Source organism: Nelumbo lutea, chromosome 1 (genome assembly GCF_056320005.1).
Source record: "Nelumbo lutea isolate HS-2025 chromosome 1, American lotus-T2T, whole genome shotgun sequence".
NCBI classification, from domain to species: domain Eukaryota; kingdom Viridiplantae; phylum Streptophyta; class Magnoliopsida; order Proteales; family Nelumbonaceae; genus Nelumbo; species Nelumbo lutea.
Genome location: NC_142684.1, coordinates 38,633,561 through 38,777,739, shown reverse-complemented (window position 1 = coordinate 38,777,739; position 144,179 = coordinate 38,633,561). Strand labels below are relative to the sequence as shown.

General features: G+C 39.8%; 1 protein-coding gene across 1 annotated transcript; it reads left to right on the top strand.

Moving 5' to 3' along the window:
* Positions 1–41,060: 41,060 nt before the first annotated feature.
* Positions 41,061–111,423, top strand: PDIL5-2 (PDI-like 5-2). Its single transcript, XM_088965592.1, has 5 exons — positions 41,061–41,361; positions 44,057–44,160; positions 44,442–44,812; positions 74,448–74,755; positions 110,758–111,423. The coding sequence occupies exons 1-5, from the start codon at positions 41,149–41,151 to the stop codon at positions 111,076–111,078; spliced, it is 1,317 nt and encodes a 438-aa protein (XP_088821718.1). The 5' UTR covers positions 41,061–41,148; the 3' UTR covers positions 111,079–111,423.
* Positions 111,424–144,179: the final 32,756 nt, after the last annotated feature.

Genomic DNA, 144,179 nt, shown 5'->3' with positions numbered 1-144,179 from the left:
ACCATGGGTTGATGAGGTATGCTTGAGTGCTCCTGACAATGTTCACACGTCTTCACCAACTGTGTTGTATTGTGCTTCAGGGTCAGCTAGAAATACCCTTGCCAGATATCTTTGCAACCTTGTGTTTGGCCTCTAAGTTGATCATCACAGATTCTTTCATGGACCTGACAAACTACATAGTCTGCTTCATTGAGATCGAGGCATCTCAAATCACGTAACGTATGTAGTCTATTGACTCTTGTACAAATCTTCTCAAATGATGCAATGATATGTAATCTTCATGGCTTATGTTTGGTCCTTTTGGGACTATGCCATCTTGTAGATAGTTGAAGTTGGGATCTTTCTAGGTTGAGTAAAAGTCAACAAGCATGGTGTGCTGAGGTACCTCGATGATGCTAGGCTAGGGGAGAGTATCAATACAAACCATGCTTTCGAGGTCATAGTTGATCAAGTAGGCTTGTTGAGATCTTGGTTTAAAGTGTCCCTAATTTACCTAATATCTCCATGACATAATTCCATTCCATGGGTAGTGACACAAAATTTTACAGGGATTGACATTTCCCCAATGAACACTACCAACACTATGTAGAGTACAAGAGATGGTTTCCAAGACATGTTTCAATTTCCATTTCCATGGGTAGCAACATGAAACTTTAGTAGAATTGGCATATTCCCCAGTGAACACTACCATTATTATGTGTAGTCCAAGCGATAATATTATGACATAAGTTGGTGACAATATTGTATATATGTTAAGTAACAATGCTATTGTTTGCCTAACTTACATGATTACCACTTGGAGCTAGCTCAGTATTCATTTCAAACATGAAGAAAAATATTAGTTTTTTGTTTGAGTAGTATATTATTAAGTTGATCTATTACAACCACTTACATTTTCTATGAGTTAAAATTCAGATTTAACTCATTCTATCATGCAGCTTTGAATCTTAAGGTTTACAAGGCCACTTCAAAACATATTCTTATGTCTACAACCTTATTTTCTTAGCTTTGTTTAATGATTTGGAACAAGATAATAATTTAAAAAAGGTGTGACTATACTTCTTTTATCATTTCATAAAATATCATTCTATATTTTGCATATTGCACAATGTTTCCACCATGTCTATAATTTTTACAATATTTCCATGTGATATTTCTGACCTTTCTGATATGTTTCTTATATTTAGATGACCGACATTTCCACCAACATTGACATTTTAAACCTTGGTTGAGATAAGGCTTCAGCTTAAACATTCTTTGACCAGGGAATCTATTGAATGATGAATTGCTTTAGTCTAGAAATGATTTGGTTGTCTCCCAAGCTTCGAAGTTGTAGTTGTCATTGATTTGGTTCACAACAAGTTGAGAATCACTAAAAGCTTTCATGTGCTCTATAGTGAATTCCTATGTTATCCAGATATTTAGGACAAGGGCTTTAGACTTCACCTCATTGCTGGAAGCCTAGAAAGCAAGCTTGAGCGTGTATTCTAGGGTAGTGTTGTTCAACCCAACAAGGAGTAGATAAGCACCGCTCCCTTACTAGTTTGACGAAACATCCACATGGAGTGTCTAGGTCAATGAAGGTTCTTTGATACACTCTGAGGTAAAGATGCACTCTGCATCGAAGTTGACCAATGCTTGAGCTTTGATGGTGGGTTGAAGTTTCTACTCAATGTTGAACTCACAAGGGCTAGAACTACATTTCTATGTTCAAGTATCTAGTCGCAATGTCTTGTATCACCTTACAAGTGTAGTAGATGGGCTTTTGCATGTTGTCTTGTTTTTTGAAAAGGGTCGAGCTAACCACCTTATCTTTAGCTAAGAGATATAGGAGCAACTTGTTGCAAGTGCTCATTTTGGTCAACAAGGTGGTGTGCATAGATATTGCATCAACTGTTGGAATGCCTATTCAAACTCTTCCAATCCATAAAAAAACCCTTGCCTTCTAGAGAGCTTAGAAGAAAGTCAAGCATTAGTCTATAGACTTTGACATGAATTTGTTGAGTCTAGCTTTGCGACTTGTAACATGGTATACATCCATGATGGTCTAAAAATATGGCATGCCCAAGATGGCTAAGATTTTTTTTTTTGAGTTAGCTACAATCCCACATTGAGTCACCATAAATTTGAGGAATTTACCCATGTTCACCTCAAAGGCACATTTGGTTGGTTTTAACTTCATATGGTAGCAATTGGAGGATGTCAAAGACTTCTTCTAGGTCAGCTAGGTGTTGGTTAGCTTAGGCTTTTTACTAGCATGTTGTCTACATGGGCTTTGGCATTCCTGCCAATCCAATCCTTGAACATGCAATTGGTAATAGGTCATGTTGGCTCGTTTAGACCGAATGACATCACTTCGTACCAGTAGAGCTCTCACTTGGTCATGAAGGCAATCTTCTCTTGGTTTGATAGGTGCATTCAAATTTTGATGAGTTGATCTATCCTTGATATGGGGAAGCTATTTTTTGGGTAGGCCTTGTTGAGATTGGTAAAATCAATGCAAATTCTCTACTTTCCTTTGGCCTTCTTCTCTATCACGACCTTCTTTAACCAATTTAGTACTCTAAATCAATCCCTTGACAAGCTTGCTATACTATGTTTGGAGCTCATCCAAAATCTATAGGTTGTCAATAATAATGTCTTTTCAGGAGGTCATTTTCCCCTTCAAATTGAAACATAGCATTGTTGATTAGTGTGTTAGTGTCCTTGGACACTTTTTGTGTCGTGCTTGATTAGGAAATCCAATGCAAGGTGATATGTAGACATTGATGCCTTTAACACATTCAATGTTAGGTGACCGAGGATAACATTGTATGGTGATGGTACCACACAAAGGAAGTCCTTAAGTAGCATGGTCTTTTGATTGTCTTCCCCTATTGTGAGTAATAGGGTGATCTTTCCCTCCAACCTCTTGGTGTCACTAGAGAAGCTGACCAAAGGGGTATTGGTGTTGGAAGGGTTACAATCCATCTTGTGGATGGCCAAACCATGCTAGATGGATGGGCAAAATTTCAAAAATTTTCTAACCCTTTTGGGAACCGATTTTCCAGTGTTTTCAAAAGCTGCATTTTTTTTAATCGATCTTGCACTGAACTGGACCAGATTTGAAACCAAACCAAAAGGGGAAATTATACCTGATATGGATACCACAAGCATAGATCCCAAGGTGGAAATCCATGCCCAAATCAGTCCTAAAACAAATCTCCATTGAAGATGGTGCAGTGTATAGGTGAAGCTGGTTCAGCAACACTATTTTCTCCAAAACTACTATCCAACTTGCTTGGATCAAATGGGGTGCGTGAGCTTGATCTCCCATAATGTTTTTTCTTGGAAGACAAGAGAGAAGAAGAGAGATCAAGAGTGTGAAGTGTCCTAGCATAGTTCGCCCTCTTCTCTTTTATCTTCTTATGGAGCATTCTCCTAATCTCATTAGGAGATTATCTAAATATGATTTAGATATGAACTCTATTAAGAGATAAGCCTTATCCTCTTAAGAGGATAAGTTCTCCATACCCAATACCAAACCCAAATTCGACCCAAAGCACATGAAAACTTAAGTTTGTCATGTGACAACTTAATTAATCTTATTAATTTTTGGCCTTAGGCCCATTTACTTTAAAAGCTCATGACCCAAGGTGTTGCATGATCACTTTAGGCATGAGACCCCACAATGATATCTCAAGTCCATCAGGGTCTGCCCCCACCTCTATAAGAGGCTAGGCTGAATTCACTGTTCATAGTAGTGAACCCTTGAGCCAATCAGCATGGACTTAGTTTGGACCTAACATTTACACTTAAATAATCCTTGGATTCAGCCACCCTATGAAGACCCAAGGATAATATGCTTAAGTGGGATAAATCCCATCAGGTAATCATCCTTATAATGGTCTCTTACACTTAACCTCAAAGTCCATAATGATCAAAACATTTCCCGACAGGAAAGGACCTATCCCCTGGCAACAAGGTGTAAACCAACACTCTCTGCTCGGATGGATCCTAGGATTAAAACCTTTTGAGAACCTTTTTCACAAAATTATAGTATATAACTTATAAATACATTTTGCAAAGTAAGATTTCAAAAACATATGAAATCCACTACCGGTAGTTTAGGTTTCCATTAGAGAGAGTGTAAACTCTAATATTCACTTTGTCCAACAAAGGGGTAGACCCTATCACTATGATCACCCACTCAGATGAACTCTTAGATTGCCCCAGCATACCCAAGTATTTGGCCCTTAATGGATCTTACTGGTTGGCATATGAAAGACAACCCAACCTAACACCTAGTGCAGTACCATAATCAAGTCTATGGTTATGTGTAACTTTCCTATTTTTTCCATCTATCTCCAAGATCTAGAGCATACCTAGATATTGGTTTGGGTTCAATGCATCTAATAAACACCCACTAGCTATGTCAGGATAAACTACTCCAACTCTAACTCCTTGGTAGCACACTAGTGTCAGCCTTGTCAGGATAAACTCCCCAAGTCTATCCAATGGCTGAGAATATTCTAAACTAATGCGAGTCTTTTAAGTGTCTATTTTAAGGGAAAACATACAGAAACCTACCAATATTAACATTAAACAACAATGTACTTTATTCATTTACAAATAAATGCTTATGTACATCAATCTGATTGGAGCTAAGGGCATACACTATGTAACAATTGGAAGATTACAGACGCTCTCGTCCAATCTTCATTCTCTAAAGGCCTTTTTCAACATGATATTAGTCGAACTGCCCATGTTAATGGGTACATAACACACTTTAAAGTGAGTGATGTTAATTAAGATTACAAGCATGTTGTCATGGGGTGTTCGGATTCCTTTTTGGTCATCATCAATGTACATGATGGGGGAGTCCACCTTGGACTTGTCTAAGTTTGGACTTTAACCTTGTTCAGCATAGCATAGGCCTTTCAAGCCGAGGATCTCTCCCCAGTTGTTGTCCATTTGGAGATGGCAATGATAACCCTAGTAGGGGGTCTCATTCATTAGGTACATTAGTTTGGCTTGGGTTATTCCTACAACGATCATGACGATCGATGATGTGCCTACTAACATCTTCTAATGAGATCTTTAATGTGGATTTAGAGGCCCTTGTAAGCCTTCATGTCAGGGTCATGGTCATTATGAAACTCATAGTACTTATCCCGGTGCTTTTTATTTCACTAAGGCTTCATAGTAGTGCAACTTTTCTGGGTTAGGTTTGGGATTTTTTCCCAACCTGAAGATCAACCTCAAAATAATGTAAGCTATTAGGTTAGGCCAACTGACTTGCACCCTTAGGGATTCATCTTCTTAAGGCATTTGATGGTAAAGATGAACGCTTTTCACATCAATGCATTTGATGCCTAATATTAGAGCAAGGTTTCTTTGAACTCCTCCAGATGATCCACTGGGTCACTAGTACCATCATACTTTTCAAAGTGTGGCAGCTTGAGTCTAGTCAAGGGAGCTTGTCCATAATGTCCTAAGTGAAGGTCATCTCTTTATTAATTCAGGTTCCTTTAGTCTATGTGAAACTATCTATCGTATGTATTTATGTACATACATACATACATACATACATACATACATGTGTGTGTTAGACAATGTATGCCCTTAGCTCCAATCAGATTGATGTACATTATGACATTTATTGTAAATGAATAAAATACATATTTGATTCATGTTATAGTGGTGTGTTTCAGTGTAATACCCTTAAATTGGACACTTATGAGACTCGTGTTAGTTTAAAATGTTCACAGTCGTTAGATAAGTCAGAGGGGATTTATCCTACTAAGGATGACACTAATGTGCCGCCAAGTGTTGGGGTGGCTTGTCTCAGTAGCCAGGGTGAGACCCAAGGTACATGTAGTGTAGGTTTACTTGAAACCTTGAACCGGACCAGATTTTCAGTATTACCCTAGACCTTAGTGATTAGTGGGCTGAACTAAAAAGTTACACTTGACCCCTAGACTCGATTATGATACTGCACTAGGTGTCGGATTGGGCTGTCTATGATATGCCAATCAGTGAGATCCTTAGCGGGGGTCAAAACCTAGGTATGTTGGGATAGTCCAAGAATTCATCTGAGTGGGTAATCATAGTGATAGGATCAGCCCCTTTGTCGGACAAAGGTAATGATCGGGGATGCACTCTCACTGATGGAAACCAAGACTGCTAGCAACCGATTTCAATCATTGAAATTTGTTTTACAAAATATATTTATATACGGATATACACATATATATATATATATATATTATGGTTTCAAAATGTTTGCAAATGGTTTTAATTCCTAGGATCCATGTGAGTAGAGAGTGCAACACTATTCCTTGCAACCGAGGGAGAGGTTCTCTCTTGTCAGACAGTGTTTGATCATTATGGGCTGAGATGTTAAGTGTAAGATCATTGAGGGTAATACCTAATGGGATAATCTTGCATCTCCCCACAGTCTCGGGGTTTTTATAAGGTGGCTTGGCCCAAGGACCACTTAGTGTAAGTGTTGAGCCCATTAGGAGCCCATGTGATGGACTTCAGGGGGTTCACTATCTTTTCAGTGAATACGGCCAGGCCTTGTAACAGAGGGTAGGGTGAACCCATGTGGTTGATGTGTAGATCAATGTTTGGGTCCCACGCCATACAAAGAAGCCCAACTAGGCAACAACTTGGAAGGTTAATGAGCACTTAGACTTATTGGGCCCGAAGCCCATTTCAAACTGGTTTAGTTGGACTAATTAAAAGTGGGGCAGATCTGGGATTGGATCAGTAGATAGGATAGGGTCTTACCTATCTGCTCAGAGAGTCCAGATCTGAATTTGGATCTAGAAACCTCCTAATGATATTAGGAGAGAGTTGATCTAATCTGCAGATAAGATAAGGACTTACCCTTATCTCTTAAAGAGGACTCTTTATCCAAATAAGATTTGGATTAGGAAACTCCTAATGAGATTAGGAGCTCTCTTTAAGCCTATAAAAGGAGGGGGGTGAACCATTCAGCCCATCCCAAAAATCTTAGAGATCAGATCTCAGAGCACCTAGAGAGAAGACAGCAACTGTGTGACTATGCCATTTTCTCCTTGCGTTTTCCTCCAGTTGCTGCCATAGCTAGTTCGATCTCCATTGTTGTAGGAGCCATCAAGAAGCGCTCTTGATATCAGTTTTGGAGTAAAACTGATTGGGAGTCATGCTCACCTACCCTCCAGCGAATTCTTGGTGAAGGATTTCATTATTTGGAAGAACACTGTTGATTCTGCTCCATCCTGCACTGTGTCATCTTCAATGAGAGCAGTCTTTGGATCCTTCCTTGGGCGTGAGCACCTCCATTGGAAGATATTATTTCTTCATATCAGGTATATCTCTCTCCTACTACTTTGGTTCAGATCTGGTTTGGTTCTTGGTTCAAGATTGATCATTGAAAAATGCAGTTTTTCTAAATACTGGGAATGTGATTCCCACATGGGAGAAAGAAATTTTTGAAATTTCACCCTACCTTATCCTGCAAGGTTCAGCCATCCATATGATGGATCTCTCATCCCTCCAGTGTGTGTGTATACTACCCATTCTTACTATAAAGAAAAAGGTATGAACTACAATCAAGTTATTACACCACCCATTCTAAAAATGGTAAAAACCAATACACAAACACCAACATACTTTCTTACAAAATCTTCAAGGATATGGTTAGAAAATAGAGAAATACAGTTTTAAACTAAGGAAGGGAGCAAGAGAGAGAGAGAGAGAGAAAGAGAGAGTGAAGCATGCAAGACGAGTGAGATAGAGGGAGAGAGGTAGAAAGGGAGATAGGGAGGAAGAGAAAGGTGAGATGCTCTTGGGCATGAGGTAGAAGACAATTGGATGGGCGAGCTTAAGAGTAGGTAGACGTTGCAACTAGTTGCTCGATTAAAACCTTTAGGTGGGGTTGGTGAGAAACCCCACTACAACTTAGAATGGGTGGTAAAAGGTGTAAGTATGGAAAATAGTCAAGGAACCTTCTTGGCATTTTTAGGTACAATGGTAATTTTAGAGAAAAGTGATAAATATTATCGCTAGTAACCTACAATGTACTATGAAGTGATTTTATAGAAAGATTTACTTAAAATGCAAATCTCTTTACCTCTATGGGTGCATCTTAAGTAATCAAGGTAAGGGGTTCGGTAAATGCAATTATCCAAACTCAAAAACTGTTGATTAATGAGAGAAGGTGCCTTTGACACACCAAGAAATAGTGGAAAAGTTCCATTAAGTGTTGGGGGTAGATCGAGGGATGGAAAGTTAAATGCTCTAATAAATTTTTTTTGACCCAACATTGAAAAACCTTGAAGGCGGGTTAATCGCTAGGGAGGTGTGGTACCAAGAAAGGGAAAATATGATTACTCTTCTAGATAAGGTGAAAAAAGAGGTAGTAAAGGAAAAAGGAGGAAATAATTTATTGGGTTATGAGTATGGGAAGTGACTAAAAGAAAAGGAGTGGGAGATATACTAGTGAGACCAAAAGGGAAATAGCAGGTTGAAGAGTGAGAAAAAAGTTGAAGCTTAGCAGGTAGACCAATATAGATGAGCCAATTGGGTTGATGGATCTGGTTTGTGTTCAAAATACACCAGTCGAACTACAAGAGGTATGTTTTAACTCTAATGGGAATCAAAAGGAAAAAAGAGTGGCAGACACAACATATCAGGATGGAAGAATGGATATGGCAACCCAAGAGTGTGAACCTTCCAACAGATGCTATATCCAATGGATATTGATGTTGGTTGTTGAGAAGGTCAACAAATTTTCAGTAAGGAGGACATTGATTTGAGCATTACAAAGGTAAGCAAGGTTCCAATTGTTTTACATTTTCGTATATGTAGTTGCAATGATCTCTTATGTTATTGCTCTTCTAAATCTATCAATTGTGATTCAAATTGCAGTGTAGAAAATACCTTAAAAAAGGAAAAGATGAAAGAGGTTTTAAAGAACAATTATGGTGGGACAAAAAGAACACAAAATTATTTAAAAAAACAAGAATAAAGAACTATTTTTTGGATTAGGAAAAGGAAAGAAGTGTCTGGTCCTAAAAGAAGTTAGAAGCAAATCAAGAAACATGAAAAGAAAAGATGGCATAAAAGTTACAAAAAATGAAAAATTTTCTATATACTGGATCAGAGAGGACTATTATGGTAAATTTATTAATTCAAGACCCTGCATGGCTGTTAGAATTTTATATGATTGTGATATGTTAAAATGGATGTTGGCCCAAAATCAGCCCCCACAGTACCAAAAATTATCTTCATTTTTTGGAATTGTCAAAGGTTAGGCTCTCCCTTGATAGTTTGAGCTTTAAAAATAGCCATCAAAGTCAAAGATCTAAAGCTTGAAATCATATTTTTTATTGAAAAAAAATGCTCCATGCTGGTCTGTAAACAGAAGCTTAAGTGCTTGAGGAGGTGGGACAGTTGGAGTGAAGATTCTGTTGGGTTATTTGGAGGTCTAGTTGTTTTTTGGTTGCCTGAAACAAAGTTAAGAATCACGCCAATAAATGAGAGAGTGATGAGACTTAGAAGAACCTTATTTTGTCCTCTTAATTTTATCATTTTACACTACTTTAGCACTTAAATGCACTCATTACTCTTGTATTTCGATTCAGGGCAATAAAGAAGGCAATTGGAAGGAAACAGGCCAATTCGGGTGATTTTGCACAATTTCGGCGACAGTCAGTGATCTGGGCCTAACTCACAATTCCAGACTCTGAATTGGGCAATTCAAAAAGCATTAGAAAGAAAAAAGAAAGGCTCACAACTTTTTTATTTTGGGTTTTGACTGATTCGGTCTGCATCGAGTATGAAACTGGGGCCAAAGTCGGAGTAAGTTCACAGCCAGGCCCATTTAACAGCTGAAGCCCAACTCGTAGAAGAACCTGAAAGCAACCCAAGTAGCAGAGAAGCCCAACTCGGATGCAAGAGTTTAGAGTCCTAATTCGAATGTAATCTCCCAAGAGGGAGAGAGTCTTATTAGATCTAAACTTTGAACGTAATCCTATAAGGATAAGAAGGTTGGGGATTAGATAAGAGATAGGATAGGATTAGTTCAAAGAAGATCAAGACTCCCTAAAGATAAGATGATCTCCTAGAAGGAGTTGAAAAACAGCCCTCTCTTTTGGCTATATAAAGAGGGGGGCAAACCAGCTCTAGCATCACTCACTCCAAGATCCAAGAGAACATCAAAAGACCAAGAAGTTCAAGAAAGCAGTTCAGCCATGGAGAAGCAAAGCATGGAGATTGCGCAGATCATGAGCAGCTAAGCTTCTTTTTCTGGTTCAAGCGGGAAAGTTTTATTGTGTCATTGTGAGGTTCTGTAGTTAATATTTCTTGTTTTTTAATTCAAATATTCATTGGTTCTTATGCACATTTTTATTGGATGTTAATGTTAATTAGTCTGACAAACTGAATTAATGTTGATTTTCCTATTGCTATCCATGATTTTGGTGATCCGTAATTGTCACGTATAATGGTACAAGTAGCAATTAGGTTGATATCTTTTGGGGTCAATTGTTCGTGATAGCCTTTGACAATGTTTTAACATGGTTCAACATAAAAGAATCGATGGAACAAGATTCAGTAATTGTAGCTATCTCAATTATTGTTATTTTGGTTTAATTGTTTTCACAAATCTTAATGCTATCACTATTTAACATGGAAACTCTATCGTACTCAGTTGAGTGGTGATAAGTGTTGATCGAATGATGGGTTTGGTCAATTGAATTAGGAAAACACAAGGTTTATCATGGTTATCCTAATAAATCTAAGGTTAAATGCTTGAATGGCAAGAATGCTGAAATTTACTTAGGATCAATGGCCAATCGATTCAACCCGAACCCTTGAACCAAAATTTGGTAAGATTGATTTTCTGTTGTATAGTTTGATATTGCTTTCTTATTCTTTTAATTTTATTTATTAAATTTTTCCCACTCAAGTACTTTATCCATTCGGCTAAGAGATTACTGAATTGCTCCCTATGGGATTTGACCTAGTGCCACTTTTACTGTAAACATCTTTTTGTGGGACTAGTACTAATTTTGAGGGTTTCGACTAACCCATCAAAATTTTGGTGTCGTTGCCAGGGAGCAACGTTAATTTCATAGCTATTACCTTCTTTTGCTAACCTTCTTGTTTATGACTCATGCTTCTCAACGAGGTGAACTTCAGTACAACCCCAAAATTGAGAGGACCACCCGTCGTTTAAGGAAGGAGGCAAAGCAAAAGAAGGATCATTCACCAGAAAGGGTGAACTCAGATTGTGAATTGCCCACTTGTGATTTTCCCATCTTCGAAGAAGGAGAAAAAATGGCTGACAAAGAGAGGACATTGAGGGAGTTGGTTGCTTCGATTATGAACCAACAGCCCTGATGCATCATGTACCCCACTCTTGAGGTAGCCTTTGAACTCAAATCTAGTTTGATTCAATTATTGCCTCTATTTCATGGTTTCCTAAGTGAGGACCCTCACAAACATCTAAAGGAATTTCATGACGTTTGTTCAAGCATGAAACCCTACGGTATGACCGAGGACCAGGTAAAACTCATAGCCATTCCATTTACTTTAAGAGATAAAGAAAAGGATTGGTCGTATATTCTCCCTCCCGGTTCAGTACGCACATGGGATGAAATGAATAGGATATTTTTAGATAAATATTTTCCTGCGTCCCAGGCTGCAAATATAAGAAAAGAAATATGTAGAGTTCGGCAGTTTGGTGGTGAGACATTATATGAATATTGGGAAAGGTTTAAGCAACATGTTGCTAGTTGTCCCCACCACCAAATTCCTGAACAAATGTTAATCCAATACTTCTATGAAGAGCTTCAGCCCATGGATGGAAGTATGGTCGATGTAGCTAGTGGAGGAGCTCTAGTGAATAAGACACCGGAAGCGTCCAGGGAATTAATCTCTAATATGGCGAAAATTTCTCAGCAATTCGGTGCAAGGACAGAAGGTACCATTAGAAGGGTTAACGAGGTAAGCCATGCAAATTTAGAAAATTGGAAAGTTATACCCGACACCGAGACTCGATTATGATACTGCACTAGGGGTCGGATTGGGCTATCTTAGATGTACCAATTAGTGAGATCCTTAGCGGGAGTCAAAACTTGGGTATGTTGGGACAGTCTGAGAATTCATCTGATTGGGTGATCATAGTGACAGGATCAGCCCCTTTGTCGGACAAAGGTAATGATCGGGGATGCACTCTCACTGATGGAAACCAAGACTGTCAGCAGCCAATTTCAATCATTGATATTTGTTTTTGCAAAATATATTTTATATGAGATATAAAAGTATATATATTATGGTTTCGAAATGATTTCAAAAGGTTTTAATTCCCGGGATCCATATAAGCAGAGAGTGCAACACTGTTCCTTGCAGCCGAGGGAGAGGTCCTCTCTTGTCGAGCAGTGTATGATCATTATGGGCTGAGAGGTTAAGTGTAAGACCATTGAGGATAATACCTGATGGGCTAATCTTGCATCTGCCCACAGTCCCTAGGTGTTACAATGTGACTTTGCCCAGGGACCACTTAGGGTAAGTGTAGGGCCCATAGAGCCCATCTGATGGGTTTCAAGGGGTGCACTGTCCATAACAGTGTATTCGCCCAAGTCTTATAACAAAGGCTGGGTTGAACCCATGTGGCTGATGTGTAGATCAATGTTTGGGTCCCACGCCATACAAGGAAGCCCAACTAGGCAGTAGTTTGGAAGGCTAAATGAATACATAACCTTAAATGGGCCTTAAGCCCATTTCGAACTAGGCTAATTTGATTAGTCACTTAAGGATTGGGCCCAGACCCTATCCACTTAGAAAGTCCAAGATCTAAATGAGATTTAGATCTGGAAACCTCCTAATTAGATTAGGAGATGGCTGATCTAATCTACAGATAAGATACGGGTTATCCCTTATGACTCAAAGGGACTTCTTATCCAAATATGATTTGGGTTAGCAACTCCTAATGGGATTAGGAGCTGATCCCTTTAAGTGTATAAAAGGAAGAGGGGCAGCAGCCATTAGACATGCAATGCAATCCAGAGATCCTTGTCTTCAGAGCTGAGATTACTAGAAAAGAGAATTCTACACCCTACAAATACTCTCTTGCCCCCTCCTTCCTGCAGTCACCGCCTCCAACAGTTTGATCTCCAGTTCTTGGCAGAAATCAATATTTGATCTTGATACCAATCTTTTGGAGAAAAGATTGGTGGGAGTTGCATTCACAAGCCGTCCAGTTGATTCTTGCGAAGGGTCAAGTTCTTTTGGAAGAACACTGTTGATTCTGCTCCACCCTGCACTACGTCATCTTCAGTGGGAGCAGATTTTGGATCCTTCCTTGGGCGTGAACACCTCCATTGGGAGATACTAATTCTCTGTATCAGGTATTATCCCTCCCTACTCCTTTTGGTTCAGATCTAGTTCAGTTTATGGTTCAAGAAAGATCCTTGAAAATATGATTTTCTAAATGGGGAATCCGATTCCCAATTGAAGGGAAAGAAAAATTTTTGAAATTCGCTCCCTTATTCCACAATCTTTGGGCGTCCATGTGATGGATTTTCTATCCCTTCAGTGGTATCAGAGCTAGGGATCAAATCTTGAACCATTTTGTTTCAGATTTGAACCTGTGCAAATAGGGAGAAGGCGTTGTACCCAATTTGTGCAGATATGGGTTTTGGGAAATTTGTTCCCAAAATTGATGGGCAAATAATCTGAAATTAATTTTATATAAATCTGATTATTGTTTAGAATAGTTCTTTATGATTTTCTTGATTTATGGATTGTTTGTACAAGAGGAGATCAAATTCTTGGTTTGCGCAGGGAGAACTACAAGATTTGCAGTTTCTTAATTTATTTATTACATTTGGTCTGTAAATAATTTTTTTTTATTTTTAAACTCAATGTATAAGCACTCGATCTGATGTAATTATTAATAGAAATAGGATTCCTATTAAATTTTATTTTGGATCGAAAATGGCGGCGCATAAAGGGAGATTTCGTAGAGAAGGAGATTTCGTAGATGGGACATTCGCTATCTATGATTTGCAGTTTGTGAAACTGCAATCTGTGATCTAACCTCTATTTTGCAGGATGGAGTGTGCGAACAGCCCTGTTTAACTGATTCTTGATTTTCTTTTATCAGTTATTTAATTTCAGATTATTTTCTTGAATTAAAGATTTAATTAAACATCAAAACCCTAGACCCATTCGAACCAAGATTGGTTCAAACTGTTTGGACCAAATCTAGGGTTTAATCAAGGCTGAAAGTCAGCCCTAATTTTCCCACTAATGGGCCTGAAGATTGATATTTAATTAAATGGTTAATCCGGCCCAACCTGTAAAGGCCCAGTTTTAAATAGTTAAAACTGCTAAAAGCCCACTTCAAAGGATAAAGCTGTATGGGCCGAACTGGGTAACCCTAATTCAGCCCATATACCTAGATAATATTAATGGTTAATATTATGGATTTTTAACGGGCTTCCAATGGGCCTTACAGATAATTAATTGATTGGATCAATTTATTCCTGCATGAGATGTTTGGATGTGTGATGTGCTGCGTGCATGGACCATAAGTGCTTGGCCCATGCTCATTCGGCAGTGGCTTTTGTGCACTCCATGGCTGAATGCACATCATTGCCATGATGTCCCTTTTGGTCATTGGATGACCTCCCTCAGTGGTGGGCCCCACACCTCATCAAAAGGTTACGTGCGGAACCCTAGCCATTTTAAGGCCCACCGAAATCTAACTTTATGAAAGTCAGTGGGAGCCACTTTGGTTTGACCTAAATCAAACTAGGGCATAATTAACTGTTCCCTCCAGCTAATATGAGTGCACGTGATAGGGAGATTCATATGATGAACTCTCTAAAGGCCTTCCATCATTAGCATGAGGATGGGTCATTCAGTAATGAGGAAATGCACCAGAAAATTGGCTATCCATTTGCTGTGGGCTTGTCTAAGTGTTTCATAAGATGATAGGGGCATCATAGGCCGATGTGGGAGGGGCTTCACCAGAAAATGGGAACTCTCTCACAGTACCTTGGCGTTCACGAACATGATGGGTGAGCACTCACTGGACAAAAAGGTTTACCTGAAAATGGCTCTGAACCTTGTCTGACAGAGGCCAAAGGGAAAACTCATATGATGAGTGGATATGATCATTCACAAAAAGGTGGTGGGGTTATGCAGCTGAAACAGTTGGCTCCATGCACCCTATGCGATTTCCCACATTTCCAGAGACAACCCGTAGTCTCCGTCACTGAGAAAAGAGGGAAATCTCAGAGATGACTAAATGGAAATGGATCATAGATTAAAATCCATATCTATGAAATGAACATGATCAAATAGGTTGTGGACTGACGTTTGCTCTTTTATCAGAAAATGGAAAACGAATCATTTGCAAAGCTTCTTGACGACAACAAGCTTAAGGGCCCAAACTATGCTGACTGGTATAGGAACCTTATGCTAGTCCTAGCTTCTGAAAAGCTGGACAAAGTGGCAAAAAATCCTGCCCCGGAGCGTCTGGGTGACATGGCTTCTGAGGCCCGAAGGAGAGACTATTAAGAATGAGAGAAGAAAAACTCCCTTGCCCGGTGTTACATCATTGCCTCCTTGGACAACCAAATACAGAGGCAGTTCAATCAGATCGAACTTGCCAAGGACATATTAGATAGTCTCAAGATGATGTATGAAGAACAGAATCATTCTACTCGACAAAAGGTCTTGAAACAATTCATGACCGCACAAATGTCCGAGGGCCGACAAGTTCATGACCATTGTCTTCGGATAATGGGATACATCAACGAACTGGAGGCTCTTGGATCCGGGCTGGACCTTGCGACCCAGATAGATGCTATCCTTAATTCTTTGCCTCATTCCTTTAATCCGTTCATCATGAACTATAACATGAACAAGTTGAATGTCAGCTTGCAAGAGCTCAACAATATGTTGCAAAGAACCGAAGAACTGATTATAAAGGATGAGCCTGTAGCTATGCTTGTTCAAGCTAGCAAGACGGTCAAGAGAAAAAGGAAGGCAAAGAAGCCTCAGAAGAAAGCCACTAATGGTAAGAAGCAGAAGAAAGACAAAGCATTGGTTGCCTATCACTTCTGCAAGAAGACCAGCCATAGGAAAAGGAACTGTCCTGCCTACCTGGAATCCAAGAAAGGTAATTTCGAATCCAAGAAAGGTGATTTGTGATCATTGTTAGACGAGAAGAAAGGGCGAAAGAGATGAAAGAGGGAAGGTTACCAAGTCTGAACTAAGGCATGAAGTGAACCAGGCCTCGTGTAGAGAAAAAGAAAGATTGAAAATCAATAGTTAGTTACTTTTGTGTTACTTGAGTTTTTTGCCTTGCCCGAGGATGGGGAAAGTTTAGGTGTGGGGGGATTTGATGAGACTTAGAAGAACCTTATTTTGTCCCCTTAATTTCATCCTTTTACACTACTTTAACACTTAAATGCACTCATCACTCTTGTATTTCGATTCAGGGCAATAAAAAAGGCAATTGGAAGGAAACAAGCCAATTCGGGTGATTTTGGACAGTTTTGGCGATAGTCAGTGATCTGGGCCTAACTCACTATTTTGGACTCTGAATTGGGCAATTCAAGAAGCATTAGAAAGAAAAAAGAAAGGCCCACAACTTTCTTATTTTGGGTTTTGACTGATTCAGTTTGAATCGAGTATGAAACCGGGCCCAAAGTGGGAGCAAGTTCGTAGCCAGGCCCATTTAATAGCTGAAGCCCAACTCGTAGAAGAACCCGGAAGCAGCCCAAGTAGCAGAGAAGCCCAACTCGGATGCAAGAGTTTAGAGTCCTAATTCGAATGTAATCTCCCAAGAGGGAGAGAGTCTTATTAGATCTAAACTTTGAACGTAATCCTATAAGGATAAGAAGGTTGGGGATTAGATAAGAGATAGGATAGGATTAGTTCAAAGAAGATCAAGACTCCCTAAAGATAAGATGATCTCCTAGAAGGAGTTGAAAAACATCCCTCTCTTTTGGCTATATAAAGAGGGGGGCAAACCAGCTCTAGCATCACTCACTCCAAGATCCAAGAGAACATCAAAAGACCAAGAAGTTCAAGAAAGCAGTTCGGCCATGGAGAAGCAAAGCATGGAGATTGCGCAGATCATGAGCAGCTAAGCTTCTTTTTCTGGTTCAATGGGTGAAGTTCGATTATGTCATTGTGAGGTTTTGTAGTTAATTTATTTTCTTACTTTTTAATTCAAGTATTCATTGGGTCTTGTGCACATTTTTATTGGATGTTGATGTTAATTAGTCTGACAAACTGAATTAATGTTGATTTTCCTACTGATATCCATGATTTTGGTGATCCGTAATTGTCACGAATAATGGTACAAGTAGCAGTTAGGTTGATATCTTTTTGGGTCAATTGTTCATGACAGCCTTTGAACAATGTTTTAACATGGTTCAACATAAAAGAATCGATGGAACAAGATTCAGTAATTGTAGCTATCTCAATTATTGTTATTTTGGTATAACTGTTTTCACAAATCTTAATGCTATCACTGTTTAACATGGAACGCTATTGTACCCAGTTGAGTGGTGATAAGTGTTGATCGAATGCTGGGTTTGGTCAACTGAATGGCAAGAATGGCAAGAATGCTGAAATTTACTTAGGATCGATGGCCAATCGATTCAACCTGAACCCTTGAACCAGAATTTGGTAAGACTGATTTTCTCTGGTTTAGTTTGTTATTGCTTTCTTATTCTTTTAATTTTAGTTATTAAATTTTTCCCACTCAAGTACTTGGTCCCTGTGGGATTCGACCTAGTACCGCTTGGTAAGACTGATTTTCTCTTGTTTAGTTTGTTATTGCTTTCTTATTCTTTTAGTTTTAGTTATTAAATTTCTCCCACTCAAGTACTTGGTCCTTGTGGGATTCAACCTAGTACCACTTTTACTGCAAAAATCTTTTTGGGGGACAAGTACTAATTTTGATGGCTTCGACAAACTTGTCAGAGAGTAATCCAAACAGTTATATCGAAGGAAGAAAAAGATCCTTAGGTGTGTTCTTCTATGTATGGGAAACACAATAAGAAAAAAGTGATAATTTTTTGGAAAAATGGCAAAGCTGGGCTAGCAGTATTCATGACCTGTGAGTCTACATTGGAGATTTAATTAAACAAGGTGATTTGAAGGAAGATAAGTGTGGAGATAAAACCTGTCCAAGTTTGAGGATTACAAAAAATAAGAATTTTTTGCTCAAGGTTGGTTTAGAGGAAGTGGAAAGCTATGTCAAAAACATGCCAAAAACAAACTCAACAAGGGCTTAAGATCGAATTAAGGGATCCTCAAGCTTTCAATAAAGCCTTGCTAGCTTAAATATTTTGTATGAATAAAAGTTGCTTGTGGACTCAAATATTTAAAGGATAATACTTGTTAAAGAAAAACTTATGGTCTTTGGGTGTTCCCAAGTGGTGCTCATGGGGTTTTAAAAGCCTTTTAGCTAGTAGGGATGTGCTAAGGGAGGGAGCTTGTTGGGAAATTGCAAACTGTGAGAACATTAGCATATGGATGGCTTGTAGCTAATAGGAATTCTAAATTGCAAGCCTTTTAGTCCTTGTTGTTGGTTAGGTTGGAGATCAAATTTAACATGGATGAACCAGATCTAGTGGCTAGCCAAATTATAAAAAATTTATAACCCAACTCGAGAAACAATTTCCTAGTAATTTGAAAATTTGTACAAAGTCTACAAAAGAAGCTCTTAGAGCAATAGTTCACACCCAACATTAGACCTAGATCAGCCTCCTGCTAAAGATGGCATAACAATGTGTGTGAAGTCGATTCAATAATGCAGTTTCAACAAAACCAAACTCCAACATTCTTGGATCGATGAAGCTATGTGAACCTATATGTGACTAATGTTTTTTTCCAAAAACTCAGCTAATAACTGAAGAGAATTAGCTCCTATAGTGTCTTGTTCGAACTACGGTTTTGGGGTGCAAGGGGAGAGAGAAAAGGTTCAAGAGAGTGTGGATAATTTGATGGATTTACCCCATCCTTCTCGTCTCTTATATAAAGTACTCTCCTAATTCTATTAGGAGTTGATCCAAATCAGATTTGGATCAGGACTCATCCATGTTTAGATAAACCTTATTTTCTTTAAAAGAAATAGGTGCCCCATACTCACATTCATATCCATATTCAACCCATGACACATGACAACTTAACTTGTCATATGACCACTTAATTAATCTTATTAATAATGGGCATAATGCCAATTTCCTTTAATGGATTATGTCCTAAGGCATTTTATGGCCACTTTAGGTCTGAATATTTTGTGGCATGGGACCGACAAAGGTCTCACATAAAGTCCATATCGCTTTGACCCTATTCCTGGAAAGGGGTTGGCCAAAAATAGTGAAACCCTAACCCAATTGGTTTGGGCTCAGTTTGGGCCCAACATATAAACATAAATGATCCATGTATTCAACCACCTTATGAAGATCTAAGGATACTGGACTTATATAAGATGAATCCCATAAGACAATCAACCTTGTAATGGTCTCTTACATCTAACCCTTTAGCCCATAATCATCAAAACACTACTCATAGGGAATGACATCTCTTCTAATTGAAAAATGCAAATGGATCCCGAGATTAAAACTATAGGTAGGGTAAGGCTTGGATGGGGGATGGTTTCCTTGAAAGACTGAGAAAGGTCAGGAAATAGGGAGATTGGCTCTCGGGTTAAGGGTGCTAGGAGTAGAAGCCAATGGGTGCTCGAGTGTTCGATGTTGAATAACAAATGCTGAGTGAATTTCATTATGGAGAGGATCTCTATTTATGAGGGAGATCCCAAGATCCTAAAAGGTAGGTGATAAAAGGTGCTTGTCTCTTATTGGGAAAGGGAATATGGAATTTGTTGTCAATCATTAAGTGTACCACTAAGGTTTCACCACGTGTCTCATGAGGATCCTTCTAAGGATTGGCTTTCCTTTCCTTCAAGATCCCTTATTGCTCATGTGTGCTACTACCTATCGTGCTCTTTATTTAATTGATGTGGCATTTAGTGACGTCACTACCCAGCGGGCAGTATCTTGTTAACCCTACATAGTATTCTACCACATCTTTTGATGGGTTGTGGGTTTATCGTGGATTTGGGCATGCGCGGGCCTTGTCATGGGCTCAACCTAGCTTTCTCTTGGCTCGGGTTGCGAAAGGACTCATAGGAGTGTGATGAATTGTAGGTTTATCGCAGTTCTGCAATGCACTCTAGGAGTTCATCACAAAGCCTATGGTGTGTTGCGGGTTCATCACAATAGGAAAGTTGACTGTAGGCTATTCGCATGTAATCTCGTGGTGATAATCTAGTGTTTATTGTTAACTGAGGATCTGAGTGGACACTATGTATATACATTAGCCCCCTGGTTATCAGTAAGTGGGAGCTTATCGATAAGCACTTTACCTTCTCATTTTCGGGTTTTATAGTGGGTTCGCTTGTGTGCATTGGGTCTGGGGATTTTCCCTATTTTATAGCTTTGTATAGATCTTGTATACCTTGTGTTCATGGTGGTAGTTTCTTACATTCCAGGGCTTAACCCCCTGTCTTTTGGTAATTTTCTTCCTATCAATGGTCAATGATGTGTTCTATTTGTGTGTTTCAACCCCCCTGACCATTGACGGGAAGGGATTGGCGAAAGACACTGGGAGTCATCTTTGTCGTCTATTTCCTTTCCACCATGGAACAAACTTGCATTCAATTTGTGAGTTTTAGCCCCCTGGCTGTTGGAGGAGGAATATCAGTGTCGCTATCAGCCCCTCTTTGATTACTATTGTCGAGAAAAAGGGGGTTGGCAGGGGGTGACATCATTAATGGCTTGGCAGGGGCAGAGCCCCCTGTGTGATGGTGTGATGGACTCTTCGGTGCTTGTTGCTTGTCAATGGTGGGTGATTTGGCGGCGTATTGGTATTTTGTGGTTGATGGGGATCAGGGGAGCCTTTTAGAGGTGGCCACGTGTCGGCCATTATGAGCGGCTCTTTACTAGTCATTCTATAATAAATGCAGATTGTTCGCTCATGTGGGATTAATTATATATCCGATATTTATGTGGTGGCGATTGCTGATGTGGCGCCTCTTTTGAATTAATGTGTCATTCAGTCCCACCCTTATGAGAGTGTTTATGTAAATTACCATGGGCTACTTTTTGCTAAGTATAATTTTGGGTCCTGTATTGGCATATGTTCATCTTCTCCAACATCATTTGGCATTTCGAATGTGTGATGGCTGCCTATAAAGGTTGTGTAGGGCGCAAAGCATTGGGTCTATATTCTGGTTACCCTTGCATTTGTGTCTTTGTTGCTTTGGGTGTATTTTCTATTTCATCTCAGCACTTTCTTTATTCTTTTATGTTCCTGTAATGGCTCCCCATCAACAAAGGGCAGAGAAAAAGACTAGGAAGAAGGTAGAGAAGAAGGTTAAATGTCCCTTCCTTGACTTTGTTAGGGAAATCGATACAACAAAACTTTTATTGAAGAGGGAGGTGGCTGCGTGGTTGACGGGGGAAAGGGTTTCTAGCCCCCAATGCCAATTTATAAGGGCAAAGGTGATTCATTCGATGTCATCAAGGGCACTAAGATAATGTGTCTCTACGGCCAATCAAATCGATCAGTGTCCTACAAGTGCCAAGAGCCTAGGACTGATAGCTCAAAGTCCCCAAACAACTACAGAGCCTGGACACGGTTCATTCTAGAAAACCCTATGTACAGTAGGATGCTACAAGATGCCAGTCTTTTTCACTTCGTGGATTGCTATACTGGGCTGAGTGGTCAGGAAGGTGTGAAGTATGTGAAACCCCTCTTAGAGCACTAGTGTTGTCGAACTCATATGTTCCTTGGCGCATTCGAGGTGTTTATGGTTATAGTGGAGGATGTGGCATCGTTGTTGGCATTTCCCATTGGGGGCTCTGTGTCCGCTCAACACCTCCAGCATATCGAGTCTATCCGCATAATCTTATGAGACTTTGTGACCAGTTTCTTACGGAACACTGGCTGGATTATGGTGTGTGGGGTAGATAGCCAATGCCACCTTACCGCCGACATTCTGTATGTGGCTTTGCAGTTTCTTTTCCCTGGTCTGTGGATTATGGGTGTGCTGGTCCCTCTTGTCGTGTTTGCTGCCAATGGTCATCTTCTACCTTTGGCTTCAATGTTTCTGGGGTACTTATATGAGCAGATGGATGACATTGTTCACTAGATGATGGATCTTAGTTGCAAGCACCGTATTAGTTACATATGCACCCCCTTTCTTTGGATGTATTTGTGAGAGCATCTCAGTCTCAGTTCTACTATAGGTAGGGTTAGGCTTGGATGAGGGATGGTCTCTTTGAAAGACAGAGAAAGGCCAGAAAGTAGGGAGATTAATTCTCAGGTTAAGGGTGCTAGGAGTAGAAGCCAAAGGGTGCTTGAGTGCTCGATGCCGAATAACAAGTGTTGAGTGAATTTCAATACGGAGAGGATATCTATTTATGGGGGAGATCCTAAGATCCTAAAAGGTAGGAGATAAAGGTGCTTGTCTCTTATTGGGAAAGGGAATATTGAATTTGTTGCCAATCATTAAGTGCACCGCTAGGGTTTCGCTACCTGTCTCATGAGTATCCTTCTGAGGATCGGCTTTCCTTCCCTTCAAGATCCCTCATTGCTCATGTGTTCTACTACCTATCATGTGCTTTATTTAATTGGCGTGGCACTTAGTGACGTCACTGCCCAGCGGGTGATATCTTGTTAACCCTACGTGGTGTTCCTCTATGTCTTTTGATGGGCTATGGGTTCATCGCAGATTTGGGCATGCATGGGCCTCGCCATGGGCTTAGCCCAGGTTTCTCTTGGCTCAGGTCACGAATGGGATCATAGGTGTGCGGTGAACCGTGGGTTTATTGCGGTTCTACGATGCACTCTATGAGTTCATTGCAAAACTTGTAGTGCATTGCGGGTTCATCGCAATAGGAAAGTTGACTACAGGTTATTCGCATGCAACCTCATGGTGTTAATTTAGTGCTTGATGTTCTCTGAGGGTCTGAGCGGACACTATGTATCTAGAAAAACCATTTGCAAACTTTTTCATAAAATAATAATATAACATATAGATACATTTTGTAAATTATATTTCATATATAGTTGAAATCCAATGTTGATAGTTTGGTTTTCATCAGAGATAGTGTAAACCCTAATATTCACTTTGATTGACAAAGGGGTTGATCCTATCACTATGATCACCCACTCAGGTAATTTTCCAAACTACTCCAACATGCTTAATTATTTGACCCTTAATGAATCACACTAATTGGCATATCAAAAGCAATTCAGTCTAAAACCTAATATAATATCATAATAAATTATGGGGTTAAGTATAACTTACCAATTTTTCCCATCTCTCTCCAAGGTATAGGGCATAGCAGGAAATTGGTCCAGATTTAATGTTTATTCTGAACACCCATTGACTATTCTTGGGGTCAAACCCTAGCAACTAAGACAAGATGCTCCAACAATTTGATAGTACATTAGTGTCAGCCTTATTAGGATAAACTTCCTAAGTCTATCTAATGGTTAAGAAAATTCTAAATTAGCACAAGTCTTGTGAGTGTTCCGTTTAAGGAGTAATTCACAGAAACACACCAATTAAACATAAAATAATAATGTACTTACACTAATCATACTGAAATGTCTATATACATCAATCTAATTGAAGTTAACCACATACATTGTCAAACAGTCGTATCAATCCATGTGTAGTCAAGTGGGGGAAGGATTTGATAGATCTAGAGTTTAGGGCATGGGATGGAGGAAAGTTAAGCCTTCTAGCCAAGAGATTATGCATGGCATTTGTAATATTGAGCTTCACAGTGTAGGAGGAATGGATAGATTAATTTGTTTGTCAGATTCCAAAGGTAGATTCTTGGTTAAATATGCCTACACTATAGCTTAAAGCTATCTTTTCAATTATATTTTGATTCTCTCCAATTAAATATGGAAAAAATGCATTGAAGAATATCTTGTCTCTAAAAGTTCCCCTAAAAATTAGAAATTTTACTTGGAAATGTTGTTTAAATCATATTGCAATAAAAGAAAATTTAGCAAAGATAGGTATGGATGTGAGTAATATTTGCTCAATTTGTGAAAAGGATTTTGAATCTATTATCCATGCCTTATTATTTTGTGACCATGCTCGTGCATCCTGGTTTGGTAGTCTTTGGGTTTGAATTCTAATTCATTAGATCAAAATTATACCTATTCATGGGTCGGGTAGCCCAATAGGCTGGCTCCTAAAGTGGGCTTGAACAAAGTTTAAAGCTTGCAGGCTCAAGCTCTAAAAATCATGCCTGACTACTTTTTTAGTCTAGGCTCAAGTCTTTCCCAAATAAGACTGGCTTGAGCCTGAGCCCGATTCAATAATATTATATATAATAGAAATATAATATATGTTAATAATATAAAATATATTATACAATAGTAAAATTAATAGCAAAAAAGTATTATATAAATATATAGAATATTATATAATATGTAATATATTATTAATAATATATAATTAATATATTATAAAATACCTATCAAAATAAAGCTTGAGGCTCGGGCTTTGTATAGGGCAGGACTCAGGCTCAAGATCTAGGCCTGATGGTTGGGTCGGGCTTGGGCTCGAGACTAGTGATTTTTTGTTTATAAAGAGATAGAGCTCAGTTTGATCTATGAACATGTGTAATCGAAATGTGAATTTTAAGGAGTAGTGGAGGGCTTAGTTCGAAATTAGTTCAACTCCTACTTCTATGCATGAATCTTCTGCATTAGATTATATGGCAAGTTTGTTGTAGTGTATACGGAAAGCAAGAAATTAATATATTTTCCACCATGTTAGTCCTAATTTGTGGTTCTCTGTCATTATGGATGATAGGATGATGAAGTGATCAAGATATATTCCCAACTAGAACTGGAAAAATCTATTTAGGGGACCAATGGTAGCTCCATTGTATCTTTTTGGGATCAACCTAAAGCTAGTGTTGCTAAAGCAAATGTTGATGGCAAATTTATTTCGAATGGGTGGGTGGTTTTGGTATAGTGTTCAGGGATTGTAATGATTGTTTTTTTTTTCTATAGTAAAAATGGTCATTGCAATGCCCCATCAACTAATATGCTGAATTTTTGCAATTAGGGATTGTTGTGTTTTGGCAAAGGAGTTGGGATTTTAAAAGTTAATTGTGGAAAAGCCCAAGAAAATAGATTCTTATGGCACCCAAACTAAATGTAAAATTAGAGATAAAGAGAAAGAAGCACAAAAACACACATATTTATGTGGTTCGTCTTATAGCCTACGTCTACAGGTGAAGAAGGAACAGAAATCCACTATGAAGTTGCCAATGGAGAAGAAATAAAAAGTTGTGCCCTCACAAAAAACCCTAAGCCCCAAACACACCCAATGTCTCACTCCTCTCTCACAAGACAAAGTTTCTATTTACAAGAGAGGAAACCCCCGAAATACATAACTCTTCGTATTTGGTTCAAACCTATAAGGTGAATATTGATTGGGCCCATGCCGTCGTGGGGGCACCCAACACATTCACCACAAAACCACTATGAAATTTTGCCTTCGAGTTTTTTTCAAATTAATTTGGAGCGGATTCATGAAGCGGGTTGCCACAAAGAATTCAAGGCACAAACATGATAGAAATGATACAAAAAAAATGCTATTAGACTATTAGTGCCATCTAGACTAAGGGCTTGTTCATTTCCTCTTAACTCTTATCTCTTAAGAGGAATCTTTTAACTTTAAGAGAAAAATGGTGTTCATTTCCTCTTATCTTTTATCTCTTAAAGTGCAATCATACAACTTTTTGCTTTCCAATGATACCCCAAAAAGACAAACAAAAACTCTCATTTATGGGGTCAAAATAGATATTTGATAATTTTTAAAATCTAGAACTCAGAATTCAAAACAACATTTTCTGCATTCAGAGTTCAGAGGAAAGAAAAGTTCACCAATACCAATATACCTTTTAATGTAATTATTGCACTTCCAGATGTCAAACTTCATAGCAAACGAATAGACCCTAAATCTTTTGATGCAAGTCCTTTCGTTTGGTCGTTGCTAAATGATATCTATACTATTTTGCATGGCGATATTTCTTTTAGCTATATTGGTAGGGATGGAAATCGAGTTGTGCATGAGTTAGCAAGAAAGAGCATATTGAGCTTTATTATATGTTGGTTTTAGGCTCTAGACTAGCTTTTGAGTCCACTTAAGCGAGACCTTTTAGTCTTCCTAGTTTTCTATTGTTTTATTGTGTTTGGTTTATTTAGTTGTGTGTTGGGTTTGTTAGATACGTAGTTTGATCCTTAGGTTGTATTGTAGGCTTGGTTTTCTTTGTGCTTTTTTTTGGTGTGTTTCCTTCTATATCGATAGTATAGCCCACATGTGTCACTATTCAAAAATAAATATACACATTTTTTAATTAAATTTTATTTTGAGAAGTGATAGGGAAAATCATTAACGCCATTAATTAGTATTTGATACTCGTAATATATGGCTCAAACAACCTAATTTATTGATTAAATATTCAAATTTGGGTTTAAATGGTAAGACCAAAATGATTTGATATCAATGGCATTTGATGGAGGTACCAATCATACGGTCAGAGAGGTAGAAGGAGAGAGAGATTGACAATGGCAGATTTCATAAATTCCTTTTATAACACTAGTAAATATTTACTTGCATTTGCACGTGGCAGTATCTCTAAGACAAAACTATTTATAATTCATGGACTGTTTTTGAACAGTTATAAGTGGGTAGTTTCTGGATAGTTTTTAGACAGTTATAAGTAGGCATGCAGTTTCTAAAATAAGAGTAAAGGACATATATGCCCTCTTTATGCCCATTGTATGTTTAGACAAAAGGGATAGAAAACATCCCATGAAAATTCCAAAATGAAGGGACATTCACTCTTTTATAAGTGGTATAGATAAGTGGTTGAATGGTGGATTTTTATTGTAATTTCTATATACAATTATGGGTTGTTGTGTTAGTATATTCTGTCATTTTGAGAAATAAGCAAAGGGGTAATATTATGAATTTAATCATTCGATTAATGGATGAAGATAGGGGGTTTGATTTTCAAGGCATTGAAAAAAAGAAAATAACAAAACATGCAAAACAATCTAAGTGGTGTTTGATAACCCTGAAATCAAAAAAGTGAGAAAGCTATTATTTAGGTATGAAGTTAGAAAATTAGCATGGATGTTGTTTTGCTTTTTAGAGATCGAAAAAGATAATATTGTTTGTGTTGGAACAATTCTTCAACAACATCTTAAAATGATTGAATTTTACTATTTTACTCATAAAAACAAAACATTTTTGCTATATTTGAATTCAAATTAACCCTTGTATTCATCTAAATAATAGAACAAACAAGTAAAATGCAATCAAAGCACAAAAGTGGACTTAACAAATGAAAGGCAGAGCTTTTTTGAATAATCAACTTAATACAACACCACAAAATTTTAAGAAGAATCTTAGCATCAATTGTTTCAAAAACCTACAATCACAAGGAAAATAAGCAACTGTCCGACATACTACATTCAAAACTTGGGAAAGAACATTATTTGCTTAGAAATTGCTTCGCTTGTTCAATGGATGTATAAAAACTTCTACGGCATAGATTACTATTCTCTTTGACCAAAGAGCGATGACATTATATACATACGTATATAACCTAACAGTGCTAGATTCTTTAGAAGAAATGATTCTTATGTTCAATTGATGTTGATGTTATCCAAATCATCCTCAAAAGAATTGAAGCATTCGACATTCAACTTTTGTTGTTGATGTTGACAATACTCTTGACCATTGGCCAACATATTAAGTGGCTTGGCATTGTTAAGTTCCATTGTCATCATGAAGTTGTGATCGTCCAAGTCCATGAAGAATAAGTTGGTGCTGGCTTTATCTTCTATTTTCTCTTTTCTCTTTTCAAAGACAAAGAAGAATAATAACATAGGATGAATGGTGCAAGGAAGTAGAGGGAACAAAAGAGAAAGGAGAAGAGGATGGATACATGTACAATATTAAAGTTTTATTGGCATAAGAAACTGATGTAGGCGCTCGTGGTCTAGTCCAATAGGAGGTTGGCACGCGTTGGGTGGTGGCACACAAGGCGTTTCCAATCAGCGTGCACGTAGAGCATGAAAGAATGGTAGGATCCATCTAATGGACACCATAAAGATTGCAGAATGGGTGGGCAAATTTCAAAAATTTTCCTACCTTCTTCCAACTGGGAATCATATTCCCTAAATTTAAAATACAATATTCAAGGATCCTATTTGAGCCATAATCGAACTAGATCTAAACCAAAAGGGAAGGGAGGATTATACATGATCCAAAGAAACAGTATCTCTCAAAGTTGGTGTTCACACCAAAAGATGACACCAAGATCCACTCTTGCTGAAAATGACACAGCTGTATGTGGAACGGAACCAATAGAGTGCATCCTACACACTAGATCCTTCTCAATAATCCTCTGGTTACTTTGAGCACCAAATCTTTTTCAGTCTTTTCTGCAAGACTGATGTCAAGAACTGATTTTTTGACTTCTTTCTTCTTCAAATATCGAATCTTGTCAGAAAGAGTGGCGGCGGCTGGAGGAGAACTCCTGGGACGAAGATTGCTGAATTGCTTCTCTTCTCTTTAGAGTATGAATGACATCTAATCTCAGTTCGCAGGATGCTTTCTTGCTTGCAACCCTTTATTCAAAAAATCTCCTTTTTTTATTTTTTTTATTAAGAAATCTCCTTATTAGGAGTTATCCTAATCCAAATCAGTATTTGGATAGGGGAAGATCTTAATCCTATCAGCAGATTAAGTTAACTTACTCCTAATCTTATCAGGAGGTTACCAGATTCAAATCTGATTTGAATTTGGTCTCCTAGAGTGGATAAGGTTAGAGGCCCAATCCTTTTGCTAAATTTAATCCTATATTCGCCCCATAGATGGGTGATCATATCAGCCCAGCTCGAAATGGGCTTTTGGCCCATCAAGTGTTTAGTGCTTAACAACTTTCCAATCTGCTGCCCAATTGGGCTTCTTTGTATGGCGTGGGACCCAAGCATTAATCTACACACCAGCCACATGGGTTCGGCCTAGCCTTTATTACAAAGCCCAGCCGAATTCACTGAAAAGCTCAGTGAACCCCTGAGCCCATCACATGCACCCTATGGGCCCAACACTTACATTAAATGGTCCTTGGGCTAAGCCATCTTATAAAAAACCCAGGGACTGTGGGCAGGTGCAAGATTAGCCCATCAGGAACTTCCCTAAATTGTCTTACACTTAACCTCTCAGCCCTTAATGATCAAGCACTGCCTGGGAATTAAAACCATTTGCAAACACTTTGAAACCGTACACACACACATGTATATATATATATATAATTTTGCAAAACAAAATTCCAACGATTGAAATCAACTGCCGGCAGTTTGGTTTCCATTAGAGAGAGTGCATTCCCGAGCATTACTTTTGTCCGACAAAGGGGCTGATCCTGTCACTATGATCATCCACTTAGATGAATTCTCAGACTGCCCCAACATGCCCAAGTTTTGACCCCTTCTAAGGATCTCATTGATTGGCATATCAAAGACAGCTCGATCCGACACCTAGTGAAGTGTCATAATCGAGTCTAGGGGTCAGGTGTAACTTTCTAATTTTCCCATCTGTCTCCAAGGTCCAGGGCAATACTAGAAATCTGATCCGGTTCAAGGATTCGAGTAACCCCATACTGCATGTGCCTTGGGTCTTACCCTGGTCGCCGAGACAGGCCATCTCAACACTTGGTGGCACACCAGTATTAGCCTTGGCATGATAAATCTCTCCAGACTTATCCAATGGCTGTGAACATTTAAAATTAACACGAGTCTCTATAAGTGTCCAGTTTTAGGGTCTTACACAAAATTATACCAAACAAGCACTTTATTTATTTACACTAAATATCAAAAGTACATCAAATCGGATTGAAGCTAAGGGCATACAAAACTGTCTAACAGAGCAGTGCTCTGTGGGCTTTCCAGGACCAATGGTGTGGAGTCTCTTGGCAGCCTTGGATGACTGCCCTCTCCACGTACGGACTACACTCAGACTGTCGAAACCTATCTACCTCCAAGTAGCCTCAAGTATAAATAGGAGGTAATCCCCCTCAAGATAAAGGATTGGAACCTAAACTCAAGAACAAGCACTCAAGATCACATATTCTCCATTGTGGCCTTGTCTGAGTGCTCACACCTCAAATCTCGTCCACCCCGTACCACCTTTTAGTACTAACTTGAGCGTCAAAGTATCCACCTCAAGTACCGACTCGGGGCCTCTAACGTCCTCCTCCCTTCACTCCTTGCAGGACCAGCCTAGTAGTCCTCGGCTACCTCAGACCTTAGACTGTTGGACAGTTTTTGTATGCCCTTAGCTTCAATCAGTTTTGATGTACTTTTGATATTTAATGTAAATAAATGAAGTACATGTTTGATTCATGTTGTGTGGCATACTTCCGTGTAAGACCCTAAAACTGGACACTTAATGAGACTTGTGTTGGTTTTAAATGTTCATAGTCGTTGGATAAGTGTGGGGAGATTTATCCTGCCAAGGCTGACACCGATATGCTGCCAACTGTTGGGGTGGCTTGTCTTAGCCGCCAGGGTGAGACCCAAGGCACATGCAGTGTAGGATTACCTGAACCCTTGAACCAGACCAGATTTCTAGTATTGTCCAGGACCTTGGAGATTGATAGGCAAAACTGGAAAGTTACACCTGACCCCTATACCCGATTATGGTACTGCACTAGGTGTCAGATTGGGTTGTCTTTGATATGTCAATCAGTGAGATCCTTAGCGGGGGTCAAAACCTGGGTATGTTGGGTAGTCTGAGAATTCATCTGAGTGGGTGATCATAGTGATGGGATCAGTCCCTTTGTCGGACAAATGTAATGATCGGGGATGCACTCTTTCTGATGGAAACCAAACTACTGGCAGTTAATTTCAGTCAATGGTTTTAATTCCCGAGATCTAAGTATGGTTTCAAAATGTTTGCAAATGGTTTTAATTCCCGAGATCCATGTAAGAGGAGAGTGCAACACTGTTCCTTGCAGCCAAGGGAGAGGTCCTCTCTTGTCAGGCAGTGCTTGATCATTATGGGCTGAGAAGTTAAGTGTAAGGCCATTTAGGATAACACTTGATGGGCTAATCTTGTACCACCCATAGTCCCTGGGTTTTTATAAGATGGCTTGGCCCAGGGACCACTTAGTGTAAGTGTTGGGCCCATAGGATCCGCTCTCCAGTGAATTCGGCCAGGCTTTGTAACAAAGGTTGGGCCAAACCCATGTGGCTGGTGTGTAGATCAATGCTTGGGTCCAACGCCATACATAGAAGCCCAACTGGGCAGTAGTTTGAAAAACTTTTGAGCGCATAACCTTATTGGGCCTAAAGCCCATTTTGAACTAGGCTGATTTGATAAATCATTATTAAGGGCTGGATCTAAGATTAGGATGAGCCCAAAAGCTTATCTAATATGCAGATAGAATTAAGAAGAGTCCTAGTCCAAATACGGATTTGGATAAGGGCAACTCCTGATATGATCAGGAAATCCTTTCTTAATCATTAAGCAACTGGACGAAACCCTAATTTGAATTACAAGAATTCAAACCCTAGGGAGATAGAAAACACCCTACAGTTTTGTGAGATAGGATCTCAGAAACCCTAGAGAAAATCTAAGCAGTTCGCCATCTATTTCTCTAGTTCCCTCCAGTTGCAACCGCCACCCATCTGTCACAGTTCGTTTTCCCTGTCAAAGAAAAATCAAGAAAAGTTCTTGATTGATATCAGTCTTTCTTGAAAGGCTAATTCGGTTTTGGTGCTCATTGTCATCCAAAGGATTCTTGTGAATGATTTAGTGTATAGAACACACCTTGCTGGTTCTGTTCCACAATTGCTATGTCATCTTCAGCAGGAGCAGATCTTGGTTCCTTCTTTGGGCGTGAACACCAACTTTGAGAGAAAATTTTCTCTGGACCAAGTATAATTACTCCCTTCAATTTTGGTTCAAATATGGTTTGGTTCTGATTCAATTGGATCATTGAATCTTGATTCTAAAATTAGGGAATGTGATTCCCAGTTGAAAGATCAGTAGAAAATTTTTGAAATTCGCCCACCCATTCCGCAACTGTTTTGGCGTCCATACGATGGATTCTACCATCCCTTTCAGCTTATTGGACAGTTTTTGTATGCCCTTAGCTTCAATAAGTTTTGATGTGAAGGGATAGGAAATCCATCACATGGACGTCCAATATTGCGGAATAAAGGGGGCGAATTTCAAAATTTTTTCCTTCCCTTTAACTGGGAATCGAATTCCCTATTTAGAAAATTATATTTTCAATGATCATTTTTGAACCATAAACTAAACCAGATCTGAACCAAAAGGAGGAGAGAGAGATAATACCTGATACAGAGAAATATATCTCTCAATGAAGGTGTTCACACACAAGGTAGGATCCAAAATCTGCTCCCACTGAAAATGGCGCAGTGCAGGGTGGAGCAGAATCAACAGTGTTCTTCCAAAAGAACTTGATCCTTCTCAAGGATCACCTGAACGACTTGTGAATACAACTCCACCAATCTTTTCTCCAAAAGATTGGAATCAAGATCCAATCTTGATTTCTCCCAAACAATGGAGATCAAACTGCTATAGGCGGCGGCTGCAGGAAGGAGGTGGTTAGAGAGTATTTGCAGGGTGCAGAATTCTCTCTTCTGTGATCTCAGCTCTAAAGACAAGACTGTTGCTGGTGATTGTGTTGGATGTCTAAAGGCTGCAGCCCCCTCTTCCTTTTATACTTTAAAGGGATCAACTCCTAATCCCATTAGGAGTTGCTAACCCAAATCATATCTAGATTAGAAGTCCCTTTAAGATAAGGGATAATCCTTATCTTATCTGTGTATTACATCATCCAGCTCCTAATCTAATTAGGAAGTTTCCAAATCTAATTCTCATTTAAATCTTGGAATCTTTGAGTGGATAGGGTGTGGGCCCAATCCTATCAGCTGATCTTATCTCAGAATTTACCTCTTAAAGACTAATCAAATTAGCCCTGTTCGAAATGGGCTTAAGGCCCATTTAGGGTTATGTATTCATTAAGCCTTCCAAACTGCTGCCCAGTTGGGCTTCCTTGTATGGCGTGGGACCCAAACATTAATCTACACATCAGCCACATGGGTTCAGCCCAGCCTTTGTTACAAGGCCTGGCCGAATACACTGTTATGGACAGTGCACCCCCTAAAACCCATCAGATGGGCTCTATGGGCCCAACACTTACCCTAAGTGGTCCCTGGGCCAAACCACCTTGTAACACCTAGGGACTGTGGGCAGATACAAGATTAGCCCATCAGGTATTATCCTCAATGGTCTTACACTTAACCTCTCAGCCCATAATGATCATACACTGCCCGACAAGAGATGACATCTCCCTCGGCTGCAAGGAACAGTGTTGCACTCTCTCATATATGATTCCCGGGAATTAAAACCTTTTGCAAACATTTTGAAACCATAATTTATATATATATTTTTTTTTTATTTCATATAAAATATATTTTGCAAAACAAATTTCAACGATTGAAATCGGTTGCCGGTAGTCTTGGTTTCCATCAGTGAGAGTGCATCTCTAATCATTACCTTGGTGTGACAAAGGGGCTGATCCTATCACTATGATCACCCATTCAGATGAATTCTCAGACTGTCCCAACATACCCAGGTTTTGACCCCCGCTAAGGATCTCACTGATTGGTACATCAAAGACAGCCCAATCCGACACCTAGTGCAGTATCATAATCGAGTTTAGGGGTCGGGTGTAACTTTCCAGTTTTTCCCATCAATCTCCAAGGTCCAGGGCAATACTGGAAATCTGGTCCAATTCAAAGATTCAAATAATCCCACACTGTGTGTGCCTAGGGTTTCACCCTGGTAGCTGAGACAAGCCACCCCAAATGACTTGGTGGCACCACAGTGTCAGCCTTATCAGGATAGGTCTCCCTAGACCGACCCACTAGCTGTGAACATTCTAAAGTAACACGAGTCTCATTAAGTGTCCAGTTTAAGGGTATTAAACAGAAACATACCAAGGGAACATGAATAAAATATGCACTTTTATTCATTTACAATAAATTCATAAAGTACATCATTTTGATTGAAGCTAAGGGCATACAAAACTCTCGAACAGCTCCCACTTGCACTTAGGTCGAATCAGGTACTAGTCGGAGTCCCATGCTTTCCACGTGTTTCTCAAACACTTTCTGTAATAGTGGTTTTGTCAATGGGTATGCTACATTTCCCATTGACGCTACTTTATGAATCAGGACGCCCCTCTACCAACAATCTCCCTCAGTACATAGTACTTCCTCTCGATGTGCTTCGACTTCGAGTGGGCTCGTGGCTCCTTATCCTGAGCAATAGGTCCATTGTTGTCACACAACAATGGGATGGGTGATGTGCTGAATGGAACTACTCCCAACTCGTGAATGAACTTCTTCATCCACACGGCTTCCTTGGCAGCCTCACTTGCGGCAATGTACTCGGCCTCGGTCATGGAGTCTGCAGTGGACCCCTATGTGCTGCTTTTCCAGCAAACAGCACATGATTCTATCGTGAAAACATATCCAGATGTAGACTTTCTATCATCTGGATCTGACTGAAAATCGGCATCTATATACCCTTGGATCTGTAGTGAGCTACCATCGAATACTAGACAAAACTCTTTTATCCTTCGAAAGTACTTAAGTATGTTTTTCACAGCAATCCAATGCTCCTGCCCTGGGTTGGCCTGAAATCTGCTTACTACACTCACTGCCTGAGCAATGTCAGGGCGAGTGCGCAGCATGGCATACATGATGCTCCCTATGACAGAGGCATAGGGAACGTCTTTCATGCCATCAATCTCCTCAGAAGTATTGGGAGACATCTTCTTGGAGAGAGTGACTCCATGCTTGAAAGGAACATTTCCTTTCTTGGAGTTTTCCATGTTGTATCTTTTGACTATTTTGTCAATGTAGGCAGATTGGGATAATCCTATTATTCGCTTCGATCTATCTCTATAGAGTCGAAGACCCAGTATATAGGAGGCTTCTCCAAGATCTTTCATGGAGAATTGCTGTGAAAGCCATACTTTCACCATAATCAACATTCCTACATCATTCCCAATGAGTAGAATGTCATCTACATAGAGAACCAAGAGGGTAACCTTATCTCCACTGTACTTCCTATAAAAATAGGGTTCATCTGGATTCTGCTCGAAGTCAAACGATTTGACGGCAGAGACAAAATGGATGTTCCAACTTCTAGAAGCTTGCTTAAGTCCATAAACGGATCTATTAAGTTAAATACCATGTTTTCCTGACCCGCAGCTATGAAGCCTTGCGGCTGCTACATATAGATATCTTCAGTAAGATTTTCATTCAGGAATGTAGTTTTGACATCCATTTGCCAAATCTCATAATCATGGTATGCTGCTACAGCTAACAGGATCCTAATGGCTTTAAGCATGGCCGCAGGCGAAAATGTTTCCTCATAATCGATGCCCTCTTTTTGAGTGTACCCTTTCGTCACCAGACGAGCTTTGAAGGTCTCAACCCGACCATCGGGGCCCTTCTTCCTCTTGTAAATCCATTTTCAACCGATTGCTTTTACCCCGGAGGGTGGATCTACTAGAGTCCAGACTCCATTGGTATCCATTGAGTCCATCTCTGCTATCATGGCCTCCACCCACTTCTGGAAATCTATGTCCAACATAGCTTCCGCGTAAGTCATGGGATCCTCCTTACTAGTCAAGGTCTCCACCAGGTAACTATCCTGGTCATAACCATAACGGACTTGTGGCCTGGATACCCGAGTGGATCTTCTAGGTTGGTCACTACCCAGAACTTGTGGGACATCTCCCACTACTCCTAAGCTCTCCTCATCAAGAACAATTTCTTGACAATGGGTGTCCAGGATATAATCGGTCTCCAAGAACTAGACATTTCGACTGCAGAACACTTTCTACTCACTTGGGTCATAGAAAATGTAACCTACAGAGCCTTTTGGGTAGCCTACAAATTGGCAACGGCTGATCTTGGATTCCAACTTGTCTGCACTCATTCTTTTATCGTGTGTTGGACAACCCCAAATCTTCAAGTGTCTGACACTTGGTTTCTTTCCAGTCCAAAGTTCATATGGAGTGTTCGAAACTGATTTGGTTGGAACCCGATTCAGCACGTAAATCGCAGTCTCTAATGCGTAACCCCAAAAGGATGTGGGGTGCATGGAGCCAACTGTTTCAGTTGCATAACCCCACCACCTTTCTATGAGGGATCATATCCACTCATCATATGAGTTTTCCCTTTGGCCTCTATAAGACAAGGTTCAGAGCCGTTTCAGGTAAACCTTTCTATCCAGTGAGTGCTTACCCATCATATTCATGAACGCCAAGGTACCATGAGAGAGTTCCCATTTTCTGGTGAAGCCTCTCCCACATCGGTCTATGGCGCCCCTATCATCTTATGAAACACTCAGACAAGCCCAACAACAAATGGATAGCTCATTTTCTGGTGCGTCTCCTCATTACTGAAGGACCCATCCTCATGCTATTGATGGAAGGCCTTTAGAGAGCTCATCATATGAATCTCCCTATCAGATGCACTAATAATAGCTGGAGAGAACAAATAATTACACCCTAATTTGATTTAGGTCAAACCAAAGTGGCTCCCACTGACTTTCATAAAGCCAGATTCTGGTGGGCCTTAAATTAGCTAGGGTTCCGCACGTAACATCTTGATGAGGTGTGGGGCCCACCATTGAGGGAGGTCATCCAATGACCAAAAGGGACACCATGGCAATGATGTGCATTTAGCCATGATGTGCGCAAGAGCCACTGTCGAATGAGCATGGGCCAAGCACTTATGGCCCATGTACGCAGCACATCACACATCCATACATCTCATGCAGGGATAAATGATCCAATCAATTAATTATCTGTAAAGCCCGTTGAAAGCCCGTTAAAATTCCATAAAATTAACCATTAATATTATGTAGGTATATGGGCTGAATTAGGGTTACCCAGTTCGGCCCATATAGCTTTATCCTTTAAAATGGGCTTTTGCATATTTAACTATTTAAAACTGGGCCTTTACAGGCTGGGCCGAATTAACCATTTAATTAAATATCAATCCTTAGGCCCATTAGTGGGAAAATTAGGGTTGACTTTCAGCCTTGATTAAGCCCTAGAATTGGTCCAAACAGTTTGAACCAATCTTGGTTCGAATGGGTCTAGGGTTTGATTTTTAATTAAATCCTTAATTCAAGAAAATAATTTGAAATTAAATAATTGATAAAAGAAAAACAAAATTCAGTTAATCAGGCCTGTTCGCACACTCCATCCTGCAAAACAAAGGTTAGATCACAGATTGCAGTTTCTCAAACTGCAAATCGCAGATAGCGAATCTCCCATCTGCGAAATCTCCTTCTCTACGCCACTATCTTCGATCCAAAATAAAAAATAAATAGAAATCCTATTTCTATTAATTATTACATTAGATTGAATGTCTATACATTGAGTCTAAAAATAAAAAAATTATTTACAGACTAAATGTAATAAATAAATTCAATAAACTACAAATCTTGCAGTTCTCCCTACGCAAACCAAGATTTCGATCTCCTCTTGTACGAACATCCCATAAATCAAGAAAATTATAAAGAACTATTCTAAATAATAATCAGATTTATTTAAAATTAATTTTACATTATTTGCCCATCTGTTTTGGGAACAAATTTCCCAAAACCCATATCTACGCAAATTGGGTAGAACGCCTTCTCCCTATTTGCGCAAGTTCAGATCTGAAACAAAATGGTTCAAGATTTGAACCATGACTCTGATACCACTGAAGGGATAGGAAATCCATCACATGGACGCCCAAGATTGCGGAATAAAGGGGGCGAATTTCAAAAAGTTTTCCTTCCCTTCAATTGGGAATCGAATTCCCTATTTAGAAAATCATATTTTCAATGATCATTCTTAAACCATAAACTGACCCAGATCTGAACCAAAAGGAGGATAGAGAGATAATACCTGATACAGAGAAATAGTATCTCTCAATGAAGGTGTTCACGCCCAAGGTAGGATCCAAAATCTGCTCCCACTGAAAATGGCGCAGTGCAGGGTGGAGCAGAATCAACAGTGTTCTTCCAAAAGAACTTGATCCTTCTCAAGGATCACCTGAACGACTTGTGAATACAACTCCACCAATCTTTTCTCCAAAAGAATGGAATCAAGATCCAATCTTGATTTCTCCCAAGCAATGGAGATCGAACTGCTATAGGCGGCGGCTGCAGGAAGGAGGTGGTTAGAGAGTATTTGCAGGGTGCAGAATTCTCTCTTCTGTGATCTCAGCTCTGAAGACAAGACTGTTGCTGGTGATTGTGTTGGATGTCTAAAGGCTGCAGCCCCCTCTTCCTTTTATAGACTTAAAGGGATCAACTCCTAATCCCATTAGGAGTTGTTAACCCAAATCATATTTGGATTAGAAGTCCCTTTAAGATAAGGGATAATCCTTATCTTATCTGTGGATTACATCAGCCAGCTCCTAATCTAATTAGGAAGTTTCCAAATCTAATTCTCATTTAGATCTTGGACTCTCTGAGTGGATAGGGTGTGGGCCCAATCCTATCAGCTGATCTTATCTCAGAATTCACCTCTTAAAGACTAATCAAATTAGCCCTGTTCGAAATGGGCTTAAGGCCCATTTAGGGTTATGTATTCATTAAGCCTTCCAAACTGCTGCCCAGTTGGGCTTCCTTGTATGGCGTGGGACCCAAACATTAATCTACACATCAGCCACATGGGTTCAGCCCAGCCTTTGTTACAAGGCCTGACCGAATACACTGTTATGGACAGTGCACCCCCTGAAACCCATCAGATGGGCTCTATGGGCCCAACACTTACCCTAAGTGGTCCCTGGGCCAAACCACCTTGTAACACCTAGGGACTGTGGGCAGATGCAAGATTAGCCCATCAAGTATTATCCTCAATGGTCTTACACTTAACCTCTCAGCCCATAATGATCATACACAACCCGATAAGAGATGACATCTCCCTCGGCTGCAAGGAACAATGTTGCACTCTCTCATATATGGATCCCGGGAATTAAAACCTATTTGCAAACATTTTGAAACCATAATATATATATATATATATTTTTTTTATTTCATATAAAATATATTTTGCAAAACAAATTTCAACGATTGAAATCGGTTGCCGGTAGTCTTGGTTTCCATCAGTGAGAGTGCATCTCTAATCATTACCTTTGTGTGACAAAGGGGCTGATCCTATCACTATGATCACCCATTCAGATGAATTCTCAGACTGTCCCAACATACCCAGGTTTTGACCCCCGCTAAGGATCTCACTGATTGGTACATCAAAGACAGCCCAATCCGACACCTAGTGCAGTATCATAATCGAGTTTAGGGGTCGGGTGTAACTTTCCAGTTTTTCCCATCAATCTCCAAGGTCCAGGGCAATACTGGAAATCTGGTCCAATTCAAAGATTCAAATAATCCCACACTATGTGTGCTTAGGGTCTCACCCTGGTAGTTGAGACAAGTCACCCCAACCGACTTGGTGGCACCATAGTGTCAGCCTTGTCAGGATAGGTCTCCCCAGACCGACCCACTGGCTATGAACATTTTAAACTTACACGAGTCTCATTAAGTGTTTAGTTTAAGGGTATTACACAAAAACATATCAAGGGAACATGAATCAAATACGCAATTTTGATTGAAGCTAAGGGCATACAAAATTGTCTAACATGATGTACTTTTGATATTTAATGTAAAAAAATGAAGTACATGTTTGATTCATGTTATGCGGTATATTTCTGTGTAAGACCCTAAAACTAGACACTTAATGAGGTTTTTGTTGATTTTAAATGCTCACAGTCGTTGGATAAGTCTGGGGAGATTTATCCTGCCAAGGTTAACACTGGTGTGCTGCCAACTGTTGGGGTGGCTTATCTCAGCCGCCAAGGTGAGACCCAAGGCATGTGTAGTGTAGGATTACCTGAACTTTGAACCCGATTAGATTTCCAGTATTGCCCTGGACCCGATTATGGTACTACACTAGGTGTCGGATTGGGTTGTCTTTGATATGCCAATCAGTGAGATCATAATGACGGAATCAGCCCCTTTGTCGGACAAATATAATGATCGGGGATGATCACACCTCAGATCTCATCCACCCCGTACCACCTTCTAGTACTAACTTGTGCGTCAAAGTATCCACCTCAAGTACCGACTCAGGGCTCTAACATCCTCCTCCCTTCACTCATTGCAGGACCAGCCTAGTAGTCCTCAGCCACCTCGGACCTTAGACCACTTAGCAACCCCTCGGCTTAGGAGCGAATTAATAGTATTGTCCTTGGCCTATTCTGAGCATTGATAGAAACCAATCAACCAGAACAAGAAGAGCCATTTTTTGTTTGAGAGGGGCGTCAATGTTAGGGTTCGAAAATGGATATATTAAGGGGTAACATTGGTCATTTTTGAAATACTTAGGGGCATTTAAAACATAAACCAGTGTTTTAATGCCTTAAGCTTCTGGGTGAGTTCTTACCATTTTAGATTTAAATTAGTGGTTTAGAAGATCTAATCAGTTATACTTAAACCCAAAATGCGTATTATGTATGGAAATCAAATATTTTAGACGTCTAAAAAGTATTATCGAATGCCTCTTATGAAAATCAAGAATTTTAGATGTTGAAAAGTGTAATTGAATACCTCCTTACTTTTTTACTTCGGCGAGTTTAACGATTTTTGCAGCACAAACTGAATTCACAGTGAGGTCAAAATTCCGATTAAGAAGTTATAACAGTCAAACGAAATGTGATAGCGTCGTAACGATAGGGGGGTAGAATTAGTCAATTGTCGTGACGGTAGGGGTAATTTTTCATTTTCTAGAACTTACGGGTGGTGGAATAGATTTACTCAAAATTAAATTAGATGATGAGTTTTCTCGTACGAACTAAAACGAAGCACAGCTTGCTGCTTCAGTCATACTGGTTTCTATTGGTGAATCGATCTGATCGAGAATGAATATTTCGTTTCTCTCCGTTTTTCTGATTGCTTTGGTCTTCTCTTTCCAATTGATCAACCCTTTCGTCTCTTGTCAGCAGTTCAAAGCAGATGGGTCCGTGTTGGAATTGAACGAGTCAAATTTCGACTCAGCTATCTCAGCTTTCGATTTTATCCTTGTCGATTTCTATGCTCCTTGGTGTGGACATTGCAAGAGGCTCTCTCCCGAGGTGTTTTTGGTTTTTCGACTTCAAAATTTAAATTTTTCTCATACCCATCTCAAAATATTTCATTTCTAACTAAATATTTAGTAGTTTAGATCTCATAATGATCTGGGTTGTAACGAGACTTGGCTAGTTTCTACCATTACCTAACATGGAATCCTTTAGGTTCTTTTTATTCTATTCCTTGCTTGATGGTTGCATTGGATACGCGATTATAAAATTACGTACTCCTGGAATCCATTCCACATGAAAATTGATTCTTGCGTTGCTGAAACATGTGAATATTTTCTGCTTTTGATGAAAAAGAGTAATTGCATTTGAGTAATCAAACCATGCACACGTAATATGCAAGAGGGTTTAGGCACATGAAAATTTGTTCTTTAGACCATTAAGTGTGACATGTAATGGTAACTGTTTTGGTAGATCTTGAAAAAGCCATGATTTACTTTTAGTCTTTAGGGATAGGTGCACCATGTTTTTATTATATTACATCAAGCGGGAGGAAGTAGATGCCTCGCCTCCATGAAGAACCCATGGAAAAAAGATGGAGCCTTTTCTGGTTTAGTACTCAATTTTGTTCAAGAATGAAGTAAACCAAGTTAAGTTGGAGATGGTCAAGCGGCAGAGTAGGTACATGTAAGAAGAATTTGGGCAAGGGAACGAAAAGGTGACATGCCTTCTGTCTAAAAGATTCCACAATCTTTCCAATTAGGTTCAGCATAAGGGGAGTAGCTGAAAGCAGAGACCGTAATTTGGCATCAACATTGGGGTTCTTTTGGAGAATACAAGGCTCCATCAACATTTTTTCTTTTCTGTTTTTCTTTTCTTCTCCTTTATTTTTTGATTAAGTAAGGCTCCATAGACATTTTAAATATAATGGAATAAAAGATATCTAAGTATGAAGGCAGGGGTAAGAAACTAAGGATTTGATTTCACCAGTAACAAGTTTTGTGTTCTTAATGTTAAATTAATGAAATATAATATATGAGTAGTTACCTATCCAAAATAGTAATAAATAAAAATGATTGGGATCTTAGGGGCGGTAGAAATCATCTTAGTTAATGGGAATTATACATATTCCCTTATTAAACTTACAGGGCAGTAAGCCAAAGGAAAAGACAAGCATAGTTAGCTTTTCTTTCATGGTGCCCTGGATCTGCTGGAGATTTGTCCACCAAAATGTCAATCTTATTCACATGAGTCCCCATATTTGCCAATCCTCTATCATATAGTCTTGCCAGAGGTAGGTTAGAAGGATTGTATTTTAGTGGCGTAAGGGTAGGAGCTTGTTGGTTTGTTTTGGATTACTGTTTTATTACTTATGCCTAGCCTCCTTAAAGATTTTTGAATCTTTCCATCCCACATGGCAGTTGAGATGATTGCACTTCACTTATCTTTTTATTTCCTTACCTTTTTATAAGATTGTTAGTCATCTACAAAAGGAAGCACCTACATGCTCTCAGTATGTTGTTTATTGGATCCTTTCTATTTTTCTGAAACATTCATAAATAGATGTTTTGTAGACAATTGGACCTTTGGTATTCTTCTCTGAGACCCTGGTTAGATGATTTCATTTGCCTGTTTCCTAACTGAATCTTACTTTACATTATCAGTTTCTGTGCTTAGTTGCTTTCTGCAAAAACTCGCAAAAGTGCTTTGATTTGGCTAATATCTCACTGAATGGAAATTCACCATTTTTGTGGTTTGGCTTAATGAAATTGTAGATTAGGATTCTTAGAGTTGACCCTGAATTGTTGGGATCTTGGATGATGATGAAATTATCATATTTGTTCCTTTGCGAATTTCTTTAGTTTGATGCTTCTTGAATAATTCTCCAACAAATTTCCTCCCACTTTTCTTTAACCCATGAAGGAGCTTGTGCTCTGCACTGACATTTTATTATTCAAATAATAAAAACAAATGGTGCTCTTTTTCATGGGAAAGGGGTTTGGGTTCAGTGTGTGGGTTGATAGGATATAATTGTAAACCTAGGCAGATACATCTGCCCTAGGTTCAATTGATTAACTTAAAGTTGATAGACAGAAGAGGTATTCATGCAGTACATATGAGATGCCTCCCACAGTTGACACCCCCCCCAAGGAATCATTTATTCTTAGTATCAGCCATATTTACAATTACATGCAAGTCCCTCATAGGGACTGAATAACATGTACAAAGGAAACAGAAATACGGATATAAATAAATCAAAGTATGCTATAGTAAAACAGAATACACACATATGGTTCTCCCATTTATGAAGTTTCTCTTTCTCTACAATAATACCTTCCTGTTAACTCCAAATAGAGATCAAATTCATCATTTTAGAGAATATAAAACATATTTATGCCTACTGTATGCAGTGGATATAGGAATTTTCAGCGGGCATGGTTTCTTACTAGGACATAACCTATTGGGAGATTTTTTTTTTTTAATTGGTTTCCTGAGGGAAAATTTCTTAATTGTGAGATTGTCTTTTTTCTGCCCACTGGGGCGTTTTAAGTTCTAGCCCAGGTAAAGCTCTCTTTGTGTTCCTCTGTAAATGGTATTGTTGAATGCTACTTTGCTCCTTGCTGTTCAGATATTTGTAGAATCTCTTCCATCCATTTCCTTTTCTTAATTGGCATGTGCAGTTCTTTTTCCTTGTAACCATATTATGAATTCTGATGCTATAGGTATGACAAGTTTAACTGTGGCATTGCAGTTGGATGCAGCTGCACCTGTACTTGCTGGATTGGACCAGCCCATTGTGATAGCAAAAATAAATGCTGACAAGTTTAGACGCCTTGCTTCAAAATATGAAATTGAGTATACTTCTTTTACCTTATCTTTTTTTGTGCATTTTTGAAGATAAATTATTATTTATGGTTATTGATAAAAAACTATTCATTACCAGATATTTAGGCCCTAGATTTTCACTGTCTAGAGTGGTAGGTTGTTGCTTTTAGAGTATATATTTAATATTTTTGATGTCTTAGCAGTAAATATGCTCACCTATGATATTTGTTATTGCATTTTCAAATCAGTACCTATAATACTTCCAAGTAGTCTAACATTACACTCAATACCAAGGAACTTCTGTGCTGCAGTGGATTTCCTACATTGAAGCTCTTTATAAATGGTACCCCTCTAGAATACACTGGCCCAAGAAAAGCCGATTTGCTTGTTCGATTCCTAAAGAAGTTCATTGCTCCTGATGTCTCTCTTCTTGAGTCAGATGTTGCCATTCGTAACTTTGTTGAAACAGCTGGAACACATTTTCCTATATATATTGGCTTTGGCTTGAATGAGTCCATAATATCTGAATTTGCCATCAAGTATAAGAAGAAAGCTTGGTTTTCTGTGGCAAAAGGTTTCTCAGAAGAAGCTATGGTAACTTATGATTTTGACAAGGTTCCTGCATTAGTCTCTTTTCATCCAAGCTATAATGAGCGAAGCATTTTCTATGGCCCTTTTGAAGGTAAATGTTATGTGCAGATTACTATCAACTATTGTTTCATCTGTATTCATTTTAGTAAAAGAATTCATGTTGCCCAACTTTAACAATGCTCTAGCATCACTGATGTCATAAGAGGTGAAGCAATTTGCTATGGCTCTTTTAAAATTGAATTTCTATGGAGCTTTTTGTGTTTAAAATTTTATGGTAGCACTAGTAATGCTTTGTATTCAAGGTGGGGCACACAATTGAACAAAGTGAGTGGCCACTTTTGAAAAGCAAACCTTTAATGTACAAGAATATGCAAACTTAAATTCTTGAGTAAAGAAAATATTTCAAAAAGCCTACTAGCTCAATTGGTTAGAGTATCACGTTTTCAAGGTTATAACCATATACATTTAAGTCCTACATAGGCTAAACTGTTTAAGCACTAAATGTCTTAAGTATAACCTACAATATGGTAAATAACCTATTCAACATCAAATTCAAAGTTAATTCACCAAGATATAGCAACAAGTTGGGTGAGAGAAACAAGTGCAGTTGAAGTGCACCCCACAAAACGAGCCTCTTTTTCCTTTTAATGAAATTTTTTCTTGATTCTTCATAAAAAAAAAAAACTTGGGCAGGTTGGCGCAAGGTGCCAACCAGCTGGTTGGTAAGGTCTCCTGCTGGTCATAGCAGAGACTTGGGGTCGAATCTCACCTGCACCTAGGTTTGGGGGCCTATGGGTTGGGGGATGGGCTACCCCCCGTTGTGTAGCCCTTCAGAAGATATCAAAAAACCTTGGACAGGTTGGCCAGGTTTAGTGATAACATAGGTTGAATCCTAAGACCTGGACCTTGAGCTTGGACTTAGCCCAACTTGAAGTCAAATACTGAGTTAGCCAACCCAAACCTAACTCTAGCTAAATTTAACAAACTTGGGCTGGTTTGAGCTTGGGTGGGCTTGGTCAAGCTTGGGCAAGTTTGTTAGGTTTGAAATGCCCATAAGTAACTGTTTCCTGTGTAATCTGACAGGATAAGGTTAGCGTAGGAACTCTGAAGGTTGGGGTTGGAAGGAATTGAGGGATACCAGTCCTGGAGAAAGAGATGAAGCTTTGAGTGTAGAGCCAAGGATTGAACAGGGCATCAAGAGATATGGAGTGTTAGAAGGTCCTAAGCAAGAGTTTAAATCCTCTATTTATAGAGGAAGCTCGCCATACAATCATGCATGGTTAAGACTGTGCTAGGACATTCCCTGCCTTTGTGGGCAAGCGGGAAATGACACACCCTGTGAAGTCAAAAATTGTTCTTAGATGTTGAGAAAGGAGATCAGAAGAAGATTGTGATTCTGATATCAGCCAAAGAAGTTACAGATTGGGGAAGTTTCATGGGAGTGGGTCATGGAGAAATTCAACTTAAAAGAAGCTGTGAGCTTTAAACCTTTTGACGATTCAAAGGCTGTGTTATTTGGCATTGGTGAAGAGATCATGACTCCAAGTACTGAGTTTGTAGATTCTCCAGTCGGCAGTTTTAGGGTGGAGAGGTGGCATGTGTCGTGCAATCAAACAATTATTTCTGAAAGTTTTCTGGAGCTTCAGTTGGTTGGGCTTCCATTCAATTACTGGAAGGTTGAAGTCTTGGAAAAATTAATCCAGTCCCTGGGTGGAGCTCTGGTTGCTTTCAGTCTTTGTGACCTTCATGCTGTGAGAGTTAGAATTGAAGGGCTTGAACGCGAAGAAGTTCCCAGGTGCATGAAAATTTTTGTCGATCATGTCTGGCTTAAGGTGTGGGTTCTTCTGGGAGTTGAATCATCACGATGGAGAAGTTGCTCCAAGGAAGAAGGCGATGGATTCCCCGATTGATAGGTTACACGTGGAGAGGAGAGAGATAACCAATTGCCATTTACTAGAGACCAGACGTTAGTGGTTTTTCAAGAGTCTCCAAGAGGGCTAGCTAGAAGGCCCCTGATTACAAAGGTTAACAGCTCAATAGCGTCGGTAATTGGAGTTCGTGTGAGGGGCAATAAGACTTATGCAGAGGCCTTTAGGGACAAAGTCATGTCATCTATTACAATGGGCCCAAATTTCATATTTAATCAAAGGAGGCCCGATTCAGCTAAGGCCTTGGAAGATGAACCGGTTTTTGGTCTTGGTCGAGCTGGTGGAGTCGGCCTAGGATATTATCAAGCAATCTGTGCGTGGAAGCCTTTGCCTAGCTTGACAGGAGAATCTAACCCCCCTCATTCTTCTTTAGGTAAGAGAACTGATGGCGTTAAGCTCGCAGTCGCAGAAGATTTTCTTTGTTTTCTGGAGGTCAGTATTAAGGTGTGTGGTGCAAATGCTCTGATGACTTCTGAAGAGAAGGGCTTTCAGATTAAGTCCTCACCTCATGCATTAGGAAAGGAGTGCAGTGAACAGGAGAATTTAAGGTCAGTCTGCATATCGTGAGGAAGGGAGGTTGTTCCAGAAAAAGGGAAGGTGACAAGAGAAAGTTGCTAGGACTGATGAAATCAAAGCTGAAAAGAAGTGAAGGGGTAAGGAGGTTTTTGACTGAGGCTAGAAAAAGGAAGAAAGAGAAGTGGATCTGGGTGGATTGCAAAGTTTGATAAAAACAGTAGGAAAAGAATATGGTTCAAGGAAGGTTCTCAACGAATCTTCTTTGTCTCAGCCTTTGGAGGTGCTAGTACCTGCTGGAACTGAGAGGCCGAAAGGGGAAGAGGAGATGGGCTCGGTTAGGAATCTTTATGCTGATGTTTAGTCTTTAGTCGGAAATCAAAGGTAAGGAGGAAGGAAAAAATGATTCAGGTGATGAAGAGACCACTGAAGAACAGGTTGAAAGCAATGTCTCTCGCTTTGTGGAGGTGAAGATCAGAAAGTTGGGTGTCGATTTGGGTAGGAGCAACCCTGCAGAGGAGGGGGAACAAACCAGTGAAATATTCAGAAAGAGACCACACAATTCGAGAAATCATAATATCGTGCATGTGACAAAGATATTCTCTGGACTTAAAAACTGGGCCTGACAGGAGCAGGACCTACAAAACATTTCAAATGGGTGTACAGGAGAAAAAGATTGAGAGACAATGGGACACTTGGTATTGATCATAGGGGGATACCGGGGCAGTCTCAGTCTTCTTCCTCCCTGGTGCCGAAAGAGCTATGGGAAAATAATTCAAGTTGAGGCGATTCCGAATTTGTTGTGAGACAGACAATGCAAAATGATAACAGTTATGTAGGGGAATCAGGTGGGGGGGCCTTCCAAAAAATAGTTGACAGAGAGGTTACAATTGGGAAAAGCCTAGGTCTGTTTTATTGGGGTGGTGAGGAGTTTGCTAGAAAGGCTTTTGAGGAGTTTGTAGGGAAAAGAAAGGAAGAGAAGTTGAAGAAAGATGTCCGTCTGAAAAAAGACAAGATATGGATGAAGACGAGTCAATCCAAGAGGACATATCCACAGAGGTTTTCTAAAATCAAGGCTGCAGCTAGGAGGGGCTTATGTTTTTCTGTTTTCTTGATGGCTTGTTCGGCAATGTTTTTTGGGGATTGGTTTGGGTTTTTTTCCTAGCTCTTAGTTTTGACTTGCTTTTCTTCTTTTGGTGATGTCTTATCACCTCCCTGATGTATCTCTTTTATTTTTAATAAAATTTTATCTTTATTCTTCAGAAAGAAAGACATGCCCTGCAACTGGAGGAAAGGGGGCCAAGTCAAGGATTATTTTGCATTTCGAGGAGGTAAAGGCTGAAAGGTTGGGTGTTGACTTGGGCCGAAGGAGCAAGCCTGATGAGGGGGAGGAACAAATTAACGGGGTGATTAGTAAGATATTGCATAGTCCGATAAACCATAATGTCATGCATGTGACAAAGATCTTCTCTAGGTTAAAACTTGGTCTAGCAGGGGCAGGACTTACAAAAAACCACAAATGGGTTTACAAGAGGAAAAGCACAAGAGGCAATGGGACATTTGGTACTAACCATGGGGGGGCAATGGTGCAAGTTCAGCCATCGGTGTCCCATTCGGGGAAGGAGCAACAGGAAAACGAGATGGGTGATGTTGACTCTGATTCTGGTGTGAGCTGGATGCTGCAACTAACAATGTTAATGACGGTGGCTCAGGATGTGTGACTCTCTAGAAATTAGTGGATAGAGAGGTTATGATTGGTAAGAGCCTGGGTTTGTTTTTTTTTGGGTGGTGAGGAATTTGCTAGAAGGGCCTTTGAGGAGTTTGAAAGGAGAAGGGAAGAGAGGTTGAATAAAAATGTTCATTGGGAAGGAGGTAATGTATGGGATGAGGATGATTCAAGCCAGAAGGATGCACTTGTGGATGAAGATTGAGGCCCTAGTTGTTGTACAAAGAGGGTTTGTTTTCATGGGGATTTTTTTGGGTTTTTTCTTTGGTCTTCACTTGAAGTTGGTTGGGTGAATCTTAATGTCTGTAAGTTGTGTGGTTATTGGGTTTTTATGGGGTTATTGAGGTCTGATCGTGGGTCCTTTGGGTGTGCTTCTTCTTCGGGTGATGTCTTATCACCTTTCTATTGTATTCCTTTTTCCTTTTCCTAATGAAATTTTATCTTTATTTTTCAAAAAAAAAATCCTTTGCTTTTTCTACTTTGGGCCTGTTTGGTGAGTTTATCTATTATTATTCATCACCTAATTATCTCTGGATCTTTGATTCTGGCGTCTCTAATCATACGACGGAGGTCACTTGTGGTCAGTCTTCTTATCCTTTCTCTTCTGATAAACACATTGTTACAGTCAATGGTGAGAAGCTTGATATTGTTGATTGTAATGGCCTGGCTTTGTCTACCTCTCTCTTCTCCCTTCTTATTGCCTAAAACATTGCCTAAAGCCAGGGAGTTAAATATTTCTAAGCTGATAATTGAAGGAGACTCAAAGCTTGTTATTGGCTGGCTTCAAAAGGGAGAGGAGATGGGATGGTGGGATTACATTAACGAAAGAGGAAGTTCAGGTTTTTGACTCAAGGAATGGAAATTCAGTTGCATTCGATTAAGAGAGATGCTCATTTGTTTGGCTGATGCTTTGGATAAGAAAGGGGTGGGAAGAAGCAATATTTTTTGGGGCCTGGGCTATGTTGTAAGTTTTTGTTCCTTTTTGGGGGGAGCTAAGAGTTTATCTCCCCTCTCAATTTTGTAATTCCTCTTTTATTTTAATAAAATATTCATTCTATTATTATTAAAAACTTCGTTGAAGATTAATTAGTTTTATGATGTTTTTCTAAGTAGATGTTTAATGCTAGTTGTTAGATAGGAGGTGGGGACCACAGTAGTTATGTGAGTCCAAATTTTATTATGTTTTTGAGTGTTATATATGCTGTTTTATGTTTTGCCGCCCTATAAGAGCATAGTTGTCTTTGTACTGTTATATTATTTTAGTATAATTAATAAGTGAAGAGGGCGGCCAAATTATTGCTCTCTTTTCTTTCCAACTCCTCTTCTTCTCCTTCTCTCTTCCTTCTCTCTTTAAGAAACTACTTTTCTTTTATATTTTTTAATTCGACAGATTTCTACTTGGTATTAGAGCATCGACTAGGGTTTCTTGAAGCATTCTCATGCAGCCCTAGATCAGCCGACTGTATGAAGTAGTAAAAGGTTGATCGGTCTGCTATAGATTGCCCAGTTCTTGTAGTTTTTGGTGGGATCTAGTCATCAAGAAGGTGATCTACTATTCAACATCAAAATCAGGAAGAACTGGAGTACAGGGAAGAGTCCCAGAAAAGTTGGACTCTTTGTTTTTGATTTGATCTTGGGCGCCTAGGTATTGGTAGTTTTCTTTTGATTTTTTGAAGAGGGCGGTTTGGGTTTTGGAATTTTCTGGGCCTCTCGGAGTGATCGATTCACTTTTCTCTCTATTGGGAGGCGTGGGGAGGAGTGAGATTTTCCTCAAGCTAGGGTTTTCTTCTTCCGGAAGGGTTGGTTTTTGTGTGTGATATTAAATTATTTTTTGAAGGTCTCCAATCTATTTTTTTCTTACTATTGAACAGTTTGAAGTAAGATGGAGAGTTGGAATACCGAGATGAAATCTACCGGTACTGTGGGACTGGGTGTTGGAGGTAGTAGTGATATTTTTGGGTCTGGGATCATTATTACAGTAAAACTTGAGGGTACAAATTATTTGGAGTGGGCACAATCAGCTAAGATGGCTATTGGTGCTCGTGGAAAATTAGCGCATCTCACTGGGGAGGAGAAGAAACCTGATACAGACTCTTCCCGATGGGTGCAGGAGAATTACATGGTAATGTCCTAGCTGTGTAATTCTATGTTACCTTGTATTGCAAAAAAATTCTTATGGACTAATACTGCTAAGGAGATTTGGGATGGAGTGACTGAAACCTACTCTTAGAAGCAAAATAAAGCCAGAGCCTATCGGTTAAGAAATTAGGTGATAAGTGTGAAATAGGGAGAAAAACCTCTTGCTATGTATTTCTCCATGCTGAAAACCCTATGGCAGGAAATAGATCACTTAGAAACCGTGTTATGGGAAAGTGTAAATGATGCAGCAACTTATCACAGATTGGTAGAGAGGAATAGGGTTTTTGAGTTCTTGGTAGGGCTGAACCCTGAATTTGACATTGCTAGGCAGCATATTCTTTCTAGGGAGGGTGTGACACTCTCTCAGGCCTATGACTTTGTCTCTGGAGAGGAGAGTAGGAGGAATGTAATGCTGAGACAGCATGGGATTGACTAGTCGGCTATGGTTGGTACAACAAAACCTAAGCCGAATGGAGACAGGGGGAGTAGTGAGACTAGAAGGAAAGATAAGAAGGACTTTGTGTATGATTATTGCAAGAAGTCTAAGCATACCAGGGACACTTGTTGGAAGATTCATGCAAATCTTATGCCTGCTCGGATAAGAAACAAGAAGGGAAATGCAAATGTAGCCACTACAGGAGACTCTTCAGCCCCTCTCTCCCAAATTGATTGGGAATCCATCGCAGTAGCAGCAGTGAGAATAGAATTGGAGAGGTTTGGGCAACTTATGAGTTAGAAAGATTCACCTAACTCTAGCCTTCCAGATGGACAGAAGAATGTAGGAGCCAACTACACCACTTTGCACATACAGGTAGTTCATATGCAACTACAAATCTTGCATCCACTTTAGGTAAGGAGGGACCTCCTTGAATTATAGACTCGGGAGCATCTGAGCATATGACTAATGCCCCTACCATTTTCAGTACCTATCAGTTGTGCTCTGGTAGAGATAGAGTCTCTACAGCAGATGGTTCACATATGCTCATTGCTGGGAAGGGGACAATTAGAGTGACTAATGATATAACTCTTGTCTTCTGTTTTACATGTCCCTAGACTTCATACCAACCTACTGTCTATTAGTTTTTTGACAAAAAATTTGAATTGTTCCGTAATCTTTTTTCCTGGTAATTGTATTTTGTAGGATTTGGAGTCAAAGAAGATGATTGGGAGCGGTCGTGAGGTGAATGGATGTCTACCTTCTGGATGAGATTCCGAGACATCAGGGTTATCATGTTAGCTGCAACAGTAGTAGTGGGTCAGAGTCAGTGAATCGGATTATACTTTGGCACAATCGCTTGGGACATCTTTCTTTTAGTTATTTGAAATGTCTTTTTCCAAAGTTGTTTGAGTCTGTTCAGTTATATACTTTGGAGTGTGAGAGTTGTCAGTTAGGAAAGCATTGTAGGCCGTCTTTTAAACTAAGTAATAAAAGAAGTACTGCTTTTAATATTGTTTCCACTGATGTATGAGGGCCATATCATATCCCTTCCATGGGAGTATTTCTTACTTTCTCTTGTTTGTGGATGATTATACACGATATTCTTAGATATATTTGATGAGATCATGTGATGAGGTTCCTAACTTGGTACGACAGTCCCACTAGATGGTTTTCACACATTTTGGAGTGAGAACTAAGGCTTTTAGATCAGATAATGCCAGAGAGTACTTTGAGAAGGACCTGACCACGTATCTCTTAGAACATGGTGTAGTTCATTAGAGCAGTTATGCATATACACCGTAGCAGAATGGAGTTGCTGAGAGGAAAAACAAACACATTGTGGAGGTGGCAAGGAGTCTTATGGTGTGTGCTTCAGTTCTTTTGCAGTTCTAGAGAGATGCAGTTCTTATAGCCGTGCATTTGATTTACCGTGTTCCTTCATGGACTTTGGGGTTTAAGGTGCCATTTAGCCTTCTTTTTCCAGATGGAGAAATATTTCACATACCTTTGAGGGTTTTTGGTTGTGTTTCTTTTGTTTACATTCTTGGCCCTCAGCGCAAGACATTGGATCCTAAGGCCAAGAAATGTGTTTTTCTTGGGTATGCTCATAACCAAAAGGGGTATTGTTGTTATGATCTAGTGTCGAGGAGCAGATTTGTCACTATGGATGTTACTTTCTTTGAATCCACATTCTTCTTCTCGAGTGGTTCTCCTCAGGGGGAGAGTTTTGGGGAGGAGAACTCACAATCTGTTATTCTTCCTGTTTCTGTGGTGCCTCCACCAATTCAGCTAGCATCCATATTAGTTCAGCCAGCACCTGCACCTCCAGTTTCACTACCTAAGCCACTACAAGCAGCCTTACAGAAATATCAACGCCGGTAGATGATGGTTGATTCCACACATCCTCAACCCACACCAATCTCTGTCAGTCCTTCTAGAACTCCAGATTCGGTAGATATAGTTCCAGGTATTCCTCTTGAGCCTGAGCTTGTTATGTTTTCTGATAATAATGTTTTTGTCCCTAACACCATTGTTGCAGCTGATCCCACTGACCTTGATCTTCCCATTGCACTTCGCAAGGGGAAGAGAAAGTGTATAGCCTACTGCATTTCACACCATCTTTCCTGCAGTGCCTTATCACCCTCCTACCGTGCTTTTCTTTCTTCCTTGGATTCTATGTCTATACCCAGGAATGTTACTGAGGCTCTCTCCAAACCTGAGTGGAAAACAACCATGCAAGATGAGATGGATGTTTTGGTCAAAACCAAACTTGGGAAATAGTTGATCTCCCCCCAGACAAGGAGACAGTCAGATGTAGATGGGTATTCACAGTAAAGTATAAGGCCGATGGCAAGATAGAGAGGTACAAGGCAAGGTTGGTAGCAAAAGGGTAAACTCAGACCTATGGTGTTGATCATCTAGAAACCTTTGCACCAATAGCTAAGATGAGTTCAGTTCGTATCCTTTTATCTCTAGCAACCACCTATTCATGGCCCTTGTTTCAGTTTAATGTAAAAAATGCTTTCCTCAATGGTGGTTTACAGGAGGAGGTATATATGGACATTCCAGTAGGCTTTTATGAAAATGTTGGTTAAGGAAAGGTGTGCAGATTCGGAAAATCTCTGTATGGACTGAAACAATCACCTAGGGCTTGGTTTGACAGGTTCAGAGGGGCACTCATCTGTTTTGGATACACATAGACACAGTCTGATCACACCCTCTTTGTGAAGAGGAGAGATGCTCTGGAGTCAATTCTGATTGTGTATGTGGATGATATAGTGGTGGCAGGAAATGATTTGGAGGAGATTGATGATCTCAAAAAATCATTGTAGCAAGAATTTGAGATCAAAGTGTTAGACAGTGTATGCCCTTAGCTCCAATAAGATTGATGTACATTATGACATTTATTGTAAATGAATAAAGTACATTTTTGATTCATATTATAGTGGTGTGTTTCTGTGTAATACCCTTAAACTGGACACTTATGGGACTTGTGTTAGTTTAGAATGTTCACAGCTGTTGGATAAGTCTGGGGTGATTTATCCTGCTAAGGCTGACACTGATGTGCCGCCAAGTGTTGGGGTGGCCTGTCTTAGCTGCCAAGGTGAGATCCAAGGTACATGCAGTGTAGGTTTACTTGAAACCCTGAACCGGACCAGATTTTCAGTATTGCCCTGAACCTTAGAGATTAGTGGGCAAAACTGGAAAGTTACACCTGACCCCTAGACTCGATTATGATACTGCACTAGGTGTCGGATTGGGCTGTCTTTGATATGCCAATCAGTGAGATCCTTAGAGGGGGTCAAAACCTGGGTTTGTTGGGACATTCCGAGAATTCATCTGAGTGGGTGATCACAGTGACAGGATCAACCCCTTTGTCGAACAAAGGTAATGATCGGGGATGCATTCTCTCTGATGGAAACCAAGACTGCCGGCTACCGATTTCAATTGTTGAAATTTGTTTTGCAAATATATTTATATACGGATATACATATATATATATATATTATGGTTTTAAAGTGTTTGCAAAAGGTTTTAATTCCCGGGATCCATGTGAGTAGAGAGTGCATCACTGTTCTTTGCTGCTGAGGGAGAGGTCCTCTCTTGTCGGGCAGTGTTTGATCATTATGAGCTGAGAGGTTGAGTGTAAGACCATTGAGGGTAATACTTGGTGGCTAATCTTGTATCTGCTCATAGTCTTTGGGTTTTTATAAGGTGGCTTGACCTAGAGACCACTTAGTGTAAGTGTTGGGCCCATTAGGAGCCAATGTGATGGGCTTCAGTGGCTTCACTGTCTTTTCAATGAATTCGGCCAGGCCTTGTAACAGAAGCTGGGCTGAACCCATGTGGCTAATGTGTAAATCAATGTTTGGGTCCCACGCCATACAAAGAAGCCCAACTGGGTAGCAGTTTGGAAGGTTAATGAGCACATAGACTTTTTGGGCCTAAAGCCCATTTCAAACTGGTTTAGTTAGACTAATTAAAGAGGGGCGGATCTGGGATTGGATCAATAGATAGGATAGGGTCATACCCTATCCACACAGAGAGTCTAGATCTGAATACAGATTTGGATCTAGAAACTTCTTAATGAAATTATGAGAGAGCTGATCTAATCTGCAAATAAGATAATGATTTATCCTTTTCACTTAAAGAGAGTTCAAATTCAAATAAGGATTTGAATCAGGCAACTCATAATGGGATTAGGAGCTGATCTCTTTAAGCCTATAAAAGGAGGAGGGGGCGAACCATTTAGCCCATCCCAAAATCTCAGAGATCAGATCTCAGATCACACAGAGAGAAGACAGCAACAGTGTGACTGCGCCATCTTCTCCCTGCGTTCTCCTCCAGTTGCCGCCTACTGCCAGTTCGATCTCTAGTTTTGTAGGAGCGATCAAGAATAGTTCTTGATATCAGTCTTTGGTGAAAGGCAGATCTGAAGTCATGCTCACTACCTCCATCGAATTCTTGCTGAAGGATTCGGTTCTTGGGAAGAACATTACTGATTCTGCTCCACCCTACATTGTGTCATTTTCAGTGGGAGCAGTCTTTGGAGACTTCTTTGGGCGTGAACACCTTCATTGGAGGATACTGTTTCTTCGTATCAAGTATATCCCTCTCCTACTGTTTTGGTTCAGATCTGGTTCGGTTCTTGGTTCAAGATTGGTCCTTAAAAAATGCAGTTTTTCTAAAATAGGGAATGTGATTCCCACATGGGAGAGAGATTTTTGAAATTTCGTCCTACCTTCCTGCAGGGTTCGGCCATCTATATGATGGATCTCTCATCCCTTCACAAAGATCTTGGCGAGCTCAAATACTTCTTAGGGATTGAAGTTGCAAGATCCAAGCATGGGCTTTTCATTTCACAGAGAAAGTATGTACTTGACCTATTACGGGAGACTGGGAAGCTGGGGACCAAACTAGCAGTCACTCTTATTGATCCAAATCACAGAATTAATGGTGTGGAAGGTGAGTTGGTAAAGGATGTGGGGAGATATCAAAGAGTGGTGGGCCAACTGCTGTATTTGTGTATGACACGACCAAATATTTCTTATGCTGTCAGTGTTGTGAGTCAGTACATGCATGCACCTCAGGTTCAGCACTGGGAAGCTATTGAGAGTGTTAAGATGTGCCGAATAGGGGTAGTTTAGTCTTCTTCTGTTTATTAAGTAACTTGCTTATGTGGCAGTGTTATTAGAGTTACTCTGCCCACACTTAAGTAAGGGCATTTCTGTCTTTGTAAACATTGTTAGAATCTAATATAGATTAAGGGGGTCGACTGGATGGGTGAACCATCAGATTTTCGACTGACCCTTCTTCTTCTTCTTTTTCTTCTCCTCTTCCTGTTTGGACTACTGTAGCAGCAGTCGAAACATGGTATCAGAGCCATGGTCCTGACCTACGTCAGTTGGTAAAGCACCTCAGCATTGTTCGTGACTCTTTACCTTTGTTTCTGGTTAGTCGATGGAGAGAACTGGTTCACCCTAGGTCAGAAACATTACAGCTTGTCTCTCTGCTGTGCATAACCTTCTTCAACAAGGAAAGTGACTTCAACAGTGAATGGTTGATTGATATTCTCAAAGGAAGGTTGGTTCTCTCTTCTTCTAGTGTTACTTATATTTCTGGGTAGAAACCCTACAAGAAGCTGTTAGTATTGAGTAGAACCTAGAGAACTAGGTTCATTGTTGCCCTAGGAAGGGCTGTGTGTGTAGTAGCCGAATGGTGTAGGGCTGCTGTAAGTTGTTGAATGGTGTTAGGGCTGCTGTAAGTGGCCGAGTGGTGTAAGGTAGAATGCAATGACCTTGCTGAACTCCTTGTGGTTGTGTAATGCCCTCTTAAGTGTGTTAAACAAGTCTGAACTTGGTGCAGTAGATTTGGCTGTGTTGTGGTGCTTGATTGGTTGTAAGAGGGCCTCTACTTGTGATTAATGAATGGTAAACTGATGCTTATGTGGGACGTAAGTGTGTGAAGTCAGCAGTAGTGTGAATAAGAACAAGTGTGTGCTTCCATTGTGGTGTTTTGAGGCTGCAATAGGTGCTGAAATATCAAATTGTGAGCAACATCAATCAGCTTGTAGTTGAGAAGTAAAGTTAGAGACAACTGTGAAAGAGTACAATGGCAGCAATAGGAGATGGCTACAATGATCAGAAACCTAGTGTAGTAATTTCCTCCGACTACCTAGGGGTGCAAATGACCTCAATTAAGCTAAATGGGGAGAACTATGTTCCATGGGCTAAATTAGTGGAAGTTTTTCTCAAGGGAAAGAAGAAAGTAAAGCATGTAAGAGATGAGAAGCCACCGGTTGACTCTCTAGGGTTTGATGATTGGGAATAAGAAGATGCTCAAATCATGACTTGGCTGTGGAATAGTATGGAATCCAAAATCAGTGCCAACTTCATGTTCCTTGATACAACTAAGGATATATGGGAGCATGCTAAGAATCTATATTTTGGACAAGATAACACAATAAGAGTATATCAGCTGTATCAGGAGTACTTTGATTTACAACAAGGAACCAAAACACTAGAAGAGTACTATGCCTGCATGAAGAATATAAGGAATGAATTCAATGTCTATCATCCCCTTACTCCAGATATTCAAGTTCAACAACAGCAAAGGGAGCAGCTAGATGTTACAAGATTTTTAGTGGGGCTGAAGTCAGAATATGAACCAGTTCGAGCGCAAATATTGGGGGGCTCTACTTTTCATACACTTGAGGAAGTATTCTCAAGACTTCATAGAATTTCTTTGGGCAAGACAGAGAACCCCACATAGTATGATAGATCAACACTTGTGACAGCTAGAGGTGGTGGACATAGTACAAGACGGGGAGGTCATTCCAGAGGGGGCCGTGGCAATTCCATGATTGGTCGGGGTGGCCGTGACTCAGGAGGAGGCCGTGGCAGAGAAAAAAACAACTCTACAAGGAAATGTACTCATTGTGGTAGGGATGGACACATAGTGAATTTCTGTTATGACCTACATGGCCCTCCCTCTAAATGGGCTAATCATGTTATAGCAGGCGATGTTGCTATTAGTGACAGTAAACTGGTAGACCGAACACCTCCCACATCTACATCTACTTCTGGGAGGGAGATGGCGAGTGTTCCGCGTGATGAGTATGAATGGTTCCTTCAAACTACTTCACAGCATACCACTGCCACATATGCCCAAGCAGGTATTGCTTGCATTGTTAGACAGTCTTGTATGCCCTTAGCTTCAATCGGATTTGATGTACTTTTGTTATTTAGTGGAAATAAATTAAAGTGCATGTTTGATTCATGTTGTTTGGTATAATTCTGTGTAAGACCCTAAAACTGGACACTTATAGAAATTTGTGTTAGTTTTAAATGTTCATAGCCATTGGATAAGTCTGGGGAGATTTATCCTGCCAAGGCTGATATTGGTGTGCCACCAAGTGTTGGGATGGCTTGTTTCGGCCATCAGGGTAAGACCCAAGGCACATGCAGTATGGGATTGCTTGAACCCTTGAACCGGACCAGATTTCCAGTATTGCCCTAGAACTTGGAGACAGATGGGCAAAACTGGAAAGTTACACCTGACCCCTAGACTCGATTATGACACATTACTAGGTGTCGGATCGGGCTATCTTTGATGTGTCGATCAGTGAGATCCTTAGTGGGGGTTAAAACCTGGACATGTTGGGGCAGTTTGAGAATTCATCTGAGTGAGTGGTCATAGTGACAGGATCAGCCCCTTTGTCGGACAATGGTAATGATCGGTAATGCATTCTCTCTGTTGGAAACCAAACTGCCGGCAGTTGATTTCAATCGTTGGAATTTTGTTTTGCAAAATAAGATATATATATATATATGTACGGTTTCAAAAGATTTGCAAAAGGTTTTAATTCCCGGGATCCATGTGAGTAGAGAGTGCGGCACTGTTCCTTGCAGCCGAGAGAGAGGTCTTCTCGTCGGGTAGTGCTTGATCATTAAGGGCTGAGAGGTTAAGTGTAAGACCATTTAGGATAATACCTGATGGGCTAATCTTGCACCTGCCCTCAGTCCCTGGGTTTTTATAAGATGGCTTGGCCCAGGGACCACTTAATGTAAGTGTTGGGCCCATAGGGTCCATGTGATGGGCTCAAGGGGGTCACTGAGTCTTTCAGTGAATTCAGCTGGGCCGAACCCATGTGGCTGGTGTGTAGATCAATGCTTGGGTCCCACGCCATACAAAGAAGCCCAACTGGGCAGTAGGTTGGAAACTAGTTAAACACTGAACACTTAATGGGCCAAAAGCCCATTTCGAACTGGGCTGATATGATCACCAGTTCATAGGGCGAATATGAGATTAGTGTTAGTAAAAGGATTGGGTCTTTGACCTTATCCGCTCTAAGAGTCCAATTTCAAATTAGATTTGAATCTGGTAACCTCCTGATAAGATCAGGAGTTAACTAACTTAATTTGCATATAGGATTAATATTAACCTCTATCCAAATACTGATTTGGATTGGGATAACTCCCAAAATATTGGGAGGTTTCTTAATCAAGAAGAAAGAGGAGAAAACCCTAGCAGAAATATCAGATTTCGAACTAGGGGGTTAGAGTAAGCAAGAAACACATCCTGCAATCTGAGATTTGATCTCTCACAGACTCCAGAGAGAAGAGACAATTCTGCCCTCTTCGTCCCTGGACTTCTCCTCCTTCAGCCGCTGCCACTACCTGTTGGAAGATTGGATCTTTGTAGCAACAGGAAGTCAAGAAAGCAGTTCTTGGCAATAGTCTTGCAAGAAAGACACTAGGATTTGGTGTTGAAGGTTTCCAGAGGGTTCTTGTGAAGAATCCAGTGTGTAGGACGCACCCTGCTGGTTCCGTTCCATCCACAGTTGTGTCATCTTCAGCAGGAGCGGATCTTGGTTACTTCTTTGGGGGTGAACACCAACTTTGGGAGATATTATTTCTCTGGATCAGGTATAATCCTTCCTGTTTCCTTTTGGTTCAGATCTGGTTTGTTTATGGTTCAAGTAGGATCCTTGAATAATGTATTCTAAATTTAGGGAATATGATTCCCAGTTGGAAAAAGGTAGGAAATTTTTTTGAAATTTGCCCCCCATTCCGCACCTTTCTTGGCGTCCATTAAATGGATCCTACCATTCTTTCAGTGGTATCAGAGCCACAGGTTCGAATCTTGAACCAAAAGAAAATCAGATCTGACCCTGCGTAGATGAACAGAAAAAGTTCTGCCAAGATCTGCGCAAATTGCTTTCTTTTTTTTTTTTTCTCAAGAAATGGTTTCTTGTTAAGGGCGTTTGATCTGAAATTAATTTTGTTAAATCCAAAAATTTATTTAGAATTGTTCTTTATTTATTTTTGATTTAATGGACTGTTCGAACCTGGAGATCGCAGTGCAGATTTGGCGCAAATAGTCTGCGCACCCTTTTTTCTTCCTTTTATTATTATTCGGTCTGTAAATAATTTTTTTATTTTTCTAGACTGAATGTATAGGATTTGATCAAGAATGTAATTAATTAATAGAAATAGGATTTCTGTTATTTATTTATTTTCTTGATTAAAGAAGAAGGAAGAAGATGGCGGCGCTGGAGATTTGCAGATGGAGAAATCGCATACTGCAATTTACAGTTTATGAAACTGTAACTTTTGTGATTAACCTCTGTTTTGCAGGTGGTACGAACAGTCCATATTTTTTATTTGTGATTGACTAAAATAAAAAATTATTAATTTCAGATCTCTTGAATTAACTCTTGAATTGAAAATCAGTTTTGGACCTTTTCGGACTAGATTGGACCAAAATTGTTTGGACCGAATCTGAGATTCGAAGGGGGCTGTTTTTCAGTCCATATTTCTCACATAGATTATTCCAAATTTGATGTTCAATTACAGGGATTAATTCAGCCCACTTGTAAAGTCCAGTTTTAAAGGGTTAAAACTGCAAAAGCCCATTGTTGTGAGAAAAGCTGTATGGGCCGAACTGCTAACTGCAATTCAGCCCATACACCTAGTAAACATTAATTGTTAATGCTTTAAGTTTTAAATGGGCCATTCGATGGGCTTTACAGCAGTTAATTGATTGGATCAATTCTTCCTTTACATGTGATGTTTGGATGTATGATGTGTTGCGACCATGGGCCATAAGCACTTGGCCCATGTTAACTCGTTAGTGGCTCTTGCACACACCATGGCTGAATGCACATCATTGCCATAGTGTCCCTTAAGGTCATTGGATGACCCCTCTCCACTTGGTGGGCCCCACAACCTTGAAAAGGGATGCATACGGAACCCCTAGCCGATTGAGGCCCACCAGAAATCTGGCTTTATGAAAGCCAGTGGGAGCCACTTTGGTTTGACCTAAATTAGAACTAGGGCGTAATTTTGTTCCCTCCAAGCAAATATGAGTGCGTGTGATAGGGAGATCCATTTGATGGACTCTTTAAAGGCCTTCCGTCATTAGCACAATGATGGGTCCATCAGTAATGAGGAAACACACCATAAAATTGGGCTATCCATTTGCTGTTGGATCTGTTAGAGTGTTTCATTAGATGATAGGGGCGTCATAGACCGATGTGGGAGGGGCTTCACCGGAAAATGAGAACTCTCTCACGGTACCTTGGCGTAACCTGAATATGATGGGTGTGCACTCACTGGACAGAAATGTTTACCTGAAAACGACTCTGAACCTTGTCTGACAGAGGCCAAAGGGAAACTCATCTGATGAGTGGATATGATCCGTCACAGAAAGGTGGTGGGGTTATGCAGCTGAAACAGTTGACTTCACGCACCCTATGTGATTTCCCACATTTACAAAGACATTCCGACGTCTCCGTCACTGAGAAGGGAGGGAAAATCTCAGAGATGAATAAATGGGAATGGAACATAGATTAAAAGCCATATCTATATAGGTAACATGAATCAAACTAAGGTTGTTGATTAATGTTTTTGCTGTTTTATCAGAAAATGGCAAACGGTCAATTTGCAAAGCTTCTAGATGATAACAAGCTTAAGGGCCCAAACTATGCCGACTGATACAGAAATCTTATGCTGGTCCTAACTTTTGAAAAGTTAGATAAGGTGGTGAAAAATTCTGCCCCGGAACGTCCGGGTGATAGGGCTTCTGAGGCCCGTAGGAGAGACTACCAAGATTGTGTGGATAAGAACTCCCTAGCCCGCTGCTTTGTCATTGCCTCATTAGACAACTCAATACAGAGGCAGTTCGATCAGATCGAACTAGCCAAGGACATATTGGACAGTCTAAAAACAATGTATGAAGAGCAGAACCGTTCTACTCGACAGAAGGTCCTGAAATTGTTCATGACCGCGCAGATGTCCAAGGGGCAGAAAGTTCATGACCATTGTCTTCGGATGATGGGGAAGAAGATTGGTGGGGGGCATGAAGTTGGTGGATTGTATTACCTTGACGGCGGTGGATCTTCAATTGCACTTCAGACTTCCCTTACTCCTCTACAATGGCATTGCCGACTGGGACATCCATCTCTCAAGGTTCTCAAGATGTTGGTTCCATCATTGAGTCAGTTGTCAGTTTTACTATGTGAGTCATGTCAGTTTGGTAAACACCGTCATGTGTCTTTCAGTCCAAGAGTTGAGAGTCGTATGTTGAGTCATTTTTCTTTGGTTCATTCAGATGTTTGGGGTCCAATCAAAATAGAGTCTTATAATGGGTACAAGTATTTTGTCTCCTTTATTGATGATTGTTCAAGAATGACATGGATTTACTTAATGAAAGAAAGAAGTGAATTATTTTCCAATTTTCAAAAATTCCATATTGAAATACGCACACAATTTGGTGTTCCAATCAAAGTTCTCCATTCAGATAATGGTCGTGAATACTTTCTTACTGCATTTCAACAGTATTTAGAACATGACATTATTCATCAGACCTCGTGTGCTTTCACCCCTCAACAAAATGGGGTGGCTGAATGGAAGAATCGTCATTTTGAAATTGCTCGGTCTATGCTTCACCACATGAATGTTCCTAAACGGTTTTGGAGTGATGCTGTACTCACTGCATGTTTTCTCATTAATCGGATGCCCTCTTTTATTCTTCATGGTCGGTCCCCCTTCTCCATCTTGTTTTCCCACTTTATCTCAGTTTCCATTAACTCCTCGTGTCTTTGGTTGTGTGTGCTTTGTTCATAATCTGAGTCCTGGAATAGATAAGCTAGATGAACGCTCAATTAAATGTGTCTTCCTTGGCTACTCTCAGACTCAAAAATGGTACAAGTGTTATAATCCCATTGCTTGAAAGTGCTATGTTTGCCCTGATGTCACCTATTTTGAGTCTGTTCCCTTCTTCTTGAAGGGATGAGAGATCCATCATATGGATGCCCAAATCTTGCGGAATAAAGGGGGCGAATTTCAAAATTTTTCTCTCCCTTCAATTGGGAATTACATTCCCTATTTAGAAAATCATATTTTCAAGGATCATTCTTGAACCATAAACTGAACCAGATCTGAACCAAAAGGAGTAGGGAGAGATAATACCTGATACAGAGAAGCAGTATCTCCCAATGGAGGTGTTCGCGCCCAAGGAAGGATCCAAAATCTGCTCCCACTGAAGATGACGCAGTGCAGGGTGGAGCAGAATCAGTAGTGTTCTTCCAAAAGAACATGACCCTTCGCAAGAATCAACTAGACGGCTTGTGAATACAACTCCCACCAATGTTTTCTCCAAAAGATTGAGATCAAGATCAAATATTGATTACTCCTTTAGAAAGTAGGAGATCGAACTGCTGGAGGCGGCGGCTGCAGGAAGGAGGCGGCAAGAGAGTATTCGCAGGGTGCAGAATTCTCTCTTCTTGTGATTTCAGCTCTGAAGACAAGAGTTGTGGATTGCATGTCTAAAGGCTACTGCCCCCTTCTCCTTTTATAATCATAAAGGGATCAGCTCCTAATTCCATTAGGAGTTGGTGATCCAAATCATATTTGGATTAGAAGTCCCTTCAAGTGATAAGGGATAACCCTTATCTTATCTGCAAATCAGATCAGCCATCTCCTAATCTAATTAGGAGGGTTCCAGATGTAAATCTTATTTAGATCTTGGACTCTCTAAGTGGATAGGGTCTGGGCCCAATCCTATTAGCTGATCCATCTCAGAATTCGCCCATTTAAGTGACTAATCAAATCAGCCCAGTTCAAAATGGGCTTAAGGCCCATTTAAGGTTATGTATTCACTTAGCCTTCCAAACTGCTACCCAATTGGGCTTCCTTGTATGGCGTGGGACCCAAACATTGATCTACACATCAGCCACATGGGTTCAGCCCAACTTTTGTAACAAAGCCTGGCCGAATACACTGTTATGAATAGTGCACCCCCTGAAACCCATGTCATGGGCTCTATGGGCCCAACACTTACCCTAAGTGGTCCCTGGGCCAAGCCACCTTGTAACACCCAGAGACTGTGGGCAGATGCAAGATTAGCTCATCAGGTATTATCCTTAATGGTCTTACACTTAACCTCTCAGCCCATAATGATCATACACTGCCCGACAAGAGAGGACCTCTCCCTCGGCTGCAAGGAACAGTGTTGCACTCTTTGCTTTTATGGATCCCGGGAATTAAAACATTTTGCAAATCATTTCGAAATCATAACATATATACTTTCATATCTTATATAAAATATATTTTGCAAAACAAATTTCAACGATTGAAATCGACTGCCGGCAGTCTTGGTTTCCATCAGTGAGAGTGCATCCCCGATCATTACCTTTGTCCGATAAAGGGGCTCATCCTGTCACTATGATCACCCACTCAGATGAATTCTCAGACTGTCACAACATACTCAGGTTTTGATCCCCGCTAAGGATCTCACTGAATGGTATATCAAAGACAGCCCAATCCGACACCTAGTGCAATATCATGATCGAGTCTAGGGGTCGGGTGTAACTTTCCAGTTTTGCCCATCAATCTCCAAGGTCCAGGGCAATACTGGAGATTTGGTCCAGTTCAAAGATTCAATTAATCGTACACTGTATGTGCCTAGGGTCTCACACTGGCTGCTGAGACAAGCCACCCCAACCGACTTGGTAGCACCACAGTGTCAGCCTTGTCAGGGTAGGTCTCCCAGACCGACCCATTGGCTGTGAACATTCTAAACTAACACGAATCTCATTAAGTGTCTAGTTCAAGGGTATTGCACAGAAACATACTAAGGGAACATGAATCTTTTATGCACTTTTATTCATTTACAATAAACTCATAAAGTACATCATCTTGATTGAAGCTAAGGGCATACAAAACTGTCTAACACTTCTCCAGTAATGAAGCACCATTGTCCTCACTCTTACCTCCTCTTCCTCTTCCTGTCAGTGATTCAGTTCCAGAGGCTGTTGTTGGAGTAGATTCATCTCCTCATCCCGTGCAGGTCACCACTGAACGACCATTGATCCGACAAGTGTTTACACGTCGAACGACACCGGCCCCTCCTGCTTCTACCTCATCTTCGGATCTTCTCATGGCTCCTATTACTGAACCTTCAGATCTTGACCTACCCATTACCTTACGGAAAGGTAAACGTAGTTCTACACTCCATCCCTTTTCCAATTTTGTTTCATTATCTCGTCTTTCTACCTCACATCGCCAGTTTGTTTCACTTTTATCTTCTATTTCCATACCTAACAATGTTCAAGAAGCTCTTAGTTCACTTGGATGGCGGCGGGCAATGGAGGAGGAACTTTCTGCTCTTCAACATACTCAAACGTGGGAACTTACTACTCTCCCACGTGGTAAGCATGCTGTGGGCTGTAAATGGGTGTATACTGTGAAATACTTGCTAGATGGTAGTGTGGAGCGTCTGAAGGCCAGACTTGTTGCTAAAAGTTACTCACAGTTGTATGGTGTGGACTACATAAAGACATTCTCTCCGGTGGCTAAAATTGGTTCCGTTCGTGTCCTAATTTCCTTGGTAGTTATGTATGATTGGCCTCTCCTTCAACTTGACATAAAGAATGCCTTCCTTCATTGTGATCTAGTGGAGGAGGTATATATGAAGCAACCACCTGGGCTTGTTGCTCAGGGGGAGGGTGGTAAGGTGTGCAAGTTGAAGAAAGCAATTTATGGGTTGAAGCAATCTCCACGTACTTGGTTTGGGAAGTTCAGCGAAGTGGTGAAGAGTTTTGGAATGAAGCAATGCCAGGTTGATCACTCAGTGTTCAGCTATGACTCAAAAGCTGGGAAGATTTTATTAGTGGTCTATGTGGATGATATTGTCATCACTGGTAGTGATAAATTGGGGATTGGCAAACTAAAGGTATTTCTGCAAAATCATTTTCAAACAAAGGACCTTGGAACATTAAAGTATTTCTTGGGAATAGAGGTTGCTAGGTCAAAACAAGGTGTGAATCTGTGCCAAAGGAAATATGTCCTTGATCTATTGGAAGAAACAGGATTGTTAGGTATAAAACTGGTTGAGACCCCTATGGAACCAAATGTTAAGTTGAGCAGTGATACAGGAGAAGTATTTGAAGATCCTGGAAGGTATAGACGACTAGTGGGAAAGCTGAACTATCTGACTATCACGAGACCCGACATCTCTTTTGCAGTCAGTGTGGTGAGCCAATTCATGCAGAACCCTTGTATACCTCACTAGGATGCAGTCCTTGGAATTGTGAGGTATCCGAAAGGAGCTCTAGGCCGTGGGCTATTGTATAAACCAGGAGGAAAACTTGAAGTAGTTGGGTATACAGATGCAGACTAGGCAGGCTCAGTGAGTGACAAAAGATCTACTACAGGCTATTGCACATTTCTGGGAGGAAATCTTGTGACATGGAAGAGTAAAAAGTAGACGGTTGTAGCCAAAAGTAGTGCTGAAGCCGAATATAGGGCCATGGCTCACACTACCTGTGAATTAGTGTGGCTGAGGAATCTCCTACAAGAAATTGGGTTTCACATGGATAAACCTATGACATTGTACTGTGACAACCAAGCTGCACTTCATATCTCATCTAATCCTGTCTTTCATGAGAGAACAAAGCACATAGAGGTTGATTGCCACTTTGTGAGAGAGAAGGTTCTTGCCGGAGAGATAAATACAGAACATGTGGGCTCCAATGACCAGTGGGAAGATTTGTTTATAAAAGCTCTAAGCTCAGGGAAAGTGAACTATCTATGTAACAAGCTGGGATTAAGGGGGTCGACTGGATGGGTGAACCATCAGATTTTCGACTGACCCTTCTTCTTCTCCTCTTCCCGTTCGGACTACTGTAGCAATAGTCGAAACAGAGAGAATACTTGCATATCTGAAAAAGCACCTTGGTAGAGGCATTCTTTTCTCAAATCATGAGAATCTGAAGCTAGAATCCTATACAAATGTAGACTGGGCAGGATGCTTAGATGATAGGAGGTCTACATCAGGAGTGTGTACCTTTGTTGGTGGAAACTTGATCTCCTGGAAGAGTAAGAAGCAAGCGGTTGTGGCAAGGTCAAGTGCAGAGGCTGAGTATAGATCCATGGCTCATGGTGTCTCAGAACTTCTTTGGGTTAGATCTCTTTTGAGTGAGATTGGGGTGAAAGCGGAGGAACCTATGATGTTATACTGTGACAATCAAGCTGCAATCAATATTGCTCACAATCCAATTCAGTATGATAGGACAAAACACATTGAAGTTGATAGACACTTTATAAGAGAAAGGGTAGCAACCGGAGAAGTTTGTTTGCCTTATGTCTCTTTGGAGTTGCAGCTGGCTGATGTTCTCACTAAAGGGGTGGCAAAGAACAAGCTTGAGCATGATCTATGCAAGTTGGGAATGTGTGACATTTATCCCAACTTGTGGGGGAGTGTTGAAGATTAATTAGTTTTATGATGTTTTTCTGAGTAGATGTTTTATGTTAGTTGTTAGATAGGAGGTGGAGACCACAATAGTTATGTGAGTCCAAATTTTGTTATGTTTTTGAGTGTTATATATGCTGTTTTATGTTTTGCTGCCCTATAAGGGCATAGTTGTTTTTGTACTGTTCTATTTTTTTAGTATAATTAATAAGTGAAGGGGGCAGCCAGATTATTGCTCTCTTTTCTTTCCAATTTCTTTTCTTCTGTTCTTCTCCTTCTCTCTTCCTTCTCTCTTCAAGAAACTACTTTTCTTTTTTATTTTTTAATTCAGCAGATTTCTACTAACTTGTTCCTAAACTCACTACAAATCTAATATCAGTTGGTCAACTTGTTGAACATGGTAATGTTGTCACCTTCTCACATGATGGTTGCTTGATACAGGACTAATGCACTGGGGAGGTGAAGGGGAAGGGGCATAACTAGGATAACTATTGGCACTAGAACATGGGACTGGTTTACTAGGTTTTTTGGTTAAATTGGCTAGTCAGCCAAGTTTGACCCATTTTTTAGGAATTCCAGTTCTTTGCACATATGGCAAAGATATTTTCTTGGCACTCCTCAATAGAACGGAGTGGCTGAATGCAGAATGGTCACATTTTGAGTGTTTTTAGGACCCTTCTTTTGGATTTCCATGCTCTTACAACTTTTTGGAGTGGCCAACATTGCTGTGCTTTTCATCAATAGTCTTCCATCATCCGTTCTTGGTAATTCATCTCCATATAAGTATTTTTTTTTTTAAATTTTCTCCCAACTTCTCCATGCTATATGTGTTTGGGTGTATCTGTTTTATACATCTTCCTCCTCATTAGTGTACTAAATTATCAGCTTAATTTGCTCTGTGTGCTTTGTTGGGTTATAGTCTTGATCATAAGGGGTTTGTTTATTATGATCTAAAATCTTGTACTCATATTTCTTGGAATCTGATATTGAAAATATCTATTTCTTTTAACACACCACCAAGTTCCTTGCCCCTTCAGTGTCAACTTTGTAATATTCGGACCTGTAGTAGGTACATTAGAAGCACCAACCATTTTTGGTTAGCACATCAAATCATTTTTTTTTTAATAATAATAGAATCATTTCATTAATGAGAGTAGGAAGCTGCTCTAGTTTCTATGTCCCTACCCGTCCTCATCGAGAGCATGGTTCATCTTCCATACCAACCCCTATAATTATCTCACCTCCTCTTGTTGATACAATTTCTCCATCTACAGATGTTCTACCCTTGTGTCATTTTAATATAGTTTCTAGACCACCTAATGCTATGTTTTTTCTTCCGACCATAGCTCTTTTTCTACTGTGTTATCCTCTACTGATATTCCTAGGTCATATCAGCAGGTTGTTACTCATACTCATTAAGTGGACAATGAGATCTATAAGGGTTCATATTTGTAGCAGAGGCAAGTTAACAAGCAGTAAGAAGAAGCCAGAAGAAATTGATCCTATATATGAAAAATGGATCTAGGAGAATTATATAGTTATTGGATGGCTAGTCAATTCCAGGCAACCCCACATAAGCCAACATTACCTTTTGTCTGATTCAACAAAGGAGATTTAGGATAGTCTCATAGAAACTTATTCCCAAAAGTTAAATGTTGCTAGGGCCTATAAATTAAAGAACGATGTGAATAATTTAAGTTAGGGGGAGAAACCTACGATTGGATATTATTCTGTGTTGAAGTCCCTATGGTAGGAGATTGATGTAATGGAAGTAGTTACACGGGAAAGTACTAAGGATGTTGAGACTTATAGAAAGCCAGTAGAAAAGAATAGGGTATTTGAGTTTCTCACTGGACTTAACCCTGAGTTTGATATAACTAGATAGAATATTTTGGCAAAGGGTGAAGTGACTCTTGCTCAAGCATATACCATGGTCAGTAGTGAAGAGAGCAAGTGATAGGTACAATTGCAAGGAATAGGGTATTTGAGTTTTTCATTGGACTCAACTGTTATTAGACCTGTATTTAATCAAATAAATAAATAAAGACACCTGGTATAGACCCAGGAAGAGAAGCAATAGAGAAGAACAAGAATATGAAGAAAATAGGGCAAATAGTATTAGTCGAGAGAGACTCAACTGCCGCCCCTATATGCTTATATTCATAATGAAATTAAAATTACAGAATTACCCCTGATACTATGATTTTTTTTGATCAGTGAATATCCCCTGATACTATGGTTTGAGAATAGAGAAAAATAAAACTAAAAAAGAGGGAAAAAGACTAAAATAACCATACGAAGAGCATTGTATTTGAACACTTCCCCTCAAGTTGGAGTGTATATGTCATACAACTCAACTTGTTACAAATATATTTCATCCAAGCACCACTCATACCTTTGGTGAATAGGTTAGCTAGTTGATCTTTAGACTTCACATATGGGTAATGATTTCTCCACTAACCACCTTCTCTCTTACAAAGTGACAATGCACCTCTATGTATTTAGTCCTCTCATAAAGTCATGATACACTTGGAGGAGATATGAATGGCTGCCTGGTTGTAACAAAATAACTTAATGGGAGTTGTGATTGATAGTCCCATTTCCTGTAGCAACTGTTGTCACCACACCAGCTCGCATATAGTGTGGGCCATGGCTTTGTACACGGGCTCAACACTATTCCTAGCCACCACATTCTGCTTCTTGCTTTTCCAAGTAATCAAATTTCTTGACAAAAACGTGCAATAACTAATTGTTGATTTCCTGATAGTAACTGATCATGTCCAATCATCATTTGTATATCTCTCTAAGAAGAATTCCCTCCCTTTCTTATACAACAACCCTTGACCTAGAGCACCCTTCAAATAGCTAGAACTCTAACAATACCTTCACAATGGGTTGTCCTTGGGTTTTGCATGAATTACTCAATAGTCCAACACTGAGGGAAATGTCTGGTCTTGTGATGGTTAAATAAATCAGTTTCCCAACTACTCTCCTATATCGTCTAGGGTCAGCTAGGGGCTCCCCCTCACTATCAGGCATCTCACATTTAGATCTATAGGAGTATCCACTGGCTTTGCCCCCTAAAAGACCAGTCTCTTCCAACAAGTCAAGCACATACTTTCTTTGTGATAGGATGGAGATAAATGGCAAATGAAACATAATGAGATATAGGATGCTCAATAGAAGCATGCTTACCTTTGCGAAGTGCAATAGGGGAAGATCTAAATGAGACTGATTTGTCAACGAAGGAGCTAGTGATGGTTGAAGGCGGAGCTAGAGTAGGCTGAAACATGATACCGTGAGGGCCATGAACATACACTTCATGGATTGGTGGTCGCGTTGACTCTTGAACAACAAGAGTAGTCCCAAACACTTCATCCACTAGTAAGGGAGAGGAGGTGGGGATAAGTTATCAAGAGAAGTAGGCTCTGTTGATGAAAAGAAAGGAACATTCTCAAAGAAGGTCACATTAGGAAGAACAAAGGAGCGATGAAGAGAAGGTCTGTAGCACTTATACCCTTTTTGGGTCCGAGAGTATGCCAAAAAACATTTAAGAGCACGAACGTCTAACTTATCCAAACCTAGACCTAGGCAATGAACAAAACAGACACAACCAAAGATACACGGAGGCAAAGGGAACGAAGATTGAGAAGGAAAGACAATAGAGAAAGGAGAAGAACCACATAACATTGAAGATGGCACACGATTAATGAGGAAGCAAGATGATTGATGTATATTCTTCCGCTCAGTGACATTTGAATCAAAAGTGCCCAAGTAGTATCAAGTAAATGTCTATTCTTCCGCTCAGCGATGAGCAAGATGATTGATGTATAATGCCATGAGATTCAAAGAACATATGAAATGGGTGTTGGAAATATTCTTTTGCATGTTGGAATGAAAATATTTAACGGAGATACCAAATTGATTCTTGATTTCAGCATAAAAGGAGAGAAAGATGTCAAACATTTCTGTACAAGATTTCATTAAATAAATCCAAGTCATCCTTGAAAAAGCATCAACAAAGGAAACATAATACTTAAAACTATTGTAAGACTCAACTGGACAAGGACCTCAAACATCTGAATGAAGAAGTTCAGAAAGACTTAAGACTAGTAAATTCCTTTGGAACAAAAGAGACATGATGATATTTACTAAACTGACAAACTTCACACTGTAACTCATGAACATACATGACATTTAAAACAAGATTCTTGAGAGTTGGAAGAGAGGGATGACCCATTCGATAGTGCCACTGCAACGGTGCAATGGAAGAATGAAGAACTGTCTGTGATCCACCACCACCTAGATAATATAATCCTCCAGCTTCATGCTTGCCACCAATCGTCTTCCCCTTCTGGAGATCCTCAAAAATACAATAGGATGGAAAGAATGAGATGGAGCAATTCAAAGATTTTGTTAACCTACTAACAAACATAAGAGTAAAGGGAAATTTAGGAACATAGAGCACCGAAGGCAAAGTTAAATTAGAATGTAAAGTCACATCATCGATGCTAGAAACAAGAGAGGTAGTACCATCAGCTAAAGTAATCGATTGGGGATAGAGATGTAAATAGGTATGAGGACCCAATCATGTGATTTGAGCCCTAGAATTAATATTCCATGGTTTAGAAGAGGAAACGAGACATGTTGTACTCGACTTTGCAAGAGTTGTAGTATTTACCGGGGGAAGAAGACAAATGAAGTTTTTCATACTCTTCTTGGGTTATGAGACCATTTCCTTCTCCTCCTAGTGCCTAAAGCAGTAGACTCATCACCTGTAGCACTACTATCTCCTTCTATGGTAGCATGATTGGCCCAAGTAGATGGAAAGCCATGCAAATTGTAGAGAAGATGGGCCGAATGGCCCATAGGCTGTTACTGTATATTATCTTTATGTTCTTCTCTGTAATGGGCCTTATTCTGGGCCCATACTCTTCTATGTTCATTTTTTGTAATTTCTTGTCCAACTAAGGACCTCTCTTGTAATTACTAAAAGATTAACTTAATAAAAGAGTATTAGAGTGTTAGAGGGAGGTTAAGTTCGAACTCCTCATTCTCTAACCCTTCTTGCCGCAGTTCTCTCTCTCTCTCTTCTTCTCTAATCTTCTCTAATCTTCTCTTGTTAGTTTTTCTTTGTTTTCTAGCACAATCCCTACTTCTAGGACTGTTTTTCAACTTGGTATCAGAGCAGGCCATTGCTTGGCATGTCCCTCATGTGGTTCTAGTTCAGCCAACTACATGAGGAGGTTCTAGGGCTGAAAGTTTACAGTCATCCGCCTGGTTCTTGGAGGTCATTGGAGGGTGCCGAAGTTTCTATACACTTGGAGAAGGGTTCGGTTACTAGGAAGAATCAGAGAACAAGTTGTTTGGCCTGATTTGGAATCAGAGAAAAAGGATTTCGAAGTTATCTCAGAGAACAAGTGTTCGGCCTGGTTTATAGTTCAAACTAGACTCTCTTACTGTAAGTCTTTTCTCAGTCCTTTGCTGGGTTATTTTTTGTTGTTTGGGAGGGCTGTTAAAGCATTTAAAGCCCACCTCCATTCGGCCCACTGTTGCTGGACTGATTCTACTTAGAAATTTCTGGGTTGTTTTGGAAGTGCTATTCGATTGATTATTGGATTGGGAAGCTGCTGAAACTGATCTAAAACTAAGTGATACTAGTCTCATCTTCATCCCAGCCTCCTCTTGGACCTATACTGAACACTTTGAAGTGGTTTCTTCTAGTTAACAGTAGGTTGTTAAGTACTGCACACTGAGTTTTCGATAAAAGGTCTCTTAAGGACTGTGGCCCTTTTTTCTTCTCTTTGGGACAACGACTGTTGGGAACCTAAAATACCTTGTGATTGGAGGTTTGCTGGGTGTCCTTTGAAGGCTGAAACAGTAAAGAAAGAACTACCTTGTGATTGGAGGTTTGTTGGGAACCTAAAATACCTTGTGATTGGAGGTTAAGAGAAATCCAGCATGTTCCATCAACATGTGGAATTTTTCAGTTGTGCACAAAAACCCTGAAATGTAGTGCACAACAAGCCATTATCTCTTGCTTTTGGTCCTTACATATGGTATTGCACCATGTACACCACATTTTGTTGTGGATATTTTTTCAACTTATACATGCTATTCATTGTGTGCTGAGTCTGTCGACCCCATTTATATGTCCTTGTGTAATTGCTTAATCCGTTACTTCCTCTTATATTGTTGTAATCTTGGCTGCCTACTTCACATGCAGATAAATTTTTGGAGGATTTTATCAAGCAAAATTTCTTGCCTCTGTCTATGCCCATAAACTATGAAACACTTAGGCTTTTGAAAGATGAAGAGAGGAAAATTGTTCTTACAATAGTAGAGGATGAGACAGATGAAAAATCATTAAAATTAATTAAGTTGTTGAAAGCTGCTGCATCTGCGAATCGTGACTTAGTATTTGGTTATGTTGGATTCAAGCAATGGGAAGATTTTACTGATACATTTGATGTCACTAAGAAGACAAAACTGCCAAAGATGATTGTTTGGGACAGAGATGAAGAATATGCTTCAGTAAGTTATTGTTTTTATTCATAGCTTAGTGTTTCTTCAGTTGTCATGGGCACTTCGAAATTACTTATTGTAGGTTTGAGGCAGTTGCATCTGTTACACTTCAGTTAGCAAATTGACATGAATGCATCAATCTATTTATATCAGAAACCTGTAGAAACGAAAATTGATTTAATTTTGTTTCTTTATTCAGGTTTTAGTCTGTTTGTCACTGTTTAATTGATACTTGTTATGCTTGCTGGTGTTAGTTTACCTTCCCCTCACCCCCCAAAACATAAATAAATAAAGTTGAAGCTGCTAAAGTGATTTTCATCTTAAATCTAGGAATATAGTGATGGATAATTTTATTGTTATGTTATTAGGAAAAAATGTACATAGAATTGTTTCCATACTTAAGCTTTTATCCATAAAAAAAGTACCTAGAACTTTAGAAGCCAGTATTGACAAAAATTCAACCAATGTAAAAAGAAAATGTAGAAGATGTTGAGTGATTCTTTCTTTTTCTTTTCTTTTCTATTTTCGTGGTTCTTGGTTCAACAGTTTTGGTCTGAATAGATCAACCATGATGTAGGAAATATTTTAAGCAAAAATGTAGAAGCCTATTTTGAGGGCTTTAGAAGGTTTCAGTGCTAAAGGTAGAATTTTCCGGAACCTATTGCCATTTGTTCTATGTTTGTTCCCATGGAAGGAGAGGACTGGAGGTCAATCATATTTTAAAGGAGAAGCATAGCTCTATGTCGAACATTGTTGTTCCTATGCTCCATTGATAGGAAGGAATAGAAGCAATTCAGCCATGGCGTCAGTTGGGGATGTGGTGAGGGATTGTAGGAAATTGAAAGAGAGGCTACAGTTGTTGGATTCATGTTTAGTGGGCAGGCTTATCAATTTGGTACTGGATGAGTTGGACATATACAGGTGGGCAAAGATCGAGTGGTGCAGATTTGGCTTCATTGATGTAAGAAAGCTTAACCAGGTCTGTTCCTGTTTATTCAAGAAAAAGGAATTCACTGAAGAGGTCCTTTTGCTGGAAGAAGATTGTTTGTCGAGATGCCCAGAACTGTGATTAGAGAAATGGGCGCCAATGGCCGGGTAGATTGAAGGATTATAGAGAAATAATTATGTATGGATTAATGTTTACAGAAAACCTTCATGCCTGGTTTACCCAAATGTTTTGTGCAATTGGAAATGCTTGCGGTAGGTAGAAACAGAACATGGTGGCATTTGCAGTTCCACATGAATCCTTGTGGACTGAGGAGATATTTGGTCTATTCCACATCATATAAATCTTTTCTTTGTGGGTGAAGTTTATGAGCTTAGAATATGGTCGAGGGTGAATAGTATTTATGAAGCTATGGAGGTTTGTATAAATGGTTCATGGCCAAAATATCTCGTATTTGAGGCAAGTTGATAACTTATTTCATTAAAGGAAAGAGAGGTACACAAGAGGGTGTACAAATACAAAGCAGGGGCCAGACCCCTGAGAATTATACAGGAGGAAAGATACCACAGTACAAGGTCTCCAGAATGACTCCTAATTTTGCTAGACCATCTGCAATGGCATTTAGCTCCCTTGGGATCCAGTATAGAGAAACATTCGTATGAGCCAATAGGTCCCTTGTCTCTGTTAAGAAGTGACTAAGTCTCCAAGGTCCAGCCTCCTGTTCCAGCCATCTTATAGTATTTGCTGAGTCACCTTCAATGGAGAAGTTCTGAATACCCAGTTTACTGACTAGGAGAATCCCTGTGAGAGCTGCTAACACTTCTGCCTTTGTGGAGTCAGCTATCCCAATCGGTCCACTGTATACCCAGCAGGTGAGTCTGTTCTCATCTCTTAGGATTCCCCCTATACCGGCAGCTCCAGGGTTACCAGAAGCACTTCCGTCAAAAGCTAAGAGTCCAAGTTCCTTCCCTTCTTACTGAGGGAACTCTGGGAGTTGGTGGGATAGGGGGGGGAGGAGACCCGGAAGTTATACTCATTTCTGTTAAGGTCATTAACATTGATTCCTGTGAACTCCTTTGAGCTGGAAGCCCACAAATTGCAGTAATAAGTGATATGGTTGATCAACTCACACTTAGATTTTGTCCTATTTTCGAACAGCTGATTGTTCCTTTCCTCCCAAATTCCCCAAAGAACAGCATGAAGTACTATCAGCCAGTAAGTCTTACCTCTCTTGCTCAGACCTCTTCCTTGCCACTGTGAAATCAGTTCCTGAAGGTTCTTAGGAGCCACCCAACTAAAGCCAACTAACTGTAGGAAGAAGTTCCAGTTGTTGCTGGCTACCTGGCAATGTATGAAGAGGTGGTCAGTTGTCTCTCCCTCACGGAGGCAGAGGGTACAGACGTGAGGGGAGATAAAAAGCCTTCCAAGGTTTTTCTTCTGCGATAGCTCACAAGTGTTTACTTGCTGCAGACAAGCCTCCCAAACAAAGAAACTCACTCTTGAGGGAACAAACTTGCACCACTGTCTTGGTTTCCTGCAACCAGAGCTTCGAAGAAAGACTTGGACGAGAACTAGAATGGTATAATTGGAGAAGAGTATTTGCACATCTCTGAGTTTGATGGATCCCTTTGGAATGTGAGTTGAAATAAATAGAATCTTGATCCTAGAAGCAATACTAGGAAGAACTAGAATGGTATAATTGCTATTGTAAAACTAGATAGAACAAATTATTTGGAGTAGTCATAGCCTGTGCACACATACATTGGCTGGAATGATAGCCATACTTTTATAACAGGGATTGTAGCAGTGCAAGAGAGCTCAGATCCACAACATGCACATTGGATCTAAGAGAACTGTTTTCTGTGTGGGATGCTTGAGAGAAGAGGAAGAAAGGGAGAAGAGATGAAGATGAGAATAAGACACTGGTGGAACACTGGGCGACATCCCCTTTCATTGATATAAATAAGGTGAACATAAAAGAAGGTGAAAGGACATTATTTCCCCTAAGAAACAAATAAAACGCATAAGCTAAGTAGCAACAAGTAAGCCAACATAACCAACACTCCCCCTCAAGTTGGGTCATGAATATCAATCATTCCCAATTTGTTACAAAGGGAAAACTTGTATTGGGACACCAACACTATTTGTAAGAACATTGACTAGCTGATTTGAAGAAGTAATTTAGGGAATACAAATGTTGCCCATCTCAACCATTTCCCTAATGAAGTGTTTGTCAACTTCAATATGCTTGTTTCTATCATGGAGAATAGGATTATGAGCAATGTTGATGGCTGCCTTGTCATAGTACAATGTCATTGGAATAGTCACTAGGAAGCCCACAACATCTCAGCAACACCATTTGCCATGGCACAGTTTTCAGCTTTTGCACTGGACCTAGCCACCATAGACTGTTTTTTACTCCATATAACCAAGTTGCCTCCCACAAAGGTACAATAACCAGGTGTTTTTTTTTTTTTTCTGATTGATAACAGGAAGCATTTTATTAATAAGCAATTAAAATACAATGGAGGGGAGATAAAATATCTTAGCTCCCTTAGGGATTAGAAGAGAAAAAACAGTTACAATTGAGCCCAGAAAATAGAATCCCTATGCACCCCTTGCCTAGCTAAACTGTCAGCAAAGGAGTTGGCACTTCTCTTTACCCAAATACATTTTACATCGATGTCCTTAGTCAACCACTTAAACTTCCTCTTCTCATTGTTGTAGTTCTAAAGCCCAATCTTGTCTTCCTTTAACCAGCCCACTACAATCTCAGAATCACTTTCTATGACTAGCTTATTGATATTCAGGTCCCTTGCTCTTTTTACCCTTTCCATGACTGCCATTACCTCAGCGCTAAGGGAGTTGCCCACACCAATTGGACCAGAAAACAAGGCTATTGCAATCCCTTGTTCATTCCTTAGAACTCCCCCAATGCCAGAAGGCCTTGGGTTTCCCAAACTGCTACCATCGAAATTCAGTTTGATGAAGCCATGAGGGGGAGGATTCCATGATGGACTTGAAGTCATCTTTGATGGGACTGACTTTGCAATTTCCTTCTAGTTCCGTAGAAGATCATCCACTGAGATGTCTGTGAACAGCTCCAAGTATTTCAGCCAGTGTATTGCTCTTATGTGGATCACTTCCATGACACTACCTAGTCTTCTCTCCTTGTCAGAAAATATTCTTGAGTCTCTCCTCCCAAATAGATCAGCATACAGCAGCCCTAACGCATCTCCACATAACCTTTCCTCTTTTTGTTGAGCAGCTGAAGGAAGAAGTAAATAGGCTTTGCACATTTAGAGGGGGATTCCACCTGCACCCAAACAAAGAAGTAGACCATTCTCAAATACTTTTTGCAAATTGGCAGGAAATTAATAAGTGGTAATCGGACTCACCATCAGCCTTACAGAGAACACACCAATGAGGAGATAAACATCCATTGGGTCTCTTTCTTTGAAGCAAATCACCTGTGTTGATTCTTTCTAGAAACGCTTCTCAACAAAAACTCCCAATCTTAGGAGGGATAGGTTGATACCAGACTTCCTTAACAGGGAAAGACGATCTAGAAAGGTCAATTTGTTGAGTAAGAATCTTAAAAAAGGTCAATTTGTTAGACAGTTTTGTATGCCCTTAGCTTCAATCAAAATTGATGTACTTTATGAGTTTATTGTAAATGAATAAAAGTGCATATTTGATTCATGTTCCCTTGGTATGTTTCTGTGTATTACCCTTAAACTGGACACTTATTGAGACTTTTGTTAGTTTAGAATGTTCACAGCCAGTGGGTCGGTCTGGGAGACCTATCCTGACAAGGCTGACACTGTGGTGCCACCAAGTCGGTTGGGGTGTCTTGTCTCAGCTACCGGGGTGAGACCCTAGGCACATACAGTGTGGGATTAATTGAATCTTTGAACTGGACCAGATTTCCAGTATTGCCCTGGACCTTGGAGATTGATGGGCAAAACTGGAAAGTTACACCCGACCCTTAGACTCGATTATGATACTGCACTATGTGTCGGATCGGGCTGTCTTTGATGTACCAATCAGTGAGATCCTTAGCGGGGGTCAAAACCTGGGTATGTTGGGACAATCCGAGAATTCATCTGAATGGGTGATCATAGTGACAGGATCAGCCCCTTTGTCGGACAAAGGTAATGATCGAGGATGCACTCTCACTGTTGGAAACCAAGACTGCCGGCAACCGATTTCAACCGTTGAAATTTGTTTTGCAAAATATATTTTATATGAGATATAAAAGTATATATATTATGGTTTCTAAAATGTTTGCAAAAGGTTTTAATTTCCGGGATCCATATAAGTGGAGAGTGCAACACTGTTCCTTACAGCCGAGGGAGAGGTCCTCTCTTGTCGGGCAGTGTAAGATCATTATGGGCTGAGAGGTTAAGTGTAAGACCATTGAGGATAATACCTGATGGGCTAATCTTGCATCTGCCCATAGTCCCTGGGTGTTACAAGGTGGCTTGGCCCAGGGACCACTTAGGGTAAGTGTTGGGCCCATAGAGCCCATTTGATGGGTTTCAGGGGATGCACTGTCTTTAACAGTGTATTCGACCAGGCCTTGTAACAAAGGCTGGGCCGAACCCATGTGGCTGATGTGTAGATCAATGCTTGGGTCCCACGCCATACAAGGAAGACTAACTGGGCAGCAGTTAGGAAGGTTAAATGAGCACATAAGCTTAATGGGCCTAAAGCCCATTTCGAACTGGGCTATTAATTTAGTTAATTAAAGGGGCGAATTCTGAGATGGATTAGCAGTTAGGATAGGGTCTTAATCCTATCCACTCAGAGAGTCCAGATCTGAATGTGATTCAGATCTAGAAACCTCCTAATAAGATTAGGATAAAGCTAATCTAATCTGCAGATAAGATAAGGGTTTATCCTTATCATTAGAAGAGAAGGCTGATCCAAATATGATTTGGATAAGCACCTCCTAATGGGATTAGGAGCTGATCTTTTCAAGTTAACAAAAGGATGGAGGGGGCGGCAGCCTTGAGAGAGAGACCAAGAAACACATCAGATCCTCTTTAGTGTTGAAATCAAGAAGAGAGAATTCTGCACCCTGCGAATACTCTCTTGCCGCCTCCCTGCTCTTGCCGCCCTGTTTGCCAGTTCGATCTCCAGCTGTGGGAGAAGTCAAGATTGGATCTTGACATCAATTCTTTGAGAAAGGATTGAAAAGGGAGCTGTGCTCACGTTCCATCCTGCTGTTTCTTGCGAAGGACAGAGTTCTTGGGGAAGAACACTGCTGATTCTGCTCCATCCTGCACTGCGCCATCTTCAGTGGGAGCAGTCTTTGGATCCTTCCTTGGGCGTGAACACCTTCGTTGGGAGATATTGCTTCTCCGTATCAGGTATCATTCTCTCCCATTCCTTTTGGTTCAGATCTGGTTCAGTTTAAGGTTCAAGATTGATCATTGAAAATATGATTTTCTAAATAGGGAATGTGATTCCTAGTTGAAGGGAGAGAAAAATTTTTGAAATTCGCCCCTTATTCCGCAATCTTTGGGCGTCCATGTGATGGATCTCTCAACCCTTCACTTGAAGTCATCTTTGATGGGACTGACTTTGCAATTTCCTTCTAGTTCCGTAGAAGATCATCCACTGAGATGTCTGTGAACAGCTCCAAGTATTTCAGCCAGTGTATTGCTCTTATGTGGATCACTTCCATGACACTACCTAGTCTTCTCTCCTTGTCAGAAAATATTCTTGAGTCTCTCCTCCCAAATAGATCAGCATACAGCAGCCCTAACACATCTCCACATAACCTTTCCTCTTTTTGTTGAGCAGCTGAAGGAAGAAGTAAATAGGCTTTGCACATTCAGAGGGGGATTCCACCTGCACCCAAACAAAGAAGTAGACCATTCTCAAATACTTTTTGCAAATTGGCAGGAAATTAATAAGTGGTAATCGAACTCACCATCAGCCTTACAGAGAACACACCAATGAGGAGATAAACATCCATTGGGTCTCTTTCTTTGAAGCAAATCACCTGTGTTGATTCTTTCTAGAAACGCTTCTCAACAAAAACTCCCAATCTTAGGAGGGATAGGTTGATACCAGACTTCCTTAACAGGGAAAGACGATCTAGAAAGGTCAATTTGTTGAGTAAGAATCTTAAAAAAGGAGGCACAGGTGAAGGAACCGGAAGGAGATGGGGTCCAAATTCTACTATCTAGCTGTGTGGGGTCCAGAAAAATCCCATCAAGGATGTCCAAGAGAGTTAAGATACTATCAAATTTCGTATCCCTAATCGTTCTTCTCAAATCCAAGTTCCACCCAAACCCAGAGGTCAAAGAAAGTGGAGATAGGTTCATTTTTAAAATCAAAGATAGCAAATAAAGTTGGAAATTGGTTTTTCAAAGGGGAATCTCCAACCCAAACCTGCTCCCAAAATTTAATGATGTTACCTGAATGTAAATCATACCCAATCCAAGGATAGATCAGAGGCATGATAGCTTGAATTGCTTTCCAAGGTGAAGTTCTTGTACTTCTAGCCAGAATCTTAGAGTCCTAAACATTGTTTGCAAGCCCATGGATAATAATTACAATCTTAGCCCACAACTTCTCTTTTTCGATGGGAAACCTCCACAACCACTTCCTTAAGAGAGCCAAGTACCTCTTCCTAATATTCTCAATGCCAAGACCCACCAAAATTCTTACCTCTACTCACTACCTCCCACACAACCCTATGGTCCTTTTTCTCCTCCCCCGATTCCCACAGGAAATCTCTCATTAGCTTTTCCAACTTGCTAACCACTACTGAAGGAATCTTAAAAACTGACAGGTAATAAACAAGCAAGTTTGCAAGCGTAGACCTAATTAGGGTGATTCTACCTCCAAGAGATAGGTAATTCTTCTTCCAAGAGGTGAGCCTCTTCTCAACTCTCTCCACTATCGGATCCCAAAAACTTCCTTTTTGGGGATTGCCCCCAAGAGCCAAACCAAGGTAACTCAGAGGCCAATTAGACATTGCACACTCCATAATGACTGCATATTCAAGTATTTCCTTTCCTCCATATTGACTCCCACTATACAACTTTTCTCAAAGTTAACTTTTAGATTTGACAATTGCCCAAACAATTGTATAACAAGTTTCAAGTTCCTAATCCAATTCCGATCCCTCCTTGACAGAATAAAATTGTATCATCTGCAAATTGCAAGTGAGTTAGAGGTATGCCCTCCTTACCTACCCTCCACCCTCTTATTAAGTTCCTAGCATCTACTCTAGAGATCAAATTCCCTAGGACCTCCACAATCAAAGTAAAAAGGAAAGGAGAGAGGGGGTCTCCTTGTCTTATTACCTCTCAAAGCTGGAAAAAAATCCACCATTGTCCCATTAACTAGAATAGAGTAGTTGCAAGTCCTAACACATCCTAACATCCAATTGCACTATCTATCTCCAAATCCAAAACATTCCATCTCCTCCAACAAAAAGGACTAGTTTACCAAGTCATAGGCTTTTTTAAGATATAATTTGCAATCCAACCCCTTTTTTCCAGATCTCTTAAAATCCTCTACACTCTCATTAGCTATAAGAATTTGATCAGTTATTTGCCTTCCCCTCACAAAAGCTCCTTGGTTGTGAGTTATTAAAGAAGGGAGCACTTGTCTAATCCTTAGAGACAACACCTTCGCAATAATTGGTCTGTAGTCTCTTGGGTGAATAGCTTTTCTCTTCTTGGGAACCAAAGCTAAGAGTTTAGCCCGAGTTAATCACTCCTCTTCTGTGAAGCTCTTCAAACACAGACATCAAGTCCTCCTTCAAGATCTCCTAACAGTTTTAATAAAAAGCCATCGTGAAACCATCTAAACCTGGTGCTTTTGATCTATCCATGGGAAACATTGCTTCCTTTACTTCTTCCAAGTTATAACTTCTCTCCAACCACTCCATATCCTCTAATCTTAACCATGGCCAATCCAATCCCTCAATCCACACCCTATCACTCAAGGGTCTTCTAAAAATAGATTTAAAGTAGTCCACAAAGGCCCCAACAATCTCATTTTGATGGGATATGGTTAATCCCTCAACTTCTAATTTGGAGATGAAGTTTTTCGTCCTTCTACCATTTGCTGCAACATGAAAGAACTTAGTGTTCCTGTCTCCCTCAACTTCCTCTAACTGTTTTCTCAATCTCCAACTTTGCTCCTTATCCTCCTCTCCAAGTGATGAATCACATTTTGCTTTCTTTCTTCTAACCTGCCAAACTCCAAAATGTTCTAGTCCTTAATTTTGTTCTTTAAGTATTGAAGTTTCTTATGGAATCTCATACCTCCCAATTTATTGCATGATTGCTCTCCACCCACCAATCTCTTAACTTTCTTGATAAATCCAGGATGGTGCAACCATGTGTTTTCAAACCTGAATGGAGCAGGCCCGGCATTTCCCAATTTTTTTTATCAGTAAATGAAAACTTTCATTAAATTATAAAGAAGATTAAAATACAAAGGTGGGGGGAGGTAAACCCTCTTACCACCCCCTACAACAATAAAATTACATAGTAGCCCAAAACAATTGGCTTGTTCCCACCCCCTGTTTGGCCAAAGCATTTGCAAATGAATTAGCACATCTTTTAACCACCGGACACACACATCCATTCCTTGGGTTAGCCATTTGAAATGCCTTTTTTTATTAATGTATGCCCATAACCCATCGTTTGCCTTCTCTATCCAGCCAATTACCACTTGTGAATCTCCTTCAATAATCAACTTATTTATATTCAGCTCCTTAGCCCTTTTTACCCCCTCATAGCCCAATTCGACACCTAGTGTAGTATCATAGTCGAGTCTAGGGGTCGGGTGTAACTTTCCAGTTTTGCCCATCAATCTCCAAGGTCCAGGGCAATACTGGAAATCTTGTCCAATTCAAAGATTCAATTAATCCCACACTGTATGTGCCTAGGGTCTCACCCCGGTAGCTGAGACAAGCCACCCCAACCGACTTGGTGGCACCACAGTGTCAGCCTTGTCAGGATAGGTCTCCCCAGACCGACCCACTGGCTGTGAACATTCTAAACTAACACGAGTCTCATTAAGTGTCCAGTTTAAGGGTAATACACAGAAACATACCAAGGGAACATGAATCAAATATGCACTTTTATTCATTTACAATAAACTCAAAAAGTACATCATTTTGATTGAAGCTAAGGGCATACAAAACTGTCTAACACCTTTAACCAACTTTGCCTAGATTTCTGCCTCCATGAGATCTCTTCTTTAAAAAGAATATCCTCTAATTCCTTTCTTAGTCTCCCTCTCTCTTGTTTTTCTCTTTCTCCAAAAATTCTATCATTTTCTTTATTATCCAATGTATCATTATTGTCAATTACCTCTTGTTTTTTCTTTTCTAATCTGCCAAATTGTTGAGCATTCCAAATCCTGATCCTTGCTTTCAACTCTTTAAGCTTATGCTGAAATTTCATACCCTCCCACTTATCACTAGTATTAATCTCCATTCACCATTCTTTTACCTTTTCCTTAAACCCTTGGTGACTAAGCCACATGTTCTCAAACCAAAACAGGGTTGGGCCATTTCCTCTTAGCTCAACCTTGGATAAAGAGATAGGTCAGTGATTAGAGGTTAACCTAGGTAAAGCCATAGAGACCAACCCTCCCTAGTGGGCTTCCCAATCCACTGTAAATAAGAACCTATCGAGCTTAGAGCAAATTGGGTTTGATTGCATATTAGACCAAGTGAAGTTACTACTCACAAGGGGCAATGCCTTCAATTCACAGTTGTTTATGAATTCATTAAACTTCCTCATACTTATGGTTTCCCTTTATGTCATCTTATTAGACTCCTCAACAAATCTTATCACATTGAAGTCCACTCCAATACACTATGGTCCATCCCACAATCCTCGTATATCTTCAAGCTTTTCTCACATTTCATTCTTGTCCCTATACCCATTAGGTCCGTAAATGCATGTTAACACCCATTCAAAACCATCATCTTCATTTTGAAATTTTAGAGACACTGTAAAGTTCCCCTTCAATTTCTCTTTTCCCAGCAACGTGTTCTTCTTCCATAGTACCACCATACCACTTGAGGAACCCCATGACGGTGACATTGGCCAACCTATGCCCCTAGACCTCCATATACTTCTGGCCTATTTGTCATCAAATGTCAAAAGCTTAGTCTATTGCAACAAAACAACATCGGGCTTCTCCTTCAGCAATTCCTTTATTATGGCTCTCTTCCTTGCGCTCCCTAAACCTTGAACATTCCAACTGGTCATTTTCATCAAGTCAATTTGTTTTTATATCCCTTACCTCAGCCCCTTGAGTTACTTGCCCCCTCTTCTCCTACCCTTCCTCTCACCAAACTCTCTATCTTCCTCCACATCAAGCTTTAACCTCTCTACCTCACTCATCTTCCTTTTTCTCACCTTCACCTCAGTTTTCTTGGTCCTTAAGTAGGTTTTTAGGTCATTGGAATTCTTCGCCTTACAACCCAACTTCTCCACAACAATTTCTATCCTGTCTTATTCCTTTTTGTCATCCACCAAAACTTCCCCCCTGTTCATATCTTCCTTATTCTCTCTATGTTTATTTTCCTCTAGCTCCTTTCTCGTCATTTCTTCCAAATGTTGTTCAATTAAACCCCAAATTCTTTCTCCCATCTCTTCAACAACTACAGTTTCACCCCCAATTTTAGTGTTAATCTTTTTTGCATCCACGGCCGGCGGCAAATAGAGAGGCAGGGAACCTGGAGAATTGGCATGAAATAGTGAATCCACATTAGTACTCAAAAACAAATTTACTGCCATACCTAGGGGGGGGGGAGGGGGAAGAGAACAAAAAATATGTTATGGATTTGTTGGGAACCAAATTCTGGGAAGGAATTCTCCTGCGAAAATCTTCCTGAGCTCTGCGTCTTATCCCTTCTTGGCAAACCTTTATTAAACCTTTGGTGATCATTGATAGTCTCATTACCGCTACCCTGCTTTGAAATTCTAATTGATAATGGATCTTCTAAATTTATAGTAGTGTTTTCTAGCCGCCCATTCAAGCAAACTTGGACCTCAAATGAACTATCACTAGTTGATGCCGAAACATGGGAAGTGGAAAAAACTGGCTCCGTTGTCTTACCATCAAACAAAATACCGAAGTTGAGATCTTCTATTTCCTCTGTATCTGCCTGTGACTCAATGCTACCAGGAACAAACTCTTCCTTGTCTTCAAAGTCGTCTTCCTTTGACACGTCAATGTCAATCCAACCTCCTTCCACTAGTTCCTTTTCCTGGCTCTGGTGTACCTTGGATTAGGCCGATCAGAAGGGACTTTCATCTTGTCGATTCCTTCCTCTCTTTGTATAGGAACCCACTGCATAGAGGAACATGAACCAGACTTAGACGCACCAGAAGCCCTGTTTTGCTTTGTTGAAGGTAATGATAGACCCAAACTTTTGTCCCATGTAGCATTCATTTTACCTCCTCCCACGTGACTATTTAATGAGTCACATGAGCCAGAAACCCACTCTGACCTCTTCAACGGGTCAGATCTAGCCATTTCTTGTGTAACCGAAACTCCTATTGGTCCACAACACAGATCCGACATATGTCCAAACCGAACCACTTTTGCGAAACTTTTTTTCTTCACTCCTGGGGCTAATTCAATTTTATTTGAAGAATTACTAAATCTTGTTGCCCCCTTTTCTTGGTCAGCCGAAAGAGACTATTCCCCTACCCCTTTCGTCATTTCTTCTCTTTCCTCCACTCTCCTAATGCCACCTGGGAACCACCTTTCCAGCTCATCATCTTCTTCCAGCTCTCGACCTCCCTGCCATAGTGTCACTTCAGTATCAATCTACCGAATTAAAAGAATGTAAAAGAAAAGTAGTTTCTTGAAGAGAGAAGGAGAAGAAGAGAATAAGAGAAGAAGAGAAGTTGAAAAGAAAAGAGAGAAATGATCTGGCCGCCCCCTTCACTTATTATTTATACTAAAATAATAGAACAATACAAAGACAACTATACCCTTATAGGGCGATAAAACATAAAATAGCATATATAACACTCAAAAACATAATAAAATTTGGACTCACATAACTACTGTGGTCCCCACCTCCTATCTAACAACTAACACAAAACATCTACTCAGAAAAACATCATAAAACTAATTAATCTTCAACACTCCCCCTCAAGTTTGGAGTAAATGTCACACATTCCCATCTTGCGTAGGTCATGTTCAAGCTTGTTCTTTGCCACCCCTTTAGTGAGAACATCAGCCAACTGCAACTCTAAAGACACATAAGGCAAACAAGCTTCTCCGGTTGATACCCTCTCTTATAAAGTGTATCAACTTCAATGTGTTTTGTCCTATCATGCTGAATTGGATTGTGGGCAATATTGATTGCAGCCTGATTGTCACAGTATAACATCATAGGTTCCTTTGCTTTCACCCCAATCTCACTCAAAAGAGATCTAACCCAAAGAAGTTCTGAGACACCATGAGCCATGGATCTATACTCAACTTCTACACTTGACCTTGCCACAACCGCTTGCTTCTTACTCTTCCAGGAGATCTAGTTTTCACCTACAAAGGTACACACTCCTGATGTAGACCTCCTGTCATCTAAGCATCCTGCCCAGTCTGCATCTGTGTAGGATTCTAGCTTCAGATTCTCATGATTTGAGAAAAGGATGCCTTTGCCAGGGTGCTTTTTCAGATATGCAAGTATTCTCTCAATAGCTTCCCAGTGTTGAACCCGAGGCGCATGCATGTACTGACTCATAACATTAACAACATAAGAAATATTTGGTCGTGTCACACAAATACAACAGTTGACCCACCATTCTTTGATATCTCCCTACATCCTTTACCAACACATTGTTGAACAAGAGAAGAGAGGAGGAAGAGAGAAAGAGAAGAAGAGAAGAGAGGAGAGGTGAGAGGACTGAATGCCTCAAAAGAATGCTTCAGGCGAGTGAAGCAGTTGTTATTTATACTATACTGGTCAGACAACATAAAGAATGGAAAAATTACAGAAATACCCCTGCGGTACTAAACTTGTGTACAACAACATTTGTCAACACTCTCCCTCAAGTTGGGGCATAGATATCAATCATACCCAACTTGTCACAGAGATCATGATGTTTGGAATAGTTTAGCCCTTTAGTAAAGATGTCTGCCAGTTGGTCTTCAGAGCTGACATAGGGAGTACATACTTCGCCTGTGATGACTTTCTCTTTGATAAAATGCTTGTTAACTTCGATGTGCTTTGTTCTATCATGTGGCACCAGGTTAGCAGAAATACTTATAGCTGCTTTGTTAGCACAGAATAGAGTTATGGGTTTGTCCATTAGGAAACCCAACTCACTCAACAGATTCTTTATCAACATACCTTTAGCTACTCCGTGGGCCATTGCACAGTATTCAGCTTCAGCACTGGATCTAGCCACCACGGTTTGCTTTTTACTCCTCCAAGTAACGAGGTTTCCTCCTATAAAGGTGCAATAACCACTACTAGACTTTCTGTCACTTTGAGATCTAGCCCAATCCGCATCTGTATAAACTTCAACTCTCAAATGCCAGTGCCTTTGAAATAACAATCCAGCACCAGGAAACTTCTTAAGATATCGTAGTATCCTCTCTGCTGCTTCAAGATGAGTGGATCTAGGTGCATGCATGAATTGACTGAGGACACCAACATCATATGCAATGTCTGGACGGGTCATAGAGAGATATAACAATCTCCATACAAGCCTCTGAAATTGTTTCACATCTTTAAGAGGTTCACCCTGGCTGTCCTTAATTTATGGTTGGGGTCAATGGGAGAGTCAGTTGGCTTAACCCCCATCTTTCCAGTGTCTTGAAGCAAATCTAGGACATGTTTCCTTTGGGAGATAAAGATACCCTTTTTTGATCGAGCAACATCAATTCCAAGAAAGTATTTGGCAGGTTCTAGATCCTTCACTTCAAACTGAGTGGCAAGGAAACCCTTCAACCTTTGAATTTCATCCTTCCGGTCACTAGTAACAATTATGTCATTCACATATACTATTAAGGCAGCCATTTTAACTTCTCCCCTTTTCACAAACAATGTGTGATCTGATTGACATTGCTTGTATCCCTTTTGCTGAACCATAGCATGGAATATGCTGAACCGAGCTCTTGGTGATTGCTTCAGCCCATATAAAGACTTCTTTAAATTGCACACTTTCTGTTCATTGCCTTGAGCCAGAAAACCGAGGTGTTGAACCATATAAACTTCCTCTTCAAGGTCACTATTCAAGAAAGCATTCTTGATGTCAAGCTGATGTAGATCCCAATTCAGATTAGCAGCAAGAGAGAAAAGAACTCTAATAGAGTTTATCTTGGCAACAGGGGCAAAAGTTTTTGCATAATCAAGTCCATATACTTGAGTAAACCCCTTTGCCACTAAACGAGCTTTATACCTCTCCATGGTTCCATCAGCCACATGCTTGATCGTGAACACCCATTTACATCCAATTAGATCATTTCCCTTAGGAAGATCAACAAGTTCCAACGTGCCATTTTTATGAAGAGCATTAATTTCATCCTTCATGGCATTTGTCCATTTTGGTACTAAAAGAGCTTTTGCCACATTCTTGGGAATAGGGACACTATCAATGGAGGTAAGGAAGGCACGAAATGAGGGTGAAATCTTCTCATAGGAAACAAAGTTGGAAATGGGATGTTTAGTGGTGCACAATCTAACACCTTTCCTGTGGGCAATAGGAAGGTCAAGATCATTAGCAACAGAGGAGTCAGGAACATCATTGGGAGTCAAGTTACCTGAGTGAGTATGATCTTCCCCCAAGGAGTTTGATGGCACTTGAGGTACAACTTCTGGGTTCTCCACAACTCTTGAATTGGTTGGCCTTTGCGACGACGAGAAAAGACACGGAAAGATGGAAGATCGGAAAGAGAAGGAAGCTGAACCAATGGTGAAGGATCAGGAAGAGAAGGAAGCTGAACCAATGGCGAAGGATCAGGAAGAGAAGGAAGCTGAACCAGTTTCTCCTCATGCCTACACTCCCCCTGAGGAGAAACAGGAAAAAAAGGCTCATCTTCAAAGAAAGTAACATCCATGGAGAGTAACCAAGAAATATGCATGGGATAGCATGGGAATCCAATTTCCCACGGGTGGGAGACAGATTTTGGACAAAGCACCGACAACCAAATACACGAGGAGGGATAGAAAGAAGAGGGACCTTAGGGAAGAGAAGCTGATGCGAGGCTTTGTACTCTAACCAACGAGAGGGCATTCGGTTAATGAGGTATGTAGAGCAAAGGACAGCCTCAAACCAAAATCGTTTGGGGACATTCATATGAAGTAGTAAACCCCGAGCCACTTCAAGGAGGTGTCGGTTCTTCTGTTCAGCCACACCATTTTGTTGTGGTGTGCGGGCACAAGAGTTACGATGAAGTGAGCCATGTGAAGCAAAGAACTCCGTGAGATCACTATGAAAAAATTCTTTTGCATTGTCTGTCTGAAAAATTTGTCTCTCAGTTTGAAATTGAGTGAAGACCATCCGCTGAAAGTCTTGGATAATTTTTGGTACTTCCTCCCGGGTTTGCATTGGATATACCCAAGTATATCTAGAATAATCATCAATGAAGGTAATGAAGTACTTGTAGCCACTCTTAGAAGGTAAAGTAACAGGGCCCCATACATCAGAATGAACAATGTGAAAAGGAAACTCAAATTTACTATTTTTCTGAAGAAAATGAGTTCTACAATGCTTGCTTAACTGACACGTTTGACAAGAGAAATCAGAAACGGATATTGATTTACACAGTTCTGGGAATACAACTTTCAAGGACTCAAAAGACAAATGACCAAGACGACAATGCCATAAGTACACTTTACTCTTTCTGAATTGACTCATAGACTCTGTAACATGAAGACCAGCCGTATTCTCTAGCATGTAGAGTCCATCAACCATACGTCTCCTACCAATCGTCCTCCTCGAGGCCAGATCTTGAATCACACAATAAGAAGGGAAAAAGGTTACGGAACATTTTAAGGAATTAGTAACACTACTAACTGAGAACAAATTCATGGGAAATTTTGGAACATGAAGAACATCAGGAAGTGTAAGACCAAGAGGAAGAGATAGAGTTCCTTGACCAGCTATGGAAGTGTATGATTCATCAGCTAGTCTCACCTTGTCTCTTCCAGAAAGAGGGTGATAGGTTTGAAAGTAAGAGGACCTACCAGTCATGTGTTTTGATGCTCCAGAATCAATGATCCATGGAGAGTCAAGGTTGTGAGAAGCAACATGGAAAGCTGTGGTAGGGTTACCTGATGTGGATGCAAATGAGGTTGTGGAGGAGCATCCATTTGACGAATTGCTCTACCATAGAGCTCTAGATGGTCACGAAAGGAGTTTACAATATCCTCCCTTGGGTCAGATCCAAAGAGATGTGTTTGAGTCACAGTAGGAATGGGGGGCTGATTCTCCCGAGTAACCATGTTGGCCATGTGGTGTTTCTTTGTACCTTGCTGTCCGGACCTTTTATTCACATCTGAGCCTTGCTTCTTAGTTAGATCTTGAGCCCATTTTGGTTTCCCATGGAGATCCCAACAGGTATCTTTGGTGTGTCGGGGTTTCTGGCAATTAGTGCACCACAATTTTTCCTTATCTTCTGTTTTTTTCTCTAGAGATCCCCTCTCTTGGAAGATCCCACACTAGTAGAGACATCCCCTTTTGCTGCCAACACAGTTGCATCCCCACCAGTGTTGTTCATCAAGTTCCTTCTACTCTCTTCAAATTAAACAAGAGCATAGACTTCCTGAATTGATGGAAGATCCTTAGAACTGAGAATTTGTACTCTGATGGACTCATACATAGGATTTAGACCATGCAAGAAGGCAAACACTCTTTGCTGTGAGACAAGTTTCTTGTACAGTTTGGCATCCTCATCACACTTCCAATCAACATTCTGGTAATGGTCCAATTCCTTCTAGACAGAGGTCAAGTTAGAGTAATATACTGATAAACTTCTCTCCCCCTGTCGACAAGTAGATGATGCTGGCTGTAGTTGATAGATCTTGGCATAGTGTTGTAGTTTTGAATATATGGATTTTGCTTGTTCTCATATCTCATTTGTAGTTTCAGCCCACATGAAGTTCTTTCTTATTTGTTGTTGCATGGAAACCAAGAGCCAAGACATTACCATACTGGTCTCCTGATCCCATCTATCATATTCAGCATTCCCAGAGGGTGGTTCTTTGATTCTTCCATTAATATAGCCTATTTTCCCCCTTGCAGTGATGTATAACTTGATCCCTCTTGACCATTCTAGGTAATTTAATCCATCAAGAGGAACAACAGCCATAGGGAAGGATAGGTTGCCACCCCCACTCATTTCATTCAGCATTGTGGAGATTCCAGATGTGGCTGAATCTTCACTATTCATGATTTCAGGTTTAAGAACACACAACACCCAAGGCACACTGCCTCACAGAGCTGCTACAGAAAAGGGATCTTATGTCCTTCAGTCCACAAAAGAAGAAACACTTGCTATTTCAGCATACAACTAGGTGAAGGGATAGGAAATCCATCACATGGACGCCAAAGATTGCGGAATAAGGGGCGAATTTCAAAAATTTTTCTCTCCCTTCAACTGAGAATCGAATTCCCTATTTAGAAAATCTTATTTTCAATGATCATTCTTGAACCATAAACTGAACTAGATCTGAACCGAAAGGAGTAGGGAGGGATAATACCTGACATAGAGAAGCAGTATCTCCCAATAGAGGTGTTCACGCCCAAGGAAGGATCCAAAATCTGCTCCCACTGAAGATGGCGCAGTGCAGGATGGAGCAAAATCAACAGTGTTCTTTCAAAAGAACTAGACCCTTCGCAAGAATCAATTGGACGACTTGTGAATACAACTCCCACCAATCTTTTCTTCAATATATTGGAATCAAGATCAAATCTTGATTTCTCCCAAGAACTGGAGATCGAACTGCTGTAGGCGGCGGTTGCAGGAAGGAGGCGGCAAGAGAGTATTTACAGGGTGCAGTATTCTCTCTTCTTGTAATCTCAGCTCTGAAGACAAGAGTGTGTAGCTTGCATTGCATGTCCAAAGGTTGCCGCCCCCTCTTCCTTTTATAGACTTAAAGGGATCAGCTCCTAATCCCATTAGGAGCTGCTAACCCAAATCACATTTGGATTAGATGTGCCTTTAAGTGATAAGGGATAACCCTTATCTTATCTATCTTATCTGCAGATTAGATCGGCCATCTCCTAATCTAATTAGGAAGTTTCCAGATCTAAATCTCATTTAGATCTTGGACTCTCTAAGTGGATAGGGTCTGGGCCCAATCATATCAGTTGATCCATCTCAGAATTCACCCCTTAAGTGACTAATCAAATTAGCCCAGTTCGAAATGGGCTTAAGGCCCATTTAAGGTTATGTATTCATTTAGCCTTCCAAACTGCTGCCCAATTGGGCTTCCTTGTATGGCGTGGGGCCTAAACATTGATCTACACATCAGCCACATGGGTTCGGCCCAGCCTTTGTTACAAGGCCTGGCTGAATACACTGTTATGGACAGTGCACCCCCTGAAACCTATCAGATGGGCTCTATGGGCCCAACACTTACCCTAGGTGGTCCCTGGGCCAAGCCACCTTGTAACACCCAGGGACTATGGGCAGATGCAAGATTAGCCCATCAGGTATTATCCTTAATGGTCTTACACTTAACCTCTCAGCCCATAATGATCATACACTGCCCGACAAGAGAGGACCTCTCCCTCGGCTACGAGGAACAGTGTTGTACTCTCTGCTTATAAGGATCCCGGGAATTAAAACCTTTTGCAAACTTTTAAAACCATAATATATATACTTTTATATCTCATATAAAATATATTTTGTAAAAACAAAGCTCAACAATTGAAATCGATTGCCGGCAGTCTTGGTTTCCATCAATGAGAATGCATCTCCGATCATTACCTTTGTCCGACAAAGGGGCTGATCCTGTCACTATGATCACCCACTCAGATGAATTCTCAGACTGTCCCAACATACCCAAGTTTTGACCCCCGCTAAGGATCTCACTGATTGGTACATCAAAGACAGCCCAATCCGACACCTAGTGCAGTATCATAATCGAGTCTAGGGGTCGGGTGTAACTTTCCAGTTTTGCCCATCAATCTCCAAGGTCCAGGGCAATACTGGAAATCTGGTCCGGTTCAAAGATTCAATTAATCCTACACTCTATGTGCCTAGGGTCTCACCCCGGTAGCTGAGACAAGCCACCCCAACCGACTTAGTGGCACCACAATGTCAGTCTTGTCAGGATAGGTCTCCCCAGACCGACCCACTGGCTGTGAACATTCTAAACTAACACAAGTCTCATTAAGTGTCCAGTTTAAGGGTATTACACAGAAACATACCAAGGGAACATGAATAAAAAATGCACTTTTATTCATTTACAATAGTCATAAAGTACATCATTTTGATTGAAGCTAAGGGCATACAAAACTATCTAACACTAGGTACTTTTGACCCACGGTTTCACAGAGAGCCTAGAACAAATATTGTTGCTGCAACACTTGGACTAGTCTGTATGACCTACAATTTTGTAGGAATCCAAAGAACAAACATACAGACACTGCAGTTGTAGTACATAACCAGGTTTGTATGACCTACGGTTTTACAGTTTTCATACCACACCCCTAATCGGCTGACACCAACTTCAGGGTAGCCGAGTAGTCACTGAGATCAACAATGTAGCCGAACAGCAAGAGCAATCAATGGGAGAAAAAAAACTTCCGTCCATCAATAATGTAGCCGAATAGTAGTAACACACAAGAGGAGAACACCACATTCGGATTTTTAGGGCACCATCAGTTCATCGAAGGGTGCAAGAAGACAAACAACAAAAAAACAACCTCAGTTGAATACCAGGGCACCCGAACAATAGATGGGAAGTACCTTCTTAAACGCCAGCCTCTCTGCAAACCAGAACATCCTCTTCGTACATCAGGTGACAGCCTCTCTACAGCCGAGCAATCAAGGAAAACAGCATCTGGGCTGGAAGATGAAAAGACTCTTACTAGAACTTTTTTCTGCGCTAGGAAGCTGAACAGTCAGGCCGGCACCTTCTTCCTTCTTGAATTCGAACATCAGGGATACGACTTCTAGGAGATAAAGAGGCAACCTACTCAGAATTGGAGAATGACCTCAACTAATTTGTTTTCAGGCCTGGACGAACCTGCTCTGATACCATGTTGAACAAGAGAAGAGAGGAGGAAGAGAGAAAGAGAAGAAGAGAAGGGAGGAGAGGCAAGAGGACTGAATGCCTCAAAAGAATGCTTCAGGCGAGTGAAGCAGTTGTTATTTATACTATACTGGTCGTACAACATAAAGATTGGAAAAATTACGGAAATACCCCTGTGGTACTAAACCTGTGTACAACAACATCTGTCAACACACACCATCCACACCATTAATTCTATGATTTGGATCAATAGAATTAATGTCTACTGGTTTGGTCCCTAGCTTCCTAGTTTCCTGTAGTAGGTCAAGTACATACTTTCTCTGTGAAATGAAGTATTTGAGCTCACCAAGATCTTTGATCTCAAATTCTTGTTGCAATGATTTTTGAGATCATCAATCTCCTATAGATCATTTACTATCACCACTATATCATCCACATACACAATCGGAATTGACACCAGAGCATCTCTCCTCTTCACAAAGAGGGTGTGATCAAACTGTGCTTGTATGTATGCAAAACGGGTTAGTGCCCCTTTGAACCTGTCAAACCAAGCCCTAGGTGACTGTTTCAATCCATACAGAGATTTTCTGAGTCTGCACACCTTTCCTTTACCAACATTTTCATAAAAGCCTACTGGAATGTCCATATATACCTCCTCCTGTAAATCACCATTGAGGAAAGCATTTTTGACATCAAACTGGAACAAGGGCCATGAATAGGTGGTTGCTAGAGATAAAAGGTACAAACTGAGCTCATCTTAGCTACTGGTGCAAAGGTTTCCAGATAATCAACACCATAGGTTTGAGTTTACCCTTTTGCTACCAACCTTGCCTTGTACCTCTCTATCTTGCCATCGGCCTTATACTTTACTGTGAATACCCATCTACATCTGACTGTCTCCTTGTCTGGGGGGAGATCAACTATTTCCCAAGTTTGGTTTTTGACCAAAACATTATTCTCATTTTGCACGGCTGTTTTCCACTCAGGTTTGGAGAGAGCCTCAGTAACATTCCTGGGTATAGAGACAGAATCCAAGGAAGAAAAAAAGCACAGTAGGAGGGTGATAAGGCACTGCAGGAAAGATGGTGTGAAATGCAGTAGGCTATACACTTTCTCTCCCCTTGCAAAGTGCAATGGGAAGATCAAGGTTAGTGGGATCAGTTGCAACAATGGTGTTAGGGACAGAAACATTATTATCAGAAAACATAACAAGCTCAGGCTCAAGAGGAATACCTGGAACTATATCTGCCGAATTTGGAGTTCCAGAAGGACTGACAGAGATTGGTGTGGGTTGAGGATGTGTGGAGTCAACCATCATCTACCGGCGTTGATATTTCTATGAGGCTGCTTGTAGTGGCTCAGGTAATGAAACTAGAGGTGCAGGTGCTGGTTGAACTAACGTAGATGCTAGTTGAACTGATGGAGGCACCATAGAAACAAGAAGAGGAACAGATTGTGAGTTCTCCTCCCCAAAACTCTCCCCCTAAGGTGAACCACTCGAGAAGAAGAATGTGGATTCAAAGAAGGTAACATCCATAGTGACAAATCTGCTCCTTGACACTAGGTCATAACAGCAATACCCCTTTTGGTTTTGAGCATACCCAAGAAAAACACATTTCTTGGCCTTAGGATCCAATTTCTTGCGATGAGGGCCAAGAATGTGAACAAAAGAAACACAACCAAAAACCCTCAGAGGTATATGAAATATCTCTCTATCTGGAAAAAGAATGCTAAATGGCACCTTAAACTCCAAAGTCTATGAAGGAGCACGGTTATTCAAATGCACGGCTATAAGAATTGCATCTTCCTGTAACTGCTCAGGATTTGAAGCACACACCATAAGACTCCTTGCCACCTCCACAATGTGTTTGTTTTTCCTCTCAGCAACTCCACTCTACTTTGGTGTATATGCACAATTGCTCTGATGAACTACACCATGTTCTAAGAGATACGTGGTCAGGTCCTTCTCAAAGTACTCTCTGGCATTATTTGATCTAAAAGCCTTAGTTTTCACTCCAAATTGTGGGAGAACCATCTGGTGGAACTGTCGTACCAAGTTAGGAACCTCGTCACGTGATCTCATCAAATATATCCAAGAATATCGTGTATAATCATCCAGAAACAAGAGAAAGCAATGGAATCCTCCCATGGAAGGGATTTGATATGGCCCCCATACATCAGTGTGAACAATATTAAAAGCAGTACTTCTTTTATTACTTGGTTTAAAAGACTGTCTACAATGCTTTCCTAACTGACAAATCTCACACTCCAAAGTAGATAACTGAATAGACCCAAACAACTTTGGGAAAAGACATTTCAAAGAACTAAAAGAAAGGTGTTCGAAGCGATTGTGCCAAAGCATAATATGGTTCATTGACTTTGACCCACTACTACTGTTGCTACCAGCATGATGGTCTTGATGTCTCAGAATCTCATCTAGAAGGTAGACTCCATTCACCTCATGACCACTCCCAATCATCTTCTTTGATTCCAGATCCTGCAAAACACAATTACCAGGAAGAAAGGTCATGGAACAATTCAAATTTTTTGTCAAAGAACTAATTGACAATAGGTTGGTATAAAGTCTAGGGACATGTAAAATAGAAGACAGAGTTATATCATTGGTCACTCTAACTGTCCCCTTCTCAGCAATGGGCATATGTGAACCATCTGCTGTAGAGACTATCTTTACCAGAGCACAACTGATAAGAACTGAAAATGGTAGGGTTATTAGTCATATGCTCAGATGCTCCTGAGTCTATAATCCAAGGAGGTCCCTCGACTCCCTCCTTACCTGAAGTGGATGCAAGATTTGCAATTGCATATGAACTACTTGTATGTGCAAAGAAAGTGGTGTAGTTGGCTCTTGCATTCTGCTATCCATCTGGAAGGCTAGAGCTAGGTGAATCTTTCTTACTCATAAGCTGTCCAAACCTCTCCAATTCTGTTCTCACTGCTGCTATTGCAATGGATTCCCAATTAGTTTGGGAGAGAGGGGCTGAAGAGTCTCCTGTAGTGGCTATATTTGCATTTCCCTTCTTGTTTCATTTCCGAGTAGGCATAAGATTTGGGTGAATCTTCCAACAAGTGTCCCTGGTATTCTTAGGCTTGCAATAATCACACCCCAAGTCCTTATCTTCCCTTCTAGTCTCACTACTCCCCCTGTCTCCATTCGGCTTAGGTTTTGTTGTACCAATCATAGCCGACTAGTCAATCCCAGGCTATCTCAGCATTACATTCCTCCTACTCTCCTCTCCAGAGACAAAGGCATAGCCTTGAGAGAGTGTCACACCCTCCCTAGAAAGAATTTGCTGCCTAGTAATGTCAAATTCAGGATTCAGCCCTGCCAAGAACTCAAAAACCCCATTCCCCTCTACCAGTCTGTGATAAGTTGTTGCATCATTTACACTTTCTCATACCACAGTTTCTAAGTGATCTATTTCCTGCCATAGGGTTTTCAACATGGAGAAATACACAGCAAGAGGTTGTTCTTCCTGTTTCATACTTATCACCTAATTTCTTAACTGATAGGCTCTGGCTTCATTTTCCTTCTGAAAGTAGGTTTCAGTCACTCCATCCCAAATCTCCCTAGCAGTATTAGCCCATAGGATTTTTTTTTGCAATATGATGTAACATAGAATTACATAGCTAAGATGGCACCAATAGCCATCTTTGCTGATTGTGCCCACTCCAAATAATTTGTTCCATCAAGTTTTATTGTAATAATGATCCCAAACCCAAAAATATCACTACTACCTCCAACACCTAGTCCCATAGTACCAATAGATAATCTCGATATTCCAACTCTCCATCTTACTTCTAACAGTTCAACAGCAAGAAAAAAATAGATTGGAGAGCTTCAAAAAATAACAGCTCCAAGTTTAAGGTTCCTGCGATTTCCTCATCTGAAGGATTTGCATCCCCTACACTTCATAAACTGGTCGAATCATCTTAACCCTCCACTTCAGCTTCCTCCAAGCTACAGGCCACCCAGCCCTCATCCTCTTCCTCCCTTTCCTCAAGATGGACTCTTGAATATCTTGGATTTGGACAGTCTGACGTAGAGCGGAAAGTGCTAGCAGAAAGTGAGTCTGAATGAGATCTCCAAACCAGGGAGTCTCCTTTCTTGTTGACGGGCCTAACAAGTTGCATCAACTCAGGGTCAGTACCCCTCTTTGAAGATGAAGATAGACGAGCTATCGTCTATGATCAGAGGCTGCTTACTCCGAGCTACGTGATGACTTAAGCTATCACGTAATCCTTTTTCCTGACTCAAAATTAAGACCAGTTGGGGCAGAACCAACAGTTCTTGTGACCTTTAAAGATGGACCACAGCCTCCCCTAGACGTCAGCAAAAGATAATCCGCCTCTAACAACTCCTTTTAAGTCAAAATTATGTGAATTTCTTTCTTTAAATAGATTACTTGTCGATTGGTTTTCTCCCATCGTCTTTCCAGCTCCCATTTGTGCCTCACGTGGACACAAGCCCACCACGTCTACATCATCGTCTACCTTGGTTCGTCATTCCCAGCAACACACTTCCACCTCTGATATCACCCAGACACGAAACCTGGCACCGTCAGAGAGAATTTCAATTGAACAGGGTAGGAGTTCTGGCTTTACACCTGAGATTCTAACCTCTGCAGCATGTAGGTCTTGAAAGTTGACCTCCTCTGCAGCATGTAGGTCTTGAAAGTTGACCTCCTCTGAGACACCTGCCAACAGATTCACTAGAGTGGCAATGTTCAAAACACTCCAAAGATGGAATGGAAGTCCTACCAGTTTTATTAGGAAGCTTCCGTGAGTGCCCTCCACCATGTTGCACAGCGGCGGCCAATTCTGAACTTGGACCAATCCCTCGGTGGTCTCAAAGGTCGTGAAATTTTTTGCTCATCAATGCCCAGTATCACCTTTCTCTCTGTAAATGGCAATAAAACTACATCAGCGTCCAAACCGAACTTCTGCACCACTGAGTCTAAGATTTTCCCCAATCCTTTACTTCTTCCGCTGTTAAAACCAACCTCCATTCAATAACCAGGTGTTGACCACCTATCTTCCACTGACCCAGTCCAATCAGCATCAATATATGTTTCAACTCTTAAATGCCCATTATTAGCAAAGAGAATACCCCTTCCTGGGTGCTTCTTTAGGTACCTTAGAACCCTCTTTACAACAGAAGCATGGGATGTACGAGGGGCATGCATATGTTGGCTAAGGACTCCAACTGCATAAGCAATGTCTAGATAAGTCACAGATAGGTACAATAATCAACCAACAAATCTCTGGAATTGTCTCGCTTTCACCACCACCAAGCTTGTGGTTTGGATCAATGGGGGTATCAGCTGGTTTACACCCCAGCTTGCTAGTATCCTAGAGAAGATCTAAGATATATTACCTTTGGGAGATGAAGTTACTCTTCTGGACCCAGTAACCTCAACCCAAGGAAGTATTTCTGGGGGCCTCGATCTTTCACCTCAAGCTGAGTTGCCAAAAATTCTTTTAACCTCCTTATTTCTTCTACCCAATCACCTGTACTAACAACACCATCAACATATACAATGAGGATGACAAGCCTCTTATCTTGCCTCTTTATAGTCATGGTATGGTCTGATTGACACTGTTTGAACCCCATCTGCTTAACAACCTTATTGAAGTGACCAGGCCAAAATGCCCCAAATGGACCAATGAAAACCCAAGTAAAATAAAACAAAACCTGACCAGGACAAAATGCCCCAAACGGACAAACCCCTCAAAAAACTAAACCCCTTACAAAAGGAAACAAAAGCGATATAAAACAACCAATGAAACCCCAATCGTCAAAACAAACAAAACCAACTCCCTTTCAAGCCCCAAGCAACTACAGCCACCACCCAGCAAAAGCCCAAATCAAAACCCAAGCCCCTTAACGGACTCCAATTCTATCGGTCTGCATCTTCTAGCCGTGTTTAAATTTCTCATGACTTCTTCCAATTCTCCGACAAATTTCTGACCCCTATCTGACCCATCTTCCCCTTTCATTTCTTTCATTCCTTGAATCCCAAGTCTTATTCTTGTATAGGGCACTTATCTCCTCCTGCATAGCATTAGACCACTTGGGGGATGCTAAGGGTTCTGCAAGGATTTTAGGAATAGTCTCACCAGAAACAAATGAGATTAAAGAATGACAAGAGGGAGACAAAGAATTAAGAGAAGTGAAAAGTAAGATTGGGTGTTCAGTAGTATTAGATCTGACACCTTTATGATGAGTAGTAGGAATATCAATATCATTGGTTTAGAAGCAGAAACAATACCTAGTTGAAAACTGGGTGGCAAGTGATTTTCCTCTAGAGATCTTGCTGGTTCAGATGGAGTGGCTTGACACTTGTAGGAGCATACTAGACCTTTTGGCACTGCTGATCACAAACAAGGTTTGCATAGGTATGTTGGAAATGGTAAATTATGTTGAACAAGCTACCTCTCTTCTCTACCACATATCTTTCCATGGAAAATGGGAGTGAGACACAAAGAAGGTAACATTCAAGGACATATAATACAGGAAATGAGATCATAACACTTGTAACCCTTTTGAGAAGTAGGGTACCCTAAGGAACACACGAAATGGATTTTGGATCAAGTTTATCTCTGGAAGGAGATAGTCATGGATAGAGCATTTGCATCCAAAAATCTGGAGAGGAATGGTGAACAGAGGAGACTGAGGGAATAGGAGATGAAGTGCATAACTCCATAACTTCTTTTGTATGTGCATGTGCATAACATCAGACCACGTGCAACTTCAAGAAAGTGCTTGTTTTTCCATTCTACTACACCATTCTGTTGTGGTGTCTGGAAACATGAACTATGATGTAACTTTCTGTTGTTAGCCATGTTTATCCCTTTTTCAAAGTATTCCTTTGCATTATCTGTCTGAAGAATCTAAATGATGACATTTAGCTATGAATATACCATATGATCAAAATCTTTAGCCACCTGAGGCAGTCCTTTATGAGAATGTAACAAATAGATCGAGGTGTAGCAAGAATAGTTATTGGTAAATCTTATAAAATAATGAAAACCACCATTAGATAACACACTAGAAAGCCCACACATTTGAATGCATAATATGAAAAGGAAATTTTGATTTCTTAGTTCTTACTAGAAAAGTTCTACAATGTTAGTTAACACGTTTGACACTGCAATCATGACATTGGAATACACTTAAACAAAGATGGAAAAAGACACTTTAAAGCTTCAAGCAATATATGATCAAAATGAAAATTCCGAAGTAAATTTGAATTTTAATAAAACTATCATCAAGACTTATAAAGGCAATAGGTGAAGAAGCTCTTGATCTTACATTGTCTATGATGTAGAGACTATCAACAACACAACCCTCACCAATCGTCCTCTCTAAAGTCAAATCTTGAAAGAGACAAAAAGTAGGAGAGAAGGTCACTTCACAATTGGAAGACTAGGTTCAACTACTAATAGAGAGGAAATAAATGAGTAATTTAGGAAGAAGCCCTTGATTCAGTAACACTGTCTAGGATGTAGAGATCATCAACCACACAACCCTCACCAATCATCCTCTTTGAAGTCAAATCTTGAAAGAGACAAGAAGTAGGAGAGGTCACTTTACAATTCAAAGATTGGGTTAAATTACTAAAGGAGAGGAGATAAATGAGTAATTTAGGAACATTTAGAACATGGATCAACACAAGCCTAGAAGGAAGAGAAATAGTTCCTTGACTAGTAATGGAAGAGAAGGACCCATTTTCCATTCTCACCTTATCCAATCCTGACAAAAACTAAGAGGAAAACAGATTATGTTTACCAGTCTTGTGATTGGAGGTCCCAGAGTCAACGGTCCAGGAGTTTCCAATAGTAGAGGTAGAAAGGAATGCAGTAGCTTGGTTACCTGAGTTAGCTGCAAATGAAGTGGAGGGGTTAGAAGAGTTTCCCTCAAATTGGTGGAGTGCCCTACCAAGTTGTTTAAAAAGAGAGATCTGCTACTCATCCTTTGGGCCAGATCTCTAAATGGGTATAGTAGTGAGCTGAGAAATCTTCTACTCATGACTAGGTGCGCTAGTCACAACATTGGCCGAACTACCACTCCTTTGTTGTTCCCCTGTTTTTTCTGCTGTAAGTTACGCTTCCCAACCAAATCCCAACAGTGCTCCTTGGTGTGTCTTCTCCTACCCTACCACAGTGAGTAACATTGCAGTTTATCCTTATTGATCTCTTCAGATTTCTCCGATTTCTTGGAATGATCACCTTTCTTAACATTACTCTTAGCAATAAAGGCGATTGGCTCCCCCTCACTAATGTTCATAGCTTTCTTCCTAGATTCCTCTGAGTGAACAAGTGCATATACTTCCTTTAGATTAGGTAAATATTTCTTCACAGTATTTAAACTCTGATTGGTTCATAGATAGGGTTGAGACTAACTACACCCTTTGTTGAGATAGTAACTTCCTATAATCTTTTGCATGCTCTACATCTCTCCAAGCAATAGTTTGATAGTAATCCAATTCTAAATAGATAAATTTTTGTCCCCTTGCTTACAAGCGGCTAATTCTACCTGTAACTGATGAACTCTAGTATGATGCCTTTGTTTAGAGTACATAGCTTTTGCTTGATCCTGCACCTCCTTTGCAATTTCAGCCCACATAAAATTATTCCTGATTAAAGGCTGGGTGGTTGAATGGAGCCAAGTCATACCATACAACTCTCTTGGTCCCATTTATTATGGATGGGACTCTTCTCCCTTGGTTCAGCAACACTATGTCACCACCTCTCAAATTACCAGTCTTCCCTCTACTACTGACAAACAATTTGACTCCCTTAGCCCACTTGAGATAGTTAAGTTCATCTAAAGGGAAAATCAGAATGGAAACTAACATATTATCCATCTAGTTTGACATCCTGGACTGAGATCCAATGACTGATGAAGAGGCTGAATCTTGTATCCATTCAGGTTGATTCACTCCTTTTAACAAATACCCTTATCCCAACTATATGGGGTCGGCTTCATGAATCCTGTTTCACCACTCTGTTCTATTTAAAACTATATCCTCTGTTAAGTTATTAATGCTTAAATCATTTCTTACAACTTCCACCCATGTTCTTTTTGGTCTACCCTTAGCTCTTCAGCCCTTTCCACTTGTAACAAATCACTTCTAATTGGAACTGTTGGCGGTCTTTATGCATGTGACCAAATTATCTTAGCCTACTCTCTCTCGTTTTATCACTTATTGAAGCTACTCCTGGGTTTCTATGGATGACTTCATTCCTGATCCTATCCTTTCTGGTTTTTCCATTCATCCATCTTAGCATTTGCATTTCTGCCACACTCTTTTTGGACATGTCCTTTCTTGGCTGCCCAACACTCTACTCCATACAACATATCTGGCCTTACAACTGTTTTAGAGAATTTTCCTTTTAATCTAACTGGTATTCTCCTATCACACAAAAGTTTAGATGCACCCGTCCATTTTTCCCAACCTGCTCTAATTCTCTAGGTGACATCCCCAATCTTTCCCTTGTTATGAATCATTGAACCAAGGTACCAGAATTGGATACATTAAGTTATCTCTTGGTCTCTAATCCTATATGTATGCTGATTTACACTCCTATTATTACTAAATTTACATGTCATATACTCTGTTTTAGTCCTATATTAAAACTCCTTGTTTCTATGACATTTGTCCATAAGCTTAATTTTGCATTTAATCCTTCATTAGTTTCATCAATTAAAATAGTGTCATCTGCAAACAACTTTATTTTTATCAAAAACTCGTAACTTTCATTAAGAAAAAATTAAATATGGAAAGAGCCAGACAAAATCTCTCAACTCCCCACCCATAGTCAAACAGAAGAACAAAAGAAGCCATGATTACAAGTAAGCCCAAAACATAGAGTCCCTAGTCACCCCGTGTTTGGCTAGCCCATCAACAAAAGAGTTGGCACTTATTTTTACCCAGATCAATTTCACCTAAATATCCTTAGTCAGCCACTACCAATTTAGAATCTCCCTCTACAATCATTGAGTGATATTCAACTCTTTATCCCTTCGAACTCCTTCTAGGACAACTGAGATCTCAGCCCGGAGAGCATCCCCTGTTAGACAGTTTTGTATGCCCTTAGCTCCAATTAGTTTGATGTACTTGTGACATTTATTGTAAATGAATAAAGTGCATATTTGATTCATGTTATGTGGTGTGTTTTTGTGTAATACCCTTAAAACCGGACACTTATGAGACTTGTGTTGGTTTAGAACGTTCGCAGTCAGTGGGTCGGTCTGGGGAGACCTACCTTGATAAGGCTGACACTGATGTGCTGCCAAGTTGGTTGGGGTGGCCTATCTCTGCCACTAGGGTGAGACCCGAGGTACATGCAGTGTGGGATGAGCTTGAGACCTTGAACCGGACCAGAATTCCAGTATTGCCCTGGACCTTGGCGATTAGTGGGCAAAACTGGAATGTTACACCTGACCCCTAGACTCGATTATGGTACTGCACTAGGTGGCGGATTGAGCCATCTTTGATATGCCAATCAGTGAGACCCTTAGAGGGGGTCAAAACCTGGGTATGTTGAGACGGTTCATGAATCCATCCGAGTGGGTGATCGTAGTGACAGGATCAGCCACTTTGTCGGACAAAGGTAATGATCGGGGAAATGCACTCTCTCTGATGGCAACCAAAACTGCCGGTAGTTGATTTCAATCGTTGAAATTTTGTTTTGCAAAATATATTTATGTGATATAATATATATATATATATATATATATATATATATATATATATATATATATATATTATAGGTTTCCAAAATTGTTTGCAAAAGGTTTTAGTCCTCGGGGTCCATGTAAGAGGAGAGTACAACACTGTACCTTGCAGTCAAGGGGGAGGTCCTCCCTTGTTGAGTAGTGTTTGATCATTATGGGCTGAGAGGTTAAGTGTAAGGCCTTTGAGGGTTAAACTTGATGGGCTAATCTTGCATCTGTCCACAGTCCTTGGGTGTTACAAGGTGGCTTGGCCCAAGGACCACTTAGTGTAAGTGTTGGGCCCATAGAGTCCATATGATGAGTTCAAGGGGTTCACTGGGTTTTCCAGTGAATCCGGCTAGGCCTTGTGACAAAGGCTGGGCCGAACCCTTGTGGCTGATGTGTAGATCAACGTTTGGGTCCCACGCCATACAAAGAAAGCCCAACTAGGCAGCAATTTGGAAGCACATACACTTAATGGGCCAAAATCCCAATACGAGCTGAGTCAATTAGATTGGCTTGAATGGGGCGAATCTGAGATATGGACCAGCCTTAAAGGATAAAGGAAAGTCCCTATCCACTCAGTAAGAGTCCAGATTTGAATATGATTTGAATATGGAAACTCCTAATCAATTTAGGAGGGCTGATCATGATCTACAGATTAGATAAGGACTCTACCTTATCACTTAAAGGGATCAACATCTCCTAATAGGATCAGGAGCTGATCCCTTTAGGATTATAAAAGGAGGAGGTTGGCGGTAGCCTCGAAAGACACCCATCTGAGATACAGATACAACACAGAAGAGAGAAATCAGCATACAGTGAGACTGTGCCAATTTCTCCCTGCCGCCGCCGCCTTTAGCAGTTCGTCTCCACTCACGTGGGAGTCATCAAGAAGGGTTCTTGATTTCAGTTCTTTGTGAAAGAATTGAAAAGAAGTTGTGCTCACCTGCCATCCAGTGGGTTCTTGCGAAGGATCCAGTTCTTGTGAAGAACGTTGCTGATTCTGCTCCGTCTTACACTGCACCATCTCTAGTGGGAGCAGTCTTTGGTGACTTTTCTGGGCGTGAACACCTTCATTGGGGGATACTAATTCTCCATATCAGGTATTTCCTTCTTCTATTGTTTTGTTCAGATTTGGTTCGGTTCTTGTTTCAAGATTGATCTTTGAAAATTAGTTTTCTAAAATAGGGAATGCGATTCCCAATTGTAGTAAGGAAATAAATTTTTGAAATTCACCCATTCTATTCCGCTTTATCCGGTGTCCATACAATGGATCTTTCCATCCCTTCATCCCCCACTCCAATTGGCCCCCAAAACAGAGCTGTTATCATACCTTCCTCATTTCTTATAACACCCCTAATACCTGTGGGGCCCGGAATTCCAATACTACCGTCGAAGTTTAATTTGATGAAACCCCTGGGAGGAGTCGTCCAAATAGATAGGGGGTGTCCTTCCAATTTCTGACCAGATCTGCCGCTGTGAAGTCTTATAACAGTTTCAATGACTTCAGCCACTGCACCACTCTACATAGGATCACCTCCAAAAGATCTTGTAGACTTTTCTTTCTATCTGAAAAAATTCTCCCGTTCCTTTCTTCCCATATAGTCCAACAGATAGCAGCCCTTAAACATCTCCATGTTACCCTTCCTCTTTTGTTTTTGGCCAACTTTATACATCCAACAGGGGGAGACCACCTGCACCCAAACAAAGAGAAACACCAGTCCCAAATACAATTAGTAAAGTGGTAGCGAGTCTCATCCATAGCCTTGCAGAGAACACACCAGTGAGGAGATAAATAACAATTTGGTCTCTTTTTTCTGAAGTAAATCACTAGTGTTGACTCTTTCTAGGATTGCTTCCCAACAGAAGCACCTAACCCTAGGTGGAATAGGTTCGTATCAAACTTAACCAAAAAAGGCTGCCCTAGCGGAATAGAAGACTGCGTTAAACCTTTGAAGTAGGATGCACAAGAAATGACCCCATAAGCTGACAGAGTCCAAACCCTAATATCAGATTTGGTAGGATCTAGGAAAACCCCCTTAGGATTGTCCAGGAGAAACAAGGTACTATTCAGCTCTGAATCCCGAGCAACATTCACTATGGAACTTCCTGAATATGTTTAGTCGGTGCAAATAGATAAGGGCTAAGTGTCGAACCTTGATGAAGATCCATATAACTGTAAAATTTGAAGCTTCTCCCATTGGTATGAAATTCCATTGGAAGTTGAAGGAATTAAAAGGAAAGATTAAAGAGTGGAGCATCCAATATTTTGGAAAGCTGGAAGAGAAGCAAGAGAAAATCTACAAAATTGAGGTAGAGAGGTGGCCATTGAGGAAGCAGTTGGAGGACATTTTGCTCAAAGAAGAGATTAGTTGGAGACATAAATATAGGAACAAATGGCTTCAGGAGGGGGATAGGAAAATAAAATTCTTTCATGCAATGGCAAGTGGAAGGAAAAATTTTATCTCAAAGTTGGAAGTGAATGGTAACAAAGTCACTCAGCAAGCTGATATAGCCAAAGCCTTTGTGGATCATTTCATATCAATATTTAGAAAACCATTAGATGGGATTGGAGTGGCATACTCTTTTTGAGGAGCATAAAACTTGGTTGGAAAGGAGGTTTGACTTGGAGGAGATAAAGGATGTTGTATTCTCTATGGATAAATCTAAAGCTCTTGGTCTTGATGGTTTCACGGTGGCTTTTTACTAGGATTGTTGGGAGAAGTGTATATTCCACTTGTGGCTTTAAAAGGACAATTGGCTAATGTATTCACTAAAGGTATAGTCAAGTCCAAATCGATGTTCTAAAACACAGAGGCATGATGCAAGGCATATCACTACCTAAGGGTGTGGGGCATAGTTCAGAATGTAAGAGATGTATGCCTCCTTAAGAGGAGGGGGATGAGGGGAGGAGGAAGAAAAGGAAGGAGAATCTCATTTTTCTTTATTTTTAATAAAATATTTTATATTAAGAAGAATGAAGATGCATGGCACTAGCTGAAAGGTGGGGGGGGGGGGGATCTTTTAATAAAAATCTTTCCCCTTATCTTTCCTTCCCTTCCTTTCCCTTCCCATCCATTTTCTCTTGTTTTTTTTTTTCTTTTCACTCTTTCCTTTTAATATCTTTGCTCAGCTTGATGGGGAGCATTGAGATGTTTATATTTTTAGAATGGATAGTATTGTGGTCCCTTTAAACTGCTTTTATACTGATTTCTTATATTGCTGTCAACCAGGGGTGTATATGTCATTTTCATCATTATTATGTTTTCACAAACAAAAATGGGATTACTCCCTGCATTATTCTCTCTCTCTCTCTCTCTCTCTATCTATCTATCTATCTATCTATCTCTCTATATATATATATATTCCCTGCATTATTCTCTCTCTCTCTCTCTCTATATATATATATATATAGGTAAAGTAATAACTTGTATCTCAAAAAGTAATACTCGTATCGTTTACACTCTTAAATCTCAACTCTTATCTTTATTATTATTTAATTTCCTAGCTGATGCAAAACAAGTCATTCCAAACCCATTCACTCAGCATTGAAATTTTACTCTAAGAGGGTTACCAATAAAAAATGTTACTGTAATGGGGCTGATATTTTAAAACGAGTATTTTGTGCAATTGTAAGCTACAATTAGTATTTTGTACAATCAGAATGCAAATACCGTGCATAAGATGATAGCATGTTAAACTCTTCAACTAAATATCTAAAAGTAAAAATGATTTATTTATATGATTATCATGTATTTGTTAGGCTGTACATTTATAGATATGTAATATTATACATTATGCATCTTCTGGAAGCATTCCTATCTGAACTTGTCACTTGTGATTGTACATGATTAGCACTCAGGACGTAAGAATGTAAAGGCTGGACAACACAATTTTTTAAAGCAGTATGTGGATCACTACTAAAAAGAATAAAAGTAACACATTGATAAGAAACATCTTCAATATTTACTGCTTAAATATGTTGTTCTTCTTTCACATTGTTTTTTTACAAGTGTTCAACTTGTTATCAGTATTTGTTTCTTTTTGAGTGAGGATATAATAAGTTGTATCTTTATGTTCTTTCAATTTTATGTGCAAAGGTTATAGGTTCAGAAAGTATGGATGAGGAGGATCAGGGGTCCCAAATAACACGATTCCTTGAAGGATATAGAGAAGGAAGAACAGTGCAGAAAAGAATCAGAGGTCCCTCGCTTGTTGGCTACATCAATTCACTAATCAGCATTAGAACCATATACCTGATTGTCTTTGTGATTGCTGTCCTCATGCTTATCCAAACACTTCAGAAACCGGATGAAGATGATGTACCTCAGAGACACACTGTTGCTCAAGTTGATGACTCAAGTAGCTCTTTGACCAAGAAGCAAAGTAGAGAATATCGATCTGAGGATAAGGAGGACTAAGAGAAGGTCTGATTAACCTCTTGATATGATCTCCTGGAATATGCTGCCACAATAACAACATTTGCAGAGACTTCAAGAGCATTGTCATCAACATAGATGAGGGATTCTCTATAAAAATTTTCAGGGTTCTCATGGTTTCAAGCTTCTCATGAATCTCTTCTGTACTTTCATGTACAAGTTTTCAACCACTATTTCTAAAGCAAGCAATCTCATAGATTAAATATGTGAATGACATTACAGAAATTAATACATGTTGAGTGGAAAAGAACATAGCTAGAATACACGTAGTTTGTACTTTGTAGTTAAGAGGATTTATCAATTTAATTTGCTTTTAGTTGTTCTAATTAACAAGTTATATTTGAAAACAACAACTATGTGCGGGGTAAGGCTGTGTAATCTGTCCCTCCCTAGACCCCGCATTGGAGGAAGCCTTGTGCGCTAGGCTACCCTTTTAATTAAAAAGTTACAATGAAGATAAATAATTAGCAGTATGCCAGTATCGCAACAGGAATTTGAGAGTTATTCTAAGAGCTTTCAACGTCAATAAATAGGAATTTTTCCAATACAAGCTACGGTTTTCAGCTTTTATTGTATATTTTATTTAACGAATATACTCTGGTTGGTTTCCATTTTCATGGTCACAACTATTACAATGGCATTGAGGTTCTTGAGAAGGAATCAAACTTTATTAAAGTATGGACGCTTATAGAACCACCCCTAGGGTAAAAATAATAGATTGCAAATGGATCTTCATTAGGAAGAAGGAATTAATTATGAGAAAAACTTCTTACCTATGGTTATGCTGAGTTTATTAGAAAGTGTTGGCGATAACTACACACTATGACTACGAGATCTGACAAATATGTGTCAAGACTACTCTTCTTATTAACCTATGAGAGAGAGAGAAAGAGAGAGACTAGTAAGAGAGTAACAAGACAACTCTAAGGCTGTTAAGGTTGATCTAGTGTCGATCCAACCTAGAAAAGATATATTTATATTAAAAGGTAAATGGAAAAGATTGTCCTTACAAAAGAAATAATAAGACAAGGTTGTACACTTGTATATACGCCTAATAATATACAAATAAAGAAAGAAAAGTACAAAACTATCTTTTCTCTTTTCTACACTTCCCCTCGAATTGATGTTGGGAAATAAGCATTAGTTTGTCCATAAGAAAATTATATCATGCCTTATTTATAGTTTTGGTGAAGAGATCTACAAGTTGCAAACCAAAGGAGATATGTGGAAGAAAGATGTGGCTAGCAAGGAGATATCGAATGAAATGACAATCCACCTCAATGTGTTTTAGTACGCTCATGGAAAACTTGGTTGAATGCAATTTTGATGGCACTCATGTTATCAGCAAATAGAGGGATGGAGGATGAAAGATCAATATCCATATCACAAAATAGATCATTGAACCAAACTATTTCACTACATACAAAAGACATCACTCGATACTCCACTTTAGTAGATGACTTGGAAAACGTTTGTTGTTTATTGCATTTCCAATAAATTAAAGAATCCCCAAGGAAGATACACTAACCAGTAGTAGAATGATGAGTGTTAGGGCAACTTGCCCAATAAACATCAACATAAGCTCGAAGTTGAGTAGAAGAGGATGAGAAAAATAAACCATAGACATTGTATCCCCTAACATAACGAATGATTCGAAGGTCTTCTAAAAAGAGGGGTTGGTGGGGAGTAGAAACAAATTTTCTAACCAGTTGAACTGCATAAGAAATATCCGATCAAGTCATAGTGAGGTAGATAAGACTACCCACAAGTTGTCGATACAAAGTAGCATTTGAAAGGAGCTCACCCTTATCCTTACTCAGCTTAAGATCATGCATTAAAGGCGTATCAACCTGTTTAGAATCAGTTAGGCAAGCCATTGCAACTAAATCAAAGGCATATTTTTGTTGGTTGACAAAGTATCCCTAAGGACATCGTTGAATTTCAAGGCTTAAAAAATAGGTAATTGGCCCAAGATATTTCATCTTGAAAAAATTAGTGAGGAGTTTCAAGTTATTAATACCATCCACATCATCTCTTGTGATAAGGATATCATCAGGAGAGTCAATCCTTGTGCTCACTTGAAGTAGAAAGAAGAGTAATATGATGTACTTTGCTGAAAACCAACATCCAACACAATTGTATGAAAGTGGTCGAACCAAGCTCATGGAGCTAATTTAAGATCATATAGAGATTTCTTCAACTTACACACCAAGTGAGGGTTATCACAATATCTAGGAGATAGTTTCATGTAAACTATCTCTTGTAAATGCCCTTGGAGGAAGCCATTCTTGACATCCATTTGATGAATAGTCCATTGTCTAAGAGCAATAATAGTCATAAGTAAGTAGACATTTGTCATTTTAGCAAATGGAACAAAAGTTTCATCAGTCAATCCCATATCTTGCTTGTAACCTCGAGCAACCAAGAGGGATTTATACCTGTCTAGAGTACCATGTGATTTTAGTTTCATTGAATGGACCCAACGACTACCAATGATGGAGGCATTTAGTGGAGGACAAACAAGTTCCTGGATATTATTCTCTAATAGGGCTTGAACCTATGAGTCCATGGCATATTTCCAATGCTTAACTGCTACAGCCTGGTGGTAGGACTTGGAATGTCAATAGAGGACAAGATAGTAGAAAATGAGTTGTGGCTAGAGAAGAAAGCATAGTGGTTTGGTGGGCGAGAAATACGTGAAGATCGGCATAAAGGAACAAATGAAGGTAAGGTAATAGGATGAAAAGAGAGACTTACATTAGTGATGGGTAGAGAGGAATGATCAGTCACTAGTGCTAGAGATGGAGGCCTAGGCATTAAGTGAATTTGGATGCTTCCTAGAATAGACTTGTAGTTGTTGAGGGCTAAGAGGAGGAGGATCATTTGTAGAACCAAAATGATGCAAAATAGAAAATGATGGTGTAGGTAATTTACTAATGTGCTCAAAGAAAGAAAGAGTCTCAAGAAAAATGACATTACGAGATATGCACAATTGATGGACCTTGGGATCATAACAAAGGAATCCCTTGTATTCCATACTATATCACTTGAATGCATACATAACTGATTCAGCATATTGCTTTGTATGTTCATGAGGAGGATATGAACAAAGTAAACACAACCAAAGACACGAAGCATGGACATATTAGGTGGACAATGAAACAAAGACGGAAAGGGAGAGCAGTTTCCAAAGAACAAAGGTAGGAATGATATTAATAAGTTATACAACAGTGTAGGTCGCCTCCACCAGAAGGTAATGGAAACATGAGAGTCCTATAACAAAGATCTCACCGTACTAGCAATATGGCGATTCTTGCACTAAAATATTCCATTTTGTTGAGGTATACCTAGACAAAACCTCTAGGACTGAATGCCATGTTGCTTGAGATAAGTTTGAAACTCACCATCCTTACCATCAAAACACTCCCCCCCCCCTGAATCAGACCTTAAGATGCTTGTAGCACTTTTAAATTGAGTCGTAACCATGGCATGCAAATTCTTAAATGTGGAAAAACTTTTGATTTCTTGTGAAGAAAATAAATCCACGTATATCTAGTGCAATCATCACTAAATAACACAAAATTGTAACCCAATCATTAAATAACATGAGATACTAAACATTGTAAACTTGACTTTTACTATAGCAACAGGTTAAGCAAGATTTATCAACATTTTTATATGAAGAATTAGTCATAGGCAAACAACCAAAAGATAACAAATATTCAAATTCTAGAGAAAATAGCCTCCCAATCCTACACCCCTTCCCCTTCAGCTCCCCAATGTATTGGTCCCAGATAAAACAAACATCACAAGAAAATAGGACATTATTGTCATCATTAACAAGTTGTCCAACATAAATTATATTAGTAGTCAACTTAGGCACAAAAAAAAAAAGGTTTTGGGGAGATGTAAGGGAATAGACTAAGAAGTGGGTATACATAAATCATCACAACCACATATAGGAAGATATGCACCTTTAACAATAATAAATAAGCAAAAGTGTAAGGTTTAGGAGATTGGCCAAAGGAGCCACAATCATGTGGTTTGAGGCTCCAGAGTCAATAATCCACATATGAGAAGGAGAAGAACACAAGTGAGCAGACATATCAATTAGACTAATACCAAAAAAGTAGAGGAAATAGCCAAAGATGTAAGCTCACAAATCTTATCTTCAATTAAAGTGCCTTGTGAATCAGTTTTGTGAGCTAATGAGGAGGAAGACATATAAGCTGGTTCGGCTAAAGCCTAATAATAAGCCTTATGTTGTCCATTCTTGGGGGGCTTAGTTGTCATTCCACAATAATATGTCCCTGTTGTTTATAGTAGGTACAAAAAATTTCTTCTTGCAAGGAGATGCTGCATGCCTAAATTCTTTGAATTCATAGCACTACATCTTCAAAAAGTACTTTTTCCTTTTTTTTTTGTTTGGTAGCCAAAAAAACATCTATTCCATGTTTTTTCTTTTGATCAAGACAGGACTGAGTAAGAAGTCAAGTTTCCACTCCTAGTAAATCTTTGAGGATCATATCTAGATCAGGTATAGACTCTCTACTAAGTATGTTTGATCGCAATGTCTCATAATTAGATCTGAGGTGCATAAAAAATGCATAATTTCCTCTTATCAAAGTGTTTCTTCATAGATTTTACACAATAATTTGTAAATAGATCTCCAAGGTGAACCAAATCATATTCAGTCCAAAGTTCACAAAACCAACATAGTACTCTTGAATCCATTTCTCTCATTGAGCATACAAAAGTGTATCTACCTCAATTTGATATTTCCTAGACATATGTTTGATCGTTGATACACCTTCTTAAGATATTCAAACATCTCATGTGCAGTTTTGTGTCCCTTCATTGGGATACCAACATCCATGGTGATAGACCCAAGGATACAAGATACAACCTATGCATTCTATGTTTTCCATTGTTACAACCCTTTGACATCACCAACATCGAACATGGCTTTAAATCCATCAATATAGCTCCGCATTCCTTTCCCTTCAACAAAATATTGGAAGTGAAACTTCCAAAGTGCATAGTTGCTTCCATTTAATTTTACTGAAATGACTTCACTCTACTTACATCCCATAGTGAATATAACACAGAAAAAAACAATTGAAACAAGTAGTATAATCATAGGAACTAATCTCAAAGGGTTGAAAGAGAAGAGATGAATCTTCTTACAGTCAAAGAAAGATATCCTAAACACAAAAGGCTAAGATCTAAAATCATAGTCCAAAACAAAGTAAGTCTACTATCGAAGCTTATAGAACTTTCAGAATATGAAGTATAGGACCAAGAAACACTTCCTTTGAAGTTTTATCATGAATTAAAGTCTTTCAAGAAAGATTTACTTAGATTTCTCTTGTTGGTTGCATTGAACAAAGAAAACTGGTTCTCGAGTTGATAAAAAACAGTCCAGAACCAATTGTAGGGGTAAAGATATCCCTAACAATCAAAAAACATTTAAGATAAATCAAAGAATAATCTGCTTTGATACCATGTTAACCTAAGAAAGAGAAACCAGTAAGAGAGTAGCAAGACAACTCTAAGGATGTTAGGGTTCATCTAATACCGATCCAACCAAAAACTGATATAGGTAAATGGACAAGATTGTCCTGACAAAATAAAAAAATAAGATAAAGTCGTACAAGGTTGTACACTTATATACATCACTATAATATACAAACAAAGAAAGTAAAAGTATAAAGCTACCCTTTCTCTTCTCTACACTCCTAAACGAAGAATTTACAAAAGATATTTGCATGCAATAACTATAAGGCTTTGTTGCTAAAGGTTAGAAATATTAGATAGTGTATGCCTTTAGCTCCAATCAGCATGATGTACATTATGACATTTATTATAAAAGAATAAGTACATATTTGATTCATGTTATTATAGTGTGTTTCGGTGTAATACCCTTAAACTGGATACATATGAGACTCGTGTTAGTTCAGAATCTTCACAGCCGTTGGATAGATTTGGGGAGATTTATCCTATCAAGGCTAACACTAATGTACCACCGAGTTGGTTGGGGTTGAAGGGATAGGATATCCATCACATGGATGCCCAAAGATTGCGGAATAAGGGGGCGAATTTCAAAATATTTTCTCTCCCTTCAACTAGGAATCGAATTCCCTATTTAGAAAATCATATTTTCAATGATCATTCTTGAACCATAAACTGAACCAAATCTGAACCAAAAGGAGAAGGGAGGGATAATACCTGATACGGAGAAGTAGTATCTCCCAATGGAGGTGTTCACACCCAAGGAAGGATCCAAAATCTGCCCCCACTGAAAATGGCGTAGTGCAGGGTGGAGCAGAATCAACAGTGTTCTTCCAAAAGAACTTGACCCTTTGCAAGAATCAACTGGGTGGCTTGTGAATACAACTCCAACCAATCTTTTATCAAGATCGAATCTTAATTTCTCCCAAGAACTGGAGATCGAACTGTTGGAGGCGGCGACCGCAGGAAGGAGGCGGCAAGAGAGTATTCATAGGGTGCAGAATTCTCCCTTTTTGTGATTTCAGCTCTGAAGACAAGAGTGTGTTGGTTGTATCTCTAAAGGTTGTCACCCCCTCCTCCCTTTATAGTCTCAAAAGGATCAGCTTCTAATCCCATTAGAGTTGCTAATCCAAATCATATTTGGATAAGAAGTCTCTTTAAATGATAAGGGATAACCCTTATCTTATCTGCAGATTAGATCAGCCATCTCCTAATCTAATTAGGAGGCTTCTAGATCTAAATCTTATTTAGATTTTGGACTCTCTAAGGGGATAGGGTCTGGGCCCAATCCTATCAGCTGATCCATCTCAAAATTCGCCCCTTCAAGTGACTAATCAAATCAGCCTAGTTTGAAATGGGCTTAAGACCCATTTAAGGTTATATATTCATTTAGCTTTCCAAACTGCTGCCCAGTTGGGCTTCCTTGTATGGCGTGGGATCCAAACATTGATCTAAATATCAGCCACATGGGTTCGGCCCAGCCTTTGTTACAAGGCCTAGCCGAATACACTATTATGGATAGTGCACCCCTTGAAAACCATCTCATGGTCTCTATGGGCCCAACACTTACCCTAAGTGGTCCTTGGGCCAAACCACCTTGTAACACCCAGGGACTGTGGGCAGATGCAAAATTAGCTCATCAGGTATAATCTTCAATGGTCTTACACTTAACCTCTCAACCCATAATGATCATACACCGCTCGACAAGAGAGGACCTCTCCCTCGGTTGCAAGGAACAGTATTGCACTATCTGCTTATATGGATCCCGGGAATTAAAACATTTTGCAAATGATTTCGAAACCATAACATATATACTTTCATATCTTATATAAAATATATTTTGCAAAACAAATCTCAACAATTGAAATCGGCTACCAACAGTCTTGGTTTCCATTAGTGATAGTGCATCCCTGATCATTACCTTTGTCTGACAAAGGGGCTGATCCTGTCACTATGATCACCCACTCAGATGAATTCTCAGACTATCCCAACATACCCAGGCTTTGTCCCCTGCTAAGGATCTCACTGATTGGTATATCAAAGACAACCCAATCCGACACCTAGTACAGTATCATAATCGAGTCTAGGGGTCAGGTGTAACTTTCCAGTTTTGCCAATCAATCTCCAAGGTCTAGGGCAATATTAGAAATCTGGTCCAGTTCAGAGATTCAATAAATCCTACACTGTATGTGCCTAGGGTCTCACCCTGGCGGTTGAGATAGGCCACCCCAACCGTCTTGGTGGCAACACGGTGTCAGCCTTGTTAGGATAGGTCTCCCTAGACTGACACACTTGCTGTGAACATTCTAAACAAACACGAGTCTCATTAAGTGTCCAATTTAAGGGTATTACACAGAAACATACCAAGGGAACATGAATCAAATATGCACTTTTATTCATTTACAATAAACTCATAAAGTACATCATCTTGATTGAAGCTATGGGCATACAAAACTGTCTAACAGGGGTAGCTTCTCTTAACTGCCAGGGTGAGACCTGAGGTACATTCATTGTGGGTTTTCTTGAAACCCTGAACCAAACCAAAATTCTAATATTGCCCTGGACCTTGGAAATAGATGGTCAAAACCGTAATGTTACACTTGACCCCTAGACTCGATTTTGATACTGCACTCGGTGTCGGATTGCGTTGTTTTTAATGTGCCTATCAATGAAATCCTTAGAGGGGGTCAAAACCTGGGTATGTTGAGACAGTCCGAGAATTCATCTGAGTGGGTGATCATAGTGACAAATTCATCCCCTTTGTTGAATAAAGTGAATGACCAGGGATACACTCTCTCTGATTGAAACCTAAATTGCCGGCAATTGATTTCAACCGTTGAAATTTGGTTTTGCAAAATATATTTATATAGAGATTGATGCGACTGAAAAGAACCCTATTGTTTCCCCTAATTTAAATCTTTTTACATTTATTTATCACTTAAGTGGAGTCATTATTGTTGTATTTCGAGTCAGGGCAATAAAGAAGGCAATTGGAAGAAAACAGGGCAAATCGGGTGATTTTGCATAGTTTCGGTGATAGTCAGTAATTTGGGCCTAACTATCAATTCTGGACTCCAAATTGGACAATTCAAGAAGCATTAGAAAGATGAAAGGAAGGTCCAGAACTTTTGTGTTTTGGGTTTTGACAGATTCGGCATACATCGAGTATGAAAGTGAGCCCGATGTCGGAGAAAGTTCGCAGCCAGGCCCATTTCACAACTTAAGCCCAACTCGCAGAAGTACCTTGTAACAGCCCAAGTTTTAAAGCAGCCAAACTCGAATTCAAGAGTCAAGAGTCCAAATTCAAAATTTGGGGAACCAAATCAGCCAACTTTCCACTTCCATTTGCATGTAGGAAGCGTAGAACTCTGGGAAACTACCATCACAAATGGTAGTCAACCCAAAAGAGAATGCAAGCGCAGTGGTATTGAGAAGTGGAAGAGAGTTGCAGCCCCAACCAAGTTCACCATTGAAGGCAGCCAAGGAAGAAGAAAGACAAGGGTCAAATGACAGCCCCATTAAGGTAAAATCTGACTCCCCTCTTCCTAAAGTTACTAATGTTGTACCACCTTTTCCTAGCAGGTTGGCTAACTCAAAGAAGGAGGAATATGAGCAAGAAGTGTTGGAAACCTTCAGGAAGGTGGAAATCAACATTCCCTTATTAGATGCAATAAAACAAATCCCAAAATATGACAAATTTTTAAAAGAATTATGCACTAACAAGAGGTGGCTGCGAATTGATGAAAAGGTAAGAGTTGGGGAGAACATTTCAGCCATGATCAAGAGGACCCTGCCAAAAAAAACAAGCTGATCCAGGTATGTTTACCCTACCTTGTGTGATTGGCAACAAACAAATTGAGCATGCCATGCTGGACTTAGGTGCATCTATTAATGTCATGCTATACTCGATTTACTGTGCATTGGGACTGGGTCCTTTGAAAGAGACTAGAGTTGTTCTCCAATTAGCTGATCGTTCTAATGCCTATCATGAGGGAATTATTGAGGATGTATTGGTGCAGGTTAACGATTTGATCTTTTCAGCTGATTTTTATATCCTGAAGATGGAAGAAGACACAGCCACAAGTTCAGCCCCACTTCTATTAGGCCAGCCATTCATGAAAATGACCAAGACCAAAATAGATGTGGACGAGGGTACCCTCTCCATCGAGTTTGACGGAGAGATTGTAAAATTTAATATATTTGAAGCAATGAAATATCCTAGTGAATGTCATTCGACCTGCTCTATTGACACAATTGATTCGATTGTGTAGGAAGTCTTTGGAGAGGAAGACATGGGTGATGAGTTGGAATATAAGGGACAATCGGACAAGGAAGAGGAGTTCGATGCATCCTATGGCACTACGGAACTGGAACAAGAGGTAAGTAATTCCGATATTCAATCAAAGATTTCTCACACAAAATTGTTGCCTTCTATTTTGTAGGCTCCGGAGCTGGAACTAAAGACCTTTCCTGATCATTTGAAATATGCATACTTGGGCGAAAAAGAGACACTACCCGTAATCATTGCAAAAGGTTTGACTAATGAGCAAGAGGAGAGGCTCATCAGAGTCCTAAAGGACCATAAGGATGCGATTGGCTGGACCCTAGCCGACATAAAGGGGGTCAGCCCCTCGATTTGCATGCATAAGGTCCTTTTGAAAGATGGTGCCAAACTGGTTAGGGAACCACAAAGAAAACTCAACCCGGTAATGAAAGAGGTAGTACTGAAAGAAGTGCTTAAACTGTTAGATGAAGGGATAATTTATCCAATCTCAGACAGTAAATGGGCAAGTCCTATTCATGTTGTACCTAAGAAAACTGGGATTACTGTAGTAAAAAATCAAAATAATGAATTAATTCCCATGAGGTACAAAGTGGCTGGCGAATGGTAATAGATTTTTGAAAACTTAACTTGGCCACTCGAAAGGACCATTTCTCCTTACCCTTCATTGATCAGATACTAGAGCTATTAGCAAGTAAGTCTTTCTTTTGTTTTCTTGATGGTTTCTCAAGTTATTACCAGATTGTTATTGTATAGGAGGACCGAGAGAAAACAACATTTACTTTCCCATTCGACACATTTGCCTACAGACAAATGCCTTTCGGTTTGTGTAACGCTCCAGGCACTTTTCAAAGATGCATGATGAGTATATTTTCTAGTTTTATTGAAAAATGCATTGAAGTGTTTATGGATGATTTTACTATTTATGGTAATTCATTTGATGACTGCCTAAATAGTTTAAGCAAAATTCTGAATCGATGTGTTGAAACAAATCTTGTCTTAAACTATGAAAAATGCCACTTCATGGTGAAGGAAGGCATTGTGTTGGGACATGTAATTTCAGCAAGAGGAATAGTGGTCGATAAGGCTAAAATAGATTTAATTATGAGCTTACCCTACTCTACAAATGTTAGGGAGGTTCTTTCATTCCTTGGACATGTAGGTTTTTATCGTAGGTTCATCAAATATTTTTCAAGGATTGCCCTACCATTGTCCAAGTTGCTGCAAAAAGATATGCCTTTCGATTTTGGTGATGAATGTAGGGAAGCATTTGATAAGCTGAAAAATTTATTGACAATTGCATCCATTATTCAACCACCCGATTGGAACTTGCTCTTTGAGATCATGACAGATGCGAGTAACTATGCAGTAGGGGCGGTTCTAGGACAATGAATTGATGGGAAAAGCCACATCATCTACTATGCTTCCAAAATGCTAAATGCTGCATAGAGCAATTACACAACCACTGAAAAAGATCTATTAGCTATTGTGTTTGCTTTAGACAAATTTAGATCATATTTTCTTGGCTCTAAAGTGATTGTATTTTCTGACCATGCAGCTTTGAAATACCTACTGGCGAAGGAGGAGTCAAAACCAAGGCTGATAAGGTGGATAATTTTGCTCCAAGAGTTCGATTTAGAGGTCAAGGATTGAAAGGGAGCTGAAAACTCAGTGGCGGATCACCTAAGTAGGTTGGTGAAAGATGATGACTCCACACCCATTGATGAAAGAGCAGTTGTTTCACATGAGAGGTATGGTTCCATGGTATGCTGACATTGTGAACTACTTGGTCACCAGATTTTTGCCTAATGACCTTAGCAATTCCATGAAGAAGAAAATCAGGTATGAGGCAAAATATTATGTTTGGGATGAACCTTATCTATGGAAATTCTGTTCTGATCAAATGATTAGGAGATGTGTCCCTGAGGATGAGCAGATGCCGATTCTAATTTTTTGCCATAATTATGATTGTGGTGGCCATTTTGGATTTAGATAGTGGGATGTATTGGGCAGCCCTATTTAGAGATGCATATTTGTTTTGTAAAAATTGTGAAAGATGTCAACAAACAGGTACACTATCTCACAAGAATGAGATGCCCCAAACACCCATTCTTATATGTGAAATATTTAATGTATGGGGCATTGATTTCATGGGACCCTTTCCTCCCTCTTGTGAATTTTCTTATATACTTTTGGTAGTCGATTATGTATCAAAATGGGTGGAAGCCAAAACAACCAAGACTGATGGTTCTAAATGTGTTGTAGGGTTTATCACATCTAACATCTTCAGCAGGTTTGGCATTCCTTGAGCCATCATAAGTGATCAAGGGACATACTTTTGCAATAGAACAGTAGAAGCCTTGTTGAGATGGTACGGGGTGCATCACTGAATCGCCACTGCGTATCACCACTAGACTAATAGGCAAGCTGAAATTTCCAATAGAGAGGTAAAGTCCATCTTGGAAACGACGGTGAACCCAGGAAGGAAGGATTGGAGCCTATGCCTGGATGATGCTCTCTAGGCATATTGAATAGCTTACAAGACCCCAATAGGTATGTCTCCTTACAGGTTAATTTTTGGCAAATCTTCCCACTTGCCGATCGAAATTGAACATAGGGCCTATTGGGCAATAAAGCGATGCAACATGAATATGGAAGAAGCAGGGAAGGAAAGGAAGCTCTAGTTGCAAGAGCTGGAAGAGTTGAGGTTAGAGGCATATGAACATTCAAGAATCTATAAAGAAAAGACCAAATTGTTCCATGACAATGTACTCTTAAGAAAATAATTTAAAGTTGGACAAAAGGTCTTACTGTACAACTCTCGCCTCCAACTCATGACAGGTAAGCTATTTTCTAGATGGATGGGTCCTTTTAGTGTGACTAATGTGTTTCCTTATGGTGCAGTAGTGATAAAAAGTCTCGACACAGGTAAGTTCTTCAAGGTGAATCGGCATCGATTGAAGTTGTTCCACGAGGATGCAAATGTCTCCTCTACAGAAGACATCTCGTTGGACATTTCTCAGTATTCATTGGATTAAAGAGGCAGAGGAGAATGTTAAGCATAACGACGTTAAACAATTGCGCTTATGGGAGGCAACCCATTGTGATTTTTTGTTAATTTGTTTAAATTTTGATTTTTTTTGTGTGTTTAGCAGGAACTCAACAAGACAAACAGGGAAGTACCACCAAATCCTTCTAGTTTATGCATAATCACATACATTGGGGACAATGTACAACTTAAGTGTGGGGGGATTAGGGAAATCTGATGGAAAACCCTAGCATGCTTTGATCATCTCTTCTTAACCTTGCCTTTTGGAAACTCTATTCCCTAGAATCTTATCCTTGAATGATTTCAACTTATTAGGAATCATGTGCCTAGGCTGAATAGATAGGATAGGATGCAAGCATGACTAACTGAATCGTTCTTGGCTGCATATGGTACCTCATGATTTTAATCTATCAATAGGCAAGATGCATAAATATCTATCAAACATGGTTTGATTATTCTAGAACTTGCTATGTTAGGCAGATTGAGACCACAATCAATGAATTTATGGATCAGGTAGTGAGACCCTGTGATTATTGTTAAAAAAAAAAAGAAGAAAGAAAAAAAGAGAGAAATAATCGAGACTAATGTGAGATGGAGCATAAAGTGCACTCACATCTAGAAACGAAAGCAAGGGTGAGATGGAGCATAAAATGCACTCACATCTAGAAACGAAAGCAAGGGTGAGATGGAGCATAAAATGCATTCACCCTAGAACCCCAACCCCGTTCTCACCTTCAGATCCTTGGAATTCATACTAAGTGGTGGAGATGTGATACATAGCAAGCTTATGGCAATAAGCACACATTGTTTTGATTTAAAGAAAGGTAATTGAATCTAGCTGAATTGGTTTGTTAAAAATAATGAGCACCCATGCAGTCCAAGGAGTTTCAGCCCAGGAAGGCTTGTCTCCTTGACTATCGATTTAACTTGGGACCATGAGAAATGGTGATTTGCGATCTCTCTTGGACAAGAAAAAAAGGGGAGAAAGAGACAAAAAGGGGAAGGTTACCAGGACTGAAGCATGCATTGGACCAGGCCTCAAATAGAGAAAAAGAAGAGAGATTCAATAGTTAGGTTCTCTTATTTTGCTTGAGTTTTGCCTTGCTTGAGGACGGGCAAAGTTTAAGTGTGGGGGGGATTTGATGAGACTGAAAAAAACCCTATTTTTGTCCCCTAATTTTCATCTTTTTACATTTATTTAGCACTTAAATGGACTCACTACTCTTGTATTTCGATACAGGGCAATAAAGAAGGCAATTGGAAGAAAACAGGGTAAATCGGGTGATTTTGCACAGTTTCAGTGACATTCAGTAATATGGGCCTAACTCTCAATTCCGAACTCCGAATTTGACAATTCAAGAAGTATTAGAAAGATGAAAGAAAGGCCCAGAACTTTTATGTTTTTGGTTTTGACAGATTCGGCTCATATCGAGTAGGAAAACAAGCCCGAAGTTGGAGAAAGTTCACAGCCAAGCCCATTTCACAACTTAAGCCCAACTCGCAGAAGTACCTTAAAACAACCTAAGTTTTAAAGCAGCGCAACTCAAATTCAAGAGTCAAGAGTCCAAATTTTGAAAGTAATATCCAAGGAGAGAGTCTTATCAGATCTAAAATCTTGAATGTAATCATAGAGAGATTAGAAGATTGAGATTAGATCATTAGATAAGAGATATGATAGAATTAGTTCAAAGAAGATCAAGACTCTCTAAAGATAAGATGGTCTCCTAGAAGGAGTTGGAAAACAGCCCCCCCCCTTTGGCTATATAAAGAGGGGGGTGAACCAGCTCTAGCATCACTCATTCCCAGATCCAACAGATCATCAAGAAGACCAAGAAGCTCAAGAAAGCAGTTCGGCTATGGAGAAGCAAAGCATGGAGATTGCGTAGATCATGAGCATCTAAGCTTCTTTTTTTGGTTCAACGGGAGAGGTTCGGTTGTGTCATTGTGAGGTTCTGTTAATTTATTTTCTTGCTTTTCAATTCAAGTATTCATTGATTCTTATGCATATTTTTATTTGATGTTGATGTTAATTAGTTTGACAAACTGAATTAATGTTTATTTTTCTACTGCTATCCATGATTTCGGTGATCCGTAATTGTCACGAATAATGGAACAAGTAGCAATCAGGTTGATATCTTTTTGGATCAATTGTGTGTGATAGCCTTTGACCAATGTTTTAACATGGTTCAACCTAAAGGAATTGATGGAACAAGATTCAGTAATTGCAGCTATCTCAATTATTGTTACTTTGGTTTAACTATTTTCACAAATCTTAATGCTATCACTGTTTAACATGGACACTATCGTACCCAGTTGGGTGGTGATAAATGTTGATCGAATGCTAGGTTTTGTCAAATGAATTAGGAAAACACAAGATTTATTATGGCTATCCTAATAAATCTAAGGTTAAATGCTTGAATTGTAAGAATGCTAAAATTTACCTAGGATCGATGACCAACCGATTCAACTTGAACCCTTGAACTAGAATTCGGTAAGACTGATTTTCTCTTGTTCGTTTAGTTTGTTCTTTTAAATTTTAGTTATTAAAATTTCCACTCAATTACTTTATCCATTCGGCTAAGAGATTACTGATTTGCTCCCTGTGGGATTTGACCTAGTACCACTTTTTACTGCAATTATTTTATTGTGGGAATAGTACTAATTTTGATTGAAAGAATGGTAGGATCCATCTAATGGACGCCATAAAGGTTGCGGAATGGGTGGGCGAATTTCAAAAATTTCCTACCTTCTCTCAACTGGGAATCATATTCCCTAAATTTAGAATACAATATTCAAGGATCCTACTTGAACCATAATCAAACTAGATCTGTACCAAAAGATAAATGGGAGGAATATACCTGATCCGGAGAAGCAGTATCTCCCAAAGTTGGTATTCACGCCCAAAGAATGCTCCAAGATCCGTTCCTGTTGAAGATGACACAGCTGTGGATGGAACAGAACCAGCAGGGTGCGTCCTACACACTGGATCCTTCACAAGAATCCTCTAGAAGTACTAAACACTGAATCTTTTTCCGTCTTTCTTGCAAGACTGATGTCAAGAACAGATTTCTTGACTTTCTTTTCTGCAACGATCTAATCTTGCAATGGCAGATGGCAGCAGCAGGAGGAGATCTCCAAAACGAAAAAGGCTGAACTGCTTTTTCTCTTTTTCTGGAGAGTATGAATGAGATCTGAATTGTATTCGCAGGAACCTTTCTTGTGATTTTTTCTTGGTTCTAAATCTCCTCCTTTCTTCTTGATTAAGAAACCTCCTTTTTAGGAGTTATCCCAATCCAAATCAGTATTTGGATAGGGGATAATCTTAATCCTTTTTGCAGATAGAGTTAGCTTACTCCTGATCTTATCAGGATGTTACCAGATTCAAATCTAATTTGAATTTGGTCTCTAAGAGTGGATAAGGCTAAAGGCCCAATCCTTTTACTAACTTTAATCTCAAATTCGCCCCAAGGATGGGTGATCATATCAGCCCACCTCGAAATGGGCTTTTGGCCCATTAAGTGTTCAGTGTCTAATTACTTTCCAATCTGCTGCCAAGTTGGGCTTCTTTGTATGGCGTGGGACCCAAGCATTGATCTACACACCAGCCACATGGGTTCGGCCCAGCCTCTAAAACAAGGCCCAGCCGAATTCACTGAAAAACTCAATGAACCCCTTGAGTCCATCATATGGACCCTATGGGCCCAACACTTACATTAAGTGGTCCCTGGGCCAAGCCATCTTATGAAAACCCAGGGACTGTGGGCAGGTGCAAGATTAGCCCATCAGGCATTATCCTCAATGGTCTTACACTTAACCTCTCAGCCCTTAATGATCAAGCACTGCCCGACAAGAGAGGACCTCTCCCTCGGCTGCAAGGAACAGTGCCGCACTCTCCTCTCACATGGATCCCGGGAATTAAAACCATTTGCAAACAATTCGAAACCGTACATATTTATATAAATATATTAATTTTGCAAAACAAAATTCCAACGATTGAAATCAACTGCCGGCAGTTTGGTTTCCATCAGAGAGAGTGCATTCCCGATCATTACCCTTTGTCTGACAAAGTGGCTGATTCTGTCACTATGATCACCCACTCAGATGAATTCTCAAACTGCCCCAACATACCCAGGTTTTGATCCCCGCTAAGGATCTCACTGATTGGCATATCAAAGGCAGCCTGATCCAACACCTAGTGAAATGTCATAATCGAGTCTAGGGGTCAGGTGTAACTTTCCAGTTTTGCCCATCTATATCCAAGGTCCAGGGCAATACTGGAAATCTGGTCCGGTTCAAGGATTCAAGTAATCCCATACTGCATGTGTCTCGGGTCTTACCCTGATGGCTGAGACAGGCCATCCCAACACTTGGTGGCACACCAGTATCAGCCTTGGCAGGATAAATCTCCCCAGATTTATCCAACGGCTGTGGACATTTAAAACTAACATGAGTCTCTATAAATGTCCAGTTTTAGGGTTTTACACAGAATTAAACCAAACAACATGAATCAAACATGCACTTTATTTATTTCCACTAAATAACAAAAGTACATCAAATCAGATTGAAGCTAAGGGCATACAATACTGTCTAACATTGATGGCTTCGACAACCCATCAGAGATATACATATATATTATGGTCTCAGAATATTTGCAAATGGTTTTAATTCCCAAGATCCATATGAGTAGAGAGTGCAACACTGTACCTTGCAGCCGAGGGAGATGTCATCTCTTGTCGGGCAGTATTAGATCATTATAGGCGTAGAGATTAAGTGTAAAACCATTGATGATTATACCTGATGGGCTAATCTATCATCTGCCCATAGTCCTTGGGCCTTCATAAGATGGCTGGACCCAAGGACCATTCAGTGTAAATGTTGGGCCCATTAAGAGCTCATAGTGATGAACTCAGGGGTTCATTGTATTCAATAATGAATTCGGCTAGGCCTTGTAATAGAAGTTAGGCTGAACACATGTGGCTAATGTGTAGATCAATGATAGGGTCCCACGCCATACAAAGAGAGACAAACTAGCCAGTATTAAAAAGGAAGATCCTGAAAGCTTAATAGGCCTAAAAGCCCATTTCGAATTGAGTTAATTAGATTAATTAAATAGGGGCAGATCTGGAATTTGGATCAACAGATAAGATAAGGGATTGTACACTTAAAGTCTCTAGATCCAAATAAAGATTTGGATCAAGGAAACTCCTAATTTGATTAGGAAGGCTGATCTTTATCTATAGATAAAATAAGGGATTATCCTTATCACTTAAAGAGTCTAGATCCAAATAAAAGATTTGGACTAGGAAACTCCTAATGAGATTAGGAAATTGTCCCTTTAAGGCTATAACTAAGAGAGCAGGGCAGAACCTTCAAAACACACTCACTGAATACAGAGAGAAGACAACACAGTTAAATTGGTCTTGCCTTCTGCTCTTTTTCTTCCTCCTCTTGCCGCCCTACCCTATTCGATCTCTAGTTCTTGGATTGGATCAAGATTCGATCGTGATATTGTTTTTTGCTAGAAGAAACAATTTAGAAACTATGCTCATTGTCCCATTCGATTCTTGCTGAAGAATCACTAGTTCTTGGTGAAGAACTACCTGTTGATCCTGCCTCATCCTAAGATGTGTCATCTTTAGTGGAGGGAGGATTTGGTACACTCTTTGGGCATGAACACCTACTTGGGTAGGAGCATTATTGCATGGATTCCATATTAGGTTTATCCCTCCCTTTGTTTGGCTTCAGATTTGGTCCGGTTTGGTTTCAAGAACAAACCTTGAAAATGTAGTTTTCTAAATTGGGAATAGGATTCCCGGATGGGAGTAAAGATATTTTTTGAAATTTTGCCCAACCTTCATGTAGGGTTTGGCCATCAATATGATGGATCTCCCATCCCTTCAGTGGTATCAGAGCCAAGTTCAAGTTTTGAACCAAATTAGAACATATCTGAATCTTCACAAATGGGCAGAAGGCATTCTACCTGATTTGCACAGTTAGCATTTTTTTTGGGAATTGGTTCCCAAATTATGGGCAGATGATCTAGAAAATAAATCTTTATTATTCTCTGATATTTATAGAATTGTTCTGTGAATGTTTCTTGATTTTTTGGGCTACACATGTGATGGAGATTGAATCTTTTTGGTGCCAAGATTGGCGCACCTTGCAATTTCTTTTCTATTCAATTTTGGTCTGTAAATAATTTTTTTATTTATTTTTAGACAAATTGTATAGGAATTCGATGTGATGTAATAATAGAAAAATTATGTTTTTCTATTTTATTACCATCTGGAGATTGCTGGAGCGCGCAACAGAGGAGAGGAAGATTTCACAGAAATAAATTCCGCGATCTACAATTTTGCAGATATCGATTCTATAATCCACGAGTAACTGTTCTTTGCAGGTTTGCAGGATATCCAAGAAAAATCAAAGTGCAGCCCTCAGTTTTAGTTTCTTGATAATCTGATTATCTTGAATTGATTTATTTTCAGATCATTATTCTTGAATTAAATCTTGAATTGGACACCAAAACTTGCATCGATTTACACCAGATTTGGTCCAAACTAGTTGGACCGAATTGTTGGTTCGATGGGGTTGGTTTTTCTAATCCTTATTCAATTTAGGCCAGAGGGTTGATGGTCCAATTAAGGTTTTAATTCAGCCCACCTCTATAAAACCTAAATTTAATATAATAAAACTGAATCAGCCCTAATTTTGCTACATGGGCCAAACTGCTTTTTGTGGTACAACCCATTTACCTAGATAATGTTATATGATAACATTATGGGCTCTGTTGGGCTGATACTGATTCAATCTAATTAATTAAGGATTTTTCAGATATTTAATTGATTGGATCAATTTATTTCATGCATGTGATGTATGGATGTGTGATGTGCTACGTACATGGACCATAAGTACTTGGCCCATGATTATTTCGATAGTGGCTCTTTTGCACACCATGGCTGAATGCACATCATTGCCATGGTGTCCATAAGATCATTGGATGACCTCCCCAAGAGGAACCATGCGGAACCCTAGCCGTTTAGGGCCCATTTAAATCTAGCTTTGAGAAAGCCAATGGAAACCACTTTGGTTTGACCTAAATAAAACTAGGGCACAAAATTTCGTTCCCTCCACTAAAATATTTGTGCATGTGATAGGAAGATTCATATAATGAACTCTTTAAAGGCCTTCCATCATTAACATGATGATGGGTCATTCAGTAATGAGGAAATGCATGATAAAATTGGACTATCCATTTGCTGTTGGATCTGTTGGATTGTTTCATAAGATGATAGGGGCGTCATAGACCGATGTGGGAGGGGCCTATCCTAAAATAGAAGACTCTCTCATGGTACCTTGGCATTCACGAATATGATGGGTAAGCACTCACTAGATAGAAAGGTTTAACCTAAAATATCAATAAACCTTGTCTAACAGAGACCAAAGGGAAAGCTCATGATATGAGTGGATGTGATCCTTCATAGAAGATGGTGGGGTTATGCAGCTGAAACAGTTGGCCTCATGCAACCTTTGTGGTTTCTCACATTTCTAGAGACATAGTTCGTAGTCTCCATCACTGGGATAGGAGGAAAATCTTAGAGATGAACAAATATAAATGGAAGATATATTAAAAGTCATATCTATGTAGATAACATTAATCAAATCAAGTTGTGGACTAATATTTGCTTTGCCTTTTATTAGAAATGGCTAACTGTTGGACGACAATAAGCTTAAGGGCCCAAATTACGTTGACTGGTACCTTATGCTGGTTCTAATGTCCGAGAATTTGGACCGAGTTTCTATGAACCCTGCTCTGGATCGTCTGAGTATTAGGGCTTCTGAGGCCCGTAGGAGGGATTATCAAGAATGGGAAGAGAAAAACTCTCTTGTCCAGTGCTATATCATAGCCTCCTTAGATAATCAAATATAATGACAATTTGGTCAGAATGAAGTGTCCAAAGATATCTTCGATAGATTGAAGACAATGTATGAAGAGTAGAATCATTCTATTCGTCAGAAGGTCCTAAAACAATTTATGACCGCACAAATTTCCTAGAACCAACTAGTTCATGACCATTGTCTTAAGATGATGGGGTATATGAATGAACTGGAGGCTCTTGGATTTGGGCTAGATCATGTCACAAAAGTTGATGTCATCTTGAACTCTTTGCCTTCTTCCTTCAATTAGTTCATAATGAATTACAATATGAAGAAGATAAATGTTAGCCTTTAGAAACTCAAAAATATGTTGCAGAGGGCCGAAAAACTGATAAAGAAGGATGAACCCATTTCCATGCTTGTTGAAGGTGGCAAATTGGGCAAGAAGAAGAGGAAGGAAAAGAAGAAACCTTAGAAGAAAACTAGCAAGCCTAAAAAGTAGAGGAAGGATAAGGCATCAGATGCTTTTCGCTTCTACAAACAAACCGGCCACTGGAAGAGGAACTGTCCTTAGAACCTGGAGACCAAGAAATAAAGTAATTTTGAATCCTTTGTCATAGAAACCAATATGTTGGTGACTTTTGCTTCCTAGTGTATTGACTACGAGGCTTCTACTCATGCATGTAACACATTGCAGGGGTTCAGAGCAAGTAGAAGACTGAGTAACGGTGAAATGATTCTTTATGTGGGGACTTCTGCAAGTGTTGCAGTTACAACTATAAGAACTGTAGAATTGTATTTCAGAGAAGGAATAATTACATTAAAATATTGTCTTTATATACCCAATTTTAGAAGAAATTATATTTTTGTTTCAAAATTGTGTGCGGATGGAGAACTTGAGAACTTGAGAATGGTCTCTATGTTCTCTTTAGTAATGTGATTACTATCAAAAGGAATAACAAATTCCTCGCATATGGAGAACTTGAGAATGGTCTCTATATTCTCCATCATTCTCTGGAAACAAATATAACTGAAACTACGTCGGATAATAACCCCAAGAAAAGAACCCATGATACAGTTAATCCCATGTGCTTGTGGCATTACCGACTTGGCCACCTTAACATAGATTGTATCACAAGGTTGGTAAAGGATGGTCCTTTGGATTTTCTAACTATAGAAGATCTTCCAAACTGTGAACCTTGCCTTCAGGGTAAGATGACGAAATGACCATTTAACGGTAAGTTTGAAAGATCAACATGCACAGTTGGCCTTATACATACTGATGTATGTGGTTCCCTGAATGTTAGGACATATAACCATCATGTTTATTTTATAACATTTACTGATGATCACTTTCGATATGGTTACATGTACCTAATGAGACACAAGTTTGAATCCTTTGAAAAGTTTAAAGAGTTCAGGCAAGAGGTCTAGAAACAGTTAGGGAGATACATTAAGGCCCTTTGATTAGATCAAGGAGGCAAATATCTCTCTGACAAATTCAGGGACTATGTAAAGGAAAATGGGATAGTATCACAACTAGCTCCTCCAGCTACACCATAGTTAAACGGTGTGTCAGAGAGGAGGAACTGGACTTTATTGGATATGGTTCGATCATTTCCTTTTGGGGTTACACATTGGAGACTGCGATATACATGCTAAAATGGATTCCAACAAAATCCATTTAGAAGACTCCTTATGAGCTTTGGACTAGTAGGAAACAAAGTGTGGGACTCTTGAAGATTTGGGGTTGTTCAACATATGTTAAAAGAACAACTGCTGACAAATTGGAATATAAAACAAGTCATTGCCAATTTGTAGGTTACCCAAAAGGCTCTGTAGGGTATTTATTCTATGACCCAAGAGAGTAGAAGATGTTCTATAGTCGAAATGCCCATTTCTTGGAGGTAGATTACATCTTGAACAATCATCGTTAGAAAGTTGTTCTTGATGAGGAGAGCTTAGGAGTAGTGGGAGATGTTCCACAAGCTCTAGTTAATAACCAACCTAGGAGATCTACCCGGGAAACCAGGCCTCCAGTTCATTATGGTTATGACCAAGAAAGTTACTTGGTGGAAGCCACGACCAGTGAGGAAGATCCTGTGACTTATACGGAAGCTATGTTGAACATAGATTCCTTGAAGTGGGTAGATGTCAAGAGAGCTGAGATGGACTCAATGGAGACCAATGGAGTCTGTACTTTGGTAAATCCGCCCCTTGGGGTAAAAGTAATTGGTTGCAAATAGATCTATAAGAGGAAGAAGGGCCCCGATGGTAAAATTGAGACCTACAAAAATTTCTCTTGATACTTGATTGTTCCATCCTTAGTTTCAATTTTAATGTAGCTTATGTAAATCAAAATTCTCTTCTTCTTTTGGTTCTAAAAAAAAAAAATTATAAATCTCAAATTGAGTTCAGATCTGAATTGCATTCATCAATCAGACCTACACTCATCCAAAAAGATTTTGGTTGCATTGCTGTATTTTGTTTTAGTTTTCTTCCTTTTTAAAAAGAAAAAAAAGAAAATGAAAAGAAAATGAAAATAATGAAAGAATAGCATGTAAGCTTTCAAATCTGAAACTCAGTTTTGAAGTTCAGATCTGAGTTCAGCCAGTTGCAGGTCTGCATTCTGCTAGGTTCAGGTCTGAGTTCAGAACTCAGACCTGAACCTACTCAATTTTGATGTGAATTCGGGTAGTGACAACACCTAATTCACAATTTGATGCATCAGACTTGCCTCATTGATGAAAATATAAGCCATGAATGGTAAAATCAGATCTGAAGTGCATGAGAATCTGAGGTAGTATGAGTACATGATCTGAAATTTCTTTGAACTTGATGTTTTATTATCTTTTAAATCACTTGCACCCGATCTGAATTGATGTTTGGATTAGATTAAGACTGATGTTTGTAAGGCCTGAAAGATCCAAAAAGAGCATCATATTTTAGATTATAATATATTGGCATTCAGATCTGAATCTAGGCTGCTTATAGTATAAACATTGCAGACCTGATTTCAGGTTTCTGCAATCCCTTAATATGAGCCACTCAGGCTTGGATGTCTATTTCTAAATTTAAAGTTTTTGTTGGCCAACTCTGATTTCTAATAAAGTTACAGATATGAAATGCAGGTGGTTTGATATGAGATCTGACCTGAAATATCTTTGGACTGAGTTTTGTTTTGTAAAACTTCTAACATCAAATCTGAATTGCAGCAGTTAATAATACCAAACATTGTAGACCTGATTTTCAGGTCTTAGCAAGTGTTTGATATGCATAAGCTATACAGATTTGGGCTTCAAATGTAGAACTGAAAATCCTTAAACCAAGCCTAACTTAGGACTGGTTTCAGTTTATTTCAGGTCCTCTTAATATATTTTTTAGATCAGATCTGATATCAGCCCTAAAGCATCACAGATCTGATTCCATCCTTAATGGATGTATATTGCAATGTATACCAATGAGTGTGTATGAGATATACAACTCAGATCTGAATTATTATTTGTTAATTTTCTCTGGACTAAAAATACCAAAGACTTGCAGATCTGAACTCAACTAAATTGGATCTGAATTCAGATGCTGCAATCGATGGTTGTAGATAAAGGAACCTTGAATAAGATGTTGGTTCAGATCTGCTTTTAGTATAATTGGCTTCATTTATTTATGTTAGGATGTAGGTTTTTGTATTCCAATAATTCACTTTACATTTTCAGTTGTAATAGGATTAGTTATTTATTTTCTTTTGTGAATATTGGCCATTTTATTGCTTTGACCTTTACAGTTTATGACAAACAGACCTGAACTAGAAGAGATCCTTTACGACCCGGAGATTGAACGGACTGTTCATGTCCATTTGAGAGCTTCTAGGCAAGTTAGACAAGAAGCACAAGAAATGATTGAACAAAGAACTATGATGGATTATGCCAAACCCACCCTCACCGGGACTATCTCCAACATTACCAGGCCAACTATTGCTACCAATAACTTCAAAATTATACCGGCCATAATCCAAATGATACAAAATATGATTCAATTTTGTGGTATGGCCCATGAGGATCCGAATGCCCATATTGCTAACTTCATGGAAATCTATGACACCTTCAAACACAATGGGGTAAGTGATGATGCCATCTGGCTGAGGTTATTCCCATTTTCTTTGAAGGATAAAGCCAAGGCTTGGTTGAACTCATTATCGGCAGGATCTGTTGCCACGTGGGATGAAATGGCTAGCCGATCCTCTCTAAATATTTCCCCCCCTCTATAACTGCAAAAATGGAGAATGATATTACTACCTTTTTCCAGCAAGAGGGGGAATCTCTCTATGAGTCCTGGGAATGTTACAAGGAGCTACTGGCGGGTTTGTCGAAGCTCTCAAAATTAGTACTAGTCCCACAATAAGATATTTGCAGTAAAAGTGGTACTAGGTTGAATCCCACAGGGAGCAAATCAGTAACCTCTTAGCCGAATGGATACTATAATTGAGTGGGGAAATTTAATAACTAGAATTAAAAGAATAAGAAAGCACTTAAACAAACAAGAGAAAAATCAGTCTTACCGAATTCTGGTTGAAGGGTTCGGGTTGAATCGATTGGCCATCGATCCTAGGTACAATTCAGCATTCTTGCAATTCAAGCATTTAACCTTAGATTTACTAGGATAGCCATAATAAACCTTGTGTTTTACTATTTCAGTTGACCAAACCCAACATTCGATCAACACTTATCACCACTCAACTGGGTACGATAGCGTTCCATGTTAAACAATGATAGCATTAAGATTTGTGAAAACAATTAAACCAAAATAACAATAATTGAGATAGCTGCAATTATTGAATTTTGTTCCATCGATTCCTTTAGGTTGAACCATGATAAAACGTTGGTCAAAGGCTGTCATGAACAATTGACCCAAAAAGATATCAACCTAATTGCTACTTGTACCATTATTCGTGACAATTACGGATCACCAAAATCATGGATAGCAATAGGAAAATCAACATTAATTCAGTTTGTCAAACTAATTAACATCAACATCCAATAAAAATATGCACAAGAATCAATGAATACTTGAATTAGAAAGCAAGAAAATAAAGTAACTACAGAACCTCACAATGACACAATCGAACCTCCCCCCTTGAACAAGAAAAAGAAGCTTAGCTACTCATGATCTGTGCAACCTCCAAGCCTTTCTTCTCCATAGCCAAATTGCTTCCTTGAGCTTCTTGGCCTCTTGATGATCTCTTGGATCTTGGAATGAATGATGCTAGAGCTGGTTCACCCCCCTCTTTATATAGCCAAAGGAGAGGGCTGTTTTCCAACTCCTTCTAGGAGATCATCTTATCTTTCGGGAGTCTTGATCTTCTTTGAACTAATCCTATCCTATCTCTTATCTAATCCCTAGCCTTCTTATCCTTATAGGATTACATTCAAAGTTTAGATCTAATAAGACACTCTCCCTCTTGGGAGATTACATTCGAATTAGGACTCTAGACTCTTGTGTCCGAGTTGGGGTTCTCTGCTACTTGGGCTGCTTCCAGGTTCTTCTACGAGTTGGGCTTCAGCTGCGAATTTACTCCGACTTCGGGTTCGATTTCGTACTCGATGCGGACCGAACCAGTCAATGCCGAAAACATAAAAGTTGTGGGACTTTCATTCTTCTTTCTAATGCTTCTTAAACTGCCCAATTCGGAGTCCGGAATTATGAGTTACGCCTAAATCACTGACTATCACCGAAACTGTGCAAAATCACCCGAATTGGCATGTTTCCTTCCAATTGCCTTCTTTATTGCCCTGAATCGAAATACAAGAGTAATGAGTGCATTTAAGTGTTAAAATAATGAAAAAAATGAAAATTAGGGGACAAAAATAGGGTTCTTTTCAGTTTGATCAAATCCCCCCACACTGAAACTTTGCTCGTCCTCGGGCAAGGCAAAAACTCAAGTAACACAAAAGAAACCAACTACTGATTTTCAATATTTCGTTTTCTCTACATGAGGCCTGGTTCATTGCATGCTTTAGTTCAGACTTGGTAACCTTTCCCTTTTCATCTCTTTCTCCCCTTTTTCTTGTCCAAGAGTGATCGCAAATCACCATTCCTCATGGTCCCAAGTTAAATCGATAGTCAAGGAGACAAGCCTTCCAGGGCTGAAACTCCTTGGACTGCACGGGTGCTCATTGCTTTTAACAAACCAATTCAGCCAGATGCAATTACTTTCCTTTGAATCAAAACAAGGTGTGCTTATTGCCATAAGCTTGCTATGTATCACATCTCTACCACTTAGTGTGAATTCCTAGGATTTGAATGTGAGAAAGGGGTTGGGGTTCTAGGGTGAGTGCATTTTATGCTCCATCTCACCCTTGCCTTCTTTTCTAGATGTGAGTGCATTTTGTGCTCCATCTCACACTTGCTTTCATTTCTAGATGTGAGTGCATTTTATGCTCCGTCTCACATTAGTCATGATTTTTTTTTTCACAAGAATCACAAGGTTTCATTGCCTGATCCATGAATTCATTGATCGTGGTCTCTATATGCCTAACACAGCAAGTTCTAGAATAATCAACCCATGTTTGACAGATAATTATGTGAAATCAATCAAACCCTTATGCATCCTGCTTATTGATCGATTAAAATCATGAGGTACCATATGCAGTCAAGAAAGATTCAGTTAGTCATGCTTGCATCCTATCTTATCTATTCAGCCTAAGCACATGATTCCTGATAAGTTGAAATCGTTCAAGGATAAGTTTTCGGGAGTAGAAATTTTAAGAAGGTAAGGTATCCCAAATTTTCATCAGATTTCCCTAATCCCCCCACACTTAAGTTATACATTGTCCCCAATGTATGTGATTATGCATAAAGTAGAAGGATTTGGGGGTACTTCCCTGTTTGTCTTGTCGGGTTCCTGCTAAACACAAAAACCAAAACCAAACAAAATAACAAATTAACTAAACATAATGGGTTGCCTCCCAGAAGCTCAATTGTTTAACGTCGTTATGCTCGATGTCCTCCTTTTTGCTCCTTTAACCCAATGAATACCGAGGAATGTCCAACGAGATGTCTACCGTAGAGGGGACATTTGCATCCTCGTGGAACAACTTCAATCGATGTCCATTCACCTTGAAGATCTTACCTGTGTCGAGACTTTTGATCTATACTACACCATAGGGAAAAACATTAGTCATAGTAAACGGACCTATCCACCTGGAACGCAGCTTACCTAGCATGAGTTGAAGTTGAGAATTATACAATAAGACCTTTTGTCCAATTTTAAATTGTTTTCTTAAGAGTGCATTGTCATGGAAAGATTTGGTCTTTTCTTTGTAGATTTTTGAATTCTCGTATGCCTCTAACCTCAACTCTTTCAGCTCTTGCAACTGGAGCTTCCTTTCCTTCCCTACTTCTTCCATATTCATGTTGCATTGCTTGATTGCCCAATAGGCCCTATGTTCAATTTCCACCGGCAAGTGGCAAGATTTGCCAAAAATTAACCTGTAAGGGGACATACCTATTGGGGTCTTGTAAGCTGTCCGATATGCCCAGAGAGCATCTTCTAGATGTAGGTTCCAATCCTTCCTTCCTGGATTCACAGTCTTTTCCAAGATGGACTTTACCTCTCTATTGGAAATTTTAGCTTGCCTGTTAGTCTAGGGGTGATAAGCAGTGGCAATTCGATGATGCACCCCATATCTTCTCAACAAGGCTTCAACTGTTCTATTGCAAAAATGGGTCCCTTGATCGCTTATGATGGCTCGAGGAATGCCAAACCTACTGAAGATGTTAGACTTTATAAACCCTACAACACATTTAGAATCATCACTTTTGGTGGCTTTGGCTTCCACCCATTTTGAGACATAATCGACTACCAAAAGTATGTAAGAAAAACTACAAGAGGGGGGAAAGGGTCCCATGAAATCAATGCCCCAAACATCAAATATTTCACATATAAGAATGGGGGTTTGGGGCATCTCATTCCTGCGAGATAGTGTACCTGTTTGTTGACATCTTTCATAGTTTTTAAAAAACAAGTAGGTATCTCTAAATAGGGTGGCCCAATACAGCTCACTATCCAAGACTTTTCGAGTAGTCCTCTTTGGCCCAAAATGGCCCCAACAAGCGTAATTATGCAAAACCATAGAATCAACATCTGCTCCTCTTCAGGGACACATCTCCTAATCATTTGGTCAGAACAAAATTTCCATAGGTAGGGTTCGTCCCATACATAATATTTTGCCTCATACCTGATTTTATTCTTTATGGGTCTACTAAGGTCATTAGGAAAAATTCCCGTGACAAAGTAATTCACAATGTCAGCATACCATGGAGTCATACCTCTCATGTGGAACAACTGCTAATCGGGAAACAACTCACAGATGGGAGAGGAGTCCTCGTCTTTCACCAACCTACTTAGCTGATCAGCCACCGAATTTTTAGCTCCCCTTTGATCCTTGATTTCTAGATCGAACTCTTGGAGCAAGAGTATCCACCTTATCAGCCTTGGTTTCGACTCCTTCTTTGCTAGTAGGTATCTCAAAGCTGCATGGTCAGAAAAAACAATCACTTAGAGCTAAGCAAATATGACCTGAATTTTTCTAAAGCAAACACAATAGCTAATAGCTCTTTTTCAGTGGTTGTGTAATTGCTCTATGCAGCATTCAATGTTTTGGAAGCATAGTGAATGACATGGCTCTTCCCATTTATTTTCTGCCCTAGAACAGCCCCTACTGCATAATTGCTTGCATCCGTCATGATCTCAAAAGGCAAGTTCCAATCGGGTGGTTGAATGATGGATGCAATGGTTAATAAATTTTTAAGCTTGTTAAATGCTTCCTTGCACTCATCATCAAAATCGAAAGTCACATCTTTTTGCAGCAAACTGGACAATGGCAGGGCAATTTTTGAAAAATCTTTGATGAACCTGCGATAAAAGCCTGCATGTCCAAGAAAAGAACGAACCTCCCTAACATTTGTAGGGTAGGGTAAACTCACAATTAAATCAATTTTTGCCTTGTTGACTTCTATTTCTCTGGCTGAAACTACATGTCCCAACACAATACCCTCCTTCACCATAAAATGACATTTTTCATAGTTTAAGACAAGATTTGTTTCTACACACCTATTCAGAATTTTACTTAAACTATTCAAGCAGTCATCAAACGAATCACCATAAACAGTAAAATCATCCATGAACACTTTAATGCATTTTTCAATAAAATCAGAAAATATGCTCATCATGCATCTTTGAAAAGTGCCCAGAGCGTTACACAAACCAAAGGGCATTCATCTGTAGGCGAAGGTGCCGAATGGACAAGTGAATGTCGTTTTCTCTTGGTCCTCCTGCGCAATAACAATCTGATAATACCTGGAGAATCCATTAAGAAAACAAAAGAAAGCCTTACCTGCTAGCCTCTCTAGCATATGATCAATGAAGGGTAGGGGAAAATGGTCCTTTCGAGTGGCCAAGTTGAGCTTTCAAAAATCTATTACCATTTTGTAGCCACCTTGTACCCTCATGGGAATTAGTTCATTATTTTTATTTTTTACTACAGTCATCCCAGTTTTCTTAGGCACAACATGAATAGGACTTACCCATTTGCTGTATGAAATTGGATAAATTATCCCTTCATCTAACAGTTTAAGCACCTCTTTCATTACTACCTCTTTCATTACCGGGTTGAGTTTCCTTTGTGGTTCTCTAACCGGTTTGGCATCATCTTCCAAAAGGATCCTATGCATGCAAATCGAGGGGCTGACCCCTTTTATGTCGGCTAGGGTCCAGCCAATCGCCTCCTTATGGTCCTTTAGGACTTTGATGAGCCTCTCCTCTTGCTCCTCAGTTAACCCTTTTGCAATGATCACAGGTAGTGTCTCTTTTTCGCCCAAGTAGGCATATTTTAAGTGATCAGGTAGGGTCTTTAGTTCCAGCTCCAGAGCCTGCAAAACAGAGGGCAGCAGCCTTGTGTGAGAAACCTTCGATTGAACATCAGAAGTACTTACCTCTTGTTCAGGTTTCAGAGTATCATAGGATGCATTGATCTCCTCCTCCCTGTCCGATTATGCCTTATATTCCAACTCATCGTCCATGTCCTCCTCTCCAAAGACTTCCAGCACAATCGAATCGATAGTATCAATAGAGCAGATCGAATGACACTCACTAGCAAGGGAATGCTGATCTTCACCTTCCTAAAGGTTTGTAACACTTCATGTTCATATTCCTCTTTCTTTGAACTTACCAACCTGCTAGGAAAAGGTGGTACAACAGTAGTAACCTTAAGGAGAGGGGGGTCCAATTTTACCTCAATGGGGCTGTTGTTTGACCCTTGTCTTTCCTCTTCTTTGGTTGTGTTCGATGGTGAAGTTGGATGGGACTGCAACTCTCTTCCGCTTCTCAACACCACCGCACTTGTATTCTCTTTCGGATTAACTACCGTTTGTGAGGGTAGTTTTCTGGAGTTCTGCGCTTCCAATTTGCTGATGGAAGTGGCAAGTTGGCTAATTTGGTTCCCCAAATTCTGAATGCTAGCTCTCGTTTCCTACTGAAATTGCTGAGTATTAGTAGCGAGAGCCTTAACTATATCATCCAAAGACATACCTGAATTCGGGGGTTGGCCTTGCGCTATGATGGGTGTTGAAAACTGGGGCTGTCGATAGAAAAATTGGGGCTGATATTTCTGCTATCCTCCTTGGGTCCCGTAGCTTAAGTTTGGATGATCTCTCCACCCCAGATTGTAATGATTGGATTAAGGATCATACTTTTGTTGGGGCTGGCCCGGGAATCCTCCCACGGCATTGACTTGCTGCATTGGGCCATCTTGTAATGATGGACACATGTCCGTTGGATGTCCAGGGATCGAACAGATACCACACACCCTGGCAGTTTGTAACTGTCCTGCTGCGAGCTGCTTAACCAAAGCAGTTAAATCAGAAATCTGGTTTTCTAAATTTGCATGGCTTACCTCATTAACACTTCTAATGGTACCTTCTGTCCTTGTACCGAATTGCTGAGAATTTTTGGCCATATTGGAGATTAATTCCTTGGCCGCTTCAGGTGTCTTGTTCACTAGAGCTCCTCCACTGGCTGCATCGACTATACTTCTATCCATGGGCTGAAGCCCTTCATAGAAGTATTGGATTAACAATTGTTTAGGAATTTGGTGGTGGGGACAACTAGCAACAAGTTGCTTTAACTTTTCCCAATATTCATATAATGTCTCACCACCAAACGGCCGAACTCCACATATTTCTTTTCTTATATTCGCAGCCCAGGACGCAGGAAAATATTTATCTAAAAATATCCTATTCATTTCATCCCATGTGCGTACAGAACTGGGAGGGAGAATATACAACCAATCCTTTGCTTTATCTCTTAAAGTAAATGGAAAGGCTATGAGTTTTACCTGGTTCTCGGTCATACCATGGGATTTCATGCTTGAATAGATGACATGAAATTCCTTTAGATGTTTGTGAGGGTCCTCACTTGAGAAACCATGAAATAGAGGTAATAATTGAATCAAACCAGATTTGAGTTCAAAGGCTACCTCAAGAGTGGGGTATGTGATGCATAAGGGCTGTTGGTTCATAATTGGTGCAGTCAACTCCCTTAATGTCCTCTCTCTGTCAGTCATTCTTTCTACTTCTTCGAAGATGGGAAAATCACAAGTGGGTAGATCGATATTTGAGTTCACCCTTTTAGGTGAGCGATCCTTCGTTTGCTTCGCCTCCTTCCTTAAATGACGGGTGGTCCTCTCAATTTTGGGGTTGTACTGAAGTTCACCTCGTTGAGAAGCACGAGTCATAAACAAGAAGATTAACAAAAGAAGGTAATAGCTAAGAAATTAACGTTGCTCCCTAGCAACGGCGCCAAAATTTTGGCGGGTTTGTCGAAGCCCTCAAAATTAGTACTAGTCCCACAATAAGATATTTGCAGTAAAAGTGGTACTAGGTCGAATCCCACAGGGAGCAAATCAGTAACCTCTTAGCCGAATGGATACTATAATTGAGTGGGGAAATTTAGTAACTAGAATTAAAAGAATAAGAAAGCACTTAAACAAACAAGAGAAAAATCAGTCGTACCGAATTCTGGTTCAAGGGTTCGGGTTGAATCGATTGGCCATCGATCCTAGGTACAATTCAGCATTCTTGTAATTCAAGCATTTAACCTTAGATTTACTAGGATAGCCATAATAAACCCTTGTGTTTTCCTAATTCAGTTGACCAAACCCAACATTCGATCAACACTTATCACCAATCAATTGGGTATGATAGCGTTCCATGTTAAACAATGATAGCATTAAGATTTGTGAAAACAGTTAAACCAAAATAACAATAATTGAAATAGCTGCAATTATTGAATTTTGTTCCATCGATTCC

Bases quoted from the DNA above. Each gene is read 5' to 3' on its own strand.
- PDIL5-2 (XM_088965592.1), top strand. From the start codon at position 41,149: ATGAATATTTCGTTTCTCTCCGTTTTTCTGATTGCTTTGGTCTTCTCT. The intron at 44,161-44,441 runs GTATACTTCTTT...TCTGTGCTGCAG, and splicing joins GCTTCAAAATATGAAATTGA to TGGATTTCCTACATTGAAGC. The intron at 44,813-74,447 runs GTAAATGTTATG...CTTCACATGCAG, and splicing joins TTTCTATGGCCCTTTTGAAG to ATAAATTTTTGGAGGATTTT.